Consider the following 128,295-nt stretch of genomic DNA (forward strand, 5'->3'; position numbering starts at 1 on the left):
AAAGTTTTTTTGGATATTCGATTAACGGTTAATTCGATTTGAAATTGGTTAATTAACCGAATTAAAATATTAAATATTAAATATATTATATATAGCATATGGGTTCAGCCCAAACCATTTAAAACTCAATTAATAATTTAAGATCCAATAACTTTTAAACATAAATCAATATTAATTAATTAAAAAATTTATATAAAATTTTTATTTTATAATTATATATTATTTAAATTATTTGTAAATTATTTTTCTGAATTAAAAAATATTAAATATATTATATATAACATATGGGTTCAACCCAAATCATTTAAAACCCAATTAATAATTTAAGATCCAATAACTTTTAAACATAAATCAATATTAATTAATTAAAAATTTATATAAAATTTTTATTTTATAATTATATATTATTTAAATTAATTATAAACTGTTTTTTGAATTATAAAATATTTAATTTTTATATAAATTAGAAAATTTAAAAAAATTCGGTTAATTCAAAAATTAACCGAAATTTATTCGGTTTAGTTAATATTTTTCGGAAAAAAATTCGGTTAATGGTAATTCGGTAAATTCGGCCACCGAATTAACCGAATGAACACCCCTACTCACATCTTCTTTACAGTGGGGGTTGTTGTTGTGCAAAATTAAAAAAAAAAATACTTATACTGGTGTAAGTATGTGCATCTCTCAATATCTTAATACCTAAAAATAAACACATACTTACATCGGTATAAGTATATTTTTGTATTTTCATATATAAAATTATTATTAATGAGTTATCTTAAAATATTTTTTATATTTTTATCATAGTTTAAGTTTATATATTTTAAATATTATAGTATTAATAAGTATAAATATAATTTAAATGTTATATTTTTAATTTATAATATAATGTTTAAAATGAATATTTTTTTTTCAAAATCACTTTTTAACATTAATCCCAAACAATTAAACTTTAAAGTGCAATTTTGAAAATCACTTTTAAAAGTAGAAAATTAAAAAGTAACATCAAACTATGCTTTAAATTACAAAAGATTTTCTGTTTATACATTCTCATTTTCTTCTTTTCTCTTACTCTCATTTTCACCTTTGGATGTTTCAACCCAAGCTAAAAAACAAGAAAAATGGCCGGCCTCGGAGGCCGGACCCTCCATAGTGATCTTGCATAGTTGATATCTTCTTCCAGGGTTGTAGATCCCCTATTTGACTTGCAAGTCGGCACAATTAAGATAGACGCGAAAACAACTGGAAATTCTTTCTATTCTTGTAATCATCGTCGTTTCAAAGATAACAAGCAGAGTCAAGGTGATTCTATATAAGCCATATTTGTCATAAATTTGCATCACTGTAGGAACACTGGTATTGTGGCTGACATGCTGAAGTTCCTCAATGTCCGTAAACTTGCTCCTTTCTCTAGCCACGGTCGGCCTCGACCAGTGGCTCAAATTCAGCAAGGGCCAAGGGAGAGCCATGGGACGTCTTCAGCTCTGAAGATTGTTCATCCAGGTGGAATTGTTGAGTGCTATTACATGGCGATCCCTGCAGTTAATATCATAAAGAAGTATCCATCTTTCGTATTAGCTAGACCAGAAGTTTTCAGGAGACCATGGGATTCATTGGTCCGGTCACATGAGATCCTCTCCCCGGGTGAAAAATTCTATGCCGTCCCTCGTCGTACCATACGAAAGCTTCGCCAAAGGATAAAAAAACCCGGTGGAAAAGTTTCGGTGTCACAATCCTTCATTGATGTCTCCAAGGAAGTTAGTGATTCAAGTGGGGTACGCAGCTCATTTAGTAGTAAAACCAAGAACAAAAATGGAACAAAGAAACATGTCCGCTTTGCAGGCATTGATATAAACCACAAGACTGATTTGGCCGCCACTAAAACCAGAAAGGGTGAAGGCAGCATTTCCATTGCCGACACCTCCAAGAAGGAATCCCAGCAGGGAGAGAAAAGGAAGTCAAGAAATGGCGTTTTCTGGCAACCAAGACTTGAAGCAATTAGCGAAAGTCATGGCACTGGTGACTGATATGTTTCATCTTTAATCCAATTCACATATTCAAAATTGTTTTGATAAACTAACAACCTTAATAATAATAATGATACCCCCACCAAAGTTTCATGTGAAAATTCCAATCTTATTATTGGAGACGCGAAATCTTGTTCAGGGAGTGTCATCAAATTTGTTGTTTTAAAACCTTTTCAGAATTTTTTTTATACAACCTTTTCAGAAACTTCTTGTATACATGCCATTGGTGTTATTAATATTATATTTATGGTGTATCTAATATTATTTTTAGAACATATTTATTTAAATATCTTGTAATCATGTAAATTTAATTAAGAATATTTGATTGAGACAATATAGTTTGAACTTGTAAGCTTATGATAATGAAGCTGGCATAAATTATTAAAATTCATTCGAATTTGATTCTACAATCAACATGTTATAACTTAAAATTATAGGATGACTGAAAAAGCAAAATCCTTTCTAAATCCGAAGAAGGGTGAGTTGCAATCAGTATACGGATGGTGGGATTTTAACCTTGGTATAGACTGTTGAAGATGGCTCTCCCCTCAGCACACAGCACGCATTGGAGCTTTGCTTTCTCTGTGCGAAAGCTACCGAGAAAACTACAGGGAAAACTTTCTTAAAGAAGGTGCAATTCCAGGGCTTCTTCGACTGATAGTATTAGGCGCTAACTTAGCTCGAGAAAAAACCCGTACTCTCATCAATTTAATTAGAGATACTCCCCAAGAAAAGAAATTGGCTTCCTCAGTTCTGGAGAAAGTTGTGTATGGTATCGCCATTCGCATAAATGGAGCCGATAATGTCGCCGACGACACTGCCAAGAGGTTACTCAAAGATATTAATTCTAAGAAGCATGGACTTCAGCATGAACAGCATCCAATACAGGGTTGCATCTCGCACACCTGCCGAAGTCCCATCTGCATGAACCAAGTACAGCAGTTAAAAATTGTATCAATTTCTATAGATCACCGTCCGAGAGAGTTAAATCAATAGGGTAAAATGTGATGGACATGGATGGACAGGCTGCCGGTACGGTCGATCCTCATGAAAATTTCAAATTCTCATATAATTTAGATATTATTTTCTTTTGTATTTTCTTTATAATATGTTTACACTCTTAGATTTTATAAGTTCAGACTCCTAACATAAAATCATACGTATGTCCGAATCAAATTTCATTAGACTTTGTTGTACATTTGACACTCGTGTATATATAAAATCCCCCTCTATTTTATCATACATGTATATTTCCACTAATGAAACTGTAGGAGGCAGAGCATTGAATTCAGGTTGTGAGACCAAATACTTTTTTTGGCCAAAGTTGTCTTTTTAATTAAATTTAAAGAAAACAAAAAACTGTTTTTAATGATTTAAGGGAGCAAGGCCCAAGCAAAACCCCCAAAATTCGACCCTGCATGTAGCCATAAGAAGCCATGCATGTTTTGCGCATCAGTTTACACATTATCTCACTGTTTTGTTTGGTAAGATGGATTAAAAAAAGTAGGATTATAAATTTGATCATTAACAAATTTTCCATTTTTCCTTCTTTTCATCCTAACAAACCCATTCATATAGAAAGGCAGAGCTTCATCTTGGAAGAGGTAAGTCGAATTCTTAAGATACTTGCCATATTTTTTAGTTTCAAGATCTATGATCCCTGATCTGTAAAGCCTCAATCTTTTTCACTGAATTCTTGCATTTTAGGAATCTGGGTATTTTTGTTCTAGTCCTTTTAAGTAGATTTAGTTCATTGTAATTAAGGTTTTTAGTAAATGAAAAGATGTCGGGTCGTCCTGGATTACATAGATTTCGAAGCACTAGGCCTGCAAATCTAGGAAAAAATACTTTACATTTGATTGCCAATATTTGTTTAACTGTATTTGTAATAGCAGCTCTAGTGGTCACCATTATAGCTGCTACTTATGAACCAGATGACCCACTTTTCAACTCTCCAACGAATATCACAACTTTCCTGTCTTCCGCGTCGAATTCTACATTTCAATCGGATAATGCTGTCGTTAGAACAGGGGATGATTTATTGGCAGGCAACCAGACAGAATTAGCGACTTTGATCCATGTTACAGATGCAGCTGAAACAATCGATACGAGTGCAGATGAAACTAGTTCACCAGTATGTGAGTTTGATCCTAAAGAACCACTTGATTGTAGAGACCCCGAAGTGTTCCAATCGATGATGCAAAAGGCGATTGAGCGTTTTAAGGATATACACTTTAACCGGTTCGGGAAGCCAACTCCTGGCCCCGAGGGGAATACTTGTGATATGGCATGGAGGTTTAGGCCTAAGAAAGGGAAAGCAACTGGTTTTAATAAGGACTATAGGCGGTTTGTGATCGATAGATTGGAGAATTGTACGGTTAGTGTCGTGAGTGTCGGGGAGTATCATTCCGGTGTCAATGCAAGGAAGAAAAAGAGGAAGAATAAGAATCAAATACCTCGATATGAACCAGCATCAGGAATGCAAGACCACGGTGGCTTCTCTTTGCCTGCTGCGGGGGAAATAGGAAATGATTCACTTCCGGTTGTCGAGTCCGAAAAGGCATTTATTCGTCAGAGGTACTTGATTTATGTAGGTGGTGGAGACAGGTGCAAGCGCATGAAGCATTATTTATGGAGTTTCTTGTGTGCACTAGGTGAAGCACGGTATTTGAAGCGAACCCTGGTTATGGATATGACCCTTTGCTTGTCTTCGATATACACTTCATCGAAACTCGACGAAGAAGGGAAAGACTTCAGATTCTACTTCGATTTTGAGCACCTGAAGCAAGCAGCATCAGTATTGGATCAGGATCCGTTTTGGAAATACTGGGAGAGATGGCAAAAGAAAAATAAATTGACTCTTTACCTTGTTGAGGATTTCAGGGTGTCACCAAAACATCTTACCGGGGTGAAGCATTCTTTGATCATGAGAAAGTTCGGATCCGTCGAGCCAGATAATTATTGGTACGGAGTTTGTGAAGGAGAGACCGGATCCGTAGTTCGAAGGCCTTGGCATCTAATAAGGAAATCAAGAAGGTTGATGGATTTGGTGGCAGCAATTGGATCGAAGTTGAACTGGGATTACGATTCTGTTCACATCATAAGGGGTGAAAAAGCTAGGAACCGGGACCTGTGGCCTAATCTCACACAAGACACCTCGCCCGATGCCCTTCTCTCGACCTTACAGAACAAGATCGAAGACGGCAGGAATGTGTACATTGCAACAAATGAACCCGAAACATCCTTCTTCGAACCTTTGAAACACAAATATGCCACTCATTTTCTTGACGACTATAAGGATTTTTGGGGTGACAGAAGTGAGTGGTATTCAGACACAGCAAAACTTAATAATGGAGCTCCGGTCGAATTCGACGGCTACATGAGGGCCTTGGTCGATGCAGAACTCTTCTTGAGAGGGAAGAAGCAATTCGAGACTTTCAACGACCTGACCAAGGTTGTAAAGATGGTGTAAACACCTGCAGTACCGCAGCCAGTTAATCCTTGTACTGAGGTCTCAAACATCATTGCTACATTTGGGTATGTTCTAATTGTAAGTACAAGTGGTTTCGCTGTTGCCTTTCAATAAACTGCATCAGTTTTGTTATCGATTGGCATTTCTCGAATCTTGAACATGCAGAGTATTGACCACCAACAATGTTTCGTGAAATGGCAACATTCAACACATCGTCTTATCAATCAATTAATCTCGCCTTGTTATATAAATGAACAAAACATCATGTTGGGGACTGATAAACTACCTTTGTCTATGACGGATACCTAACCCTTGAACGTAGGTTGGGAACTAATTGTATTGAATTATTTACATAATGAATTTGTTTAACTCATTTTTTTTGTTTAAATTACACCCGTAATTATTTAATTACTAAACGATTCTAATCGAATAATCAATTTTTTTTCAATCAGAGCATTTAATTATTTAAATGATGTCAATTAAGTCGCATATCGATAACATTTGACAAAAAAATTGACATAATATTAATTATCGAGCACCAAGCCACTTAATTATGATACATTAATTTTAATATATTTTCTTCCTCTTATAAATATTTTTATTTCTCTTTCAACCTCTCTCTCTAACACATCCCACTACTTTTATAACGCAAAAAGATTACGGAGGTTATTGCTACGTGGTTGAGTTATCTTTCAAATTCATATAAAAGGCAATTCAATAGGATTTTGGTAATATACATTTTCCATTTTCAGGTGGGCTCAAGATGCTCTCTCCTGATAAAACGCAGCTGGTGAAGCAGAAAATATTGTGGAAAGAGTTGTATCACCACTATCACTATGCGGATTAAAATTTTTTTTCAGAATTTACACACATATATTAACAACATAAAATTTTTAAATGAGATAAATACAAATAAAATTTTAGAGTAGGCACCATCCGTAAAATAAGTAACTAATTGAATAAAACTCAAATTTCAAATTAAACAACATTAATAAAATAAATAACTAATCGAAGAAAACTCGAATTTCATGATAAGCACATGACCACCTCACTAATATGTGGCTCCGCCACTGACCACTTCAACATGCTATTTGCATTGTTGAACTTTCAGGCGTTAAAGTGAATTGTTTTCTGTTCAGTATTTTGCATAGATATTTTCTTTTAATCAGTTTATGTTTGGGAGGGAGTTAAAATCAATTATTGAGATAGATAATTATTTGAACTTAGAATAATAGGATTTGTTATGTAGTTAATAATAAAAATTAATTTATATATTCATGTTAATATATTTTAAATACTGTAGTTAATCTTAAAAATATAAAAAATTAATTTTTTATATTTTTAAGATTAACTACATAACAAATCCTATTATTAATGAAAAACATTTTCAATATGCATATTAACATAAGAAACATCAAGGTACACTTGCATGTAGCCTAAAAGAAAGAACTCCAAGTCAAAGAAGTTTAAGACATTGAGATTCGCATATAACATAAGAAACCTTGACAATATGCATTAATTCATCACCACATCAAGGTAAACTTGAGGGTAGCCTAACAACACTAATCTATATACCTATGCTTTGTATTAAACAGGCTGCACTCTGGAGATTTTTCTCAAACTCGTCACTCTTGTAATCTTCTCATCAATAGCAGGCATTCACTTCATCGAATAGCAGAGGATACCTGCAAACGGGGCAAGTACCTCTCAAATACCTCAGCCACGTCTCCAAGCATTCCTTGTGAAACAGATGACTGCAGGGTAAGAGGTCGACCTCCGAGTCAGGCTCGAACTCACACCGGCAGACCGGGCAGTCATGCTCGGGTAGCTGGCTGATGCTTAAAGTGTCCAACCGAATTGTCGGGATCCTACTCCGGTACTCCTTGAGGTAAACTTCAGCTGCAGAGTGATACGCGGCTAATTCATTGCGGAAAATAGAATGCGGGGAATGCGGCATCGAATCCGGGGATGAATCCATCGAATCCGGGGAAGATGGCATCGAATCCGGGGATGACGTCGATGGCGACGATATACGGATACCGACAATTTGAAGGATGGATCGAAGTATGCCTTTAATTACAGATAACGACATAGCTGCGTTTACCAAGAGAACATATAGCATTCCTTGTGATGGAGTTGGTAGACCTGAGAGACCCATTTGTTGTATAGGATTCCAAAATGGAAAAAAGAGATCTGCAATTCGAGAAATTCAATGTTAAACTAAATGATGTTGGAAATTACTCTGGTAAACTGCAAAAAACCAGCAATCAATTGGAGTTGATGTCAAAGAAACAATCAAAGGGAAAGGACAGGACAATTTATTTAGCATTCAATTTGTCTAGAACTAACATCTCAGCTATGATCAATGCTAAAATGGAACACCTTTTCTTTGATTTTCCATTATAGAGATCCAGCCATGCTCTAACCTTGACGGTAATAATATGTTAAAAACATAAAATCAAAGCTGTAACAAGAAAAGGGTAAGGAAAAAGATATCAAATTTCCAATTTGGAAACCATTAAATACACATCAAGGTAATATATGAGATCTAACATTTCATGCATAGTTGAAAGAAGAAAAAGGTAACAGAACAAGAACTAAAAAGGATTCCTTTTCATGGGATCGATGAAACGTGGAGAAAGGAGATTTGGGTTTACCAGAACTGAAGCTTTTTGAAGCCTTGCAATGGCTGCTGCTGGCAGGCTGTGCCAATGAATCAATCCTTCTCTACTTATATAGAGCAAACCCCCCCCCCCCCACCCCCAAAAATATATATATAAAAAAACTCTAAAAGCAAACTGTGGTTGATCCTTAACTATGGTTACTTTATATCATCAGCAGCCATGACTTTTTTTAGCAATTTTTAAAGGAAGTGTCTTTCTCATCTCGAGCTACAATTCCCACTTATATCTTTTTTCTGATACAATTTCCAGTTTAAGTCAAATATTTTACGAATCCAATTATTTAAGTCATGAGTTTATCATTTGCATGAAATTTTTTAGTATAATTACTGTTGTAGTATGTGATATGAATATTATTTTGATTTGATTTAAATTATTTATAGTGAATTTTTTAATGATTATGGATCATTTCATTTCTTTAATATTAAGCGATGACAATAATATTTTTTAGTTGATCACTGATCGTTTTGATTTTTAATATTAAGCAATGATAACGGAATTTTTTAGTTGATTATCAATTGTTTCATTTCTTTAATATTAAGCGGTGATTTCGGTACTTTTAGTTAACCACTTACCGTTTTATTTCTTTAATATTAAACGGTGTTAATAGTGTTTTTTAGTTGATCACTGATCCTTTTGTTTCTTTAATATTAAACGATGACAATAGTGTTTTTTAGTTGATCAATGATCATTTTGTTTCTTTAATACTAAGCAATGACAACTATGTTTTTTAGTTGATCACTGATCGTTTTGTTTCTTTAATATTAAGTGGTGATAGTGATTTTTTTAGTTGATCACCGATCGTTTCGTTTCTTTAATATTAAGCGGTGATGTTAATGTTTTTAATTGATCACCGATCATTTCGTTTCTTTAATATTAAATGGTGATGATGGTATTTTTAATTAATCAATGATCATTTCGTTTCTTTAATATTAAGAGGTTATATCAGTGTTTTTAATTGATTACCGATCGTTTATTAAGCGGTCACAATAGTATTTTTAGTTTACCACCGATCGTTTTTTTTTTAATATTAAACAGTGATAACAGTGTTTTTTTAATTTATCACTGATTGTTTAGTTTCTTTAATATTGAGCGACGACAGTGGTGCTTTTTAATTGATCACTGATTGTTTCATTTCTCTAATATTAAGCAGTGACAGCGGTGCTTTTTAGTTGATCATCGACCGTTTCTTTAATATTATCTGGTGACAGTAGTGTTTTTTTAGCACCGACAGTTTCATTTTTTAATATTTAAGCGGTGACAATTGTGCTTTTTAGTTGATCATCGACCATTTCATTTTTTTTTAGTGTTGAACGGTAACATCGATATCTTTCGATTGGTGAATGATCATTTTATTTTTTTTTTATTTTTTTTTGTAATTATAAATATTAAGTATTTGTTATCTTTATTATTTCATTTTTCATTTTTTATTCTTCTTAACATATAAAGTTTTATATTTAATAAAAGTATATTAATTGCATTGTGATTTCGTAAATGATTTTTAATGGATTATCAAAACTTTATCCGGTTGAGAATAAAAGTCACGAGCATTTTGAAGAATATTACTTGTCTTCAATTACTCTCCTTTTTTTAAAAAATTGTTTTAGAGTGGTAGAATACAATTTGTTCTGTATTTGTTGTGTTACGGTTACATTGCAATTCACATGCTTTTTCATGTTAAGGAACAGCTGTGGTGAGTTTTGATCAGCCACCGATTGCCGCCTCCCCTTTCTCTTCTTTCATTGTTTTGTATATTTATTTTAATATAATACACCAATTACAATTTTATATAATTATATTAATAAATTTTGATTTTATTTTGATTTTAAATAATGTGATTATATTGTTCAACAATTATATTATTTGATGCTTACATTATAAAATCAATGTGATTCCACATGTTCTTTGATATTAGTAGACAACGTTAAATTTTAAAATTATATATAATTTTTAGTTAAATATATGATATAATGCCTAAGTTTAAGTTTTATATAATTACACTAAAAAGTTATTTTAAAAAAATAATGTGATTATATTATCCAACGGTTACATTATTCAATGATTACATTATAAAATTATTATGATTTTACATGTTTTTTTAATGTTAATAAGTAGTAGAAATGGACCTAGGTAAGGGCTGATAAAGGCAGTAGGCCCTTAAAAATTTTAATTTTTTATATATTTAGATATTTTCTATTGAAAATATTTTTTTGGCTTTCTAAAATTTTATAACTCGTCTCTCCTTAAAATTTTATAAGTCTATCATCCCTAACATAAAATTTTACTGTCTGTCTTTGATTTACAATAGTAATACTTTAACAACAATAATGATTTTCCACGTATTATTTAATATTAAAGATGAAAACATTGATAATGATGATAATGATGATCGCTAATAGTGTATTATTTTACGTTTATTATTCTTATTATCCAATTTAAAGTATTTCATGTTATTCATATATTACTTTTATGATTGTATTTATTTAATTATCTATCTATCTTTATATTTATAAATCATAATTGTATATAAAACACACTTTCTCGTGCTATAAACATGTTTTAAGTATACTGTATACATTAATCATCATATAATATATACTTCCATTTGATATAATGTCCACATGAAATAAAATATATAATTCATTAATTTGTCTCTCTACTCAACTCGTGCCTTATGCTATGTCATTCAAATATAGCATAAAACGCTTAAAACATGATTAGGCTATTAAGTTCTATCATTAGGCAACTTGCACTATTTCGTTAAGTTTTAAGCGGGGATATTGGTGCACTATTTTATTCTTATATGATATTCTTGTGATTTATGGTCAATTATAGTAAAATCTTCATTCAATTATAATTTTTTAATAATATGAGAAATCTATAAAGTAATATATGTTTATAATTTTTCTTAATTAATGATAATACATATATTATATAAATATAGTTGTTTGAATTTGAGACCTTTATGGATTACAACACTTTTATCATTCACTAAGGTAATTTGATGTATTCTAACTATAAAATATTAACAATGGTAAAATATAATTCATTTATGTTTACTATGTTACGGTAACATTGCTCGGCAGTTACAGTGTAAAATAAAGACGGTTATATAATTTTTTAGGGTCAACTTAACAAAAACGGTTACACATATTTCTAAGATCAATTTAATATTTTATTATTAGACGATGGTATAAATATTTTTTATTTTGTCATCGACTATTTACTTTTTTTCTTTCATTTTTTGTTATAATTATAAATAACACGTTTTTAATCCTTTATTATTCTATTCCTTTTTTTTTACTTTTCTTGCCTTACTTTTATATCTAATAAAAAATTATATTAATTGCATTGTGATTTAGTAAATTATTTTTAATTGATTATCAAAAGTTGAAAATTATATTACTTCTCTTCAATTACTCTCGATAGAATACAATGCGTTTTGTATTTGCTGTGTTACAGTTACATTGTAATTCACGATGTTAAGGGGCAGCTGTGGTGAGTTTTGGTCAGCCACCGATTGCCCCCTCCCTTTCTCTTTATTCAACAAATGGATCATGAGCTAAGCCATTCGAGCATATCATAAAACACGATTAGGGCACTAACTTTTATTCATAGATAATCTGTATTATCTTCAAAGAAATATAGTTATTATTGTACTTTTTTATAATTTTTTATAATTTATCATCGATTATAATAAAAATTTTATTCGACTACTCATTAATTTTAAAATATATTAATAATAATAAAATATAATCCATTTGTATTTGCTATGTTACGATTCCATTGTAAATTAAAGACGATTACACAGATTTTTAAGTTTAATTTAATAAAGAGGATTATATGTGTTTTTAGAGTCAATTTAATATTTTTAACATGAAAGTGATATGTTCTTTATCTTTTTCGGTCTCAATTTTTTTTTTCAACTCTAGAAGTACTTTTGAAAAATAATTAAGAATAAAATTTTAATATTAAGCGGCGACAATGGTGCCTTTTGGCTAGTCACCCACCGTTTCATTTTTACTCTCTTATTGTGATTATAAATAACAAGTATTTATTATTTTTATTATTTCATTTTCCATTTTTATTCTTCTTAGTATATAAACTTCATTATAATATATAATGAAGTTTATATACACGTGTCAACTTCATTATAATATATAATATATAATATATAATATATTGTCATATTATACCCGACACCACGATCACAATCGCAACAAATTTCGCAACCGTAATTTGATACTATGAATAATCTGTAAATTTTTATGTAAATCTTAATTGAATCTTAAGTATACATTGACTCTGTATTGGGGAGTCACTCTTGACCTAAACTTTTATATAAAAAAAACCTTTAGTTCCAAATAATATTTTGAATTCAAACAGTTATGTCAGTGAGCGTGTGTGTATTATAAGTAGTTGAGAAAAATTCTAAATAGATATTATTTTTTAATCACTTTAAATTATTAAAAAAATAAAAAAATTGTTGAAAATAAATGTCAGTTCGAGAAGTTGATTAAGGTAACAGAGAATGAATGACAAAATTGCTGAAAATACTCTAATAAATACTTACTATTTATATGTTAAGAAGAACAAAAAAATTGAAAAATGAGATAATAAAAATAATAAGTACTTATTATTTATAATCATAATTAAAAATGAAATGATGGGTCATCAATAAAAAAAAAATCATTGTCACCTTTTAATAGTTAGTGACCAATTAAAAGTTATGTTATTTATTATTATTCAAAAGTATTTGTAGAGTTAAGTTATTTTTACGATTAGCAAAGATGAAGAACATATTAATATATATTTTTATTAAATATAAAAGTTTATACGTTAAGAAAAATAAAAAATAGAAAAAAGAAATAATAAAAATAATTAATATTTGTTACTTATAATTAGAATAAAAAATAATAATAGTTGGTCGTCGATCAAAAGACATCATTCTCACCGTATAATATTAAAGAAATAAAATAATCAGCGTCAAGTTAAAAAGCACCGATGTCGTCACTTAACATTAACATTATATTATTTATTATTATTCAAAATATTTTTAAATTTTAAAATATTTTTAAAACCATCAACGATGAAGAACATATTAATATATTTTCTTATTAAATATAAGAGTTTATACGTTAAAAAATAAAAAAAAAATACTTATTATTTATAATCATAATAAAAAATGAAATGATCTGTTATCAATCAAAAAGTATCGATGTGACCGTTTAATATTAAAGAAACGAAATAATTAGTAATCAATTAAAAAATCATTGTCGTCACTTAACGTTAAAGTTATATTATTTATTTATTATTATTAAAAAAGTATTGCACTTTACCAATCATCGGTATATTTTGTTAGATGATAATACTATCGATTTGATTTATTTTGAGTTGATTTATTTTGTTCCTTTACTTCAAGTTCACGTGCTTCTCTCTTTTTTCTGACAATATGTACTTTTTAGTATTGATATATATTAAAAATAAAATATAATATAAAACAAAATAAAAACATTAAGACATTAATAATTATTAGTATAACTTTTATGCAACTCAATTACATTGATACACTTCATCTAGCCTTTCTTTGGATCGATCATGTTACTCGCGCAACCAGAAATATTCACTCTCCTACTACAACTTTTATAACATCTTTTTGCTGTATTCATTGTGTTTTAAGCATGCTAGATTTTAGGGTTTCGAAATGCAGTAGCCAACTCAACAACGGTAAAACAGTGTGTTGCTACGAACAAATTGGACCACGTGTTTTTGGTAATATGAATTTGATTCTAAGTGCATATTATTAAATCCTTTGTTATACGCCAGAAGAGAAAATATTACAATTGCAAGTTTCCAGTCTCTCAACTGCAACTCTGCAAATATCTATGGCTATACACGTCATTAGGATAAACATTTAAAAAAAATTAAAGAAGAAAGAGCAAAACTATAGCTGCATGCTCATTTGCATGTCACGGCGAATTGAGAATTATTAGCAGTGTCAATGGCAACAGCAACAGATTTTACAGAGGGCTGAGAACAGAAGTATATACTTTGTCTAACATGAACACTGAGAGCATATTCATGGCTTGGAGTATCCGGAAGTATTTTCAGTTCGACACTGAACAAACAAATGACTTTGAGCAGGTGAACTTTTCTCGGACGTAATATGGCAGCAAAGGCGATCAAGGCAGATCTTGTGAATGAGGCCACAATCCGTGGATCTTTTATGGTGATGGACAACCAGGACCAACAAATTTATTCATGGTATTTTTTGTATCCAAATAACATCCGGTGTTACTTGTTCTAAGCATAGTTGTAGGTTGTACTCTCAGCAGCTTCGAGTTGGGTTCAGTGGATCATAATCATAGGCACCACCAGCTTTGACAAAGCGTCCTTTCGCACGCTTTCGCACATCGGCCCTTTCTTTCCGAGAGGCATATCTGACTCGCTTTTCAAACCTATCATGAAATACGGATGACATTGAACATATAAATGGTGATTGCACACAAGACTAGAAGTAAAATAATAAGTTAAAAAGACCCATGATATAGATTCTATATTGACCTTCCTGATCGATTGTTGATAAATACTCACAGATGCAGACATTGGTATGCAATTTCAGATTTGCTTACTTGAGAGCACTACAGTGAAATGGACTCCTCCAATGGCAGGATTAGTAACTAAAATGCACAGATTACAGATAACAATACTGAGAAATAGGTTACCGGCATATACTTACTTCCGTGTCTTCTTCTTTTCCTTGTAACGCATGACAGCATCACTTCGAGTAGCCGATGGGAAGGAGCCCTCGGCAGACTGAGGACCCCAAGGGGGTTGTCCCGTGAGAAGCACTGACGAGGCCCCACAATCTTGGTAATCTCCTCGGCTACTCTCTCCAGTAAGGCCAGAAAAGGAGAAGCTTGAATGGTCCTGCCTTGCAAGAAAATACAAAATTGAATCGGTTTTACTTCTCAACATGGAATCAGCAGACGCGGCATTGCTGCATGCTGGCTTGATTGCATTCACTAGTCCACGGGATGAGCCCTGGAAAAGAATATTTAATTACAATCATAAGAACATCTGCTGAATAGAAACTTGATATTTTCAGGGTTTCCCGTTATGGATGATTCCTTAGTAAGTTTCCTAAGGGAGATGAAACAAAAAAAATTAATTTTCAAGCACATTAAAACTCCAACTTTCGTAAAAAAACATTTTCACATATGCATATTTCACAAGAAGAAGACGACACTGAAAGATCAAGTACTAGTATACTACTTAAGGAAACCTACCAAAAATGGCTATATAATCAACTTCCTTTTGGTACATTGGTCATATCAGAAAATCAATGTTATTGATTTCATCTAGATGCTTCTGACCCAAGGGATATGATCCTTTGGTGGCTATTCAAAATGAACATCAACAAATGGACAGTAAACTTCATGAAAATCAAGTTTATTGATGAAATTAATACCCCTACCAAAATAAACTCCGAGTAACAGAATGGGAAAAACTAATAGCTGAAATATATTTAAGAAAACCAGGAAACAAAAACATAACATCTAAGAAATGGTAATATTACTATCAGAGAAAAAGATGATACAGATACCATAAAGAAAAAAGAAAAGAGATGAGAGAACCTCGGCAGCCACTGCACCCTGACAGTAGTAATCAGTAGCAGACATGGCCTTTGTCCCAAATAAGCTATCAATTCGACCATTCTCGAAAAGTTCTTCTGAATGATTGAGAGTTACCCCAAAGAGTTCTTCATATTTTTCAAGGTTCAAATCAATTTCATCCATATTGAAGTCATCATACAGATCGTCTTCACAAACTCCTTCACACTTTGTTTGAGGGCAAGGTGACTGCAAATTAACAAAGTAAGAATTAGAAAAAGTTCCCAAAATGAAACATATCGTCTCTCAAATAGTCAACCAAACTCCAACCATCAAGGGGAAAAGTCTCTATAATGTTATGGTCACAGCCAAAAAGTAAACAGTTTTAAGCACCAAGAAATCAATGCGAACAAGAGAATAAGAAAATCCAAAACACACACACACACACACACACCAATCAAATTTTAGAGTCATCCATCACGACTAAAACAGTGAAATAAAATTAAGAGAAAAAATGACAAAAAAAGTCTTAATAAAAAGGAACAGGTAGGGGAATAAGCATTCCAAGAAAAATAATTATAAGCAAAACTAATTCAATTTCAAAGCATATAAAATGAAACAGTCTAATATCCAAAAAAGGTAAAAGATTTAACGTAAATCAGAGGAAAATATTGAACTTTAATCCAAAGATGCAAACTCCATAATTAAAATCCAAAAAGAAAAAAAGAAAATCCAAAATCAAAATTAAGTGAAGAAAAGAAAAATACCCAGAAAGGAAAATCAAATTAAGAAGCAAAAAAAAAGGAAAAAAAAAAAGAAATTTACCTTCAGAATAGAAGAGAAAACATAAGGGGAGAATGAGCTTTCCACAATTTCTCACTCCCTCTATCTGTCCATCCTCACTATTATTTTCTTATAATTTTTTGATCCCGTGCTTTCAGTTTATGCAAGCAGGAGATACTGAGATACTGAGATACAAGTTATATTAGGAAATGTGATGGCATAAGCTGAGAAAAAGTGTAAAGAGAGAGAAAACTAAGTATTCAATCGGAAGAAAACATAAATCAAAACAAATAAAAGCGCAAAATTGGAGAGGAAAGCAAAGTGGGACCCTGTCCTTTTTGTATATTCAATTATTCGCATTTTATAAATATATATTCACTACTCACTCAAATTAGTATTTAATTTGTTTGAAAAAGCTTTATTTTTTTTATCTAATCATAAGTTATCGACTTAATTGAAAATAACTAGAAAATACTTTTAGTGTTAATAAATAATTAATAAAAATGATTTTTAATTTTTCGAATCTGATTATTTAATGAAATTATTTTCTTTATCAATTTTACCTTTATTTTTAATTATTTAAATCGATTCTATAAATATCAATAAACATCGATGATTAAAGGTCCATTGATATCAGGTTTCCTCGAATGAACTATAAATTTCTGGATTTTTGTAAAAACACACCCATTTGGAATTTAAATATCATTATATTTATTATTTTGATTTTTTTAAATATTTTTCTAAAAAAAATAATAAATTTGCAATATTAACCTTGTAACAAAATCATAGGTTATCGTGTGTTGCATACACAACACCACTATAAAAAATATTAGAATAATATGAGAAATAAAAGTTTAAAAATTAACTTAATCTTTTAAAAAGAAAAACGCATTTAAAATAAGATGTTAAATTTAAATATCGATATATATTTTTAAATTCTATAATAAGAATATACACTCTTCTAAAAAATAATTTAAGAAATAGTTAGCCTCCAGTCTTTTTTAATATTATTGGTGTTATAAGAAGAAAGTTTACTATTAATTTATTTATAAGTTATGTTTGGTTAAAGTAAGAAAACTTAATGCCGACTTTAATTAAAAAAATATTTCGAGATACAACGTGAAATTATTATATTTAAAATTTTAAAATATATATAACTATATTATTAATTTCACTAATAAAATATGAAACTTAAATTAAAAAATGCTTAAGGTGGAGGCAAGTACTTCAAATCCAATTAGACAAGACAACAACCTCAAACGTAAAGCTAAAGATATACTTAAATAATAAGCACAACACCAACAGTGACAATATATTTAGTATTTAATATTATTTTGTAGGATAAACTACAATTTTCATCATTTATTTTTTACTATATTTTGTTTTAGTCATTTAACTTTAAAAAACTATCCAATTTTTGAATTATTTCAATTTATCATATCGGCGTTACATCAAAAAACATCATGGTTATATGATTTGTTTTTATTTTTACTAATATGAGTTTTTTTAGTTCAAAGGCACATGTTATCCCTTTTATCATTTTTTTCTATTATCATTCTAATCAAATATCTTTGAGGATGATTTATATCATATGATTATCGAAACCATCGTATCCTTATATCTTATTTTTATCACCTTAGACATCGATAAACTCATTTCAAAGTTTCTTATTATTATATCAATTTAAATTTATCAAATTTTCCTAAAAATTCAGAAAAATTCAACCTAAAAAACAGATAAAAATGAATCTAACCTACAGTCTCCATCATCTGATTAATATGAAGTCATAATACACTACTCGTTTAATCTTTCCCCCACCTTTCCATTGTTGGGATTTATAAAAAAAAAATCCTCCAACCTCAAAAAATAAAAGAAATTCTAAAACTACGTTACAAGTTGGAGAAAAAATTAGGGACAATTCACAAATATAAAGGATTTTCGAGGCTTTTTAAATTTTTAAAAAAAGATAAATCCCTAGTAATAATATCATTAAGTAAATAGTGATATAGTGACAAGAAAATTGAGAAATCAAATTAAAAAAAAATTAAATATGAAAAGTAAAAAAAATGAACAATTGTTTTTCTAGTGATAGTTTTTTTAACGTTAAAAATTAATTTTTTTAATGTGCAAAGCACCAAACGCAAATTTTAATAAAAAGTATAAAAAATCAATTTATATGATGAACACAGACTGATACCAAAACCAGAGCAAGAGATTATTAATGTGGGCTTAATCTTATCTTGAAATTGACATATCTTCGTACCATGACAGCACAACAAAATTTTCCAGTGTACGACCACCCAAATATAAATTCTTGAAAAACCCCATTCAACATCCAACAATGGCTTAAATGGTCCACGCCATAAACACATGTGGTCCTGTCATTTATATTTAACAAACAACGATGCAAACACCTGAACAACTAAATCGAATTTCCCACTCTTTTCCATTTTCAAAGGAAAGATAAGCTAATCTCGTCAGTAAATAAGAACGATTTAAGGAATTATATGCAAGTTATTAAAATAGAACTCTCAGTTTATAAAGCAAAAAAAGATATTACATTTTAAAAAAGTACAAAATGCATCCGGATAACCTAAAAGAAATAGTAGATGGGGTCAGTCAGACAATCATTCAAGAAACATGTTAGATCACATATCAACATGTTGAACACCTCTCAGGCACTAAACTTCCTTCTTGTATGATTCATCCGACAAATATGGAACACATAAGATCATCTTTCAACTATTTTAAGCCACTGCTGACTGCAATTTGTATTATATCCGACAAACAGGGGCCCTAGTTTTTACTACAATATGCACCCACTCACATGTTAATTCTCAGTTTCTGGTTCCTGCAAGAACCTAAAACATTTAACCATAGAATGCGCGCCATGGCTCTCCACCACCACCGCTTGCTGCCTTCGCTGTTGGAATCCAATTAGTTTTGGTTTCTTCTCCCTGGAAGTACATCCCAGTGGCACTTGCTGCAAGCTCACCAATCTCACAGAGGGTCTGAAAAATCATTCCCCAGAAATATATTGAGTATAGATCGATATTAATCTCAAAACCCCCTTAGCATGCAAAAGGGGGGAAAATGAAACCAATTAACAAGCGGTGCATGGTATGAATGAATATGAATATGCTTTCTAACATCATTTCTAGCTTATTCTATTGAAGCAAGCCACACTTTAATAACCACATTTGCTTAATATTGGAAAAAATAATGAATACCTGTATGTCCTCAGTTAAAGCTTTATTAAATGGGCTTTGGCTTCTTTGGCCGACTATAATAGAAGTTGGCAAGTTTGCAGCACGGACCAGGTGAAGAAAGCAGGCTACAGGCTCGTAATGAATTTGCAAAGATGGAGGTGGCTTCTGAGTTTTGGAAGCAATGACTCGACTTACATTAGTCTCAGGACCTACTTGGATACCATAAAGAGGAACTTTGCCACTATTCATTGTCAACAATCTACCTTCCACCTTAAGCTTTGACGCCGGTACAAGAAAAGGGGCTATAATAGTGGGCACAGCAGATGACATGTGCTCAGCATCTGCAATTTTAGTCAGCACTGAATATATAACATGAGGCAGTACTGGTGGCTCCAAATGATCTAACATTACCATTGTTGCCTGCAATCGAGTTAAGGGAAAAATAAGTTCCACAAATATGCACTTTGACTATGTTTGGTAAGAAGGAAGGAAAATGGAGGTAAAGAATAGAACTTTCAATGTGTTTGGTACAGTTCCGATTAAAATTGTTTATTTATGTTGAATAGTACAAAATACAAATGCTTTCATTTACCTCCCTCCTAAATTACGGATAGGGTGGAAAGGAAGAAGTTTTTCCTTCCACTCCTTACACTTCCCCATCCTACCGGACACCTCACGCAGCAAAGAGAACAATCAAGTGATATTTTAGGGGGTAGTGATTCAGTGGATTTGATACTCCCATACTTGAAGATGAATGGCCTTGATAGAAGCCATTCCTTCACAAAGATGATTGCTAAACCACTAAGACTGTCAGGTACACAACACCAACAAAAAGAAGGATTAAAAAGAAAATGGTGACAGCTACTATTCAGTTCACTCATTAAATCTATTTCTATCCTAAGTTGAGATTATGTCTCTTGTTCTACAACTCCTGAAATCACATTCTTCATCCTTAGCCAGTAAAAGCTAGAAAATCTCATTCTATTTCCTTGTTTAAAAATAATATGATAATATCATAACAGAGGAATATACATGGACCAGCAACTAAGAAACCATCAATCCAGTGGGAAAACCTTTTCAAAATTAGCCACAAGGGAAAATTCAAAGCCTAGACTTGAGTCAACTCGAAAATCTCATGTTTATGTAGATAGCGCGGGCTCACTGGTGAAAAGAGGGTTACATCAGGCTCCCTTCCTAATGAGCTTTTACCCTTTCAGATTAGTAAACAACGATATCAAAATAGGCAGTCCTCTTTTACTCTTATTTCACCAGAAGCCAAACACTCTAAAAATGAAGTAGCTATACAAATTCCTCACTTAATCCACAAAACTACATTAACCGATAACAATAGCTGTAATTCAAATAAATGGGGCGGGCTCACTGGTGAAAAGAGGGTTACATCAGGCTCCCTTCCTAATGAGCTTTTACCCTTTCAGATTAGTAAACAACGATATCAAAATAGGCAGTCCTCTTTTACTCTTATTTCACCAGAAACCAAACACTCTAAAAATGAAGTAGCTCTACAAATTCCTCACTTAATCCACAAAACTACATTAACCGATAACAATAGCTGTAATTCAAATAAATGGGTCTCGATATTAATGGCTAAAGGAAGGAAACAGTACCTTCAAATCGTCTTTATCTCTCAATTGAGTAACAGAGCCATTCAATTTTACATCCCCGAAATCCAAATTCAATACCTCGAAGCTGAAAACATATAAACATTGAAAATACGGGTTTTCAATGAAAATCAACCAAAGAGAGACTGAGAAAGAGAGAAGGGACTTACACTTTACTGTAAGGGTGAGGAGTAGGATTGAGAGCACGGGCAATGGCATTTCCGAACCCATCTTCGTCTTGGTAAACGAAGAACACATTCGAAGCTACCTTTAATCTCCATAACTTTCCACTTTGGGATTCTTCCCTGTTTTCGAGTGAGAGTGATTCCAGATTATCCTCTAGATCCATGGAAAGAGTAAATTTGCTCGATGGCGATGGCGATGACGGGGAGAAAAGGAAATGGCAATAGTTCTTCACTTAAGAGGGTTTTCTTGGAGAACAATAAAACAAAATAAAAAGAGTATATTGTTTTCTTACCCTGCTAAGTTTCCTTTTTATTCAATTTCATCCTCATATTTTCAAATAGTTTTGGTCCGATCCTTTATGTCACTCACAGTTTGTGCTATAATGACTAATGAGTCAATTAGGATCATAATTATCGTTCTATTCTTGATTTGTTAACTATTAAAAGAGGTAACTTTTTAATGAACATTTTGCTTCGATATTTTCACTCAATCTTCCAGGCATAAAGGAACAGGCTGAATTCCGATGTATTGTCGACGCCTAGTGTAGAATAATACTTGCTTCCACTGTCACTGTCTCCTCCGTGGCTACTTCCTTCTTTGTCACTCTCCGCTTCGGCCATCACCGGATTGAATATAAACACACATTGGGCGGTACCAAGGTTGCTGAACAACCAGTCATGGACATCCCACATGACTTGAACCGGTTGCTTATCAACCAGAACGGTCTGGTTCCCTCTGAATTTCCATTGCAAATTCCTGACATTAACCAAAACTACACCTTCCATGCTGATCCACATTTCAGGGTCTTTTATTCCAGTTATTGAACTCTCAACAACGATGTCATGTTCTCTGTTTTTTTCATCGAATCTAGCTCGGGTCGTGAAGCTTTTCTTGGCGAACATGTTTTCCTTCCTGTAAATCAGGAGAGGTTCAACCAAAGCCGGTCTCGATTTCGTTCTCTTGTACGCTTTTTTCTTGTAATCCCCTAATAACAAAACCACCTCCTCATGAGCAACTAACACGATGTAGTAATCCGAGACCGGTTCGGGGCCGCTGATGAATTTAGCGGACTGAAGATCCCAGTAAACGTCCACTTGACTCCCTTCAACCTCAAAGGACTTGCACCCTATTTTGCCCCAGAAATGCCAAAGCTTAAGATCGGTCTTGCAGGAGTATTGGAAATTCCCTTGCGTGCTATTCACCATGATGCTGAGAGAAGGGTTCATTACGTTCTTGCACCACAAAACCTTGACGTTCCGATAATAGCCGACTATATTCGTCTGGTACACCAATGTAACGGTGGTCTGAGCGTTTTTATTGTTAGTCTGCGGGTGAGGTTCTCTGGTTACTCTTTCTGCATAATACGACGAGCTTCCAATTGAGTGAGCTCTCAAGGGGAAATGAAATGCCATTTGTAAATGCAAATTTTATTTATTTTTCATGAAAAAACTTCTAATGATTCAGTTCCACTGCATCTGATCTGATCTGATCTCATTGTAAAAATATTTCCCAGGATTGTATATACCTATATATAACCCAATATATATTATAGAGGGGAGAAAACAACGTTACCTTGTGTTGGAAAGTTTCAAGGGTTAAAGGGACCTGGAATCTTAGCTTATGAACGATGGGGTTAGAAATAATAACAGGTTCTGCGAAAACAAAATTGCAGAAGAGAAATCCGTGAGCATGCTGGTTCTGTTTTTAGCAGAAATTGTGGTTTTCTTTGGGAAGAGACAGAATGAACGAACAGACAGGGAACTTTGTCTCTCCATGGAGTGAAAATCTCCATCCAAAGGTTGTAAGCAAAAAAAGGTGTCCGAAACTAGGGGACGTCGAAAATTTCCTCGAAACCAATTTGCAATATATAGTCTGAGTTTGCCCTTTTTAAAAAAATCAATGAACGCCCGAGATATTTCCAGCTGCCAGACAAGCTAGGTTTCAATTTTCTGGCTGACATGAACATCATAGTCAATGTTACAATGACCTGCAACAGTTATAGCTTGGAATGAGGTGTCTGTGATATGCAAATATGCCTGTTTTTCTTTTTTACTGCAACAAACACCTTCATTGTCATGTTTTTCTACATTTACAGAAACTGTAGATGATCCAGGAACTGATTCTTACATATTTTGTCTAAACATTTTCACCTATATTCTACAATAAATTTAAACTATGCAAAGGTTCATTTACACTAGATCCTCATTTGCAGCTGCTTTATTCACTACTGCATCATCGTTTTCATATCTATCTTTCTTATTTCCCTTTCCAGAGGATCTCCCGCCACCATGTCTAGATTTTAGGATTCCTCCAATATGATGGGCTGAAGCATCAGCCTGAACAGCCTCTATGTATAATAACTTCACCAAATTCCTAAACCGACGACGGAATGTTGGTATCCGGGACATGGAAGCTACAATTCCCTGCAATCTGTCGAAAAACAAAAATGGCATGATGGCCGATGAGGATAACAAGTTTGAAAACTAAAAGCTGAGGTTATGGTTCCAACTACCAAGTAGCATGCCACATAATGGTTTATCATGCGCAATCAGATGAGCAAATGAAAAGATCAGTCGACCAGTTGAGCAAATAAAAAGATCATTTAGCATGCTACATAATGGTTTATCATGCACAATCAGATGAGCAAATGAAAATATCAGTCGACCAGCTGAAGAATTGTTTGGTTTACTGATATAGCCTTTTATTTTACCTTCTAATTATTGCTTGAAGCTGTGCTCTCCTGACATTATCATCAGATGGAAAACCTGCATCATTCCAGTCCTCCGGTGTCTCATTTTTGCATTCCATAACCAGCTTCCTCAGGCAAGCTTCTTCACTTTCATCTAATTCGAGTTTCTTTAATTGCTCTTTCATTATAAAGAGTGGTCCAATGAACCATTCGAACACCTTATCCCTTGGCATATTACTCCTCGTTAATTCTGCGTTGTCACCTGGGAAATTCAATCACACAATAATATGATTGTAACCCTAATATCCTCCATAATGCCGGTCTTAAGAAAGTGAGAATAAGGCACATACTGATCAATAAACCAGAGGAGTCACTCTTAACTGATGTCAGCAAACACTGTAAAATGGACCAAGCATGTAGTTTTATACCCAACTTTCTACAATTTCCCTTGACAATGCATTCCTCGATGTCCTTGATAGTTATTAGGCCGTCATGGAGGAGTCTCCTACCATTCACCTCACAGGATTTAAAAAGCCAGTCCCATACCTGTAAAATATCGAACCTAATTGAGTTCTTTTATATTAAACACTAATTTTGTATTATAGGTCATAGAGTTGACCTGCATAGGTCTATAGTGTTGAATAGCCCACTTCAATGTTCTCGAGTTTTCTGAAACAAGTTTTTTGCTGGACACCTCACCTTTACTCTCCAGTTCATTGTAACGGTTATCATTAACCTTCTCGATATCAGGGTTATGGCCCATGTTTCTACGATATTTGGGCCTGGCTGTCAAAAGCATGTTTCATAATCACAATCAAGAGATGTGTAAAAATAAAAGGAAGACAATCTTAGGAGTAACGAGGAACACAATGTTCCTAGGACTTGAGTGTGAGCGTTGGATATATTTAATTTTTTCGAAGTTTTTAAATAATTGAAGGGTAATAGGATGAATATGCAGCCACACCATGTTCGAATATGGTATTGGACACGAGCACTTCAAGAAAAATGAAAAGTCAAAGCATGCATAGGAGGAACATGCATGGTTCTTCCAGTGATTAAAATAAAGAACATTAACACATGCTGTACCTGGGCAGGCAGGATCCTTCCCTCAAGTAGAGTAAATCGTTTACATACTCATCAAATAGAGAAACAACAGATATAATATAGGAAAAACCCAAGTGAAGTGAATCTTCCTGGAATTTAACAAATAGGTTAGACAGAACTTGAAACCAATTGAAACAAAATAGGTGAGAGCATAAAAACTGAGAAAGGAACTTTTTCGGACCTGATGAATGATAACTCCTGCGTAAATCCCCAGAAAGAAGCTTGCAATTATAGCTCCTACGACAGCTCCCACAACAGCCAAAGGCCATAAAAGTATTGCTAAACCGGCAAAGGGAACGCACACCGTCTCTAAGAACGGCCCTTCCCGACCAATTAAATCTTCAAACAGCCTTTTCCATCCTTGGAACAGCATATATGGGCTTTTCCATAGAGTAACAGCTGTAATCAAAGGCACATCAACTAACATGCCAATCAAGCCAACCAACAAACAACCTGGCAATTTCAATAACCTTGCAAGAACAAAATGGAATAAATCCCAAGAGTTTACTTATATTTATTGACTGGTACAGAGCAAAGCTTAAGAAGGGAAGCTCTTACTTTATATCCATGGGCTTCTCATCCGAGGACATTTTTTCACTTAGCTCATCCATGTAGGAGAAGTATGAGTGGAAGCAGAAATCCGTAAAGTCCGTCACCACAGTGCAGCTTCCTTTAATGGTGGACAAACAACCATCCTGCCATGCAATTACTAAGCTACCATTTTATTGTTTAAATGAAGTATGTTGCATGCAAATAACAGACTGGACAAAATGTTCCCAAACTAATTTAAAATACATATCAGTCATGAGACTAAACTAGCAGACCAAGACAATATTTCATACATCGTGCGAAAGTTATAGTTGAATAATCATATATGTTATAAGTGTTAATAATTATAGACATTTTCGGAACAAAAAAGAAAGAGAGAAAACAACATAATTGTGTTGTAAGGATATAGTTGGACATGCCATCTTAATTCAAGTATCAGACACATGGTCCAGAAGGCATTTTGATTGAATGAAATATGCAGGCATACACATTCCTTTTCATTTTTAAACTCATTTGACAACCTGAATGGCCAATTTATTTTCATCCTAGTTGTAAGTATAACATTATTCATGCTAGAATGGAAGATATAGGAAAAGTTCTACAATAATATAATGCTTATTAGTAATGGAACTAAACTAAAATTTTAATAGAAAGAATTAACACAAAATTCTGTGGCAGGTAGCTTGCAAAAGAAGCAGACAAAAATGAAGAAGGAGAAAAGCAACTCACAGCAAAGCAGTGGTGGCATTTGTCAATGGCATTCTGCCCAGAGGCCTCAAAAGTTGCAATAAGGGGAGTGAAAAATCCATACCCTATCCCACCTAAAAGGCTTCCAACAACAGCTACGACCAGCCAGAGAACCAGCGGTACAATCAACGATACTAGAACCACGATCTTTAGAGCCAGTCCCAGCCTCTTTGTTCTAAAATTACAAGTCGAAGAAACAGAAATAAGGACACAACACAAACATTCTCTACGTCCACGAATCATATATTCTAACTGCAGTAGCAGCTACTTTTCTATTGCAGACACTGCATTTCAATGTGACTGGCAACATGCTACGTATATCAATGACAGAAAAGGCTAGAACCCAAAAGCTATTTAATTCCTAAAAATTTCAAATTATCATATAATTTAAATATTTCTTTATATTTTATATTGATAATATGTTTTCGCCATTAAAATTTTATAACTTTATTCTCTCTAAAATTTTAGAAGTTTGTCTCCCCTAACAAACAAAAAAGTTTTGAATCCGTCCTGCTTGGAATTTAAAGGGTTACATGTAAGGAAATTGAAATCCAAAGAATCAAACCTTGCTACAGTGAAGTAAGTCCATATAAAATGTGCAGGCCAAAGCCCAACTGCCACCGCTGAATTCCCGGCCAAGATAATCATCAACGCGACTGGACCAATGAATGCAGCTGTTAACAGAACAAATTGAAAAGAAGAAGAAGCAAAAACTAAATAAGAAATCCATTTTTGAACTGATCACTTATCTAACCATCCATTTCAGTAATCTGCACAAGTTTTTAAAATCATGAACTAAATATGTTCTTCTGTATTTTTGTTTCATGATTGCTTTTATTGTTCCTAACCTGTTTTGTAAATTACCTTTGAGAAGGCCGAGGATAAAGAGCAAAGAAAAGAAGGGAAGGAATGAAACAAAGCTCCATAGTTTAGCTAAGAACCCCGAGGGGACCTCCATGGTTGTTTGGTTGCAGTAAGGTTTTGGAGACGTCTGAAGGGCAATAATGGAATAAAAGTATCCTGCGTTTTTAACCGTCTGTTATTGTTCAAAGTGGTGGCGATTGTGTTGAGTTCTTTCCTTTCCTTTCCCTAATAAAGTAAAAATATATTGAGAAAAAGCAGAAGACAACACGGGTTAAAAGTGGGAGCAGGAGCATAGGGAGAAAGTGTAAGGAACTACGTGGCAAGAGAAGATGGTGCGTTGGACACGTGGCGAGGTGAGGACTGAGGAGGTGGGTGACATTGACACCTCCCCGGAGATCATGCTTTTGGTGGGAACCAACCGACTTTTGCCGCTGGATTTGTCCAACGTTGCAAATATTAACGGTTGATAATTTCCTCAACTCATAATTCTATTAGTTTACTTAATATTCGCAACAAATAAAACACCTAAATTTCATTCTTTATCAAAATACAAAAACTAAACCTCAAATTTTATCGAAATAATCTATTAATTTGAATGAATACAATCACTGAAATCAAACTCATGATATTATAATTATTGTTTCTAAATTTATTGTTACTCATATTTTGAAGACAGAAAAGACTACGTATACAAGATAAATCTATTGGTTTGGAACGCAAACTAATAGTCCTTAGAAGTGGTAGTTATTTTATTCTTTATTAGTTTTTTTTATACGAATATATATATATTCCATCTTTTAAAAAAATTAAAAAATCTTTTTGAAGTCAAATGTGCACCGATCCACCACCTTGGCATCTCTTCCTTCACCACGTCTTGTTTCTCCGTGTGTAGTGAAATGATGATATACAAAAATGTAAGTTGGTATGCAAGATCTGCCCGACTCCTCCGATGCCAACTAGGAAGTGCAGACCTACTTATCGACAGCATCCATAGTTGGCATTCAGGGAGCCAGGCGGGGTAACTACTCTCGCCCGTTTCGTTCCTTCTCTTTCTCTTTCCTGTCAAAATTCAAATTCAAGTTTTGTCTCCCTCGATTTAATTATTGAAAATACTTCGACATTCGATTCAATGATTGGTGCATGATGAAAGAGAGTTGGAACATCTTGTGTACAAAACGAAAAAATCAGTACATGAAATGACATACACTTCTATCATCGGCTAACAGACAACACAACATCTGGTGCAGAGGTATGTCTGGAAGAAATTTAAGCTCCGTTCTCCCACTGTTTTTACTTCTTTCTCTCTAGCAACCCATAACTGAATGTATAAATATGTAAACTTGTGGGGGGTTTAAAAGCTAAGTGTGGCTAAGGAAAGAGACTAGGAGAAGTGCAGGGAGGGAATAGAATGAAGAGAAAAGACTATAGAGTGGTCGGCAAATAGAATGAACATCGTTAATGATGAATACTATTAAGTTAATTTATAAAATGTTAAATTACAAAGTATTAAACGTATAATTATAGATTAGTTAAAAATCTAAATGTAATCTAACTAAAATACAATATTTATAAAACATTAGTTTTTAGGGTAAACTATATCATTGATCACCTAACTATTTATCCTTTTTACTTTAACTACCAATTTTTTAATTTTGTCAATCGGGTCACCTACTATTTAAATCTTGTCAATCAAACCACGTGTCGTTAAATATTAACGAATGAGATGACGTGGCAATTAATAAAATTTGTATAAGTACACATTTAGTCCTCCGCAATACGTCACCATCTGATTGGATCTTTTTTTTCTTAATATTTTTATTTAATTTAATAATTTTTCTATTCAATCAAATGGTGACACGTGTCATCAATTTAATGAATATAAAATAAATTGAATCAATAACAACTGCTGGTGGGGTTTGAACCCAAAGGAAGCAAACACCTCAACCACTGAGTTGCACCATTCAAATGAAAAATCTATCACGCCATAATATGTGAATGTATTTTATTTCTATTTTAAATCATTTTAATAAAAAATAAAAAATATTAATATATTATAATTGAAATACAACGGAGATATTCGTTGACTTAGAATTTTCCTGATAGTTGGAGGGCTTATCGTAGTAAGTATTTTAACTTATGCATTGATTTGTTTATATCCCGGTTAGAATAAGAATTTTATATTTTATTATTTATTCATTATATATTTGAAGAAAATTTTAGGAGAAATTTGATTTTATTGAATTAGTCTATTTTAATATAGAGTTGTTAAATAAGATTATAATCCGATCGACGTTCTAATATTTTAAATTATAAGGTACGATACATTTTAGTTCAATAAAATTAAGATAATAAAGAAAATTTATTAATTTAAAATATGTAAAGTGATATATTTCAATTATAACATATTAAATTCACTTTTATTTTAATTTTTACATTAAATGTGCTTTAAAATATAAATAAAACATATTTATTTATTAATCAATTATAATATTTGTTTATATATATTTTATATTTTCATACTATTCAATTATTTTATGTTTGAGTCTTTTATAAGGTCATTTATTACCATTAAATATATTATAAATTATATAGATTATGTTCTGTATACTAAACAAATTTAGTAGTTCAGCTTAGTGGTTATGGCATTCAATTTTTCGGCTTACGTCCCAGGTTTAAACCCCACGATTATTGATTTTATTTATTTTCATTCATTAAATTGGTGACACATGGCACCCTTTGATTGGACAAAAATTTATTAAATAAAAAATAATAAAAAATCCAATCACACAGTGACACATGTCATCATCAGATTAAGAAATAAAATTATTGAATTAAAGAAAAGTTAAGACCAAATTAATAGAATGTGTAAGTAATGAGGACTAAATGTGTAATTATACAAATTTTATTAACTGTCATGCCATCTCCTCTGTTAATATTTACCTGCAGGTGGCTTGATTGACAAGATTTAAATAGGTAGGTGACCTGATTGACAAAATTAAAAAATTGGTGGTTAAAGTAAAAGATGTAAATAGTTAGGTGGTCAATGATATAATTTACCTTAAAAACTAATGCTTTATAATATTGTAATTTAATTAAATTACATTTAGATTTTTTATTAATTTATAATTATACATTTAGTAATTTATAATTAAACATTTTATAAATTAATTTAATAATACTTATAGTTAACGGTGTTCATCCATACTCGACGAACGTTATAAAATTTTCTAAATATAATATATTTGTAACGGACTTTAACTGAAAAATGTCATATAAATGAGTCATGAAGTTATCAGGATGTGGCAAGTGGGATGGCATTGTTGGACCAGTGTGAACCTGAATTGGCCCGTGACGATTTAACTGACTTTGATATATTCGGGTTTTTTAGGCTAACGACCGACGCAGCCTGAAACTCAATCCTTGTATTACAATACAAATAGTTGGTCAATATCTCAAGGAGTCGTCGGCCTGGCCTGGCCTGCGTGGACTTCAAACTCTTTTATATATACATAATAAAAATAAATAACTTATTTAATACATTATCGATAAAATATTATTCTATAAAAAAGTTGTTTAATTATAATATGCTTTCTTTAATATAATTAAAAGATATAAAACAATCATACAATTTCATTTGTGGAATGAGTTTTCCACCGTCAATATATAATATTTTGGTTGTCCCTTTTTTCCCATATGTATGGGGTAAGGGAGGTAAGATAGTAGGCTGCACCAACACCAGGTTGAGAGCAGTTTCCGTAGGAGACCTCCGTATTATAAAATGCCCTCCGTGAGACTCGATCCCACGACCTAAAAGTTAAGAATTTTGTGTTCTACTAACTGAGCTGGATGGTCATTTACATCAATACATAATATGTATATCTAAAATAAATAAATAAAAATTACCATTCTTTTCCACCTTAACTTGAGATTATTGCAACAGACTGATTTTATCTTTAATTTATTTATAGACCTTATTATTTATACTAATTATAATTTATTAAATTTAACATCATCAGTTAAATGATTTTTTTTAAAAGTCCATGATGATTATAAGGTGATAATTATTAAGAATCTTTCTTAATCATTAATAATGCACACATCCATTAATACAGTTGCATAAATTTAAGACTTTCAAAGAAAATTATATAGTCTTTAACCAATGAGATCACTTAATATACTCATTAGTCAGGTGATTATAAGTTAATCTATAGAAGTGGAATTCATATAATTAAAAAGTAGTGTAACAATATCATGTCCAAAAATCCAACCGGTACATATAGGGAATGACTAATGACTTAAGTGGATACAATTTGATGGATTCCAACCTTTGGTGCAGCTCTTTCATATGAAAATGTGATCAAAATCTAACGACTGATGACAGTTCTTTTAATCAATTTTCAATTAAAAAAACTTTAAAATGAGAACCGGGAATGACTGCCGTGGGGTACAAAAACATAATTTAGTGGATCAACATACTAGTACGGTTGATCGCCCCAATATACTGTCCCCTGAAAACTAAATTAAAGAGACGACATGCTTCTCCTCCTCTCAAGTACAACACAAAAAGAGTACCATCATAAACTTTACCTGAAATAAACACTTATTTCTCCCCCGAAAATTCTGAAGAAGATAAAGGAAAGTTTCTTTCAAGGGCCCTCTGATACACAGATCTTGGCCTCTGAAGGAGAGATTTTATCTTGTCCAAAGATACGAGTGTTGAAATGGCCACAACGGACGGCCAGCTGACTCAGACTCGAACCCTCTTGGTCCCAAATCCAAGGCCACACTGCCTTCCCATCAGGCCATCACTGATGCTCAATATATATATATTTCCCCTCATGTTTGTCAGTTCATAATTGTCAATTATGTCATCACCCGCATACACACTGTATACGATTAAGGTCAAAATACACTGTATACACATTATTTTGTTAATATTCATAATGCAATTGAAAATAAATCCAGTTGTCAAAGTCCGCATGGAAGTGACATTTAATAAAGTCAAAATTAAGCTTACATTATGACTGAAAATTAATATATGATTTTCTTTTAGTAATTTCAAAAACAATATCTTAACTCCAAACACCCTGTTCCAGTCTTCTTGTTATATAGAGAAGCATAGAGGTGAAACACAGGTGATACAGAGCAAGCAGCAGCCAATGCAAATGAGACTTTCAAATGCTACCCTTTGCTTGGTTACCTTCATTGTTTTCTCCCTCTTACAGACGCCTACATTTGCCGCCAAAAGGGTAAGCATTTTCGATTCAAGCACCCTTTTTTTTCCCTTCCATTGATGCAAAATGAGATGATGAAAATTTGCATATGTTTGTTGTAGTCCTATGTGGTATACTTGGGAGGACATTCGCATGGAATCGAATCTCCATCAGTTGATCTGGATGCTGTGACGGATTCTCACTACGATTTTCTCCGAACATTCCTCGGAAGGTAAATCGTAAATGGGACTTTCAGCTGACTTTGTTCAGTAAACATATTTGAAGCCTTTTGTTTTTAACATCATGGATGATTTGTTTTCAGCCATGAGCATGCTCGAGAAGCTATCTTTTACTCTTATACGAGACACATCAATGGTTTCGCTGCGAATTTAGACGATGAAGTAGCAGCTGAGATTGCAAGTAAAGCTTCATTTTTATTTCTTCAGTTCATTTCTCCCCAGAAACTACTGTTTTTTTTTCCAATTGTGTGATTTTGTGTTGAACTCCAATGGCAGGGCACCCTAAAGTCGTTTCAGTGTTCTTGAACAAGGGAAGAAAACTGCACACAACTCGATCCTGGGAATTCCTTGGCTTGGAGCAAAACGGTTTCGTTGCATCGAACTCAATCTGGAACAAAACCAGATATGGTGAAGATACCATTATCGGAAACCTTGACACTGGTGAGACACTTTTCTCGTAATAATAATTGCATAAACTAACTAGATTAAGTCGCGGATTCTTCGCCTTCGCTTTGAATCTAAGTATTTATTAAAACCAGTTTTTGTCTGTTTTATGAGTTAACTTCGTCCCCATATGACAAAACTCATAAATGAATACAGATTGGATCTAGCATACTAATAATTTTTAATTTGAAAACTTATTAAAATAAGAAAAAAGGGTTTTGTTTTCAATAACGATGGAATTAAGTATTGGTATTAGAAAAAAAACTACAATTTGACTAGCCCCACCCCATGTTCATGCATGACGTCCAGAGCATTTTCTTTTTACTTATGTTGCCAACCATGAGTCTATGTTAGTCTAATGGAGCTGTTCCATTGATAAGAGTTCTTAAAAAAATAATCAAACACCTAATGTGAAGTAGAAAATGGCTTGGAACCCTTAAAATAGTAGGTGGATAAGGATTGAAACGTGGTGGTACAGAACAAGAAACCAAAGATGCATAGCCCATATTTGCTTGTATTTTAGTAAAGGTTTTGATATTCATAGCCTTTAACGCATGCTGAAGAATGGGGATTTTCTTTTTCATTTCTAAGGTGTTTGGCCTGAATCAAAAAGCTTCAGCGATGATGGGTATGGACCGATTCCTTCAAAATGGAAGGGAATTTGTCAAAATCACAAAGATGCCGGATTTCACTGCAACAGGTCTGTATTTTTTTTAGCTTTCTCCTACCCCCACCTTTCAACCCACGCCCATGGCCGTGGGTTTACTTTTTCCAAGGATGATGTTGTTGATTTTGTCTTTTTACCTTGAAATTTAGTGCGGACTATGCCCAGGTACCCACTTGCTTTTAATGGTTTTATCATGAACCCAGTTTTAAGAGGTGGTTGTGATCTCTTTTGTTAAGCAAAATGCCCTTAATAGAAATACTTGGTATCTTCATAATTTGTCATTAATGTATGCCTTAATTGGCCTAATGTGTCCATCGTTTTCAACCCAGAAAGGATCCGTCATGTGTGCGGACTGCAGAAGTAATTTTAGGTAATGTAGGAATCTTCAGTTCCAATTTGGTGGTGGGGATGGACCAATATCAGAAATAAATATAAAAAGCATAACCATTTGGAATTTCATGCTGAGGGTACCACTTTCTCTGAGAGTTTGGGAATAAAAAAAAAGTATTATCTAAATTCTAAACTTCACATAAATAAGAAAAGGGTTGTCACTTTTCTTTAGGAGACACAAACGGGTTTTACAATTCCAATGACTCTTCATTTTCTTTTCAAGCTTTTGTACGCGCTCTGGTTCAACATCTATTTAGATATGAGTACGGAATATGATCCTCCGAACGCATTAAAAAACCTATAAAATATTGAACAAATTTGTGCTGCACGAATGTCTGTAACACTTAAATCTGTCTAACAATGATTCCAAAGAGGTTACAGTTTATGAATACTGAAAAAATCTGCCTGTGTTGAAATTTGAATCTTAAACTTGTTCAAAGTCACCTCCTTTTCCCCCCTTAAACTTCTTCATTTGTACTCCAAAAAAATGATGTCTGTAAATGGATAATTTCTAGATAAGATTCTTTTATTACCTTTTTTTCTCCCTCACATCTGTCAATGAAAATAACTCGCTTTAAAATTTCATGTTATGTGTTTTTGTTGGTACATGAGCAATTTTAAGTTCTTGGCTTGTTTTTCTATGTAAATCTACCTTGAAAGTTTATGCTTTATCTAAGTTCTCTCTCTGTATTGCAATGGAGTATGATTTCAATACTAATAATTCTTTTTGTTGTTTAGTGTATATTATCAAAAAAAAATTCCTACAAACTGACAGTAGTCTGAAAATTTATGCTTAGTTTATTACTACATGTCTGAAAATTTCGAACAATGAGGTAATTAGTATTAGCCTTCCATCCAGGCACTACAGACAGAATATTTTTATCTGATATCCTTGCACATTGTTGCCTAAAAGCAAGACATCAAAGAATTGTTTATGCTTCATAATATTATATATATGTATATCAGATATCATAGAATTTGGTAACCATTGGATACTTAAGATGTGGGTTCTTGTTCTTCTACAAATCCAAAAAAAACCCTTTGAGACACAATTATTGAGCCAGCATATTATAGATCCCTTAAATATGGTTCATTTTTCCTCGTTAGAAGCAAAGTGTCACTGGCCGAGGCTCAATGATCGGGCTTGAGTAAGTGCATGGATCGTGACACAAAGCTTCTGGCTGCTTGTATGGAACATGCATGCGTGCACTGCTACACTTGCAACTTGCAAGTGCACAAAATATTGATGCAAAAACATCTTTCTCTCATTCTGAAATTCCCTTGCTGTCATTGGTCAGATCTGTTTTCCTCTTTTTTCTTTTGGGTTGAAATGTTACCTGCAACTGTCTTATTATGGTGTCTTTTCGATCCTGGAATAAGCTATTATCCCTTTTCCTGGAGGTAGTTTAGGTTTGTGTCGGTATCTGAATTAAAATTTAAGTTTATTTGTAATGAAAGTACATGTTTTTTCCATGTATTTCTAAACCATGTTAGTGCCTAAATTGTTGGATTTTTGTTTAAAGGAAGCTAATTGGAGCAAGGTATTTCAACAAAGGCTATGCTGCTACTGTTGGCAAACTCAACTCGTCATTCGATACACCACGCGATAAAGAAGGTCATGGAACGCATACCTTATCGACTGCTGGAGGTAACATGGTAGCCAAGGCAAGTGTTTTCGGCTTCGGTAAAGGAACCGCAAAAGGTGGATCGCCTAGAGCCAGAGTAGCAGCATACAAGGTGTGCTGGCCACCGGTTTCCGGGAATGAATGCTTTGATGCAGATATATTGGCAGCTTTTGACGTGGCCATTCATGATGGTGTCGATGTGCTGTCTGTGTCACTGGGAGGAGAACCCACTGCCTTTTTCAATGACAGTGTCGCGATTGGTTCTTTTCATGCTATCAAGCATGGAATAGTTGTCGTCTGCTCGGCTGGAAATTCAGGACCTGCTGATGGAACTGTCTCCAATATTGCACCATGGCAGATCACGGTCGGAGCCAGCACCATGGATAGGGAGTTTTCTAGTATTGTTGTCCTCGGCAACAATATGCGCTTCAAGGTTACATTCCCCCTCCTTTCAAGTCTAGTTACTGAAAATCAAATGGAAATTTGAGGAAGATGATAAATATTGTTGAACATAAGTCAAAATGCAGATCAGATACAAATAGAAAAATGAGTAGCAACATAAGTATCCAGTGCAATACAAAATTAAACACCAAAATAGAGAGGAATTACTACGACTTAAGATTTCTGGTTCATAAAATGCTTGGAACTTAGCAATACTTATTTCATTTCTGAAGGGACAAAGTTTATCAGATAAAGTTTTGCCAGGCAAGAAGTTCTTCCCACTTATTAGTGCAGCAGATGTTAAGTTGGCGAATGCATCGATTGAAAACGCGTAAGGATAGATCACTTCTAAATAGTGGTACCTTGGTTTCAGTTATACCTACTGTTCTAACACACTTCAGTCTGTATTATATGTATTTTTGCTTCTTGATCTCTTCTGTACATACATACAAACATGCTGATTTGAATACATTATGCAGAACATTATGTCAGGCTGGTGCCATTGATCCTAAAAAGGCAGCAGGAAAGATACTGGTTTGTCTTCGAGGGCAGAATGCTAGAGTGGACAAGGGTGAGCAAGCAGCTCTGGCTGGTGCTATTGGCATGATTCTTGCTAACAACAATCTCACAGGGAATGAAATTATCGCCGACGCTCATCTCCTCCCAGCTTCACATATCAACTACACCGATGGTCTCGCAGTTTTCGCTTACATAAAATCAACAAAGTAAGTGTGAGAATCAATAAATATAGGCATATTGTTAGCTTATATAACAATAGATCCTCATGAATTCACGGACTACACATGAACAGGCATCCCATGGCTCGTATTACACCTGTAACCACCCAAATTGGCACAAAGCCAGCCCCCTTCATGGCAGCATTTTCATCAAAGGGACCCAATACCATCACGCCTGAGATCCTCAAGGTACTTGCTACTAGCAGCTACAGTTTTTCATTTCCCCCCCCCTAGTAATTAATCTGCTAAATTGTATCTGATACTCAGTACTTTGCATTCTATATTCAGCCCGATATCACTGCACCAGGAGTGAGTGTAATAGCTGCCTATACAGGAGCAGAAGGGCCAACAAATGAAGATTTCGACAAGCGCCGAGTTCAGTTCAACTCTGTATCAGGCACTTCGATGTCATGTCCTCATGTTTCAGGAATTGTTGGCCTTCTTAAATCCCTTTATCCTAAGTGGAGTCCTGCAGCAATCAAATCAGCTATCATGACCAGCGGTAAGAAACCTGGTCCTACAACAAGAAACGTTCAGTTTCCGGTTCTTGAAATTCCATTCAGATTATGATTGCAGAATAATCCCTAACTGTTTCTCCCCCGATGTTGCAGCAACCACGTTGGATAACTCACATGAGCCGATCCTAAACGCATCATACATCGAAGCCGGACCATTCAGCTATGGAGCAGGACATGTACAACCAAACCGGGCTATGGATCCGGGCCTCGTTTATGACTTAACCGCTAAGGATTACCTAAAGTTTCTATGCACATTAGGGTACAACGAAACACTAATATCAGCGTTCTCACAGAAACCCTACAAGTGCCGTGGTTCAATCAATCTTGCCAACTTTAACTACCCTTCAATCACCATCCCTAAACTCGTTGGATCCATCACAGTGACTAGGACTGTTAAAAATGTAGGATCACCAGGCACTTACAGAGCTCAAGTGCGGAAACCGATGGGGATATCGGTTTATGTTAAGCCGAGAAAATTGAAGTTCAAAAAGGTTGGTGAAGAGAAGACATTCAAGGTTAGCCTGAAAGTTAAGAACGCTGATGCAGTCAAGGAATATGTATATGGGCAGTTGATATGGTCAGATGGTGTACACTATGTAAGGAGTCCTATAGTAGTGAAGGCAGCCTAAACCATAGAAGGTTTGTTTAAAAAATAGCTCTCATAGCTTTAAGTTTAAATCTCTGGATTCAATCCTATATGTATTTGCTTTTAGCATGGCCTTCAATGTGTTCTATATTATTCTTCAGGGCCCTTGCTGTAATATTTGACTAAAACAATAATTATTAGCAAAATGAAATCCAGTTTGATTAACGAGACGTTTCTCTATGTTTCCTTTCCTTTTCTGATATATTTTGGGTTAATTTTTCCGTTTTAAGTTTAACAAATATATATTTGGATAAAAATGGTTTAAGGGGCTGTTTGTTTACCTCTTAATGGAATCATTCAACACTGAATGCTGAACCGTTCAGCATTCAGTGTGTCTGTTTCGCACCTCTGAATGATTCAGTGCTGACTGATTCAACAAAACAATACTGAATGATTCAGCACAGGAGTACATTCTGAATGATTCAGAGTCAGTAAACAAACAGCATGTCACATTCAGAGCTAATTCATCCAGAGCCTCTGAATCATTCAGTATTTGAATCATTCAGCACTTAATCATTCTGATGTAAACAAACATTCCCTAAATCTATTAAAGGTTTTGTACGATTTCAAATTTTAAAATTTGGTCATGTTCTTTAAGTTTACGATATTGAGATTATGTATTTTTTTAATAAATATATTTAATAACTTAAATTTAATATAAAATATTAATTAGTATTTAAAAATATATTTTAATCAGTTAAATGTAATATTTTTTTAATTTCTTTTATCATCGGATCAAACTAAGTTTTGATTGTTTAAAAAAAATCATCCACCTTAGGGTGCGTTTAGTTCACGGAATATAAGATTACCAGTGGGAATGTAAGATTGCTAGGGAATAAGATTACTGAGAATTTTGTATTTTGTGTTTGGTTGGTCATCCCTAATTGTGACGATTTTAACTTATGATGTTTATTAATATGTTTTTTTATAATTTATTGAAATAAATAATCAATCAATAAAATGAAAATTTAATATTTTTAAAATTTTTATAATATATTGATACATGTAAGTTATAAAACAAACTAAAATTAAGCAAAAAAACAAGAAGGGCAAGTCTGTCATTTTACATTATTGAAATCAAATTCATCTGACATGTCTGCGAACCAAACAGAATATGGAATTGGATTCCAATTCAATTTCCTGCCAACCAAACAGGTTTCAGATTCATATTTCAATTCTTACAGATTTCAATTCTTACAGATTTCAATTCTTTCACAGATTTCAATTCCCTCATAAACATTCCAGCGAACGAAACGTCACCTTAAAGTAAAGTCGACAAATTTGGTAGAATAAACCTCCTACCAATCTTATTTTGAGATATATGATTGGTTCAATAGGGATTTACAATATTTATTATAATAAATTATAAATTCGTCACGTAAATATAACAAATTTTATAAAATATACTTTTTTATTAAAATTCATCATGCGAAAAAATTCTAATAAAAAGTCATATTTTAAGAAACTAACGCATCATGTCCATATGACAAACTTTAATAAAATAATATATATTTTATGGAACTTCTCGTGTCTACATGAGAGAGCTCCTAATATACTATAACAAATACAGTATATTTTTAAATAATTTTCACCAGTCGTGTTTCTCTAATTTTTTTATTTGCCCACAATATTTCCCTAATTTTATCACTTTGAAATAAAATAATGGTAAACTGAACATTTAGTATCATAATTACCACTTTTGTTTCATTTTGATAATCTAACTATTTTTTATTTCAAAATCACATCTAATATTATGTTTTATTTTTATTTTGAACATCTATTGTTAAAATATTAACGATGATATTAACGTGTTATCGTAAGGTAGTGTCGCATCATTGTTGAATTTTTTTTAAAAAATCACATTCAATAATTATATTAAATTTTTAACAGTAGAGCAGACAATCAAATTAAAACTAAAATATAAAATTAATTATGATTTAAAAAAATAATAATACTTGAATGGCCAAAACAGAATAAAACTGATAGTTGGATACTAAATTTGTATTTTATTCATAAATATATACTTTTATTAAATATTCGCATAATAATAATAATAACACTAATAATAATAATTTTATTGCATATTAATAATTCTTTGACCTTGAAGTTTCACATGTTCTGTTCCTGTTGCTTCTTCATAAAATCTCTCGTCTCTTTCATGAACAAAGATGTTTCCGGTAGTTGAGGATAAGCATAGAATGTATGAATGGCATTCGGATACTCTACCAAATACGTTTCTTTCCCACTTTTCTTCAACCCCTCGTAATACCTCTTTTGCCAGTCTTTCAATGGATCGAACCCTCCTACGAACACTATCGTCGCCGGATAATCCACGCCGCTAATATCTTCGCCGTTAGGCCCGAAAACGTTCGCCGCCGGGTGGTCCCTGTCTGACCCTTCTGGCAAAAACGCCTCCCAAAGCCAATCTGAACGCTCCCTTGAAATGAACGGAGCTACCTCCATCTGGATTTCGGATTCGGTCCTTTCTTCTCCGCCGAAAAAATGGTTGTATTGCTATCATCCCAATCAGTCTCAAGTTGCGAAATTTGTGTTCATTAGCTTTGACTACAATGTGATGGGCCAAGTTCCCCCCGGCGCTGTCTCCCGCGATAAAGCAGTGTTTCAGGTTTGCATTAGCACCTTCCGCCCACTGGTTCACATCGTCGATGAACTTCAATACTTTGAGGCCGTCTTCGTACTGGGTAGGGCACCGATGCTCCGGAGAAAGACGGTAGTTAACGGAGATAACAATCGCCGTAAACTCTCCAGCGAGTCTTCGGCAGAAATCGTCGTAAGGCTTGGAATTGGGAGCCATGAACGCAAAACCTCCACCATGGAAAAAGACTATGACTGGAAAAGCAGCTGATTCACGCGCATCGGTGCCGGTGCCGGTGGGTGTGTAGAGACGAAACCAAATGTCGCAGGAACTGTCGACGACGATATCAGATGATTTAACGCCGTTGACGGGGTTCTTGGAAGCATAGGATTTGGGGTCAAATAGGCTCATAAGAGTTCGATTGACAGTGAAATTGGTGCGTCGACACATATCGACGCCAAATGACATGACGGACACGAAAAGCCGAACATTCCATGGTAGGTTTGGTGAGAGTTTAGATTTTTTCGACATGGTGATAGATACGTCTCAATACTGTTTAGCCTCTAAATCTTCTAAAGCTTCCCACTTTCCAGATTTCAGGGAAACACTGGTAGATATAATATGACAGATGGGAAATAATACAATAAAACTATTTTTAAAATTCAACCATAATCAATTTTAACACGTGGATTACAGCCTTGTTTACTGTCATCATGTCAGGACAATTAAAGGCTGTAGCATTAGCTGTAGCTGTAGCTGTACGATGGAAACTTAAATTGAACCACCACGTTGCTTTCAATTTCGTATACTCTTAAATTAAAAAAAAATGATTCTTGAGCTTATTTTATATTTAATAAGATTCTTTAAATTAAAATTTTAATATAATTCTTTAATCAATAAAAATTTAATAAGAATTTTAAATTAACATCGACCTCTCCACCATGGAAGAGGATAAATTGAAACAGCAATCACACTCGATCTAGAGCTGCAGCCTTTCACATGATGATGTGATACATAAACTTAATTGATTTTTTAGACAATTTAATGATTTAATTGATTTTTTTTATAAATTTTGATTTTTATTAAAATAAAAAATTATTTAAATTTTAAATATAAAAATTATATAAATTTTAAATATAAAAATTATTTAAATATTTTAAAAAATAAATATTAAAAAATAAAAATAAATTATTAAAAAATTAAAAAAGACAATTAAAATTTTAAAAAATCAAAATAACACAAGTTATAAAATGGTAAATGATAAATTGTTTTAAAAAATAATAATAAAAAAGATTAAAAATTTTGAACAATTTTTATAAAAAATATTAAATTTATCTCGTCTGCAATATCATGAATTCTCAAAGATGAAAAAGAAAAAAATAGAGTGAAAATTTAAAAATGGACAGTTTAAAACAATCCAATAAATAAATAAATAAATAAATAAATAAAGAAAATATGTTAAAGTAGATCCAGCAAAATGATAATAAAGTCTCGTAGAAAAAAATTAATCCTTGATTTTATCATCATTTAAACACTAATTTAATACTATTTATTCTTCCTTTAATGAACCTTGATCTATATTACATTATATAGTTGTTTATATAACTATCGATATTTGATCTATTGATCGATTAGTCTAAATCAGATAGTAGAGGAGGAGATGACTCTCTCAATCTAGTTTATTCCGTTCACAATTGTCAAGATATACTACGTGTTTTTAATAACTATTTTGATCATATATATAAATATTTGATAAATTTAACAACTTAAATTTAAATAATTACGATTTAAAAAATTATGTTAGCAGAATATGCGTTAATAGTTAAGAAAATTATAAATAGATATCATATTTTAATCACTTCTTTTATTTAAAAAATAATAATAAATCTAGTTAAGTGTAGGATTTTTTTAATTTTTAAAACGCTCGTTCTGTTACTAGATTTTTTTTTAATTGAAAAAGAATTGCAATGTTTGAGGGAAGAACACAAATGGGGAAGAAAGGGATCATTAAGCTCGTTTAATTCCTTTTATTTTTTCAACACTTTCATGCTTCGCACACGCTTAACACAATTGAAACCATTTTTTGAAGTTTTATTTTTGGTAATATAAAATCAAAATATGTTGTCTGCAAGATCTTAATCATACATTTACATAACCAAAGTACAGGATTTGGGTAATTGGGGTTTGTTCAAATACCGTCAGAAACAATGTCGTACGCTTACCTTTTCAAGTACATTATCATCGGAGATACTGGTACGATTTCTTCCGCGAGTTGTTAGATTTTGTATTTATGGAAATAGGATATCTGGGTTGTTTCTCATATGTTTTCTGATTGTTTCTTGAAATTTCAAATTTATGGGAAATTTGAAAAGTTTGGTTTTGTTAGGCAACATCATCTGAATTTTCTGGGAAAATTTTATTGGCAATTGTCGACCTCTTTGGTAGTGAGCTTGTATTTTCCAATTACAGAGCTAAAGGGTGCATTGTTACCATTTGTATGATCTGATTAAGCCATTAATTCCTTTATTAATCATGACAATGTGTAGTATTTCAAATGTTGAGACAACGAAAGGTGAAATTGATCCCTAAGAAGCATTTTTGCATATGATACTCAACATTTACTAGAACATTTTTGCAGTATTGTTTCCAAATGACATTATGTTAGTGCTGCTCCCTACGTTGAAGTCTCAGAATGTATGTGCTATAGCTACGTGCTGCTAACATGAGTGAATCCTTTTCGTTTCTGCAGCAGTTGGGAAATCATGTCTTCTTTTGCAATTCACTGACAAACGGTTTCAGCCCGTTCATGATTTAACCATTGGCGTCGAATTCGGAGCCAGAATGATTTCCATCGACAACAAGTCAATAAAGCTTCAAATCTGGGACACGGTTTGTTTTACCCCTTTTTTCTTAGCGTCTGAATGTTTTAGTTTAAAGTAATATGGTCTTATAATGCTCTTAAATAGGGTAATTTAAGATTAGTGCACTGGAACTTTGTATGCTCTAGCAAACTCCCACTGATGATTCCAAGTTTTCGCGACATTTTTATACTTGTTGATTGTTATGTCCATCATAATTAATCCTTGCTTAAGCCATTTAAAATATGAAACCTGTTTCTTTTATATTGTGGATGATGAATTTTCTTTGTTTCATCAGGCAGGCCAAGAGTCATTCAGATCAATTACAAGGTCTTACTACCGAGGGGCTGCTGGTGCACTTCTAGTCTACGATATAACTAGGTAATATTCTTTCATTTAAGATCTCGTTAGTTAAGTCCATGAAGTTACCAATCTTTTCTCTCATACATTCTTCTACATGCATATATTGTTCACCAAAACAATTTCACATGTACTATTGTCTGCAATAATAGCACTCTCTGCGTGCATAAATGATTAATGATCAGGAGGGAGACTTTCAATCACTTGGCTAGCTGGTTGGAGGATGCAAGGCAGCATGCGAATGCTAACATGACCGTTATGCTTATTGGCAACAAGTGCGATTTGGCTCATAGAAGGGCTGTGAGCACAGAGGAAGGCGCACAATTCGCCAGAGAACATGGGCTGGTATTCATGGAGGCTTCTGCAAAAACGGCTCAAAATGTTGAAGAGGTGATTATAAAATACTTTTGTCAAGCTTAGGAATGCTTGAAAATACTTTATAGACAACGAGTATAAATAGGGTTATTTTATTCCTTGTCTTTGGCCGTTCCGTTCCATATTCATAGCCCGAAATTGCCGCAGGCATTCATAAGCACAGCTGCCAATATCTACAAGAAGATTCAGGATGGAGTCATTGACATAGCTAATGAGGTTAGTTTTGTAATGCTTACCCTGCAATTTCAACCGTCTCCCTAAGTCCAAATTGAATCATTATTAACTTTCAGTACTGCATTGGTGCAGTCGTATGGTATAAAACTTGGAAATCAAACTGGCGGTGGTTTGTCTGGTGGTAGAGATGATTCAGCTTCTCCGGCAGGCGGTTGCTGCAGCTGATTTTTTTTTTGCATCGAGTTTTGAGACTCAACTTTTCCGTGCTTTGATTTCGGATTTTTATGTTCTTTTAGTTTTGCTGTTGGATTCTGATCATATTGTTTTCATAGTGACCTCTTGTCATCCGAATTGATTCACTATGATATTTTTATATAGGGATAAAGTAACTTTTTAGTCCCTAAATTTGACATTTTTTTAATTTAGTCTCTAAACTTTGTTTCGATTCATATCAGACCATAAACCAGACATTCCGTAAAATAATGAGCCCAGCTGAGGCATTGGCAAAGCACACCATCAATGTGCATACAGCTGTGGTTGAGGACGATATAGTTTCGATGTTACCATACCTGCCATATCAAGGAGGGGAATAGAAAGTTCTAAGAAACCATACCATCAAGCTTAACAATTGATGCAATGTTGGTTTATGATTTGAATTTTAAGTTTAATTTCAGTCTGAATTTGGAAAGTTCGAATAGCTAAAAACGAAGTAGTTTTGATATTTAGTTAAGTAATTTGATTGCTTTATGATTTGATTCTTATTTTTTTTTTGTTTCTCGAATTTCTTTTCCGTTCTAAATATAGTTTTAAATATATTTTTGATCAAATTTGAACCAATACTATTCAATCATTTAAGAATACTTGCTTCAATTTCTCTTTTTGACATTCATTTTTTTTATAATTTAATCCCTTAATTTTATACTTTATTCTTTCTATCAATTTCTTAACTTATTTATACTCTTGTCAGTATTTTATACTTAAAATATCTTCTTAAAAAATAACACGAGTATATGAAAACACTTTTAGAAGATATTTGCCTTATTTAACAACATTGCAAATCTTACTCACATGTATATATATATTTTTAGAAATAGTTATAAATAATTATATTTAAATTTAAATAAATATATTTAAAAAATAAATTTTGAATGATTAAATGATATTCATATGTTCGAGTAATTCAATTTTTTATTCGACTTGATGTGATCAAATATTTACTAAATCAGTATGAAATATGAATTGTACCAATAAAAAAATAAAAAAATAAAACTCACAAATTAGAATTGTTTGTAATTACGTGAAAGGTATAATTAAAATTTAATGATTACATTTTCTTGTAACTTATGTTGAGTAAGAACTATATTAAATAATTATATGTATGTATATATATTTGAATAAATAATTATATTTTAAATAAACAAATATGATTTTTCATTATTTGTGAAATGACAACCACCAATTATACTGATTTTTCGCTCACAAGATACAAAATTTAATAGATATAGCATCTCAGAAAGGCAACAGATACTCAGTCCCCAACTTCTTGCTCGTAATCTTACCAGAACAACTGAACAAGGTAGTTCCATTCCGACTTTCCATCAATTTCAGATCTTCCTTCTGGAAAGGTGTTAGTTCCCATTCAGTTTCAGATCCTTCATTAAGCTAAGTAATTCCGAGCATGGCTTCAATAGTTACTTTGAAATTCCCTTCCTCTTCCAGTGCTTCTTCCATTTCGTCTTCGAGCTGTATATCTCCAGCTTCTTGTAGCTTATCGTTCTCCGCTTCTGCTCTTTCTGGTGACAAGCTCGTTTCCAAAACGGTTACCTCTTCCCGTCAATTGAAACGAACACCATTGATTGTTTCCCCGAAAGCCGTTTCCGATTCCCAGAACTCGCAGACATGTCTCGACCCTGACGCTAGTCGAGTAAGCTTTTGTTTATCATTCTATCACTTGCTCATACCTCTTGTCTGATTTTCTATCATATCTTTTTGATGTTACACCACACGTTGCGCATCGATAGCTCCGGTAAATGGAAACGTGCTCAAAGAACTTAGCTATTCGTTATACATTTTGATGAAAGGTTTGGTAAATTTGATATGTATATATTTTTGGCAGAGTGTTTTGGGGATTATTTTGGGAGGCGGAGCAGGGACAAGGCTTTACCCACTAACAAAGAAGAGAGCTAAGCCGGCTGTTCCATTAGGAGCCAATTATAGGCTAATTGATATTCCTGTTAGTAATTGCTTGAACAGTAACATATCCAAAATCTACGTTCTCACCCAGTTCAATTCTGCTTCTCTCAATCGCCATCTCTCCCGCGCATATGCAAGTAATATGGGTGGTTACAAGAATGAAGGGTTCGTCGAGGTTCTTGCTGCTCAGCAGAGTCCTGAGAACCCAAATTGGTTTCAGGTTAGTTGTAAATTGTTTCACTGAAGTGGGTTTCGAATTTTGTATGTTGTTCTTGGGTTTTGAGTTGCCACTGAGTTTGAATGTACAGGGGACTGCGGATGCCGTAAGGCAGTATTTGTGGCTGTTTGAGGAGCATGATGTCATGGAATTCTTGGTTCTCGCTGGGGACCATTTATATAGAATGGATTATGAAAAATTTATTCAAGGGCATAGAGAGACCGATGCTGATATCACCGTAGCTGCATTGCCAATGGATGAAAAACGGGCTACTGCATTTGGTCTGATGAAGATTGATGAAGAAGGGCGGATAATTGAATTTGCTGAGAAACCGAAAGGGGACCAACTTAAAGCTATGAAGGTAGACTACAATCTTCATTTGGATGAGAATTTCGCATGAAGTATTTCAGTCTTGAGTTAAAACTTAAAAGCTGTTACTGTTTTCTGGTTCTGACTTTGATAATGCTGTTTTAGGTTGATACAACAATTTTAGGTCTTGATGATGAGAGAGCAAAAGAATTGCCGTTCATTGCTAGTATGGGCATATATGTTGTTAGTAAAAATGCGATGTTGAGTCTTCTTCGAGAAAAATTTCCAGGTGCCAATGATTTTGGAAGTGAAGTCATTCCAGGTGCTACTTCCATTGGGATGAGGGTAAGTATTCTTTTCGTACATTTCTCCATATGTACGGCTTTACCTTATTAAGCTAACTAATCTTATAGGAGAGCTTATCTGAAAACTAAAGTAGCTTGTTTCTTTATGTTTCAATTTATAGCAACCATTCTTGTTTTGTTGGCAGAAAGCAGCTTGATATTTGTGGTTTCTTATCTGGCATTTCTTTATATACCAACACCTGCAGCACTAGCATACATTAAAAGTAGTTGAACAATCTGGATGCAGTTCATCTCACCTCTTGTTTATGGAAATGAACAGTTATAGACAATTAGATTATCTCCAGCATATACATTCATGTTACGAGCAGCTTGACAGAAACTGGAAGCATCACTTGCACCATACCATAACATTTTAATGTATTCTGGATTGATGCTCGGTGTTATAGTTTTATGCATGATGGAGTTTATTTATATTGCCATGTTTTTTTTCTTACTTAACTGAGATATACCTATTCTTGAGGTCTAATTGGTTTTAAACCAATGTAGGTGCAAGCTTACTTATATGATGGCTACTGGGAGGACATTGGTACGATTGAGGCATTTTATAATGCAAACCTGGGAATTACCAAAAAGCCCGTGCCTGATTTCAGGTTGTTTTAGTTCATCAATGCATTATTATTTTTACTAGATTGATGATAAAATTATTTACCTTTATGGTTTTGATCTTACTTCCTAGCTTTTACGACCGTTCATCTCCAATCTACACCCAGCCTCGATATTTGCCTCCGTCCAAAATGCTTGATGCCGATGTTACAGATAGTGTTATTGGTGAGGGTTGTGTTATCAAGGTGATTTCCTTGGGGCTAGGTCAATAGCCTGCCTAGCTTTTCTGGTTGTTGACTTGGTGTTGATTCTAATGTTCACATGATAAATGGAAGTTAGATAATTTATGAGAGTTGAACATCTTGGTGTTTTGGTTGATTGCAGAATTGTAAAATCTATCATTCTGTTGTTGGTCTTCGTTCTTGCATTTCCGAGGGCGCAATCATAGAAGATACCTTACTGATGGGAGCAGATTATTATGAGGTAGTAAAGCCTGAGAGTGCTTTGTTTTCTATTGTTTTTTTGACATTATACCATTGCACCCACGATAATCTGTTCTCATTTTCTTCATCCAGACTGATGCTGACAGGGAGTTACTTGCTGCAAAGGGCAGCGTTCCAATTGGCATTGGAAAGAATTCACACATCAAGAGAGCCATTATTGACAAGAATGCTCGAATTGGTGCCAATGTGAAGGTTGGTTTTTTATTTATTTAGTTTATATTAATTTACTATGATTTATTTATGGTCTCAGCATAGTAATTAAACCCTTGGAAAGAGATGAGTTTCACTGATCATTCGTTAAATTCTCTCCTTGGTGTTCTTCTGCATGGAACTTTAGCCAGAATAAAAAATTCTTCTCCTCTGCAGTCTGACCTGTCCCTTGATTTGGCATTGATTGTTACATTTCTGATGAAATTGTCAGTACAAAGTTCTAAATTGAATGAAGTTTTATTTCTAAAACAACTTCAAGAACATTTAATCCCATGTAGTTGATCCATATTTATTGGATTTTCAAGGTTAAAATGCTGACAAAGAATGTCGCTCTTTTTCAGATCATTAACAGTGACAATGTACAAGAAGCAGCAAGGGAAACGGACGGATATTTCATTAAGAGTGGGATTGTGACAGTAATCAAGGATGCCTTGATTCCCAGTGGAACTGTAATCTGAGGAAGTTTGCTTCTAAGTACAGGTACTGTTGCATTGGTTATTCTCGAGAAAGTAATGCAAAGGCATATTACTTCCACCAGCTTTACTTTTTGTATTTGAAGTAATTTCCAAATGTGATGTATATTTTTAGGCAGTATAATAATATTTTAATGTTGAAGAACTGGCTGATTGGCCAAAATTTTCTACCTTGGAGGTCTCTACTCTGTCAACCTTATCCTCTGGTAATCAGATATATATATATATTTCCATTGGTGATGGTAGTTGAGTTTGGCATAGCTATACAGTTTTAAGCTTCCCATTAGACGTCAAATTATAAATTCAGCTTTCATTTATATTAACTATAAATTATAAATATAATTTCTATATTCGAATTTAATTTTATAAATTATTTTCATATATAACATTAACAATTAGTTATTATAAATCAGTTTTTATATATTTTATTATAATTTAATTGCATATTTGTTAATATCAAAATAATACTAACATGGTATAATAATAATAATAATGAAAATAGTAATAAAATATAACCTCTTGAATATAATTATAACAAAAGAAAATATATTAACACGACAATATTAATAGAATAAATTAATTGCATATCATGCACGGTTATTATTCTGAGTACGGGCGTGTCCACTGTGGGAGGGTTCCTGGCTGGAGGATCTGGTTTGATCAGACGCCGCCTTAGTCATGATGAAACGGTGCGGCCCTCATCGGGCTACGGTTCAGTACTGGAGGATCTCCTCGGCCCAAATTCCGACGTGTCGAACTTAAACGGATTAGATTCTCTGTCATTAGGTGTTCAAAGGACAATCATCATAAATATTTGATACAAATTGAAGTCGCCTGAACTATATAATAAGGAATTAAACATAGAGAAAAAGAAACAACAAAGCAAACCTTGGATAGCTAAGAAATTAGAGATTCTTGCCTCAACTAACAGAGGCCCCCAACTCGGCATTGATAAAAGTACAGAGACGAGAAGCAGGGAAAACACAACCGCGTTACTATGCTTCTTCTTCATTGTTTAGTTTCACATTTATGGTTTCATCAATGCCAAGCATAGTTTTCTATATTGCCTTGCATAGACAAAGATAGGTAAATGTGAACCTCTCATATTCTTTTTCAACGGGAACGAAAATTTAGAAACTTCATGGCAGGCTGGCAGGGTAGACCAGACCAGACATCCATCTGGGTCTTCTGTGTAGAAACGGTCTTGTGTTAGAAACTTGGCCTTGATTTTCTTCTATGAAACTAAAATACGAGCAACTTGGGTAGGGTTAAAGTCGAATCACTTGACTTTATTTCTCGACCAGACTCTTTGCAGAATAAAAAGACAAGAAACAATATTGTTGAAATATTTGATGTTCACATTAATCCATTAACGCTAGTAGCTAGTTTTACTCGAGGAAGAGTCGATTAAAGAGGGAAAACTGTAATTATCAAAGCCAACATCGGCTGCTATAGTTGATGCATTTCCAATGCCAACCTATATTTTTAGATACCACTTAGTCATATATCAAATAGAAAACCTATCTTACCAAGTATTCCTTCCATCGGTCCACAAGACGTGTTTTTAGGCAGTGTTTTTACGGTGCATTTTCCCCCTTTCAAACACAAATTAAAATTGATATATATATATATATATATATATTGTTTTACTAAAAGGACCAAACACGAAAATAATAAACATGGATTCACTGTTAGACATGACAAGAAATCAAGAAGAATAAACATGAAGAATCAAACATTAAACCCTCAACTTATAACAAATCATTGTCCTTCTACATTGTATGACAAAAAAGAATAAGAGAGAAAAAGGAACAAACGACTAAGGAATCACACCAAGCGGCTATCTACCCACTCCTCCAACGTCACCACAAAAAGACACTTTCTAATTTCTGTTTTTAGAATAATATTATTCTTGCGTTGAAAATCGCACATAGAGTCTCTGAAAAGTTTTAAAAAAATGTATTTCTGTAAAAACGTTTTTACTTTTTCGAAATATTTATACACTTAGGGGGTGTTTGGTTCAAGGATTGTGAGATTCTCATGGGATGAGAATCTCACATTCCCATGTTTGGTTGGTCGGGAATCTCATTCCCGGTAATGTTTTATTACCAATAGTAGATTTTTTGGGGTATATTACCAGGAATGTCATTATCTCCATTCCCTTAGGTATTGTAACATTACCGACGTTTTGGACTAAAATGCCCTTAAATTTTTATTTTTATTTTCAAAAATATCATTCTTCTGTCATTGAATAATAAAAATTCTACGAATGTTAAATTACAAATTTATCCTTAAATTATTTTAGATTTACAAAAAAAATCTATAATTAAAATTTTATATGAAGTTCAGGGGTTAAAAAATTTTACCATTTTATTAAACCTTTTTTATATTTTATATTTTGTAAAAAAAAATTATATAAATATTATGAATTTAATTTTTTAAAGAAAATATATAAATATTTTACAATTTGTAATATTATACAAATATATAATAAGGACAATTTGGTCAAATATACATTCCAATAATTTTTTTATTCCTTTAACCAAACACGGTAATCTTACATTCTTGCTAAACCAACCAAACACAAAATACAACATTCCCAGTAATCCTATTCCCTGGTAATCTTTTATTCCCATTGGTAATCTTACATTCCGTGAACCAAACGCACCCTTAAGTCTTATCTAGTAATTTATGATAATTTTAATTTGATGATTTGGTATTTATTGAAGAAAAGAAGTGTTGGAAACAAAAAGAAAAACATTTACTTTGCACTATAGTTAGTTTCATTTCATTCCTAAACTTTAAGAGAAACTCAATATTTAAAATAATGAAAAAATGTAAATTATATTTTTATAACTAAATTTAAGTTAAAATCTTGTAGAAACAAAATAACAATTTGGACCGATTAAAAAATTCAATAAAAATCCAATTTATAACAGTTGTAATCCTTTAGTATAAGGAATTTATTAATTTTCATTCACTACTACACTTTTGAATTGATTCATGTTTTGATATAAAATGAGCCGAGGCATTGTTATTATTTCATTGTAATTTCAATCAGAAAGAATACAAGAAGCTTTGAATATGAAAAACACAGGTAAGAACTACGGAGAGCGTTTTTCAGCAGCATCTGGGTATTACATAACGTATACAGAAAAGAATATATCAATTGCAGGTCTTTGTCTTTGTGCTGTACGTATATATTGACAAAATCTTTGGTACTGCAGCTGATGCAGGAGTATGAGTTGTAATTAAACATAGAAGTAGGTGGATGCATCCGTTGCATTAGCCGGTTCTCTGCAGAGGATAGACCGAGCTTCAATTACCGAACGAGGCGGCTCAACATCTTTTTCTTGGAGCAGGTTTCCTTGCAACCTCTGCATTTGGGATGCAAAGGTATCATCCAGTATCTACAAAGGGGAAGACATAGGAACGTTAAACCATAATTACTGCAAATCCGGGTTCTTTATTTTGGGTAGAACACATCGGTATCCGACAATCACCCGAGTCCATGTAATATTTCAGCATTAAGAAAAGACCATGTTTGCAAATAATATTTCATTAGCATGCACACGTAGAAGAATAAATTTGGACGTTGTCGAGTAGATGACTTACCCCAAGAGCATAGTATGATCCATTATACCACACTCGGTTTTCCTTCCTTCCTTCGAGAAATTTCAGTACAATCTGGTAAAATTAGTTAATTGAAAACATGTCAGAAACAAGACAAAGCTAAGTTAAAAAGATCTAAAAGTTTCTCATTCACCTGTCCCATCCTATCCCAAAATCCACGGCATGCCGCTACAAATATCCAACTTGTGAAGACCTCATGTAGGTTAGATATAGAGTCCATCAGTTGCAAACTTAGCATCTTCATTCGCTCACGGATCTCAGCCTCTCCATCTTCTTCCTTTATTTCCTCAAGTATCCTTTTCAGTCTTGTATTTCGATTAGCTTGCGTCTGAAACAGTCATTAAGCTCTAATTATAATAGTTTTCTTTTTCATGATGAAATGCTCAAAGATGGACATGGAACAAAGGTGAGTGAGAACTAATCCCAACATCTTGACTATAAATTGTTTATGACAAATTTGTCAAGTAAATCAAATTAAATAGGACTTACATTGTTAACAAGCTTCTCCACCGTTGCCTGCAAGTAATTTTTGTACTTTGTTCTCAACATGACAGTGATCCCGTTCATCTGCTCTCCAAACAGCGACTTCTTGTCTCCGGTGAGAGGCAGACAGGATGCCCAAGACTTTAAGATCTCCTCCACTCTACAATGCAAGACATCAACAATTCTCTTGACAGTGTTGAGGAATATTCCTAACTGCCACCATTAACAACAACTAAATTAGGATATGCAAGAATATATTCACATCTGAGCAAATAGACTGGAGTTTAATTATATTGATTATGGTGCACTCACTTGGCTGGGAACTGAATATAGAGCTGTCGACTGCCTTCGTGTCAGCTTCTGGACATGCATATTAAGCCTTTTTGGAATACTATCTTTCAAAGGAGTCAAGATGTCATTATATTGTTTCTCCAGTGCTTTAACAATGGCTCTTTCCACATTGGCAACAGCCTTCACATTAACCAAAATTATGCGCAACGGTCAGTTGATGAAAAAATGACACACACATGTTCAAAGACAAAAACTGCAAAAGGAAGTGTTGGAAATTACATTTTCCAGGACCAACGAGTACTGAGGCCACCGGTTGATAACTACTTCATATCCAATAAGGGAATCTTTTACCTTCTCATACATTTCTTCAGCAAAAGGTGAAGTTGAATGGTTTGTTGTTACTCCCGACCAAGGCACCTGATTATGTCCCAAAGTTCCATATTCAAGAGTTCAAGGTAAGCTATTCCAGATCCTTGATAATGAATGTACTTGATTTATGTACCCAGAGAAGATTATTTGTTTTTTACTTCTTTAAATATCATCATATTCATATCAGATTAAGTAAAATTTATGAAAAAGGTCAAGCAATACCTTTTCAGCCTTGCAAAGATCGAGTAACCTAAGCTGCATATCCTCTACCCACACCATTATGTAATCATGGAACAAACTCCTTGAGTCTACTCCACCCTGCACAGGACTGAAACAGGCAAGATAATGTGTAAGAAAGAGGTCATAATCCAAAGTTTAGATACTCATACAACCTCTAGTGGCCATTTCTTGGAAAAATTAAAGTATTTTATTCATATGAAGGGATATAAAAAAAACTCTTCACAAACCTGATGTTCCATGACTCAAGATCCCTCTCGAAATCCGCAATTGCAATCAAAAGTTCATTAACATGTGGTGCAGGACAAGATGGAGGCGATGCAGCAAGGAAACCAATAAGCCTCTTACACAACTCAGTGTTATATACTGCAGCTGTGATGTTTGACAGGTCAATTGAACTGGAGAAGAAGCATATATGTCAGAAGACATGATACATCAGTTAATAACTACGTATTTAAGAAGTATGAAGTGGAGATATTTACAACTTCAGACCCACATAAATTTACCTTCAAAAAGAAAAAAGAAAGCTACATAAATTTGATTTAGTCGCTAATTCTTTTTGTTCAAAGTTGCTATTAACTGAAAGTTAAAACAAAGAAGATAACCGATTTTTTACCATATATGATATAACCGGGGGGGGTGAATTGGCATTGTGAAACAGTTTTTATGATTTATCATAACATGAGATATGTTAGTACCTCGCATGGTATTCTCATCCAAAAAACTATGCCATTACCTGGGCAGTATGTGCTGATTGTGGATTTTGATATCTGCCTGAATTTCTTTGCTAATATTTATACACAGATTCTTCATCTTCAGATAAGCTGTTGAAATGGTAATGGGGTCCAAGAGAAAACCTTCGGAGTTGCTTGAAACAAACTCATCGGTTTCAATCATGTGTTTCCTACACCTTTTTTTGGCTGCAGTCTGCAAAACGTTACAATCACTACCATTATACAGTTGCTTATATGATATTTTAATAAAATAAGAGTTAAAAGGGGATGTCCCATTAATGCATGCATGACAATATTTCCTTTCTATTGAACACATATAGTAATTTTAATGAATTTAGTGAATCAAACAAGTTAACAGGTCCAATAGGTAGCCTTCAAAAAAGAATGCTAGGCTTGCTGAGGATAATGAACCCTTGTCACATCAACATTGTCCAAATTATAGCAATTGATATATTCTGTGTGATAGATTTGTTTAGTCACTACTAAAGAATTGCAATTACCTGCAAATAGTTTCTCAACGTAGTCTGAGCATCTGGAGATAGTATATCATGAAGCAGAGCGTATACTTGAACAGCAGGAGCTAGAGCTGGTGCTGCGGTCTCCTGGGTTGGTCCAAACAAATCAGCTAGCCCTGTCGGAGATTTCTCATCCAAAGACTTATAGTTTTCAAAAGCATTTGCCAAAAGGCTCTCAATTTGTGTTTCACAACCCAGCAGTATGCTTTTCTGCAAGAGAGCATGCAGATGAGTCATCTCAGTGAAGCATTTAGATTATGTAGAAATTTTCTGAAGCATGAAAATATGCAACACTTTTCATTTCAGAATGAATGGAAGCAGCGCAATCAAATGTGCCATACTTCCAATATTAGGAAATCCATTAATATTTAAATTTGTCGTATACAAAATAGTGATATGTTTTTATTCACCAAAATTAAGCATTCAGGGTCGAATAAACCAACGCAAGAGATTTTGATCATTTATGTCAATAAAAGTTTTTGCAACTTAAATATAATTTAGCATTATTTGTAACACAATTGATGCTTCAAAAGAACCTCTCTCATCATTTTAAAAGAAAATATGAAGCAATCAATAGCCAGAGATACCAACCTCCTGTCTTGTCAAGCTTTTTTCATTCCTGGCCTTTAAAACGGGTACAAGCAACTCATTTACAAGCTCTAAGCAGTCTTTTGTTGGTGTGGCTACATTCATGACATGTAATAGATATCTACGAGAAGAAAAAAAAGAGTTAAAGCATAACAAGGAAATAGCAAGGAGTATATGAATAAGTAGAATTACATACCTCAATTTTGTATATGAATCAGAAACTCCATAGTAGTCTGCAAACTCAGTCAATAACCACTGCCATGGTCCCTGTAACCTCAAGTTTCTGGAATGAAAACGTTGTGCACGCATTGAAGCCTCAAGGAGTAAATCGTAGGCTAGAGTCTCCACGACAGGCCCACTCTAAAAGATGAAAAACACAGTAGGTGAAATGTACTCATGCATACTCACTTGTATGTTTTAGATACTAATTGACGTACTTAAACAATTTAGTCCAACTCCACACAACTGTCGACACATGTGAAAGAAAATTCTTAATGTAGAAAATGGAAATCTGTAATGTCATTAGGAATAACATAATTCTGGTTTAGGAAAGGACAAGTGGAGCCATAATTTGATCTACTCCATACAGCATATCTAGTTCTCTTATCACCGATCACCAAATAGAATCAAGTCAATTGAATTGTCCTTGACATGGAAAATATACCTTTATCTGACTTGTCTCATCGCAAGTAATTGTACTTCCAATAGATAGCTGGATCTTCCCGACACATTCTTCATCCTCATGGTATATGGGCCACCATCTGATTCTCTCATTCTGCACAGATAGAAGACCACATCGGATCATGATGGATGATATTTATCCTTTAAAAGATGATTAGAAGATAGATAACGATACATACAGGATTATCACTTAAAGATGAAACTGGTATTGTTGCTCGGCCCTGGACTAATTTCTTCTTGTCTTGGACTTCCAGCAAAAGAGCATCACCTTCAGTCTCTGGGAAACTGAAAGCACGTGCAAGTATAAGATTTTTCTACCATTGAAAGCATAACTCTCATCACAGATGTGATCTCTCATTTACATATCCAAGCTATGCTAACTTAGGCAGACATGGCAAGATATCAAGATCAGTTATGACATGGGATGCATAAGACTAGCTTATTGCTTGAGTTATGATAGACTTGCTGTCCGCCAAAGTACTATCCTAAGTCTTAGATATACGATAGCAACTCACAAGACATGATAATCACTGCTCCCTGGGTGCAAGCAGATGGAAGAACTTGGTTCAACTTTGGTATCTTCTGTAGCACTCTTCAGCTGGAATAAGCATGATAGTGGCTCTGGAAATATGAAAAACAACATATTAGTTATGTCAGAACATTATGGAATGGAATTTCAATACAGCGTTTAGTCCATGTATTAGTGAAGAGAAGAAGAAATCCTGAAACATTCTCCTTAGGAGGTAGGCAGATTTTTATCGGCCATAAAATAGTTAAGCTGTTATAAGTGTTTAATCAGCTTAAGCATACCTTCCAAAAAAGCAGCTACGGTCAAATTTAAGCTTCTCCATATCAGTTTCATCTTAAGCTCAAAGTTGTAAAATAACTAAAATACATTAAATATTATATCAGAACAACCACAAACCTTCAGATGCCACTGAAAAAGAGGCTATTTTAAGAGAATTCATGCCAGTTTTCACAAGTGATGAGACCCGTCGCACATACTCCGCTCCCACTTGCATGTACATTGTACTTCGCTGTGAATACATACTCCTAAGTTTCCTCCTTGGAATTATCCGAAGTTTCTTCACTGCAATTATCCAGCACAGGCAACTTAGGTTTTAAATTAAAAGAAGTTATCCAATGACATGTTCAAAACTAATATAAAGCCACAAGTAATTACATGATGATAAATCTATTATAAAGAGCAATAATTCCATAGCCCATCCATCCTTCCTAGAATCAAATTTTTATATACAATTGCCATAAAAATATTGACCTTACCTTCCACTCTTATTTTTCCAACGACCTTCTTTGCCTTTAATGAAACTTGTTCTACACTCTTACTAGTTCTAACTTCTACTGGCTGTACACCTCGTGGTTGCAACAAAAACTTGTGTAGCCTATGAATTTAAATACAGAAAATTGAGAAATCTTTGAAAGGTTAATGGGACAACTTTAAGGTCAAAAGAAGAGAAGGAACCTACCCAAACGCACTCCGTAGTAGAAGGCATTCATCGCGCAGAAATTCAGGTGCCTCAGGGCAGCCTCTAGCCCATGCATATAAGCACAGGCGGATGCATGCATCATAAGCAATTAAAGTCTGCCATGCATATTGGCCACTGGAGTAATAGAATTACAAAATAAAGAACGTAAGATTTAGTGGTTTACTACCTAAAATTTTTTACAAACATCAGCTTTATATTTATTAGAACTTTAATAGAGATTGCACCTGGTGTTATAATGATGCAAGTCATCGGGCATGCTACTTTGCCAGTAAGGGATCCTTTCTTCTTTGTCTCCATTCACGATCTCATTTTCTCTGCAAAAGCCAATGTCAAGAAATATTAGAAATAGTAGTATAATCAGGTCAAAAGACATGAGAGGCTTCCATGTGAATTGTGCCTAATGAAACTAAAAACTAGATCACCTTTCTTCACCAAGTTCAGGGCCATTTAAGGATTGAGATTTCCATTCTGGTAATTCTTTTTCACTGCCATCAAAACAATCTACTTGTACTGGCTTGTAGGTTCTATCCTGAATTTGGTCAATTTCTTCTTCAACCTCCATCTCCATGTCACTTCCTTCTCTTTCAATATCCAATATGGGAGGTGCACTTGGTGTCCCCAAATCTTCAACATCTTTAAATGTATTATTAACTTGACCTCGAACAGTTCCCTAAAATCATCATCAAGAAAGGGAAAGAACCCAGAAAAGAGACAGTTTTAGCCATTTTACAGAGGTAACAAAATAATCTTTTATTCATAGCAAAACCAATCATAAAAATAAAGCCTATATAAAGTTAAAGAAGCAAAACCATATCCGATTGTTTAAGTATTACATCAATCTAGACATGTATGTCTGTTGCAAACAGCAATAAAATCATAATTTCCTATTCCAATGCACTGCTTTTACACAGGGGAAGAAAAACATAAGTAGTCAAAATAAAAGAGAAAACATGCCAGAAGATTCCTTACATGTGCATTTTGAACTTGAACTCGTTCCCTGAGTCCAAAACCACCCCCTCCAATGCCAGCGGAAGTAACATTTTTCTTAGCAAAATCTCTAATGCCCGAATCACCATCAGTAAATCTTCTATTATTGTCAGGCAATTCAACCTTCAAATCCAGCTTAGAAAACCCTCTAGTCAACTTTGAGCTACACTTGGTTCTCTCAAACATGTCATCTTCATCAGAAAAGTTTACATTCCCAGCATCTCCACCAGATATATCATCGGAAACAGAACCTACACTTTCATCGTCCTCGCAGTCCCTGCCATCGAGAGCAGGAGCTATAACACTATGGGGTCCAAGTAAGCCGGAGCGGAATTTGAGAGGAGAAGGCAAAACGTGCGGAGATAAAAGAGTGGCGGCGTTGTAAATAAGAGGGGATTTGGGGAATGAGTCATGAAGCGCTAGTTTTTCTGCCAATGGCGATCTAATTATGGGTTCCTTATCTGCTTCTTTTCCCTGCAAAAGAAGTAAAAAAAAAATCAAATTTGATTGAAAATTAAAGTGAAACCAAAAAACGAAAAACAAAACGAAACCTGGTTGATCCAGTTGATTGCAGATTCGTCTAACCCTTCAGTGAACATTATCAGAGGTATACTAGAAAAGAAATTAGCTGAAAGAGAAAGAGAGAGCTTTGGGCTAAGATCAGGAAGGAATAAAAATAGGAGCTGAAAGTAGTACAAGAAAGGAAAGGTAAAGAAGAAAAGAAAGGAGCGGCCTTCGTGTTTTATATTTTTGGGATCTTCAATTATGGTAACGGCTAGTTCGAACTTTTTATTTTATTTTATTTCCCCCCTTTTTATATATAAAGGGATTTTTTAAATTCTTTCCCCTATATTTGTTATTATAATAGATGAAATTAAAAGCAATATTATAATTCTCTTAAAAGAAGCAATATAGTAATTAAATTAAACAAGCAAATGTTGGCTATAATATTTTATAAACTATAGTATTAAAGTAAACCGTTATAAATTTTAAATATAGACAGTAATAAATAAATAATTTTATGGGCCGTCACTAGTATAATCTTTTTTATTTATTTTAGTTTTCATTTTAAGATTATACACTCATTTAAAATTAACTCACAACATTTTTTATGTGTACTTTTGGTTTTTTTAAGGTTTTATCCTAATTAATTCGAACCGATTTGTATTGCACACTTAATTTTAGTGAGTCTCCTATCGAAGATTTTTTGAATACACAGTTTCAAACTTAATATCTACTTAAGTTATATCAAACTGTTTATCACTTAAATCAACTCTTATTGGTGTTTCACAACATTTTTTAATTGTTAATTTTAGAATCAAAATGTAGTTTAATCCTAAATATAATTATTAGGGTTAAATTTTTAAAAGATAAAAGTTTTAGAAAAATATTTTTACAAATGTTAAGTGTAAAAGGAAATTATTTTCTCCTGCTATGGAGATTGAACTCTATTATTCAGAAATCCCTTAATATTAATGATCACAAGTTAAATTGACAATTATAATAAATATGATTTCGTCTAATATTAAATCGAAGGGAATATTCACTCACTTTATTCATTTTTTTAATGAAATAAGAAATAAGCACAAGAGCTAGTTGTCTCTATTCTGCAATGGTGGAGTTCAAAAAATTTGTGAATAATAGAGTTCAATCTCCATAGCAGAATAGAGGATGTTCGAAAAATTTGTAATACTGCCGATTGTGACCATGCCAGTCTCGCCATGTTATCCACTACCTTATTCATCTCCCTTGGTATAAAGACGAACTTCAAACTCCATCATCTGTTACTCAAGTCTATAATAAAGGGAGTCATTAAAGATGCATTTCTCGATCCCGATCTAGCTGTAATTTCGCTAAGAGCTTCTTTAATATATGTTTCCATAATGATGGGGTTCAATCCCAAATTCCAAGCAATCAATAGTCCTTCAAAAATGCCCCAAAGTTCCGCATCAAGAATCGAACACTTTCCAATGATTTTGGAATATCCCACGATCCATCTTCCTTCATGGTCCCGAATTACACCTCCGCAGGTTGAAAAACCATCTACGTTGCAGCGAGCACCATCCGAATTAATTTTACACCATCCTTCAGGGGGAATTGCCAAGAGAAAGACCGGTTTACATTGCTTTCTCTTATAGCTTCACCAATCGGACGATTGGCGATGGCATTTAGTGCTTCTGATTGGATCTGCTTGCTTTGCACTATAACGCTGTCTATAAACACATGATTTTCATCAAATAAAATTCGACTTCGACGGTTCCATAAACACCAAATAATCAAGCCAAATAAGAGGTCCCAGTCAGCGGCGTTAAGAGTGAAGTGTTGAGGTCGAGATAAATTCTTTTCAATCCAATCTTCTAGCGACAGACTATAGAATTTCCAGCAATTTTGTTTTAATTAAACCATTCCAAACAGTTCGAGCGGCCACGCAGTCCCGAACAATGTGTAAGTTCGACTCAACCATCGCACCACAGACAACACAATGGCTATCCATCGTCATGTGTCTCCTATAACGCTCCTCATTTGGTAGAAGCTTATTCCAAGCCAGTAACCATAGACACATCTTTACACGCGGAGGACCACGGTAATTCATGATTTGGTGCCAGTCTAAAGCATTTTCATTCTCCATTAGAGGACCTACTCGTTGTTTATAAGCGCTCTTAACTGTGAAACGCTTGTGTTTGTCCCATTTCCAGATCGGGATATCAAATCCTCCATTGTCCACTGGTGGTTTGATAGCAGCAATGTAAGAAAAAATCTCCTTGGTTAGTACCCCGTTTAGATAATTCCAATCCCAGCTTCCATAATTATCAACCATATCTTGCACCTTTATTTTGTTATTATATCTAACTATTGAGTCAGAGTAAAACTCCTTTATATCTTGCACCTTTATTCATTTTATCAATTAACAGATTAAAAGGAATTGTTTTATTACATCATAAACATCTGTCAAAACAAAATAAAAAAAAATATGAGTCAAAACGTTAGAGATTTGAAGGGTGAAAAAAAAGCTTCACGACTACTGTTACTTTAGAGATGAAATAAAAACACACGTTGCCAGTGCAATGCAATGCTTTGCATTAGTCAGCAAACACAAAGCAACAGAACAAATTGTCTTCAAACCTCACTTAAATATATTTTGTCCTTAAACACCATAGAGGACTTGCTGACCCAAATACCTAAACTTAAGGTTATAAGATTATATCTCAGTAGTTAAGAGATTTATTGTTATTTTTTTGAGGTTTGGATTTAAATATCGCGTATACATGAGTATGAATATCCATTATTAAATGATTAAAAGTCTTTGAATTGATATTATCTTGTATTCATCCCAAATTTATTAAAAAAGAATAGAGAATCTAGTTCGTTTTGATTTTGAAAACTTTGTTCGATAGAAAATAAGTTTTTTTAATTTCGAAAACGAAAATATAATTATGTCCAGATAATTTCACGGATCATCAAATTATGATTTTATCATTAAATATTTAAAAATTACTAAATTTATCAAATTATTATAATTTTATAACAAGTATAAAAGTTTGATAGATTTAATAATCATTTTGTGACAATTCAATAAAATGTAATGATGATTTTATAATATTTTGATAAAAAATTAATACTTATATGATAAATAAGTACATAAAGTGTACTATTTTTTCTTTTATGTACTTAAAGTATTTTTTTATCAAAATAATTATTTAAAGTTATCTTTTTAGTTAAAATATTTATCTAAAGTATTTTTTTTTATCAAAAATAGGTACATGAACTATTTAATTTTTTTCATCTAATTACCTAAAAAAATTATTTAAATAATATTGTGTGTCAATGTTTTTAGAATTTTCATGAAAATGATTGAATATTTTAGGTTCATATTTTTGCTTTTTTAATATTAATAAAGTTTGATATAAATGTCACATATAAATTATAATGGATTTAATTCAAGATCGATTATAATGAATTTCATTTATTTTATTCATCGATTTTTAAATTTAATTAGGCTTGTATAATTAAAATTAAAATTTAAAAAATAAATATAACAAATGTATAATTAAGATAAATTACAATAGAAATCACTTTTATTTATTTTAAAGGAACGAAAAATAAATGAAACGAAAATTTAAAATTAAATTAATATTTTATTTAAAATTTAGAAATCAAATAAAAAATTAACATTTTTTATTATCATGTCACATCATAAATGTTACAAGAGTTAACAGTTCACTGATTAAATTGTAACAGATTAACAAAGTAAGTGACTGAAACATAATAATAGAAAATTTTGTGATCAGAATAGAAAAAACAAACAAAAGTGACAACCGATGGAGTTTACCCATTTTAATTATCATACAAGCAACCAAACCAGATTCTAGACTGTCTTTTAGTTTGACAGAGACCAACTCAAAATCTGACAACCTTCAGTTTCACTACACCAAAACCAGAACATCTTGGTCTAATTCTCTGTGCAATGGCAGGTTCCGAGTTACACAGTAAATGTCTTCTATAAAATATATGATAATATATCCACATTTTTATTTTTGAATGTAAATTTGAATGGCAAATTATCATATATATATATATATATATATCCATAACATGTTTCAGATAATAACTACAAATCTTCTTCTTCTTCAGCTCGCTTCAATGGTGTGTGCATGGGCTTGAAGAAAATGACCCCATCTAACCCAGAGTTTTTCTAAGGCTTAAATCATCGGAAGCAAATGGAGAATCATGAACGACTGTAATTATGAACAAAACACCGAAAAGCTACTGCGTTCCACGTTTCGCCTCATGCACCCCAGAATTTCACTTTCACAACTTCCTCTCCCCCCTCCAGTCGGTGGACTCACTATCCCAACGCCACTCTCCATGCACGCTGTGACACCTCGGCCCTCCGTACACGTCATGTACTCCCCCTTTACAATGTGCATTGTCACTCACCTCTCCGGTAAGCTTATCAATCCTCCACTTTCCCCTTCCTTCTCCTCCTCGATTTCTTCTCCCTGCTTGTCCTGGTTCAAAAGTCTCACTTCCACTCTCTTTTCCCCCAATATCAAGATAATTACAAAACAGGCGTTGTGTATTTCTTTGTATTGTTCTTATAACTTCTACTAGTGCTAATTAGTTCTGTGGCCCCCACAGAAACTCTCCTGGTGGGGTCCTCAGTTTTCTTTTCTTTGGTTTCTTATGGGGTATGTCATATTTGGGACATGCTTTGTTCATCAGTTATATATATCTGTGGTAATCTCAGTTTCAGTTCTGCAAGAAATTTAGATTCAGGGAGGAGAAATGGGTGAGATATCGAGTGGAATGAAGAGTGCTCCGATGGAAAACGATATTGTAAACCAGAATTCTGATGAGTTTAGGAGGTTGGTGCTAGGAAAACAAGTGTTGGCAGCTGGTCAAGGTGATCATGTCAATGGCCTGCAGCTACTTCGCCAGGGTGATGATAGAAACAGATTGCTTGCTTCGCAAGAAATCCCTGGAAATCCTACTGTTTTTAAGGCTAATGATGTTGTTGGTTACGAGGGGGTACAAAAGGTGAAGGAGAAACCTCAGCTCACGGTGACTAAAGATAATAAACCTCGCCTTCGATGGACTAAGGAACTCCATGATTGCTTTGTCGATGTTTGCAACAGGCTCGGTGGCCCTCATAGTCAGTGTCCATTTCCTTAAATTCTCTGCCATTTTTACTTCCTTGTCCCATGTAGTTTTTTCAATATCCTTTTCCTTTCTTAAAATAAACTAAAATAATCTTATATCAGGTGATATACGTTGAATTAATTGGTGTCTAAAATGGATTCATCTTGAGAACATGTGGTAGGAGCAAGAAAATAACTCATAAAACAGCTTGATTCTGCTCTTTTGACTGGAAACAACATGCATGCCTTGTTTAGTTAGTGTTTGGCAAGATGTCTAAGGGGTTTTTTCCCTTCTCTTGTTCATCCTTATCCAACATGCATCATCGACCGCTTAGGCTGGCTCAGTCACTTTACACCTTGTTATGTTGAATAGTTAAATTCTCCCCCAGCTTCATTTTTCTTGCTCAGCTTTAAAATTTCCTTTTCCTTTTTCTTTTCCTTGTAGAATGATACATGTTTGTTTCTTGGGAAAGTAACTCTACTCGTTTAACGGTGTGCTTGGAGTTTGTTTTTACTGCTTTTCAGGCTATTCAATCAACATTCAAACACTCCAACCAATTGTAGAGAGAAATTAATTCATCCGTGTGTGCAAATGAGTTTTTGCATAAGTTGCTAAATTTTTGTCCTCCAACACTTCAACAAATTTTATATGTTTTTGCATGAGTTTCTATTTTTTCCTGGTAAGATCAAACTAAATCATCTACGGCAGATGCTATTCTCCGACCGCTTCTTCCCTTTGTTTAGATTCCACTGACAATGTTTTGATCATAGTTTTAAATAAGATTTGCTTGAATTTGACATCTTGTTTCTCCGATGTTTTTTGGTCCCCTTGATCTCTTTTTATGTGGAAGATTCCTAAAACTCATTGCCAATTTGCTCACTGCATGCTCCAATTTTCCTTTTGCAGTGTTGTTTTACCTTTCTATGCTTGACATGTTAAAATAGATCGACTTAACGGTAATCTAGGAAGTCCGTGTAGGTTCCTCGCTGCAGTCGACAAAATATATGCCGATCAGTGGCCGTTTATGGATGTTAAACTTTTCTTTTTTGATTCATATATCTTCATGTAGTTCTGTTACATTGCATTCTAGGAGCAATGTTCATACTCTTCCAAATGCTCATGGGAAGTTTATCGACTTGTATTATGTCGTTTCTCTTAAAGCCGTATGTAACGGTCTTACGGCTTTACATAGCATTGATGATGATATATGTTGAATGCTGTTTCTTCGGTATCGTATTTGACGGTACCAACTGCAAGCTTGTCGGCTTGTGCACCGTTGCTCGCACGCTTTGACGACTTTCAATATGTTCACATTATTGAAGAATAGGGCATCGCCATGAGTCTGCAAATGGCACTTGCAGTTAGAGTATTACCATTTCTGCTTAGTATTGGCTATTTAGTTTATTATGGACTCGGTTGCAACTGAAATCGAATATCCCAAGAACAACGTTAGGACATAATGCTTGATTGTTCAATGATGGACCAACCTAAACGAAGATGGCCACTATACCAGTCTTTCACCTCTTTTTGACAATACAACTTATTCTTTAGTAATACAATTTGCACCCTTTTTTCTAAGGCTCATTCGTTAGTTTCCAGGAAGTCATAATGCATTAAATGAATTTCGGCTTATGTTTTTCCGGCTCTGAAATGTTACCGGAGGACTCGTCTTGCCTTTGCTGCCCATAAGTAACCTTGTAGTTACCATTACGTATTGATTGACCATACCGTGAATCTTTTTTGCAGGAGCAACGCCAAAGGCCGTCCTGGATCTGATGGATATTGATGGACTCGGTGTTCTCCATGTCAAGAGTCATTTACAAGTAAGTTTTTGTTTGTATTTAATTAAAACATTCCTCTCTTTAGCACTTAAAACCAACTGTTAAAAGTTTCCATATGAAGGACTATCATTTATGTAAATGTTAATCGATGTATGCCTCAGAAATACAGACTGGGCAGATATGCAGACAAGGAGTCGACTGAGGCAGGCAATACCGGTAGGTTCTGTTCATTTTAACCTGCGATTCGAATCATTATGGTATGTCCTTTTCACCTTGAATCAGAAATTCGAAAAGGATTGGTGTAGGGGCAAATATTTTCTCTGATATTTGTTATTATGAGTAAAACATGTTGCTATTCGAGCTGACCATATATTTTGAAAACAAATTCTGAATGAAAGAAGTCTCGTTCTCTCAAGTTGCTGGAAGTTCAAGCAGCGTTACTCGTTCGAACTCGGTCCCGTATGATAACCGGTATGTTTTCTTTTCATCGACGTGATTCTGTATATCGATATATTTAAATTTTTGCTTAACTGGTTCAAGGTTTGATACCTTTGGTTGATTGCTGGCGTTCAATATGCAGGAGAGGCAGAAGAAATTCAAAAAACGGGAAGGGAGAACTCTATCTGAAACTTGAGGTAAGTCAGCTCGGTAAATATCGCTCTATTCTGAATTTTTTTTAACATTATATAGTAATAATTGTTGAAAATCAAGAATATCTTTTATGTGAAGCTATGAATGTTATGTATATTGATTTCTGCTCTATTTTAGGTTAGAATAATTTACTCTTAATATATTTCAAGATAAATTAGCTCCTAATTTTACAGCCAAAGCCTAGAAAAAGATAACAGAAAAACTCTTGTATGTTCTTTGTTCAGCATCCATAATATTAAAGCCATAATTTTGCAGGCTGAGAAGCATGCTCAAAGGTGTCTGGAAGCACAAAGAACGTACCTATACGATGCACTGGAACGCGCGTGCAAGAAGTTCGCCAATCAGTATATAGGCAGTGGAACCATGGGAAACACAGTCCTGAATAGGCAAGCCCCGTCTAGTTTAGGAAATTTCACGACCATACCTGCTGGTCCATCTAGTTTATCAGCCATGACAATGCCACCGTTTTGTTTCAACCAGCATAATGCATCCGGTTTCGGAACATCAGCCATTACACTGCCACCGTTTTATTCCAACCAGCAGAATGCATATCCTACTTATAACAAACCGACAACCCCAGCCAATCTCGGCCATCAACAGCCACCTTCTGAATATCAACAGCAAGCAGCTTCTTTTCATGCTGCACCTCAGGGGGGTTTCTCATCTTCATCCGGCTGTTCTGGAAGTTCATCGCAACAGAAAACTTCACCCGCAGTTGCTAGCACCGTGGACTGGCCTGATGATGAGGACCAACTAAGAGCCTTATTGAACTGGGATGATGATGAACCAAAGAACCTCGATAAAGCCTTATAACTTCTATACTGTCTAAAGTTTTCGTACGGCACCTTTTTAAGTAAAACTGTGTAAAAGCTATAGTTAAAGAGAACACTTTCAGTTGTAAGTTTTCAAAAACTTTTTCATCCTTGTATAAGACTAGTAGTGGCTGTAACTTTTCCTGTCTGTCCTGCCTGTAAATATTTTTGAGAAATAAATAATATAGGTTGGTGTCTTTATGATAGGATCAAATCAATTAAAGAACATTTAATTCAACAAGAAAACAAATAATAGTCAATTAGACAAAGAAGAGAGAGGCCTTTCTGTTTGATTAAAAATAAGAGAGAAATACAGGACAAAATACTGGTAGCTGAAGACCATGATGAAACTTTTAATCGATCTTGACGGATGAGAAAAGATAGTGGACAAAATAGAATGATGTGATGAAGCCAATGGTGCCTGTAGACAACATGATTGCAATTGCCATGATCATGGAGTAGCCAAGATAAAGAATAGCTGATACAGGACCACTCAAACTCTGAAGGTCAAAGACCAAATAATTGATAGAGTATAGGAACACATAGAATGCAACTGAACCCGAAGCGAAGAAAGCCTTCCACCACCATCGCCAGTCCTCGACACAGAGATGCATGTAGGTAAGGACCACTGACACTTCAGCACAAACAATGACCAGTAGTAAGAGAACTATAAGCAAGAAGCCAAAGACATAATAGAACCTGCCAAGCCAGATGCTAGAAAGGATGAAGAAGAGTTCAATGAACAGGGTTCCAAATGGAAGGGTCCCGGAACCAAGAACGAGAAGCCAAGAAGGATATTTGCGTGCAGGAATCTCCCTAGGGATCTGGTTGGTCCGTACAGGATATTGAATAGGTTCCGCTCTAGTCCCCAAGAATCCTCCCAAGAGAGTGAGAGGCACAGAAATGCAGAACCAGAGAGACAAGAGTATAAAATACAGAGAAATGGGAATTGCACCAGTACTTTTACTTCCCCACAGAATAAAATTTAATACCGTGAGGATGACAAAGACAATTCCAGGAAAGAAGCATGCGACCGACCAGGAAACAGACCTCCATCCTTCAGAAGTGCTCTTGAGAGTTCTCCAGAGTCGTACAGCAGCATACCCAGCAGCTGTACCCAGGAAAAGATAGAGAATAATCATCCCTGTCAGTAGCATTCCTCGTGAAGCTGGTGACATGAAACCAAAGGCAGCAAAAACTATAGTGACAGCTGCCATTCCTGTGATCTGAACTCCATCTCCGATCATCACACAGAGAAGTTTGGGGCATTCTGGTTCCCTAAAAACATCACCCACAACAAGCTTCCATCCAGAAAGCTCTTCATTCATTTGTGCTTGAGCTTCTTTGTCCAATTCCTCATACCTTGTCAAATCCCTCCTCACAGTCCTCAAGAATATGACAAACACGATACCGGCTAAGAAAGTAATCACCATCAAAGAATTTAGAATTGAAAACCAGTGCACACGTGCTCCTTCCATCTTCAAGTAAGCATCCCACCGAGACGGCCATTTAATATCACTTTTAACAAATTCAACCTCGTAAGTAAAAGAGATCCTCTCTTGTTCCCTTATTATCTGTGACTTGTCTAGTTCCAAGGGGCAGCTCACAGGAGAGATACTGTCATACATGTGAAGTTTAGTCATAACTTCTGGATCGTACTTGACACTGCATGGAATCACCTCAAAACCAACAATCTCGAAACCAGATGCCTTCTTCTGATCAGCTTCAGAGATCACACCCATCCCTTCTTCCCCGGTTCCAATTATTTGCACACCAGTGCCTTCGTACTCATGAACCAAGACCTTGAACTTCAGATGATTGATAATGTAATCATCATTACTATTTGGTGGGGTATACCCAACTGGGAATCCAGTCCACTGAATGTTAACCCCATTTTGTTTTGCAATCCTCATAACCGGCAGATTGTCTAGAATCATATTCACTTGATATAAATCGCGAGTCCTCTGTTTCAAAAGCTTAACCTCATGCTCCCTCAAGGGACTGGTAGTGCAAAGGTAGAGAGACTCATTCACATTCATTCGAAACCGATAAGGGGAATTATCGATCTGATCTCCCCTGAGAAGCTCACCAAGATTCTCGGCACTTTTCTTTATTCCACCGAGAGGTTTGCAGTAAGGGAGACTGTAATACCCAAAAGGAAGCTCGGTTTCAATGGAAGTCAATGAATTAACTTTGGAAAATATAGTGTCCGAGGTCGAATACGTGTGCATGTAACTTCCAGGCAGGTAAAACCCATGAGAATAATGGGCAAAAAGAACCACAAACAGAAAAACCGTGCAGATTCCGGGGATCTTTCTTTCCGAGAAAACCATGATGATAGCAGATCTTGCAATATACTGTCGAATCTAAGCTACTCTAGACCGAAGCATTCAGAATGAAAAACGAAACCTACAGAAAACAGATGTTCAACAATCAGTTTCCATACAAATTCAACTTAACATCAACTAAAACGACAAAAAAACAATGAAAAGATACCCAGATGCCTAAGCATAAAACAATTTCATTGAATCAACTTTAAAAGCAGTAGATCCATATACCAAAATGCAAAAAAGCATGATTTTTTAAACATATCATTTCAACCAAAACTACTAAAAACCAATCATATCAATACAAAATCATAAAACAGATCATAGTACTAAACAAAAGAAGAATTGGAAGATTAGATCTAGAACCAAAAATCCATTTAAGTAAAAGGCGGAGAAACGAAAAAAGAAGATTGGATAAAGAACCTGAGACGGGTCTAGAGGAATTTCGGCTCCTGGATCCAAAGACGACACAGAAAACGCGTGAGAACGAAGCAGAGAACCCTGGATTTTGCTTCTCTTTGCTATTTCTTTTCCCTCTCAATTGTTTAACTTTAAAGCTACTAACAATTATGCAAATATTTTGAAGAGAATAAAACGGAGATTGGATGATTTATATAATAGAGTGACAAATCGAAGAATGTGGGAACAGTAAAAAAATTGAAATATTTAATGTGGGGTAGTGACCTCGAGTGACAGAGCTGTCGGCTCTTTAATTTTCACCGCTCCCACCGTAACTCGGCTCAGTCCATCTGACTGCCGCTAAGGCTTGTTGTCTCAACCGACGCCGTGAATTCTATATGTGGATGTTTAGGCCTTAGGGCCAACCAACATCTAGGCCCGTTGGCCAAGACCCAAATCAACCGCCGAGGCGCCAATCGCCAATCGCCCAACTCTACACCAACTACTAACCTGAGTTTCTTCTCCACAACGATTCAAGGATTCATTTCCCAACTACCCCTCTCGAGATTGCTCGAAAACACGAGTCATAAGATGGAAGATGATTGCCCAACAATCAAACGACCTTCGCTTAAATCCCATCCCCGTTTCAACAACTACTCCTTTTGGAAAGACAAGGTTCGTCTCACTTTCTAAGGATTAATTATGGGTTTTCAATCGTCTTTTAGGTTTCTGGTTCAGTCCATTTACCGTTTAATTTTCTGTTGAAAACTTGAAATTGATGAATATTGTTTAAATTGTGGATGATGAAGTATAGTTGAGAGAAAATTGTTACAAAAGGGTGCGAGAAGACAGGACTCGTTTGCTTTGGAAAATGAGGTTGCCTGCTGCCCAATCTTTCAATCACAAGGTTCTCTGTTTTCATTCAAATGCACCTCTCTTTTCTTTCTTTCCAGTTTCTATATCTACCTGTGTTGCAGTTCTTATCCATTATAAGCTCGGTGCTTCTAATCACCTTGGATTCCAATATATGCCATTATCTTTATTGCCTTTGGACATGGGATATGGCAAAAGGGAATCTTTTGCTTCATATCTGGTTACCCTGAACTTGGAAGTTATTTGAGAATACTGGTTGTTACAGAGTTTAATGATCCTTGCATTTTTCATTGTTAGCTTCCCTTGATAAAATCTATATTGCTTTCATTTTCTAATTTTTCTTGAAATTCCCTTGTTCAACGCTTGTGTCAGACAGAAAACCCTTAAAAACTCTCCAAATATATGAAAAAACGTAGGGAAAATATACCCGTGTTAGATGGATATCCGCATTTAACACTTGCACTCAAGTTCGAGTAACGTAGGAAAAATAGCCCAGTGAAGTTTTCTTTCACATATTCTTTTGGTGCTTGTAAAATTTGTTGGTATTTTTGAATTTGGGTGTTTTTTCTTGATTTCTTATAATTGTGTTTGTCTTGAACTTGGTTCATGCGGTTGAGTTTGTTTGTACACCCCTTATTTATTTATTATGTTTTCTGGTTTCAGGAGTTCATGAAGTCTGCTTTTCAGGACATAGTTTCTGATGAACTCAAAAAAATTAAAGACTCGTCAATAAGTGACAGTTTGGGAAGATCAAACTCCGTCTCCGAAGCCTCTGATGAATTATGGGAGTACAATGGCCTTCAAGATGCATATCAAGGTGAATGTGAAGAGATGATGTTAGAAATGCAAAGAATATTTTACGAGGATCTCAGGAGAGAGCCGGAAGGAAAGGGTAATTAATAGTCCCATTTTAAAACCAATGCTGTTAAGGCATGCATCAAAGTGTTGTGCGTATTCGTGTCTTTCCATAAGTGTTGTGAATGATCATGCAGATGCCTGACTTGGGAGGTTATATTTGGTAAAGTCACCCTTTTTGAGTTCAAATGATTACTCTAGTTCCTTGCAGAACCAAAAGAAGAAATAGAAACTTGGGAAGATGAACAAGATGAGTACTTGGCCAGTGCAGTTTATGAGCATATGCAATTGAATGAGCAGGTGCAGTGTCAATATACTGTTCGTTTTTTATTTTTTATATAAGTTTAATATTATTAACCCTTGGGGGATATTTAACAAGCGGTGTTTTGCGGTGTTTTGATAACTTGCAATAAATTTCTATAGTATTAGTTTTTTATGTCCTATATTATGGTTCATAGGACTTTCAATTTTCATCGTTTTCTACCAAGTTTTTCTAAATGAATGAAATCAACAAGATTTTTGGTGTTTATGTTAGGTGCAGCAACAGTTATGGTGCCCCATCTGTAAGAGAGGAGAGTTACAACAGAACCATCGACTTATTTATTGCACCCTTTGCAAACTTCAGCTTAACAGAGGCGACGAGGTTCTCCAATCAATTTTTTTCTTTTTCCTTTTCTTTATTCCAAACTTTTATTGCATGGCATCTATTTCTTTGTGATGACTCTTATCATTCGATTGCTCCATGTTTCACATTCTGAAATCTCTCTTCATTTGATAAGTTTTCCCAACCATGTTGCACCTACTCTTTATTTTTCTTGAAGTATCCATGTTCAAACCAATGTCTGGCATATATTCAAACATGGATACGATATATGATCTTTCAAATACTTTAAAAGACATGAGAGAACTTAGAGAGAAAATAAGCATACCAGTGTCGAAAAAAATCTATATCCAATACTCATACCTAAGTACGGCAGACATAGTTCCTAACCATGAATAACCTTGATTCTCCCACCAGAGAAACACTTTGAAAGTCTTACCTAAACTCTTCCTACTGAATATGTGATAAACCCTATAAAACAAAAAGACCCTTCCATTTATTCTTTATAGATTGAGATATTCTTGGAACTTGCTCTTATAACAAAATAAATATATACTTGTCTCTTTCTCTATGATCTGTTTGCTTGCGTGAAGGATATGAAACATTCAAGAAAAAGAAGAAAAAACATCGATTTCTTGGAGTAAGATGATTGTGTGCACTGCTTTTATGGTTTTTCTATAAATACAGTTGCTTGATAGCTAAGCCATCGACATTTTGTTCTGTCAAGATGAGTCATTAGGAACATGAGTGAACAAAGCAAGAAAGTTGCTTCTGAAGTTGAGTTTCAATGACTTACAATCTGGTCTGATTTTCAGGTTAATTTAGGCATACTACGGGATCGATTAGCGGAAGCCCATGCAGATCATCTAGAACAAGGGTGTAGATTGAAACCCAAGTTTTGCCTTGAGACTAGATTTGGCTTAACTGCGTTGTACATCCTTTGTCAGGATTGCAGTACCTTTGAGATTGTCATCTAGCTTCCTTCCTGTTCCGGCTGCTGCATGGTTCATGGGTGCATCAGGGATTCAGGCGTCTCTGGTTCATTGGTTTTAGTTTCGTTTTTGGTTAATTTCTCGTGTCATGCTTCCATTTTATCTGAATCATTTCTCTTCGCACAAGAGTTCTAGGTTTTGCTATATTCTTTCTTTTTTATTTCAGTATATTACATTGAGCAGAAGAATATTCGTTTCCACTCTTACCATGAACGAAAGAATCTTGTCTCCTCTCAGCTCTCATAGATATTCGTTTTACTGTAATGTCAGTCACAATCCTTCTTAACAATGTCATTTCCCAAATTCATGCTTTAAATAAAATATTTTTAAAACATCATGTTAAATATGTAGTATAAAAATGTGGGGTAAATTATATCATGACCATTTAATCATGGCAATTTCAGTCTGATCTTCAATGTTTTAATTTTATAATTTAATCATGGCAATTTCAATCCGATTTTCAATGTTTTAATTTTATATTCAAATTATTAACTATTTAAATGATATGAATCAAGTTACTTATAGTTAATATTTGATGAAAAAATTATGTGATAATCAATAAAAATGATATAACTAATCTTTATTATTTAATAAAAAAATTCCCACTAAACTTTAGCTGACAATTGCAAATATGCCAAGACCACGAAAAGAAAAGTGCAGGTGGCCTTCTACACCGAAGTAAAAATCGATTTCATCAACAAAGAGACGGAAGCTGAGTAGAGGTGCACAAAAAATTCGAATATCCGATTTTGGGTAAAAAATATCCGAAACCGGATTTTGGAAAAACCAGTTTTTTTTAAACCGGATCGGATATTTAAAAACCGGATAGTATAACCGGTTTGGGAAAAAATTGAACGACCGGTTTTTTTACTGGATTAAAAACCGGTTTTTTTCAAACCGGATAAAAAACCGGTTTTTTATCCGGAAAAATCCGGTTTTTTTTTTAAAACCGATTTTTGCAAACCGAAATCGGTTACACCGGTTACACCATCCGACCCTCCAAACCGGTTAGGATCCGAATCAGTTTTTTTAAAATCCGGTTTTTGGGTTGGGGGAAAAAACCGGATCGGTTTTTATCAGATCCAGATCGGATTGAAATCCGGCTTATGTGCATCTCTAAAGCTGAGTAGGGCTTGAGAAAATTGAAAAATAATTAATGAATCATCAACCTGGGAATACCCATCACAACAGACGCATATCAGTTGAATAATATCGGTATCACTCAAACTAATCAATGTAAAAGAATATCATGTAAAAGAATAAATCACAAAAATGAAAATCCCCGCATCTTCGAGTGTATGATAATCTACATCAACTCAAAAAATTCAACTTTCCGTATGCATCAGTTGGATGAAGATTAATAAATGTACACCAATATGAACATAAGAAGAGTACTTCACCCTTCACCCTCCATTACAAAACTTTGAAGCTGGTACCGCATGATCCGTTGTACCAGCTGATATTACGAATCATCAAACTGAAGCCGACAACAGCTACAGATAAACAGAATTATAGCTGCTGGAACAGCCGTGCATTTGACTCCAACGCATAGTTTGCCGAATGATGAACTTTTAGAAACGTAACAACAAATTGAAACTCAGAACAGCTCCTCAGAATTGAACTTGTTCCATGCTTCCTATTTAACATAGATGCAAAGAAAACGGTGAGGAAGAAAATATTATGGAAAGAAACGGCAGCACTGTTATCCATCTAACAAAAATGACAACCAGTAAGTTGTGGGTCTACTATAAATTACGACACCAAGAGTGAAGTACCTTGAGCAAGTCAAACACCTTCTCTGAAATATATTTCTGCTGAAGATTGGCACCTTTTTGTTGGACCTTATCAGGATGGATGCAAAGCGTCGCCTTTCTGTAAGCCTTTTTAACTGCCGCAGCTGTAATCAAATCCATCGAAGAAAAAGGTTGCCATCCACATTCAGGCCAAAGAACCTGATCATCAAAGAGCAAGTTCAGGAGACAAATGGTGAAGAGAATCAACTATGACCTTAAAAATAAAATAAAATAAAATCTGCCATCGAATTTGATCAAAATTACAGCAGTACTAGTTACAAGAAAATGAAACAACTCCATTGGTGGGGAGCAAAAGTTAAAACTTTCAGATGAATGTCGTCATACATAAGTACTTGCAGGTATAACAACGCTCAATCTCAAGCATCAAGTGTTAGAAACACAATTAGTATCCTCAAATAGTAGAAAAGAAAAGTTGTGAATGGAAATTTGTGAAGTAAGTTCTAGCAGGAAATAGTAGAAAAGTAAAGTTAAAGACGGGATACCGGGATCTGGGTTGCTTTTTTAAATACTATTACTGCTATAGACTATAGTCAGCATTATCAGCTGGAAAAGGCCATGAGATGCACGATCATAGGAAGGTTTAACAAGATGTTTATTCGATTTCTAGGATACAAAAATTTAATTAAAACGTCAACAGCACAAAATATAATTTTGCAACTTAAATAGGAGGTTATCAGAAAAGGGACAGCGTTCAGTCACAACGTGGTTCTTATGTTTGAATTCATTTTTGTTCCTCCAACAACTATCTTGTAGTTTGCCCTAAAATCCATCTACTCCATTTAATCGGTTGGCTCATCAGGGGGTTTAATGAGTTGTTGGGATGATAAAATTTTCAAATTGGAAAATCAGTTTATTTATAGAAGATTCATTGTTTTATCCGGAAAATTTCGTGTCAATTATTTCAGTTGTATTTTCATCAATGTTTAAGGCCCTTCAGTAGAGGAGGAGAAAGATGGTTTTTTTGAAGAGTTGAGCATGTTCATAGGTGGTCAGAGGGCTCCTATTTGTGTAGGGGGGGACTTTAATGTATACCTACATGAAGAAGAGAAGATCGGAAGAACTCAGAACAGGAATTCAATGAGGATATTCAATCTTTTTATGCTGCAAACAGGCTTAATTGATTTACCCTTAAATGGAGGAAGGTTTACATGGTGCAATAATCAAGATACCCCTACTTATGTTAGATTGGACCGGTTTTTGGTTGATGGTCAATTTCTTGCTGCATTTCCTGATATGGTGCAAACCTTACTGCCTAGATCTCTATCAGACCATAATGCTCTACTGCTGGAAAATGGAGGTGTCAATTGGGGTAAAAAACCTTTTAAACTTTTTAATTATCTCATGGAAGAAGTTGGGTTTGAGGATTTGGTCAGATCTTCAATTCAAGAAAGGAAGAATCATCAGAGGAAGGATGGAATTTATAGTATTCTGAGAAATACAAAAACTGCTATCAAGAATTGGGCGGGCAGGAGGGATCAATTTCCAGAGGCTCGTATTTCAGACTTAGAATCGAGGATCCACAAACTAGAATTGGATATCCAACAGGTGCAGGATGGTGTTAACAGTGATATAGCAGCAGAGTTAATTTCAGCAAAAACATAATTGTGGAGACTCTATAAAATAGAGGAGCAAATCTGGTTCCAAAATTCCAGGTCAAAATGGATAGAAGATGGAGATAGAAATACAAGATTTTTCCATAATTGTGCTTCTATTAGGAAGAGGAGGAATGCTTTGAATGCTTTGAATATCGGGGGTAATGTTATTCAAGAACCGTCTGTCATTAAGACCACTATTAGAGACCACTTCTTTAAGATTTTCAATGAGAATTCGACTTTAGAGGTCGAAGAGATAAGGTTGGATTTTCCCAGTATTTCATTTGAGCAGAATCTATGTTTAGAGAGGGAATTTACAAAGGAGGAAGTCTGGGAAACTATAAATTCTTGTGATAGTAATAAAGCGCCGGGACCGGATGGTTTAAATATGGGCTTCTTCAAAAGGTTTTGTCATGTCCTCGAGGTTGATATTATGAAATTTTTTCATGATTTTTATTTGGGGAAAGATTGGGAACATGGGGTTAATCATACCTTTATCACTCTCATTCCAAAGGTCTCTAATATTGGCGGTCTAGATGACTTTAGGCCAATTAGCCTAGTTGGTGGGTTGTATAAGATCATTTCTAAGTGTTTGTCGAGGAGGTTGAGGGGTTGCATTTCAGACATCATTAGTCCAACTCAGTTTGCCTTCATACCCGGTAGACATATTCTGGATTGTTCTTTAATTGCTAATGAAGGAGTTGATTATTGGAGAAAAAATGGACTCAAGGGTTGTGTATTCAAGGTTGATTTCAAGAAAGCTTACGATTCTGTTGAGTGGTCTATTTTATTTAAAATAATGGAGAAAATGGGCTTTGGTTCCAGAAGGAGGGGTTGGATTAAGCAGTGTGTAACCACAGCTTCTGTTTCGGTTCTTGTAAATGGAGTTCCTTCTGAGGAATTCTCAACGACTAAAGGTCTTCGACAAGGTTGTTCTCTGTCTCCTTTGTTGTTTAACTTAGTAGGGGAGCTACTTAATTTACTGATTCGAAGGGCTGTGTCACAGGGTTTATTTTCTGGAATGGTGATTGGCAGGGAACAAGGGTCTGTAAATGTGTCCCATTTACAGTTTGCTGATGATTTGATTATATTTTCTGGTGCTTCGAAAATGCAAATTCAGAATGTCAAAAGGGTGCTTCGAGTTTTTCAAGTGATTTCTGGTCTACAGCTGAATTTGAAGAAGAGTAAATTGTTTGGTGTTAATGTTAATGAGGAGGAACTGCTGGAATGGGCTACTATTATTGGATGTTCAATTGGCAGATTTCCTTCTGAATATCTAGGGCTTCCCCTTGGTGCTACTAGAAATTCTGCAGCTATTTGGGAACCTGTCATTAATAATTTTTTTAACAAGTTAACCGGGTGGAAGGCAACATCTCTTTCTTTAACAGGGAGACTAGTGTTGATTAAGGCGGTTCTTTGTTCGCTTCCTACATATTATCTTTCCATATTTAAAATTCCAGTTTCGGTTCTTAAAACCCTTAACTCTATTATGTCGAATTTCCTATGGGGAGGGGGAAATGTCATTAGAAAAATTCACTGGGTTAGCTAGTCCAATGTTAGCAAGCCGAAGAGTGAAGGGGGCTTAGGAATTCTTAATCTTAACTTGATGAATAGAGCGCTTTTGGGGAAATGGACTTGGAGGTTTACCAATGATAGGGATTCAGTTTGGAGGGAAGTTGTTTGTGCCAAATATAGACTGGATTCTTCAGTTTTAATTCTTGACAGTAAGATTCCACCTAAGGTATCCTGGATTTGGAGATCAATGCTAAATAATTATTTTAAAGAAGACTTCTTTGGCACTAAATTTAGAAGCATGTGTAGTTTTCATGTTGGTGATGGTAAAACTATTCGGTTTTGGCAAGATATTTGGGCTTTGGATCATCCACTTTATGTCATTTTCCCAAGACTATTTTCCATTTCCATAAATAAGTTTGGTAAATTATCTGAATTTGGGGAGTATATCTCTTTCGTTTGGACTTGGGATGTCAAGTTTAGAAGAAATCTTCATGACTGAGAACTAGAACAGTGGTCTAACTTGTTGGCTATCATTACAAATTTTTCACTCTCATCGGAATTTTCTGATCGTTTGATTTGGAAAGGTATTGGGGATGGGATTTTTACTGTTAGATCAACTGTTAATCTATGTTCATCGGAGACTTTGGGATCAGAGGAGGTCTTTTTCTGGAAAAAGATTATTTGGAGAGGGCTACTGCCTCCAAGAGTAGAGTGTTTTCTTTGGCAGATCGCTCATGGGAAGCTGGCTGTTAGGGCTGAACTTGTCAAAAGAGGTGTTCAAGGAATTGAAGATGTGTTGTGTCCCCTATGCAAGATGTCGGATGAGTCTCCCTCTCATTTGTTTTTCTCTTGTCCGGTGGTGTGGTCTCTTTGGAATAAGTTTTTAAATTTTTGGAGGATTTGTTCTGTTTTACCAACGGATGCTAAAAGCATATTTCTAGCTTGGGATGGTTTGAAGTCCAACTCTCCGATCTGGCCTTTTATTCCAGGGGTCGTTCTTTGGACCACTTGGAAAATGAGGAATTTTGTGGTGTTTGAAGGGGGAAAGTTTGATAAGGCAGAATACTTCATTTTAGCAAGGTTTAGGCTTGCTTCTTGGTTCTTAGCAAAGTATAAAGAAGTGTCTATTCCTATGGGTTTTGTTAAATTAAATGTTGATGCTGCCATTACAAGGGATTGGAAGAAAAGCGGGTTAGGAGGAGTTTTAAAAGATTCCTCAGGTTCTACTATATATTTCAAGGAACCTGTTGGTCCGGGACCTCCTACGTTGATGGAGTTAAAGGCTATTCTTATGGGGTTGTCTTTCTTTGCAAATTTTCGATAGAAGATCAAGGACCGTTTGATTATAGAGAGTGATAGTAAGGTGGTTGTGGATTGGATTAAGGGGGTTGAATTATGTCCAGTTGTGTATGCCTTCTTGATTAAAGGTATTGTTCATATGCTTAATGCATTTATAGGTGTTGTTAGATGGGTTAATAGGACGGCCAATTTAGAGGCTGATGCCTTAGCTAAAGAAGGCATAGGCTGAGTTAGTAAAGTTGTTGATGGTTGTTTAGGGATGTTTCTTGATTTTCTGTGTTTTGTAAGGGGTTACTATTGTTGCTTTCATTGTAATTTATTATGATGAATAATATATAGGCACTCTTTTCCCCCTTCCGCTGATTAAGGAGCTTCCCTACAAGATCATTAATCAAGAAGGGAGTTTTTAACGAGGCCTAACATTCTTATAAAAAAAATTGAAAGAGAACGAAAAATGATAGTAGTAGTAAGCAATAAAACAACATACATATTGCAATGTTGATAGCACAGCACGCAAATTCCCCTCTTTCCCAGCAGACCATCTCTTGATCTCAATATATAGTGTTTCAGCAATTCTCTGAAATATGCCCATAAATAATTATTGGGCAGACCAATTAAAAGAAAAAGTGTTGCAGATGTATGCATGTACAAGTAGAAAGTCATTCACACACATTAGATAAACTCCATACATATATTATCACACAGCATATAGAAAGCATAACAGTATTTCTTTCAGCAAATGTGCCATTATACATTCAATTAATAAAGAATCTAAATTAAGATCACATAGTGGTGCAAGGGCAGATGTGAAGGTTAATTTAGTTTTAGGTTCGTATAAGAAATTAATTTGCCACTCGTTACTCATCTCACCAGTGATACTAGGGCTACAAAAAATCTTGGCTAAATTTTAACTTATCAATAATAACAATTTTAGAAGTCTCAGCAGAATCATATTCTAGGATTAAATACTCGGTCATCACTTTCTCTCATATAAGTATTATCTGCAAATCAAAGCCACCCAATTTGTTTACACGTTGCTATAAAATTAAGGCGATTGTGTAAACTATAATGGATTCAACTTCACAATTTACCTTTGATGCCAACTGAAGGTAAAACTGACAACCACAGACCTACACACACTTGCAACACATAAAATGCAATGCCATTGTGCAAGGTACATAATATGAGGGGTGGTGGGACCAGAGTAAAAAGTCCATAATGGTTGGACCTATTGAAAAATAAACTCCAACAAAAACAGTTGAAAAAAATGAAAAGATGAGGAAAATAATAGGAAAAAAAATAATATTTACTGCATCCACTCACTTGTCTCTCAGCTTGTTCCCTTTGCACTTGAAGATCTCGTTGATTTTTCTCGGCCAGTGCTTTTGCCTGGATATGCAGAACTCAATAGTAAACCAGGCTAGCAAACAATTTATAACGGGACAGGAGAGCAAAGATAAATGAAATCAGGTAACAGAATACATACAGCACGCTCCTGAGTTCTTTGGTGGCGTTCTAAGCGGGCTCTTCGCCTTTCTTCAGTTTCCCCTTCAACCTCTTGGCACCAGATGAAGATGCAGCAGCTTTAGCAAGCGAAGTAGTTTAGTCAGTTATCAATTAAAGAGAAGAATAAACATGAAATCACATATTATAGAGATCATTAGATCAGAATTTACAATACCTCCAAAAATATAACTGAGATCATCAACAATATTCGCACTTGAAGCTTTCTTCATGCTAGACGAAGATCCAACAGACATTCCCCTAGTTACTTCGGGCCCTCCCTTGTTTTGTCCATCAAACAAAGGAAACTGCAGGAGCAGCAGTTCAGGTTAGATACTACACAGCCTGACACTGAATCTCTAATCAGGACACAAATACAAGGTGACGGCCTTAGGTTCTCACCGAAGCATTAGCTCTTGGCCTTGGTGCACTGCTTGGTCGAGAACTCATGCTAAAAAAGGATTCAAAATCATTATCATTATATTGCTGGCTCACCAAGGCCGAATCAGTTGTGTTCATTGTTGAATGAAATCATAGAGATTTATAGGGATAGAGATGTGGTGATCAGACATATCCCCAGAGCGGCTAATTGGGAGGCGGACAAGTTGGCAAAAGAGGGAATTGGACGAGTGGGGTGTGTGTTCGACTTAAGTCATAGATTTGGGGGGTGTTGTATTTTTTGGTTTATAGTGGATTGATGTAATGTTTTGATGATTCCTAAGTTGTAATGTACCATGTTGTAATGTACCATGTTGCAATAAAATATGAGACACTCTTTTTCTCCTTCCAATGCTTGATAAATTTTATCATTTCATTGAGTATGAAGGGGGTTTTTAATGAGGTCTCCCTATTCTATCAAAAAAAAAATTTGCTGGCTCACCCTTGCAGAAACAGCTGCTCTTTCACGAGCCTCTGCAGCTGCTCTTTCTCGAGCCTCTGAAGCAGCCCTCTCCACAGCAGCTCTTTCTGCTCTGTGCTTCAGTTCAGCTTCAGCTTTAGCTGCTGCAGTCCTCTCCCTTGCTACCCCATCTCTTGCCCCCCTTTCTCTCGCTTCTGCAGCTTTCTGCTTTTTCTTTTGCCTCAGCAGCGGCTCTTACACGAAATTCAGCTTGCGCTCTCTGCACTGCAGCCCTTTCTGCACGCTCTCGAGCTTCAGCAGCTGCCTTTTGAACAGAAGCTCTTTCAGCTCTGGCACAAGCCTCAGCAGCTGCTCTTTCACGTGCTTCTCTAGTAGCCCTTTCAACAGCTTGTCTTGCCTTTTCCCTCTCCATCTCCCTGACTCGCTCCCTCTCTTTTTCAAGCCTTTTTTGTTCTCTCTCCTTCTCCTCCCTTTCCCTATCCATTTTACGTCTCCTTTTCTCTCTCTCTTCCTCCTCCCTTTCTCTCTGTTGCCTCTCATGCTCCAGTCTCTCTTTCTTTTCTCTAACTTCTCTATCCAAAGCATCTCGGGTAGCTCTCTCATCTTTATCCATTTGACCAGTTTCTTTACTCTTAGCACCCTTCAAATTCTCTCTCCCCCTCGGCATGCCTAAATTTAGCCTCTGCTCTATCCATTGTCTCTTTCATGGCAGCAGCAGCAGAATTAGTCTCAAAATCATCACCAGGAAAAACTTCACTCCGTTCAACATTATTCCAGGCCATACCCATCGCAAAATCTTCGAGTTCATCAATTTGAGATGTAACAGAGTTGCTTGATGCAGCACGAGCTGACTGAGAGCTCTGTGGGTACTGAGTTGAATTCTGGAAAATAGAAAAATCATCTACCTTCCTTTTTGCATTTGTGGAAGAAAATGAGTCTTTCGTTGTCTTTGTAATTCGTGGTGGTCTTGGAGGTGGGGGTCTTGAAGGAGGTGGAGCGCTAGTAGGTTGTGTAAAGAGTGGAACCTCTGATACAATGAGCCACACATCATCAGACAGACGCATCAAAGTTCTTTTCAGATCTTGGAGTTTTATTTACCTGGGAACTAGTCTCACTAGAACCAACATATGAGTATGATGGAGGGCTAGTAGTTTGACCAACAGAACTATGAAACATACTGGGCATGTCAAACACAGGTTGATTAGAGTCAAGAAAACCGTCCATAGAAGGCATCCACTTCTTCGTACCGTTCTCATGATCCCCATTATTTTGCTCTTTAGTAGAAGGAGCTTGTGGTACACTTGCAGTTCTTAAAGGGCTTCTATCCTTCCCTCTCTTATTGATCTCAGATGATACAGGAGGAACAGACTTTCCAAGACCATCAAGAGGATCAATATCATCAAATATTCCCCCACTACCAGATGAACTCTCCACTCTTGACTTCCCAAATCCATTAAGTTTACTCATTACTTCAGAGCGGTCAGTAAACAATCCTGTGGATGAATCTGCTGGGTCTGGTGTTGCTTCTAAGACAACAAAAGGGTCCTCCATCAAATTGGAGGCAGTCTTGCTTGAATTGGAGGCTAGTCTCTGAGACTGGCCAGCCTCTGAAGTTGATCTGCCATAGGATGAAGATAATTCAGCTAATATTTACATGGTGTAGCAAAGTATTATAAGAACAAGTGACAGATAAACCTGCATCAGACAGATATTGAACTGAAAAGAAAGATACATCATCTGAATCTTCATTACAAAAAGCTTAGGGTCCAAATATACCGAAACATATTTCTTCACAGTTAAGCTAGCATAGTTTCCAATTAAACATAGTCAGAACTGTAACACAAATAAGTTATATTTTTTCTGTTTATTTACTCTGCCATGTATGGTGACAGCTAAAACGCCTTGAGTGATAACAATCAATTCAAATGGTTTCCAAACTCATAAGAAAATCTCAAAAGTTTCTGGCAGTACCTATTGTCCCGTCTTAACTCTGGAAATATTGGATAACCAACAGAATGATAACTAGCAAACGAATTTAATCTAGGAAATTTGCCACCTTAATGAAAACAGAAATAAACAGAGGATGACAAGCATTTCTCAACTATGTGCAGAGGTAGCGAAGGGGAAAGGAGAACCATGCATTCAATTCAGTATACATGTGCAGTGTTTTGTAATTAAAAATCCTAAAACACAATCATATGCAAGCCGTTCAGATCATAAACATAGGTTTCTTTAGTGGTTGCAGCTCCAAATGAGAATGACCCTCAACTATGTGACTGATCAATGTGAATATCTTCCCTAGTGGGAAAAAATAATTGAAAAATCCATGTACAGTATTTGTTTATAGTTCATCCTTACATATCAATATTTTATAGCACATCAAACTCCATTAGAAGAGCATATAAGATCAGATCATTGACAGTGTTGATTAACCCCAGCAAAGTGTACCTTCTATTGACGAGAACAAATTGCAGCTTTAATTGAATTAAATATATTGGGAAGAAGCTATGCTGTACAGTTGAGAAACCAAACAATAAAGAGCAACTAATTGATAAGTAATTCTAGAAACACCAAGTCATCTTAGTCAATTTTAGCAAGTAAAATACCATCTTTAGTTATTTTCCAGAAAATCACACAAAATTACCTCCCGTGTAACGTTTTTGGACAAATAATTAACATTTCATTATTTAAAACACACAAATGACAAAACCAGTAAAAAATAACCTTGATTAAAGTCTTGCAGCAAACAAGAACTAAACCTAACTACAAAGATATGTACTGAAATATGTTCATCTCATTGAATGATTTGCCCCCCAAGTGCATGCTAGCTGCCAAAACCACAGCCAAGTCTCAGAACCTTAATCTAGATTGCAAATTTAAGCATTTATGCGAAAATATAAACTGCCGATAATCTTTAATACAAAAAGGCAGCACAAATACCTAAATCGAAGTGTCCGAAGGATGCAACAACAATCACGCATAACATAGAAGTAGCATAACATGCAATTATTTCAAACTCAAATCCTTATGAACTGGAAGATACCTTACAGAAGCTGCAGAGCTACTCTGACCGAAACCAGCAAGCAAATCATCAAATAAGGGTGCATCTTTTTCTGCTTTCACTCTCTCGTTATTCGCCTTCGCCTCAGTCTCTTTTCTCCCCAGATTCCCAAGCATGTCATCAAACGGCAAGCTATTCATCGACTTATGCTTACGCGGAGACCCCGATACCTCAAAAACGTCGTCATACTTAGCAGCCGATTTTGCAGAAGAGTTCTTGATCCCAGGCAATCCATCGTAAACGTCGTCATACAAGAAACTGCGTCTTGGCCGTTTAGCTTCTGTTTTCGCCTCCTCAACGGCTTTCCACTCTCATGTTTCCAAATCATTTTCAAATGATTTTCTTAAAAGAATTAGATTGTAGTTAGGTAGTTTATTTCCTCCTTTTTCACAAAAAAAAAAGGAGAGATCATGATATGATATCAGATCTCATTATCTAAGAGTTCTAATACAACTTAAAAGAAATTAAAATATGTTAAATGATTATAGTTTACTTTTTAATTTAACTATAAAAAATAACAATAATATGTTAAAATGATTATGGTTTACCAACTTACATATTTGTAAAAAAAATTAAAATAAGTCATTATTAGTATATCAAATAAATTTTTAAATATTTTATTAAAAATTATATATATATATATATATATATATATATTAATTTAAGAGTCTTTTTCTCAAATATATTAAGTTCATTTATTTTAATTAAAAGAACTTTTCTTCACCAACTTACTTGCGGTGCACATATATGTATTAGTATACAAGAATTTAGAATTACTACTTTATTTGCACCAATCTCCAAGCAGTACTGACGCATGCATGCAGTTCAATGTCTGTGATGGTGCATATATAAATTAGCATACCAGCCAATTATGACGTGTTTTTAATCAAATTTCTCAAGAGAACAAAACAGGAGTGTTGCACGTCTTTTCCATTATTTTTTAGCGGGAGTATTGTATGTATAAATTTTATAATTAAAAGATAATATATTATTAAAAATGAAAAGAAATACATTTAATTTTAAATTTTATAATAATATATCGGTACGTCAATTTTTAATAGATAAGGCATCCCTCGTCGTCCAGCTTGGTTGGTAACTCGATATTACAACTTGGTAGCAAATATTCCAAGAACATAATAAGATATTCTGATAATATTAAATGATTACAAGAAAGAAGATCGTATAAGATAGTTGTTTTTTATTATATGATTAAATGAAACAAGGTGAAGAGTTTAATGGAGGAACCCCCATGTCACATTTTTTATACACAAACTTCAGTGCTGAGCTTATAGAGCTTCATCATCAGATTCAGATATCCATGCTGTATCAGATTCGGATTCTCCGCTCCCTAAAAGAAAAGGAAAATGAATGAAGACTAAAGAGAAGATTAAGGGTTTAGGATCTAATTCTCTATTTGATAGATATTCGGATATAATCATATAACACACAGTTATGATCTTTTAAATATATGAAGGGGAAAAAAACTATTCTCATGTTGGACATATTCAGGGGACAAAACAAATTATCAAATAAAAATATAAAGAAAATATCTAAAATATATGATAATTTAAAATTTATAGGGGCGGCCGGGGTTCATCCCTGGACATATTGCTTCTAAATTCCAGATAACACAAGTAATTTGTCATCGAGAGAAGAAACAAGCACAGGGATTTGAACCAAAAAAATTTCATGGTTTGAACAAAAAATATATGTCCATATACCTTGGACCACAAAAAGAGTGCAACAAAATTTTATCTTTTGGTCTAGCAGTATAGGAATTTACAGCAAGCTACAATGAGAGGTGGAGTCTACTATGTATTGATTTACGGTAAAAAGTAACGTCGGTGGCCTACAGTTCAAAAAAACTTACCCATCGACACATAAGCTGGCAAGCTCACATACTTAGGACATGAGGTCTCTAAAGACAAACAGTTCCGAGGCTGTAACAAGAAGAAACAATTTCATTAGACAACGACGAGGCTGCTTCTTACACAAGAAATCATGTACGAAATTGATTTCTGCTGGCCCATATCAAAAGTCCTGATGACCTAATCGGTTACTCTCTTTCTACATGATAAAAAGTGAGATTTTTTGTTAGGGAACTCGGCGAATATGCATGCTGCATGATGGCTGTTAACACTGTGTTTCTTTAGGAACCACAATGATTCATAGTGATTCACAGTCTTACAGAAATATGCAAGGCTCTTCCAATCTAAAAGTCTGATAAAAGCCCAGAAAAATTACTATGCTGTGTTTACATCAACCCTGGAGTACATGGGGGTAAATAACAAATGATGCAAATTATGAAGAGTGAGTTGACCAAATGAATCTAACCTTGAAATCCTTATAGAAGCATAAACGAATTTCCTCCACGGCTTCTTTTGAGCAAGCCACCTCAGGTGTTGCCCGAAAAGATTTCTCAATGGCAGAGACGATGCCTCCAAGTGGATATCTTTCACTATTAGAAGGGACATATCCAGCTTCATTCAGTATTTTCTGACATCAAATGATTGTAGGATAAAGTTTTTAGTCAAATCGATCAACTAGTAAAACAGCAATTTATTTCCAATATTAAGTAATTTGAAATTTGATTCCAGCAAAAAATTAATTACCGAAAATTATAGCTAAAAAGATATAATCAACTTCACTCGGCAATAGTCATAAATTATGAAGGAAGAGAACAGCAAACCATTTATTGGACTTTTAGATACAAAACAAAAGGTAAACAAGATGGCTACACAACAAATTACGTACTGAAGGGTATATTTAGTAATCAAAATAATGAAGTTTATTATTTTTGTAATATTTTAGAATAGATAAGCAAATATATTGTTCATACTGGTAGAAAAAAATGAAATTACGAACAGGTGGTTAATTGGAGTTTAAACGTCAATAACAATATTTATATTAGACCCAGCTCAGAAATATTCCTCTCTCATTTTCCAAACCACATCCAGCCATGGCTTAGATTGAACCAATGATACAAGCAACCGAACATTATAAAAAAAGCTAAATTCATAAACTACACCTACACCATTACATTAGTCTTGATTTTTAATGAAGATTCATGCTCCTCTCACAAATCTGATTGAACAATAAGGTTACTACGCTTGATATTCTGGGCAGATACCGGTCACTCTAACATGTATGTTCCAGTTGAATATATGTTATGTTTGGAGTAAAACATAAGCAAAAACTCTTACTAGATCAAGCAGCAACATGACGATTTTGAAAGAGCCTAGCCATATAAGACAGAAGATTCATGCCACAATTGAGGTGCTAAATAAATTGCTCAAATAGGCAAAGACATGGCATACTCTTTCACTTAGAAGACAATCCCTATACTAAATCTTTTAGCACTGGAAACCAAACATATGTTACATAGAATAGGTGCACGAGACTAAAAGAAACTTGTTCTTTCTCAGTAAGCATACAATTGTAAAGAATTCAGAAAATAAACGATAGGTTTCACCAATATCTCATACATGTTAACTCCAATAAGAATGCAAGACCAGATAATTGTTAATTTGTTTGGCTTTCCCGACAAAATTTCCCCCCAAAAGAAATAGGTGTGCACAACCCAATTCATAGTGATGTTCATTTAGGGCACAAACTAAATAGCTGAGAAACATTGGGCTGTTTCAGGGTGCATTAAGACTAAACAAGTTTTTCTAAAACTTACCGTGACATTATATTTGAAGTAAAGATTGAGGGTTGTTATGAAGTAGCTGTATTCATCACGAATAACCGGAGATGAACAAGTTCCATGCTTCTCTGCATGTGAAAATGCAATACTTACAAGCCACAAGTGTAAATACATAGATAAAAGAGTATATATACTATTTTCTCCCTAAATTTTATGCTTGCGATTGATTGTTCATCATAATATAACCACATTATTTGTAGATATTTTCATTAGGTAAGCAGCATGTGCAAGGTTGCCACCAAAGTTAGCAAGATATACCTAAATAAAAGATCATTGTTACTTCCTTAGGCACCTATCACATTCTACTCTTGTTTCAAAGAAAATAAATATAGATGTTTTCATTTTAGTAATACTGAAAACTGCGCTCTAACACCATAGTAGCTGTCTAAAGGATTATCCATCCAGACATGATACCTATAAAGAATTATCATCGCAATATGAAGAAATGCATACAAAATACCACTTGCCATCATATCCAAGATGTTAAACCCATTACCAAGATCATTGATCACATATAAAATCTACTATGTCTAATCATAAAACATGCTAATCAGCTTTTACTCTTTCTGTTTAAAAGGAGGCAAACCTATAAACTGAACATGATAAGTAAATCATATGATAATTATACAACAACAAAAGCTGAAGATGTGTACCCCACTGCCAATGCGCATCCCAATTTCAGCCATCACAGAATCAAGAACGAAGCAATTATTAGTTTTTCATCATGGGGGAATAATTTAAAAACATATAAGATATATCCAACCAATAGCCACCTCATGAGCCCAAAATAACCCTTTTCCACTGAAGCAAGTTGATGATTTGCCACAATATAACGATGGCCAGTACTTCTCAAGTGCATCAAGCAATGTTGAAATCTACATACACTTAGAAACAAAGATCAGGCACCAGAGCCAAATGATTTGGAAAATGCTGAACAGAATACACCAAACAACTGGTAGAAAGAATATATATATATATATGGGGAATGAGAATTTATTAAGGACAGATGTTAGGATACAAATCAGGACACAAGAAAAATGTGTCAATATAACAGTAAGTTCTTATTTCAATTTTTGGAGTTGCAAATACACCCGAGATAGGTAGTTGTGCTATAAACTTATAAGACATCTCTACACAATAGATATCACAAAAATAAAAAGAAGAAACTATTGAACTGAATAATTATATTAATAAAAATATCAGAGTATCAAAATGTGTACTCTATATCATCTGGACGTGCTCACTATACGTGGGTGTCACTTGTCAGTCTCCAACATGCATAAAATGAGTAAATGATAAAAAGTTGCTGAGCAAACTTCAAAGCATCTTTATACATAAGCAAATTCCATAAAATTACATAAGTAACAGGGCATTAGCGGCAATTCAGATGCGGTAATCAAACATGTGGAAAGAAGAAATTGCAGATTATATAAAAGAAACAGCACACCTCTTTGACATCAAACTGAGATCGGGCACAACAGGCAGGCCAGGTTCCATCATTATAATCTGGCCACAATCCATCTACCAAGAAGAAAAAAGTACATATATATAAACACATTTCTTTCTATTCTCCCCAGCTCAGTGACGGATTAACATCTAGGGTGGAAAAAAAACTAAAATCTATTAATTATTGACCATGGTGTAGTCGATAAACCTAAACTATGGAAAATCGGTCTTCTCTTACTATAATACTTTGAAAACAAGAAAATTAAAACACGGTTACAATGCTAATTCTCAAGTTCCGGCCCCTTCTCACGTTTCCAGGAGTTAAATTACAGAGGGCAGTATTTGGCACAGAGTTTTAATTTTTTACAGATAGAATTCTTTTTAATACTCCAATGGATTTCAATCAAGAATCTCTATGTTCAAAAAAAATGATTAAGGGGTATCTAAAAAAAATTATTAGGGAACTTCTGAAATTGCTAACAGAAAAACCTAAAGCAATCTTTTAATGGTCTACGTGATAGTTAGCATAGAAACCATACAATTAATATCTTCAATATACAGAAAGGGAGTATATTGAAATCCAAACTCTTACGAATGGTAAATTCAGTTGGAGAATTTGAGCTGCCAAAAAAATAAAAAAAATTAACGAAAATTATCTTTAAAAAGATGAAATGGAAGAATTAAGTTGAATAGCTGATTTACTTACCCTCTGCAGCAGGCATTGGAGGAGCAGCAATGGCGAGTCTGGCGACAGATGGTGCCAGGCCATTGAAGAGACAAAGCGAAGTAATCGAACTCCCTCTGACCTCCTTTTATGCTTCCATTGACGCCTATGAACAACCAGGTAGCCATCATCAAGGCGAAACATAGAGGGATTTGGGCAGATAAGGACGCCATTTTCTTGGCCTTGGGAAAGTCGATTAAAATGTTTGGGATTCGGGGGAATTATATAAAAGAGTAATAAAAAATGAAGTGGGAGATGAGAAGGGTAGAGTTGTCATTTACCGTTGTTGCTTTACCGGACGAATTAGGTATGTCGGCGTACGCAATAATTCAATCGAATATGCTTCGTCTTTATTTGGTTCGTTTTTTCAGTTCTAAACGCCTAAAACACGGCCACTAGGACTACGACAGCGTTTTGGTCATATGGAATAATGTGATGAAAATGATAATTAAAACACTAAATTTGATTATGATATAAATAAATAATTTAAGTAATTCATTTCATGATTATCATCAAATTTAAATTAATTATTTTTATTTGTTTGATGATCATATTAATAATTGAAACATAATTGCCTGCAACGGATATTATTAAATTAGTTTAAAACATTAGTATATTAGTTGGTCTAATTGATTTACGTAACTAGTTTAAGACTTTAAGTAGAGGTATTTTATCGTCATGGAATCCGAACCCATCACACCACTTTGCTTTCTATATTCTTATGTTATAACTTCAATAAAATATTCATATAAATTAATCGATCAAATCAAATTTATTGATAATTGATGATTTATTTAATATTTATTTAGAAACTAGGAATTTATTAATTTAATTAGTAAATATTTTGTTAGATAATTTAATTATTTATATGTTGAAATATATATATATATTTTGATGCGATACTATTTTTAATTAATTTTTTTATTTATATTGTTAATTCTAAATTTAAATGTACACTTCATATTCTTCATATCATTTAATTATATAATAATTCTATTAATAATTAATTTTTATACCGATACTTATATACTAATTACTAAATACGAATAAAATTGAAAAGTCGAAAAAAGTGAGCGTTGTTACTCATATATATGTATTTTTAAAAGAAAATAAAATTATTTTAAGATTATTTATAGAAATATAATTTATTTTATTATGTTGCCAAAAGTATTTAAAAATTATATTTTTAACTCGAACCAAGTGACTTTGATGATAAAAGAATAATTATTATTCTATGATGTATCAGGTTCGAGTAATAAATGTTATAAGTTGATACCTTTCATTTACGGGTTTAATATCCAATATTAGTGAAATTCTCTTCCCCTTACCTTAGATTTTGATATTTATACACTGATCAGGGACCAATGGCGCATTGTCGCATTTTTCATTTAAAAAGTATCATATTTACTTTTAATTTTAGATTTTTATTAGTAATTTGAAATTTTTAACTTCCTTCTTTTTAAACCTATTAAATTTAAAATTTTATTTTTCTTAATTAATAACAATTCGATATATATATAATTTTTAAAAATTTCATTTCAATCTTTATAATTTTAATTTTTTAAATTTAATCACTGTGATAAAAGAAATTTATAAAACCAAACTAAAGTCATAAGCAACTGTTACCTCCTCCAAAAATATTGACGACATGACAAAAACTTTGGCCTATTTTTTTCCTACTGCGGCACGCAACAATTTCTATCTAGAATTTTAGATTTCATTAAAATCTCTAAAATAATTTTATTTCATCCGCGTTTCTTTAAATATTGAATGACATGGCTATATTCTTTCAAATGAATTTTAGTTTATGTATTGTTTTTATCACTAAATTTAAAAAAAAAACAATTGTTAATTTATTTAGTCATTGATGTCGATCAATAACCGTTTATTATAAGTCGCTATTCGCGACAAAATTAATATCAAAATGTTCATATTTTGCTTGTATTTATTCTTATCTAGTTGATTTTTTCACAAACCTCACTCAAAATAAACAGAAATTCAATTACTATAATATTGTCTAACGCCCATATGACGAGATTAGTGTCGAAGTAAGTTAATTATCTTATTAAAGTAATATTTTTTATTAAATTTTTAAACAAATCCCTCAAATTCAAGAAAGACTAAAATTAAAAAAATTGATAATTGTTAAGATTATATAAACTCAACTAATGGTAGAGATGATAAGACATTTCCATTTATTTTTAAGGTGATTGTAAAAAATATAGGAGAATTAAGATTTTTGTTGACGACTAAAAACAGATAAAATTTTAACTTTTATAAAAAAAGATGATAAGGAAAATAAAAAATTACTTTTAACTTCAAACTTTGCACCAAACTATCACATTATCGTATTGTTTCATAATTAAAGATCCAATACTAAAAACTAAAATCTAAATTAAAATTTAATGTTACAATTGAATCAATTTAAAATTTAATTGTAAAATCAATACTAAACATAAAAGTTAATGATATTTATCGTTGTTTACGTTAAAATAAACAAATAATGTAAATAAAAACTCCGAGATCCAGCAAACGAAGCTACGGACCCGCAAACCTGAGAGAAGTTTAAAAAAGGGAAATTTTATTAGCTTCGTCGTTCTCCTCCTTCCAAACCCTAGAAAAAAACTAAAAGTACCAACTTTCTTATTTTGCTTGCCTTAGAACTCTCTCGAACTTTCTCCGATCTACCACTTCTACCCTTCTACTCTCTTCAATCCCTTTCCAATTCCTTTCCCTTCAGCCATTGGCTCGCTCGTCATTTCACTGGTCAATTTCTCATCTTTCCCCCTTTTTTGTTTTAAATTTCGCGCGGTTTTGAATTTTATTTGAATTTGACATTTTTTGTAATTTCTTTACTGGTAGAGAAACGTGAGTGAGTTGAATAGAAGAAGAGAAAAAAAGAAGTTGAAGTTTTGAGCTTTGTTTGTCATGATCAGGAAAAGTATGACGGCAAACTTGCGATTCAATGTTTGAGGTATTCTTGATTTCTTTTAATGTTTCTTGTTGTAAATTTGTAATGATAAATTTTGACGGGGGACTTCTTTCTAATTTTTCTTTATATGTGTGTGTGTGTTTAGTACACACATAGAGTTCGTAATTCTTTGAGAAAATATTGTTTCGCCCGTCGTTCTTCATGCCCCCCACTCCCTGCGCGTAAAGTATACAAATACGAAGGTCCAAAAATAACGGGGATGAGAAATTGAGAAAAATGTAAGTTTGTAATTTTGGTGTCTGTTACGTGTAGAGTACTAGGCTATTAGCTGTTATCTGGGAATGACGAAATATTAGGTTATTTTTCTTAGTGGTTAAAGCGAATTTAGTAGCGAAGTTAGAGGAAACCATACTGGAATTACTTGTAGCTAGAGTGTCCCGTATGAGGTTAATTTAAACTGCTCAGTGTGCTGAAAGTGCCATTGCTTGAAAACTTGTTCAACTTATGACCATTAACTAAGAATTTAGAAATTATTTTTAAAGCTGCATATGCAATTATTTGTCTTGCTTTGGCAATTAATAACAAGGTATGCTGAACAGTTTAACTGGGGGAATGTAGTTTATAGTTAGTGGATCCATTTCTTTCTACTTAGTCCAAAAATGAACCTTTGTTTGGTTTTATGATTGAGGCTGTTGGTGCTTTGATATGTTTAATGCAAATATTAAATGTGGTTTTGCCTCCATTTTGCTTTTTGATCTGAAAACAAACGGTAATCTGATTACCAAGTTGCCTTTTATCAGTTTTACTTCGCATATCTTTTTGTACCTGTGATATAATTGTTTGAATATAAATAAATTGTAAGAAAGATGAGGGCAAAGAAATTAATTGCTACATTGGAGAACTATATTTGATGTGAAAGTTAGCTTTGGAACTTAAAAGTTGTAAGATTCTAGTTTTACAAGAGTGCAACAGAAGGGGAACAAAGTGTATAAAAGATGTACTTACTGTACGTATGCATGTGGCAAGCTGTCTGTGATGATTATGCTTAACTAACTTAAGATCCACTGAAATCTTTGTTTACCTCTATAGATGTTTTGAATTGATATTCATGGATGTTCTCTCTGACTTTTGGCTAAAAAATTGCAGTTGATGTTGGTACATTTTTCTTGATTCATTAACACATGGATCCTGAAGGCAAGAAATTTGGAGGAGGTACTATTGTTTAGATGCGGGTTTTTATTGCATTTTCTTTGTTTCCGTTACATATTTTTGGATTTGTTCAGTCTGTTTGAAGTTTTTAGATTGAGAATTTCAGAGTCAACTGTAATTTCATGTGAAGTTATTTGGTATTTACTATTTTTAGGGTTACATTTCTTTTTTCAACTGACAAGAAACTGTTTATATAAAAAAAATTAGGACCAAGGGAACTTAGCGGCGCTGTTGATCTTTTAAGTCACTATAAATTATTGCCTCACCATGACTTCTTCTGCAAGAGACCTCTTCCTGTATCAATCTCAGGCACACATTATCTTCATAATGTGGTGGGAGATACGGAAATTAGAAAAGGAGAAGGGATGCAGTTGGACCAGCTTATTCAGAATACACATAACAGAGACATTAATGCCCGTATACAGCCATTTGACCTTGATATTCTTAAGGAGGCTTTCCAGCTGAGTGAAACCACTCCTGTTGAATTGCCAGCGGTAGGAAATTTACTGCTTTGATACCAACTTTATTTAAATGATGGGTCCTAGGTATTATGCCAATTCAGTAAATTGGTAAAAGTTAAATAGTTATCTGGTGTGTATTTTTACATTTGAGAATTTTTTTCCCTTTAACATTCATAATTGGAGTTATTGACCATTTTGTTTATTTCATAGATTGAAAAAGGGATTCCTACTATTGCTGGGAAATCAAAGAGTGAAGATAAAGATAAAGAGAGGAAGCATAAAAAGCACAAGGACCGAGATAAGGAGAAGGATAAAGAGCATAAGAAGCACAAGCACCGTCATAAAGATAAAGATCGAAGTAAAGATAAAGACAAGGAAAAAAAGAAGGATAGAAGTGGGCATCATGATTCTGGTGCAGATCACTCAAAAAAGCACCATCCAAAGGTTGGAAGCTTGTTACCTCTTGCAGCTAGTGCTTGATTATTTGTTTGGCCCCTTAGGATAGTGGAAAAATCGTTAAGTCAACAAGTCATGAATCATGACTAGCAGACTATGACCCAAGTACATAAAATCAGCCCGTTAATTATCCATTCTTTTTTCAAGAATAACATTGCTTTTGAGCTATGCATGAGATATTTGATATTTCCTTTTTCATCAGTAAAAATAAGTAATTCTGTTGACGCCAGGAATAAACTACTGTGGTCTGTGTAACTATACCCATCTTTAATCTATCATCTGAACATTTATCAAAAGCTTTATTTTGAAATTAAATTAAATTTAAATGGAATTCCATGTAAATTTCTTTATAATTCATATATTTTCAGAAAAGGAAGCACGATGGAGATGAAGATCTTAATGATGTTCACAGACACAAAAAAAGTAAGGTAATGCAAATCAATCTGGACTTTGCTTTGTTTTGCTTCTTTATATGGATTATCTTTTATGTTTGTGATATTTGTAGAATCAACTCTTCATTTCTTCCCATAATAGTGCTCACAAACCTTGTTTTCTAACTATTTTCTCATCGTGCTAATTGAGTACATAATTAATTTGTTGCAGCATAAAAGTTCAAAAATAGATGAAGTTGGTGTAATTAAAGTAGCAGGCTGAAGGGCTGGCTCTATAGTTCATTTGTTGTCTCAGATGGTTAGAGATAGAGAGTGGGTGGGTTTGCTTAATGTCCTCTACTTTGCTTGAGGTGAATGAATTATCATGCTGTTATATTTATTTCTAACTGCAATTTCAGGTTATTCAAAATGTTATCCACTTATCCACTACCAATCAATTATTGAAGGCTTATTTCTAAATAGGTACATAAAGTATACAACATTTTTCATCCAAGTACCTAAAGTATTTTTTTTGGTCAAAGTAGGTATCTAAAGTATACCACCTTTTTCATCTAGGTATCTGAAGTGTTTTTTTTAGTCAAATAGGTAGTATACCATATTTTTCATATGGGCATATAAAGTTGACACTTGCATTGGTTAAAAAATATTTTAGGCACCTAACTAAGTAAAAAAGTGTTATACTTTAGGTACCTACTTTGACCAAAAAACACTTTTGATACCTATATGAAAAAGTGGTATACGTTAAGCGCTTACTTCGATAAAAAAATACTTTAGGTACTTAGATGAAAAAGATGGTATACTTTAAGTACTTATTTTTTAATCAAGCCATTATTGATATTAAAAAGTTCACTGAAACTTATATATGAATGTAACCCCAGATCTAGAATAATTTACTTCAACTCCCTATAATATTATGTGCTTCATGCTTCTCCTTTCAACTCGGGCAACCAAGGTACAATGAAAAAATATTTGTTAACACTGAATTTTCCCTTGTATAAATGGCAGATTTGGGATGGGCTGTGTTCTGCATAATGTTCTTACTATAGTTTTTTGAATTGTGTAAAAATAAAACATGCAGGGTAACTTTATACATGTAGCCAAGCAACTGGCTTGATAGGGCATATTGTTCTCAACTCTTTGTCAGTAAAATATGGCAAGGGTGGTGATTTGGCAGATCCACTAAATTAGCATTTTCTGGACTGAAAAGGTAGTGAAATGGCATTCATTTGACTTCTGCTTAGAATAAGTTAGTTAATTAGTTACACATTTCAAGTATTTTCAATTCTAGTTTTGGTGACAAAAATTCCAATGAGAAAAGGTAGTGCAATTACTGCTTCTTTCTCTTGTATCAATATATAAACATGGCCAGTTTTCTTGATAAGATTGAATTCTTTCCCCTTCCTACTGTTAATTACGTGACCTGTTATTATTATTTCTATAAGACAGACTCATTATTTTAGGGCTTGGGACTGGAGGTGGGGTTGGGGGAAGGGCGTCACAAAGGGAGTTAGATTTTAAAGGTTCTAACTCGCACTGTTTGGATGTTTTCTTTTGTGCAGAGTATCTTGTAAACAAAGGAATGTGTAGGTGAACTCATCATCCATTGATCGATATCTAATGCAAGGTATATGCTGCTGAACATGGTCTTTTTTGTATCATAAACATTGGCCCATATTTGCCTGTAACATTCAAGAATTTGATCCTTCTTTCTTTCTTGTTCTTTTTTTTTGTAGCATGTTGGATGACTGTGCTGTTCATTCTCATAATTTTATATAGTTAGAAGATTAAAAATCCTAATCCTGAAATGAATATCAGTTTGATTTAGGGCTGCCAGGTTTTGTTTTGTGGAAAGAACAGGGGCATATTGGGGCTGCTGTTTTTTTATCTTCCCTTTTTGTGGAGAATTTGAGCTATAAAATTCATTAACGATTTAATTAGCTAACATGAAAAAGAATTCAAGTAGATTAGATTCCTGATATTTACAGTTTTTTTCTTCTTTTTTGTGATTAAAGTTGTATAAAATAATTATGATAAAAACCCAAAACCAAAAACAAGTGTAAAGAAATATTGTTCTCTGTATGTCCTGTATATAGGTCCATGTTTTTGAAAAGTGTAATCGACCCATTCATGAAAGCATAATCAAGTAAAACCAAAGTGTTTTTTAAAACTGAAATTTGTAACTTCAGCCAAAAGTATAATCGAGTAAAATTATCTATTTGTCTTTATTTATATGATTTAAAAATAATATTTTTATCTATTTAGAAGTACTTTTAATAATAATGTTAAATATTTAAATTTTAGAATTAAAATTTATTAAATGAGCCATTTGCATAATATTATTGTATAAAACTAATATGTTTTTCCGCGCAAGTAATTCTTATCTCATATATATTTATATGTATCTAAAAAGTGGGATAACAGAAACGATTGTTTGAATTTGGGATTAATCTCTGACGTTCACCTAAATAGACATCATAGCTAAGATGTTTTTGGTTTTATCATGCACTGTAATAATATGACTCAGAAAACCATAACAGCTAATGTTCGTTTATGTTTTATAATTTCCTCAATCTTAGGCAAAGATAGCATCAATTGCTAATATCGGAAGACTTGATCTGCGTCTGCTTCACTGACTTCCCTATGTTACATCTCCGCCTCCATGCGCTCAAAAATACGTCTTGCTTCTTCCTCGGTCGCTGGAACTACGTTTCGCATCTTAAATCCATTCTTGGTAGCCTTCTCTTCCGGCCGGACAGTGAACGTGAAATAAAATGTATTTGATACCTGCATAACGGATGCACATACAGAAAGAAAAGAGAGAATATGCCATATATATAAACTGTGAAATTAATTAATGGTGGAATTTACATAGTAGCTTGCAAGGCTTATACCTCACTTGTTCTGATTTCGGGCCTTGTAACATGAGCAACTACTTCAACATTGATTAGTGGTTGATCGAGGTTCTCGAGTTCCGTGTACAGAACGCGTGACTTCAAACGAAGGAAATCGCCTACATCAACCTGCTCAAAAGTACCATGTATGTTATATCGGAGATGTAATTAAGTTGATGCTAAAAGCTCCATAGAAAGCAGGAAGGTACTTACAGGCCTTAAGAAATCAACATGATCAACTTCTAAAAAGCAAGGTACCAGCCCAGCAAATGCATAAGCAGTTGAGAAAGCTAACTCGAATGCTCGATGCATTAAGAAACCTCCGAAAATCCGACCATGGATGTTCCGCTGCTGTGGTTGGCAGATCATAGCATTTTCGAGACGGGTATCCCGTAAAAGAATGTTGTCTCTATCAGCTAAGGCAGGCATATCACAGAAGATTCGGCCCTCAGCCAAGAGTGCTTCCAGTCTATTCACCTCCCCATTTTCAAATTCTCTTCTATCCACTCTTTTCCTTTTTCTCAATTTGCCTCTCGTTTCAGCTTCTTCAAATAGAAACTTCTCATGTTCAGTTTCTGGTGAAAGCCGGTTAACTGGAGCAGCTTTCCCGGTCTTAGAGTCACGGGCCACGAAGATGAAGTTGGCCATTAGAGCTACTGAGTCCGAAACATCACAATTTTCTGCATGAATTAACTCATCTAATCAAAGTCTAAATCCTCATGGGCAAACTTCGAGATGATGTCTATAAATAAAAGACTTTCTGCAAAATCATACTGCTAGCAGCTGAGCAGTGTGATAAACTACAAATTATGCAACCTCGGTAGGGATGGTCATGGGACGGGTTGAACCGGTTTTTTGGTCGCCCCGATCCCGACCCAAAAATATTTACCTTATACCCAATACCGTCCCACCCTAACAAATTTTACCTTTTCTCCCGCCCGTCCCGATTTTTAGGATAAAACTCCGACCCGATCCGATCCAAATATATTAATATTTTAAAATAATTAAAAGAATACATTTTGTAACAATATATTTATAATTATTTATTATATTTTAAATTGTTAAAATAATATATTTTATAATAACTTTTATATTTTTAATAATTAAAAAATATATTTTAACAATATAGAAATAAAAATTCATAAGATATTAAATATTAGATATATAGAAGGATAAATTAATAATTTATATCGGGTCGGGTGTTTTTTCACCTTAAACCCGATATCGCTATGTCTCGAAGTTATATACTATATAACCCGTCTCGAACCCTGAAATTAAAAAAAAACCTATCCCTATAAGATCGGATTTGATCGGGATCCGTCGGATTCAGATATTTTGACCATCCCTAAACCTCGGTGCCATACCAAGACTATCAAAACATGTAACCAGAGCATAAACATCATGCGAGAAGCAATATCCTAAAAGCAATATCCTAAATTTGACGTCAGCTCTGGAAAAAGTATCGTTAAAGTAAAACGTTTCGCCATCATAAGATAGAAGATACTTCAGCACTGGAAGGTCAAAGTTGCATAAAATGCCAAGGAACGGACAACATGCTTCTACTTCTCGAAGGACAAAAGTATAAAATTATGAAGACTCGTTATAAACATGGATTTGAATAAGGGAAGATGTAAAAGTAGTAGGAAGCCTCAAGGAGAAATTATAAAGCTGATACATAAACAACCCATTGATGAAAGCAAATAAGGCTTTTAGGAATTCCAAGGTACTTTGTCGATTGAAATAAGTTATGGAAAGGAATCCATAAGGAATGTAGCATGATTGATAATGTAAAAGAGAAGTGAAAACTAAACAATGGGCAAAAGAGTCCATGCTTTGACTCGAATTTTCTTTGAGATTAACTACAAAGAACTGAGATTTCCTATGGCTCTCTAAACATTAATACTGTATTGACATCATGCTCTAATTTGCTATTATGATATATATCTGGACATTAGCAAATATAGAAGGAACGAATGGCATGGAATCACGGATACTTGATACTCAAAAACATCTCTGCAAATGTAGAATTCATATTTCATCTTAATGCAATTTTAATGAGTTAATCTTCAATTCGATTGATAAAATCCGCCCTTTTAAAAGCAGAAGCTGCGTTATAACTATAATCCAATACCCTAATTCATTTTCAAGAACCAGAATAGCATCTTGATATTTCCAACTTGCAAAGGCTAAAATCAAAAGTTTTAAGATTAAAGCACCTTTAGTGGACTGGATGACTTCTAGTTGAATCTCAATTGATGACCTGCCAACCCATATGACAGAACCAACTATTTTGAGATCAATGTCAACACTAATAGGCCTCTTCAAAACAATCTTGTCAACAGAAGCTGTAACCAGAAGAAGAGGCCTTGTTGTGCTATCATCATCTGAACAATGCTAATTCACAAACAAAGCACACAATTTTAGCCATTCAAGAGGAGAAAAAAAGAAAGAAAGGTTGCAAATTTACAACTCCCAAATAGCAAAAAGAATGAACTTTGTACCTTGACAGAGATAGTGCCAGCTAAAGCATCAAGGTCTTCAAACAACTTCCCAATTCTAACTTCATTCCAGGGATCCCTATACTGTTCTCTCAAGATGTAATCTGATGAGAAATTATAAAGGATGCTGGTCCTACTTTGAGAAGGGGTTTTGGTGAGCAACTCACTCTGTGGGGGAGCATCTTTAGGTGGGTCAAGGAGTCTCTCAAATATTTGGGACTTGGCTTCCCATAAAGCATTGGTTACTGGTGAATGGTACATTCCAGGCCATAGGCTGATGGGCTTCCTGGCGGAGCCATTGACTGCAGCAGAATTGTCAAAGGGGGATGCCAATGTTGAAACCACAGGGATGGTGTTGGGAGATGAGCAATTAGACTCCATGGAAAAATGGGAGATTTAGGTTTGGATTTGTGAAATTTGCTTTCTTTTCAGCTCGACTGAACACGAGCATTAAATGATAATTAGAAATATGGTTCTCATCTACACTTACCAATGCCATTTGGTTATTTGGGACAGTTGTAAGGAGTAAAGAGAGCTTTTCCTTGAACTAGAAACGAATAAATAAAGAAAGCTTAGCTGTAACTTTCTTCTTTAGTCTCATTGGTAGGAACTAGGAAATGTAAAAAATAAAAATTAATTTTTTTATTTATTTCGAGGATGTTATCCTATTTTTTTTAGGTTAACTAGCAAGTATCTCTCTCTATGATTTAGGAAAGAGAAATAATCTCAGTGACCAAAAATGTCTTATAATATACGATTTTAATCAATTGTTTTTCGATTTGCCAAAATGACCAACAAAATCGTAATGCGATCTCTAAATCGCAACGCGATCTCCAATATCGCAAATCATTTTCCAAATTCGCAACGCGATTTTGACTATCGCATTGCGATTTTCCAAATTCGCGTTGCGATTTTCCAAAATCGCATTGCGAATATGTAAATCGCAACGCGATTCTGACTATCGCAACGCAATTGTGACTATCGCAATACTGAATTTCAAATTCGCAACTCGATTTCTAAATTCGCAACAGGTTTTAGTTTCGCAACACAAATGTTTTGGGTATATAACCACGCAGCAGCAGCAACTCATAACCTAAATCCCTAAATCACAACTCATTCCATCTCCATCTATCACTCTCTCTGGCGACATCCGTTCCTATATCTAACGACATCCTATATCCAACGACATTCTTCCCTATCTGGCAACAGGTTTTAGTTTCGCAGCTCGTTTGTTTAGTAAATTAATTTACAATAATGAAATCATCTAATGTTGATCATGTTTGGATAGATTTGTGTTTTGGAGGGTCATGGGAGAATGTTCATAGTGTTTTACAATATATGTCTTTACCCATGAATCTTCAACTAAAACTGTCATTAAAAAGTTAAATTATGAAACTCTAATGTTACGTGTTGCAAATAAATTGAATTTAGAGCCCCTAAGTGGATTTAGGCTATCTTATCAGAGAAAAGGTAAAGTTTATTTGTTAACCGACAATGAAGATGTTGAACGATTCATTGCTTACATTAGTGTTTCACAAGATGATGTTACATTGTATGTTGTTGAACCTAGAAGTAGTGAAGTTGGGTCAGTAGCGGGTAGTAATCAACTAAGTTTTTCAACCCCAGTTTATGGTGCTCAAAATTTAATGGTTCCACCACAATTTCATCACCAAGCAAATTTTGTTTCACCATATTTCCAATACCAAACACAATGTCAAAACCCACAACCTTTCCCTAATCCAAATCCCAATCAACTTTCAGCACCAAATTCCGGTTTTTGTATTGACCAGTTAGACGATGATGAGCCAACAGAAAAAATTGTGAGTACTAGTCAGTATTCGAAATTTGATATTGGTCAATACCCGGACTTTGATCTTGGTCAATACTCGGATTTTGATGATGTTTCAGAAAAAGAAACAGACCCTGCGTGTAATGATTTTGATATTGGTCAATACCCGAATTTTGATGATGAAACAGCCGCTGCCGAGGAAGATGTTGTTGATGATAATGAGGAGGAAGTTACGACTGTGAATGAACATGTTGAACATCCATTCTGTAATTCATATAACCCTGGAGAAGAAAAAGAAGAAGAAGAAATCCCTGAAGAAAAGTCCCCGAAGAAAATGCCACGGGAGTATAACTGGAATATGCCAGAATTACTTCAGATACCGGAAGAAGAGTTGGTAAAGATAGCAGTTGATTGTTACACAAAAATTATTCGTATCAAGAAAGATGATTGTTTTGATACAAAGGAAGACTTGAAGATAGCTTTGTATACGAAATGTGTGGAAGATGGCTATCAACTAAAAGTTAACAAATCAATCAAAGATCGTTTCGAAACAAGGTGTATGATTGACAAAATTGTACGTGGTGTATGATTGCAAAGAGGATAAAAGATTGCAAAATGTTTCAAGTTAGAACTTTTATTGATAAACATACATGTTCAAGAACCCAAGTTTTTCCTCACCATAGACAGACAAACAAAAAGGTGTTGGTGGTTTTCTGGCTGAGTTAATGTTTTTGAATGGCAGGGTATATCGGGGACATGAAATTATGACTGATATGAATGCTCGGTTCAAGATTAGTGTCTCATATTCTCAAGCTTGGAGAGCCAAATGTTATGCCTTGGAATTGTTGAGGGGGTCGCCAGAAGCATCGTTTGCCCAACTGCCGGCTTATTGTCATAATTTAAAGCTGAAAAATCATGGGTCGGTAACTCATATCAAAACAGATAGAGATGGACGCTTTGAGTTGCTATTTATCGCCATTGGTGTTGCGGTTAGTAAATCAATATAATTTTGTTAACTCATTTTTGTTAGTTACATGCATTTCACATTTAAATGATTATATTTCTTGTGTATATTATTTTGTAGATTCGTTCGTTTATTACTTGCATGCACCCAGTTATTATAGTTGACGAAGCACATTTGAAAGGTCGATACTTTGGAGTAAATTTATTAGCAGTAGTCATGGATGCTAACAATGGGATATTGCCAATAGCTTACGGGGTTGGCAAATCTGAAACCTCTGATTCATGGACATGGTTTATGGGGCATCTTAGGGATTGCATAGGTCCTATTAGCAATCTGACAATCATATCCGATAGGGCAAACTCAATTGACAACGCTGTTAGAAGGTGTTTCCCAGATGCTTTTCATGGACTTTGTGGTGTTCATTTGTATAGAAATCTAAAATCAAGGTCTGCTGGTATAAAAAATCACAAATGGACATATTGGAAGGATGTAAAAGCTTATCGGGAAGTGGATTTTAATAAGCATATAAATTGTTTAAGACGTGTTTTGCCTCAGTGTGCTCAAACATTAGAAGATGTCGGGTTTGAAAGACGGTCAATAGTACATCAACTTGGAGCAATATATGGTTTCATGACGTCTAATAGTGCAGTATCAATCAACGCTCTAAGTCGTTATTCCCGGAAATTACCCATTACTATGTTAATGGAGTTTTTTCGAGCCTCTATTCAACAGTGGTACTACAAGAAAAGAAACTATGCATGTATTATTTCTTTAAATTCGTAACTTATCATATATTTTATTAAGTATTATTTATTTAAATTTACAGGAACATTGGAACATCGTGTTACACCATAGACTGAAAAAAAGATAACGAAACGTGTTGTGAAGTCAACGTCATGGAGAGTTGAACCATGTTCAAACACTTTGTTTGAAGTACTGGATAATAACTTAAATGGGCTTGTCGATCTAAATACAAAGACGTGTAGTTGTATGAAATGGCAAACATCTGGTTATACGTATGGCTATGTTATAAAAGTTGCTCTTCATCTAAACCAAGATGATTCAAGCGCATACGCTATGGATTGCTACACTACAGAAGTATATCGACAGACTTATGCTGAGATTATCTACCCTATTCCACATCCTTCTGAGTGGGACATACCAGATAACTTACAAACAGTTTTGCCACCAGCCATGAACAGAAGGCTACCTGACTGACCAAAAAGTCACGATCGTATACCGTCTAAGGGTGAAGAGACGAAGAGATCGACATGTAGTCGGTGCAAGGAAAGTGGTCATACAAGGTTGATATGTGGATCACCAGTGCCATCACAATCATCTTTTCCTCTACCAAAATATGGATCCTCATCAAAATCCAAAGCTCATATGGTGTCAAACGAAAGGCAATCAAAATTGCAATCAAAATTACAATCAAAATCAAAATCCCAATCACAACCGGCTTCACCTTTTGGGACTATTAACTTAGGTGATTTTTAAATGCAAATGTTGTATTATGTGCATTTTATGTGTAAACTTTTAACATTTTCAGTTAGGCATGTATTAGTAACTTGAGTTTGAACATTGCTATGATCTGTTCAGTTGTTATCACTTATTACACATTCATTTGAATATCGCAATGCGAATTTGACTATCGCAAAGCGAATTTGACTATCGCAACGCAAAAATCGCAACTCGAATTTGACTATCGCAACGCGAATTTGATTATCGCAACGGGAATTTGACTATCGCAACGAGAAAATCGCAAAGCGTATTTGACTATCGCAACGCGAATTTGACTATCGCAACGTGAAATCAACAAATATGATGCATATTGAAATCAACAAATCAACTTTTACATTTCAATCAATTAAACAAGCACAAATAAGAATTATTTATACATCAATTAAACAAATCAACTTTTACAAATCAATTAAACAAGCAAAAAATAATAATAATTCTTATTTTCCTCATCAATTAAACAAAAATCAACTTTTAAGAATCAATTAAACAATAAAAAAAAGTGTACCCCAGACAGTTGTTTATGCACCCATACATCAATTTCACGCAGCTCACTTCAGGATTAACCTGCAGAAACCAAACATTTGCTCAAACAACACTTTCTACACATCTAAAACCAACAAACATCAAATTATTGAATTCTAGGTACTTAACAACACTTGCATTTGACTTACCAATTGTTTATGGACACTTTCATAACGCGGATGCAGGTAGGCAGCGTCTCGCATATATCGCTCTAGCCATAAAATGCCGAAACCACAAGCCTACTGCACCTCTATCTCTATCGGTGGGAGGTAGAAACTGTATACTTCCTGTCGTCAAACGCTCCAAGCACATGCATACGAGAGGACCACAATCCCCTCTGGCTCCCTGCGTTTGTTGTGGCACGGTCTCGTCTCTGATAACTGTAACATTGAACTTCTTTGGCTTCTTGTTTCCAGAATAAGGGTCTGTTTGTTTAGCTGTAATTGGTTTTCCAGAAAATGAATTACTGGAATTTGAATTACTGGAAAATGAATTACTGGAATTTGAATTCTGGAAAATGAATTACATTTCTGTAAAATGAATTACATTTCTGGAAAATGAATTACATTTCTGGAAAACATCTGGAAAACGTTTCATGATGTTTGGAAGATGTTATTTAAACATTTTTTCGGTATATTTTAGTGAAATAAAATTTTATAAATTATATTAATTATTTATTAAAGTAATAGTACTATATTATATTTTAAAAATATTAATTAGTATATTTTAATATCTTTACTAAAATATTATTGAAATATATAAATAATATTATTCATTATTAAATATATAAAAAATTTTATTATATATTATTATAATATAATTGATTATTTTATATAATATTAAAAATATAATATTATATTATTATAAATATTAATAAATATATTTTAAATATTTTAATAATTAATATTTTGATGAAAATGATATTAAAATATTTTATTAATATTAAATTCATAAAATAAAATTATTTTGAGTATTTTTGCTTTGAAGTGAAAAGTTCGGAAAATGACTTACGGAAAATGAATCCGTAAGTCATTTTACAGAAAACACAAAGGAAATTCTGTTACTAGGAAAATGAATTACATTCCGGAAAACGAATTACGTGAAACAAACACGGGAAAACGTTTTCCGGAAAACGAATTACGTGAAACAAACACGGGAAAACATTTTCCGGAAAACGAATTACGTGAAACAAACACGGGAATTCGGGGAAAACCAATTCCGTAATTCCAATTACGGGAAACAAACAGACCCTAAGTCCAATAATTAATCGCATCCAATAATTTAGCCAAATGAGAGCTCCATCCCTTAATAATATCTCTCAAATCATATAATGATATGTAATTTATCATGCTGTCATATACTATTGTCTTCAGGGATGGGAGCTGAAGCTCGACGAGAAGCCAATGACGACGTTCCAAAACAGGGATAAACACCTGCAATCATAAGTAATAATTCAATTGCGCACTTATTTATGAACACCTTTAAAATATTTAAAAAATAAATACTAACCTTATCGACCTCCCACCATGCAGGATAAAGTTTAGCTTGTCCATTACCCAACACATATGATTCATCTCGTTGATTCTTCCAGTGAACTACGTGAAAAGACGTCGACATAATTGTATATCGCGTATTTTTTTATTTTTCCTCATTTTCCTTATTATTAGAAAACGTGACACCCATGCATCAATATGCTGTTTTACAAAAAAAAAAGACATATATTAGTGAATTACATAAATTTAAAAAAAATTAATCAAAATGAAATATAAGAAAAATATAAGACTTACCCCCCATCGGAATAGTCATTGTCTTCAACCCCTAATAACACACCCCACCAAGACCGATCAAGCAACAAATGCATATCATCGTTGAGTTTGTATATGTCAGCGTAACACCACTGGCTCCGCTCATGTAGATAAAAATCAACTGTGGTCTTAGCCCAAAGGGTATTATCCAGAATTGTTTCCGGTAGTTTTCTCCTCTCCACTTCAGATACCGGAATGGTACTGGCCGGTAACTCATACGAAAGCCAACACTCATCCATCATGTCCGGCACGTGAGAGGGTTTCTCAATAATTCGACATATTACGCCATGTGAATCGGGCTCTTGAATGGTGGGAGGGACCTCTTCAACGATGACAGGAGCCTCTTGAACGGTGGGAGGGGACTCTTGAGGGATGATAGGGGCCTCTTGAACGATAGGAGAGGCCTTTTGAACGATGACAGGTGAGTCGGGCTTCTTCTTACGGAGTCTTCGTACTATTGGGGTGAACGGAGATGTAATGGCACGTGCACGCCGTCTGATGCGTGAACCCTGTCGTGCAAGAAAAAGCCGACGTAAAGCATTCACCTTATCGGGCCGCTAAAAATAAATTAATACATAAATCAGTAAATAAACAGACATGATATTAAACAGTGAAAACAAAGACAAATATGTTTCAAACTTGCACGGTATTCACCCAAGTCATTATTCTATCATAGTTTACAAAATGCATCAGATAACATTCCAGAAGTAAGCACTTATATAAACATTTAAAAGGACAACATATATGTTTAGTGCATGTTCAAGGACAACATAAAGAGTAGTAGTTTATTCTTGAAACTTAAAGAGTAGTAGTAGTAGTAGTTTAGTGCATGTTTAATGACAACATAAAGAGTAGTAGTTGAAATTATTTAATTTAAAACAAATGAAATTAGAGTTAAAATTAGATTATTATAAATCATATAAATAAATAAAATCATAGAAAAACAATGAAAGAATTAACTAAAATAATTCATAATATGAAAAATAACATTAAGACAACAAAAATAACATTAATGAATAAGGTAAACAAGAATCCTTTACAGTGTGGCTTTGCCTTGGTGTGAACTCATCATATCCTACATACAAGATAACTTGAGGTTGAAAAACATGCTAACAAACCTAACAAAAGACACAAAGCCCTAATGTAGATGCTAAGAAACTATAACTCATGCCATTACAGTGAGTATATATAATTTCAACCCTTTATTTAAACTTGCACAAGAAACACTCACTGCAACCTGTATCGCTTCGCTTATTCTCGTTGATTTATCGAGCGAGCAACGATAAGTTCTTCTAAGTAATCAACGTTACCGGAATCCGAAGGCATCAAAATTTCTTCGTCGGTGGTAAAATTGTATCGTTCCCCGATAGCTCTTATAAGCTGGTATACCTCAAACATGGTAGGCCTCTCCTTGGGAGGTGGCAATACACAGTTACAAGCAACTTTAAGAAATTGGAAAACTTCATTATCAACACCCTTCCCAACCAAGGATGTGTCGATAGCGTCGTGAAGTTTTCCATCGTTAGATAGCTGTGTAATCCACTCTACCATACTTCCTTTGAAGCCATCGGAAGCTTTGGCTACATGGGTTGGTCTTTCACCGGTGACCAACTCAAGAAGGACGACTCCGAAGCTGTAGACATCTCCTTTCGGAGTGGCCACAAGAGTTCTGGCATATTCAGGGGCAACATAACCTAAATCCCCAAACTCGCCATTCACAAAGGTGCTCAGATGTGTATCTACTGGGTTCATGAGTCTAGCAAGACCAAAATCGGATATTTTGGGCTCAAAATCTGCATCTAGTAAGATACACTTGGAGCTTATATTTCGATGAAGTATACGAGGATTGCAGTTGTGGTGGAGCCATGCAAATCCTTTGGCAGCCCCCATACCAATTTTAAGCCTCAAGGACCACTCCAGCGCTCGGTTAGCATCATCCTCAGGATGCAAGCTATCATGGAGAGTACCATTTGCCATGAATCTGTAAACTAAAAGCCTCTCCCTCTTCGCCACACAGAAACCTAAAAGGGGAACTAAGTTACGGTGTTTCACACTTCCTAGAGTAGCCATTTCAGATGAAAATTCTTTGTCCGAGTGTTGAGAATTCTGTAACCTCTTAATCATTAGCGAGGTGCCATCTTCAAGGACTCCTATGTACATCGTCCCTGTTCTTCCTGAACTGATGATATTATTCTTGTGGAAACTGTTTGTCGCCTTCATAAGGTCACTTAATCTCATTCTGGCAACCACCTTTTCAAACATGGAAACCTGAAATAACATCAGCATTCACTACATCACATATCAAACCATAATCAAAGAAAAAGTATTAGCTCCAAATTTTATATGGATGTATTAATATATACCTGGATGCCTTTAACTCCCTTTAAGCTCTTGGTCCATTTGTTTCCATCTGGATCATCATCCTTCTTCCTCATGGAAGATAATCTGCGTTGATAGAAGAAGAGACCGATGAACACACCTATCGCAGCAACTGTCACCCCACCAACAGCAGCCCCAACAATCACTCCAGTATTTGTGTTCTTCATAGTCGCCACACATGGATCCAAAGGCTTCCCGCACAGTCCAGGATTACTTGCAACACTTTCAGCGGATAACGATAAATGAAGAAAAACCGGAATTGGCCCTGTCAAGTGATTATCAGCTACACTAAAGGTTTTCAACCTACTGAGCAAGGTGAGTTCTGGAGGAATTGGACCCGTCAAATTGTTATGGTCAAGGTTCATTATGTTTATGAAGCTACAATTTGAGAGGTTTCTCGGGATAACTCCAGAGAAATTATTAGATGAGAGATCAAGGGAGGTGACATACGGGATAAGGGTGGAGATATTAGGCGGAATCCTTCCATACAGCTTATTGCTTGAAAGATCTAAGCCTGTCATGCTCTTGCAGTTTACAATTCCTTGAGGGAACTCACCCTTGAGTCCCATATCCGAAAGCCTGATATTGAGAACCCTATTCTCATCCGGGTGCCAACAATCGATACCGGTGAACCTACATATATATCCTTCGGTATTGTTGTTGAAATTCCAAGAAGAATTTAAGTAGCCAAGAGTGTCATTAAGCGAAGCTTTGATGCTCTTCAAACAATTAATATCATCCTCAGTAGCAGAGCTCAAACTACAGCCGAGTAATAACAAAACGAGAGCAAAAACTCGGCTATGCAACACCATGATCATGAAGAAACGCCTCGAATCGAAACTGAAACGGTGAATTAGAGCAATTCACAGGCTTAAACAGATAATGTCAAATTCACTAAACCATGATTCTTCGAACATTTAAACCTGAAACGAGTTAACAGAAAGGAGAGCATACCAACAAAATCCAGAAAACAAAAATTCAAAGACTCCCCTTGGGTATCTCAAGTTTTAACCAAAGAAGACCAAGGAACGGGCAAAAGGGTAATGGAAACTACAAGGAAGCATCCTGCTTGGCCACAGAGAAACTTAAAGAGAAGACTCCAATAGTACACAAAGTTTACTCCACGGTTTGAATATTCAAAAGCATAGTTGGAATTTTGGTATTGGGTATTGGGTATGATCGGGTCAAACAAGTAATGGGCAATTTAAATCGTTTCCAAGCAAATGGAGGGGACGACTGGAGTGGCCCTCAAAAGACGACATAGACTTTTTTGGTCGTTTAGTGGCTCTTTGCTTGACTTCCGAGGGTGAGTGATAACCATCGTGATTCTCGGTCGTGTTCATATATTACTTTTTAATATTATATTAAATTACACGTAAGATCATCTAATTATATGTTTAATAATAAATATAATATTTTTTCTAAAAATTATATACATATTATTTAGTTAAAATATTATTATCAAAATACTTTATCGTTAAATGTCAAATATAATAATAATAATAATAATACAATCTAGTCTAATAATAATATTAATTTTTAAAACTTAGTCAACTAAGTTCTAATCTAAAATAATTTTATTGAATTTAATTATTTATACTTAAAAATCATATTATTTTTAAGAAAATGATAGATATGATGTTTGATTTGTTGTTATTATTATTATTTTGTTATTAAAAGTATATATTTAAGTGCTTTATTTCTAGGGTTTTGCCTTTTTATCCTCTGTCGTGTGGTAGCTTTGGGATTTTTGTCCTTCTAGGTTTTTTTTTGTTTGTGGTTTGATTTGTGGGTTTTTATTTCGGGTGTTGATTCCTTGTTTCATAATGGGAGACGTTGAGCAACAATTGGATGCGTTACAGTTAAGGGAAGAGGAATATGAAGCGTTATCTCTGAACGCTTTTGAAAAGGAGGTCGGGTTATCGTTTGAGAATTGTTTTATTGGTTTTTTCATATGTCTAGCATGATCAATTTCCAAGTGATGCGTACTACGGTAGCTAATGTATGGCACCCCATTGGGGGGATTTTCGTATCGGATTTGGGGGAGGGGTTGTCATTTTTCCGTCTATATCATGTCGGTGACGTATACCATATTGAGATGGAAGGGCCTTGGTATTTCAATGCCCATTTATTGGTTCTGCATAGATTGAAGGAGGGAGAGGATCCAATGCTTGTTCCTCTACAAACAGTTGATTTTTGGGTCCAAATTAAAGAGTTATCAAGAGGTTATATTTTTGAGGCTGTAGTTAGTCAGTTGGAAACTTCATCGGTATTTTCCTTTCATATGATGCATCGACTATTTTGATAGGTTATAGGGGTTGTATTTGGGTTCGGGTTCAGCTTGATATTCGCTATTCGCTTAAACGTAAAAAGAAATTAGTATTGTCGAATGGTAAACATGTGTATGCACTATTTCAGTATGAGAAATTACGTCTTTTTTGTTTTCTATGTGGCAAGCTGGGCCACGGTGAGGGCTTTTTCCCTTTGTGGATATTACAAGAGAAGAAAGATGTTGTTTTTCAGTGGGATGTGTCTTTCCGGGCATCTCCAAGATAAAGGGGGATTCCTACAAACTCTTGGCTACGTGATGATGGGGAACCGATCAGGAAGGAACACACTGAAGGGGGCAAGAGTTACGCGGGTTCATCAACGAGGTCTTATAGAGATGGCAGGGGGTTATAGCTTATATGAATCGACACTTTACGAGTGCCCCTCGGACTTGTAAGGAACGTGTTAATATAATGGCTCAACAAACGGTTGATGATGTTGTTATGACAGGAGTAGAGGAAAATTGTCCCATAGAAAAGATTGATAGCTTTAAACGTCAGTGTCATTCTCCTAAGCATGGGGTGAGTTATGGTAACCAGAATTTAGAAGGAGAAAACATTATTCCAACGGCAGGTCTGCACAGTCAGGCCAGCCGATCGTAATGAAGCTCTTTAGTTGGAACGTCCGGGGTTTGAGGAAGCCTCGGAGGGTGAAGCGTCTTTGCCATATATTGTGAGACGTTAGCCCGAATGTAGTTTTCTTGATTGAAACAAAACTACAAGATACAAGTATGAAAAGAGTTCGTCGATTTACATAAATTTGAATGGTATTGATGTTAGCTCGCGTGGTAGTTGTGGTGACTTGTGTATGGCGTGGTGCAATGACTGCGATGTCTAGTTACGATCGTTCTCTAGCATGCATATTGATGTTTTGATTTCTGACAAGGATGATGGTTCTACTTGGTGATACACTGGCTTTTATGGGGCACCTGAGGAGCAACGTAGATATATTTCATGGAATATGTTGAGCCAATTGACTGATGATCAGGTCACCCCGTGGCTGGTTATTGGGGATTTTAATGAAATTCTGCTTTCTACTGAAAAGAAATGGGGTTTGGTTCTTAATGAGAGGCAGATAGATGTTTTTCGGACTGCATTATCTGATTTTAGATTGGTGGATATTGGTTATAATGGGGCGTGGTACACTTGGGAGCGTGGTCAGAGAGTTGAAACCAACATTTGAGAGTGCCTGGATCGAACTGTGGCATATTCAAGATGGTGGGAGACTTTTCCTAATTTATCTCTTACTCACTTAACATATTACATGTCTGATAACTGCCCTTTATTACTGAACACATCTCCGATGACCAGATTAGGGCGAAGTGGCATTTTAAGTTTGAGGCTTCTTAGCTCCCTGAAGAGTCGTGCGAACCTGAAGTTCGTAATTTATGGTCTGACTCGACAGGGTCATTACTGGACATGTTAGATCATGTCATGAATGACCTTGATAAATGGTTCAAATAGATCTGCAAAGACAAGCGACTCACTGAGGCAGATTTGAAGAAACGACTAACGGACCTTATGGAGCAATGAGGTACTTGATGAAATGATAGTTCAACTTAATTTAAATTTGGAAATGGATAAATCTGAATAGTACTGGGAATAGAGAGCTCGAGCTAATTAACTCCGGAGACAATAATACTGTTTTTTTCCCATAGATTTGTGACACAAAAGAGGCGTAGAAATTTGATTCAAATATTGGAAGATGAAGCTAGTAACTGTTATGAAGATGAGAGGGATATTAAAGCTTTGGCACGGGAGCATTTTCGCGCTTTGTTTCTGTCTGACGGAAATTATTTTGATAGTTTCATTTTGAATGGGATATCTCAGTTAGTCACCCCTGAGTTGAATGTTGGCCTTATATTCGATTTCGCATATGATGATGTTACACGTGCGGTTAAGGATATGGGCTCCCTTAAAGCGGTGGGCCCCAATGGGTTTGAGGCAGTGTTCTATCAGCGTTTTTGGCATATCATCGGTAGGAATGTTGTTGAGCTTTGTCTTGGATTGATCTCTGGTGTCTATAGTTTTAAGGATGTAAACATGACCCATATTGTTTTAATCCCTAATGTTCATTCCCCTTCGAGATTAAACAATATCGACCAATCAGTCTTTGAAATGTTTTGTTTAAAATTGTTTCTAAGATGTTGGTTAATAGAATGAGGAGCCTTTTAACTCTTTGTATTGATGAATCACATAGTACTTTTGTGTCAGGCCGACAGATTACTGACAATATTATTACTACTTACGAGATGTTACATTCTTTTGTTAATAACCGATGTGGGAAGAAATAGTACTTTGCTCTTAAACTCGACATGAGCAAGGCCTATGATCGGGTAGAATAGTTGTTTTTATGGGCAGTCATGTCAAAGATGAGCTTCTCAGATGAATGGATTTCATTATTACGAAGATGTGTTTGTTATGTTTCCTATTCGATCATCATTAATGGAGTCCCAGGTGAGGTCTTCTTTCCCCAGAGAGGAATCGACAAGGGGATCCCTTGGGCCCATATTTGTTTCTTATATGCAGCGAGGGGTTATCATCTTTAATTCGACAGCCAGCTACTATGGAGAGATTTCACAAAGTTCGAATTAATCGGTATGCCCCTTTAATTACCCATCTTATGTTTGTGGATGATTGTGTCATTTTTGGCGAAACTAATGGGGCCAATGCAAGTGCTATAAAGGATATTCTCAGTATTTATGGGGATAGTTCTGGCCAATTGATTAATTTTGATAAATCAGGGCTTTTTGTTAGCTCCAATGTTGTTGATTCGAATCAGGCTGATGTGAGTAGGATCTTAGGGGTATATAGTTCTTCCAATCCCGAGAAGTATTTAGGGTTTTCTGTTTTAGTTGGAAAAAGTAAAAGAAAGGCTTTCATCTATTTTAAGGAACGGATTATGGCCAGAATCAACAAATGAAGTATTCGATGTTTTTCCCAGGGTGGTAAGGAAGTCTTTATTAAATCCGTTTTGCAATCCCTCCCCCTCTTTGCAATGACTTGATTTATTCTCCCGAAAAGTTTGTGTAATGAGATGAAAGGTTTTCTAGCTCGTTTTTTGTGGAAAAATCGCTTGATAAGTGTGGTGTTCACTGGTGTACGTGGAAAGACCTATGTGGGCTTAAAGACTGTTGACGACACATGCCTCTCTGGTTATTAAGTTGTTACGAGCTAAATATTTCCCAGGTTCTAATTTTCTTCAAGCTCGGCTTGGCACTAATCCGTCCTATGTATGGCGTAACATCTGGAGTGCTCGTGGTCTTCTTGAGATGGGTATGCGATGGAGAGTTGGCTCGAGGTGTGCTATCTCCATCTGGAATGATTTCTGGTCGCCGGTCACCCCCACTTAGGATTACTAGCCCAAGAGTTGGTACAGTTGAGTGGGTTTCTGAGTTACGACATCCAAACAATAATGAGTGAAATGAACAGTTGGTGCGACAGCTCTTTACAGCCGATGAGGTTGATCAGACTCTTTCGATACCTCCCCCCTCGAACGAGATGACTGACTGTAAGGTGTGGAGTGGGGAACAGATCGGGTTATATATTGTCCGAAGTGGGTATCGCATGCTGCTTGGTGATGACACTATTTATGTCCAAAATGTGCATCTGTATCGCCACATTTGGGCGAGTAACTATCAACGAAATATTAAGTTGCAAGAGTGAAAGTTCGTTCATAACATGGTTCCGTCCATGCAAAACCTCTATACTCGACGGATTGTGTCTAACCCACATTGCCCTAAGTGTCCCACCCAATATGAATCTATTGAGCATATTCTACGAGAGTGTCCACTATCTAGAGCTGTCTGGTTCAAACTAAATGTGCATTGGCCGACTAATGGTATTAATTGGACTATTAAGGAGTGACTAAGCTGGCTCCTTGATAACACACAAGCACCTGTTCATGGGACTATCATAACAACATGATGGGATATTTGGTATGCTAGAAACCAATCCTATCATGGGGGAAAACATACCTCAACTGATGAGATAACTGATGAGATTGTTAGTTTTATTCGCTCACATTGCCGCGAGTTTGAGACATTGCACCAATGAATTCAAACTCCTCCTCCTGATGCCCCCGCTCGTTGGCACCCCCACCTCCCTTGATGGTTAAAGCTAATTTTGATGATAGCTTCACACAAATAAGAAATAGTAGGTGGTCAGGTGTCGTTGTTAGAGATTGCAACAGACATGTCTTTAGGTGCTTACCGAATAAGTCTATAGAGAGTTACCTCGGTTTTCGTAACTGAAGCGTTGGCGACTGTTCATGCCCTTTAACTAACTGTTGATCTGGGGTTTTACGTGCTATTATTGAGGGGGACTCAAGATCGGCGATCCTTCGGTTAGCTTCCACGGAGATGGATTTATCGGAGATTGGGGCTTATATATGGAAGGGTCGTCGACTGACAGCTTCTTTGCATGCTTGCTCATTTCTCTACATTACGCTCCATAGAAATCAAGATGTCCATTTACTTGCATCTGCTGTATTGACTACTGAGAATGATCGATTTTGGGTCGAGGAATATAGGTATTGGCTCGACCCTCCATAATTTGACTGGGGTTGATGTGTTTGTGAAGGCTCTAATTTTCCTGGTTTTGTACTCTCTTGCTAGGCGTTCGTTGTGTCATCTTCTGCAAGTGAGGGTGTTGGTTGCCTTGCCACGATGGTGACTCTGCTTTTGTTTCTTGTTTGGCTTCCTGTTTCCTTCTTGCTTTTGTTGATTCTTTTTATTCGACTTGTGGAGTATAATTAGACTGTTTGGGCATTATGTTTTTTCTTAATAAAGCAACCGATACTTTTAGTCAAAAAAATCATATTATTTTATTTTTTTTCTTTTAAATTATTTATTTTTCTTATAAATATTATATTATTTTTATATAATAATGATTTAATAATATATTATTATAAATTATAGTTATTCAATTATTATTTTAATTAGTTAAATTTGTTTAATTTAACAATACCGTAAAAAAATAAACTAATAAATTTTTTAAATATAAATGTTAAATTTATTGAATTATTTCAATAAAATTAACATAATGTATAAATTTTAAGATTAAAAAAAATTACTATATGTTACGATATTTTAGATGTTCGTTTCAATTTTAATAATAATATTTAATTAAATAATATATTTACAATTTTATTAAAATTTACTAAATTGATAATTATTATTAGTTAAAAAATCAATTAGTCATAAAATTACATTTTAATTTATATAAGATATAATATTCAAGTTGGGCCCAAAAAAGCTTTGTGGGTTCGCCCTTGCCTATTTCCGGGTGTAGGAACTAGGAATAGTTATAGAGCAAAGACCCAAAAGATAAAACCGAAAATAATATTATTGGGCCAAGCCCATATTGCTCAACATATTCGGACATGATCTATTAATCCTAAATCCAAACACGTTTCAACTTTCAAAACTTTGTCCGAGTCTGAATCAAATTTCGGCTCAACAATAGAAGCACTCCAGATGATCACTAACAACCCACTACTTACACATCACTTTACAACGAAGCGCGTGCACCCTTTTTTATTTTCCGACAGAAAAAAAAAACACAGAGTGCTCCTACAAAAAAGTTGGCTTTACAGCGTGTAAATAATAACTTCAAACAAAATCGTACTATATACAAAATTAAACTTTTATTTCAAAATTAAAACATAGGCTAAAATACATTAGAGTTCACCGAACTATATAAAATATCTTTTTAGTCAATAAATTTTTAAATATTACAAAATGATCATTAAATTTCTAAAACTATTACAAAATTGTTTTTAAACATTATAAAACAGTAATACTTGTTGACAAATTTAAGGATCATTAAATTTTGTAATATTTTAAACAGTAATACTTCCTCCTCATTATCATCATCAATACATTCTTCGGCAACGGCTGTTTCATCATCAAAATTCGGGTATTGACCAATATCAAAATCATTACACGCAGGGTCTGTTTCTTCTTCTGAAACATCATCAAAATCCGTGTATTGACCAATATCAAAGTCTGGATATTGACCAAGACCAAATTTCGAATACTGACTAGTACTCACAATTTTTTCTGTTGGCTCATCATCGTCTAACTGGTCAATACGAAAACCGGAATTTGGTGCTGAAAGTTGATTGGGATTTGGATTAGAGAAAGGTTGTGGGTTTTGAGAAAAACTTAGTTGATTACTACCCGCTACTGACCCAACAATACTACTTCTAGGTTCAACAACATACAATGTAACATCATCTTGTGAAACACTAATGTAAGCAATGAATCGTTCAACATCTTCATTGTCGGTTAACAAATAAACTTTACCATTTCTCTGATAAGATAGCCTAAATCCACTTAGGGGCTCTAAATTCAATTTATTTGAAACACGTAGCATTAGAGTTTCATAAGTTAACTTTTGTAAAGACAATTTTAGTTGAAGATTCATGGGTAAAGGCATATATTGTAAAACACCATTAACATTATCCCATGACCCTCCAAAACACAAATCTATCCAAACATGATCAACATTAGATGATTTCATGGTTGTAAATTAATTTACTAAACAGACGAGCTGCGAAACTAAAACCTGTTGCCGGATTGGGAAGGATGTCGTTGGATATAGGAACGGATGTCGCCGGAGAGAGTGATAGATGGAGATGGAATGAGTTGCGATTTAGGGATTTAGTTTATGATTTCAGTGTTATATACCCAAAATTTCAGTGTTGTGATTTACAGACATATGCCCTACCGGATTTACAGATTCTCGTTGCGATTTACGGATTATCGTTGCGATTTACGGATTATCGTTGCGATTTACGGATTCTCGTTGCGATTTACGGATTATCGTTGCGATTTACGGATACGCGTTGCGATATACGGATACGCATTGCGATTTACCCATACGCGTTGCGATTTACGGATACACGTTGCGATTTACGGATACGCGTTGCGATTTATGTGTTCGCGTTGCGATTTTCATATTCGCGTTGCGATTTTGGAAAATCGCAATGCGAATTTGTACTATCGCATTGCGATTTTCAAGAATCGCGTTGCGATTTTGGAAACTGATTTGCGATTCTGGGGATCGCGTTGCGATTTTTATTTCGCGTTGCGATTTTATTGGTCATTTTGGCAAATCCAAAAAAAAGTTGGTTAAAATCGTATATTATAACTTTTTTTTGGTCACTGAGGCGATTTTCTCTATTTATTATTAACCTTTTATTTAAAGAGAAAATCGCCTCAGTGACCAAAAAAAAGTTATAATATACGATTTTAACCAACTTTTTTTGGATTTGCCAAAATGACCAATAAAATCGCAACGCGAAATAAAAATCGCAACGCGATCCCCAGAATCGCAAATCAGTTTCCAAAATCGCAACGCGATTCTTGAAAATCGCAATGCGATAGTACAAATTCGCATTGCGATTTTCCAAAATCGCAACGCGAATATGAAAATCGCAACGCGAACACATAAATCGCAACGCGTATCCGTAAATCGCAACGTGTATCCGTAAATCGCAACGCGTATGGGTAAATCGCAATGCGTATCCGTATATCGCAACGCGTATCCGTAAATCGCAACGATAATCCGTAAATCGCAACGAGAATCCGTAAATCGCAACGCGATATTTAAAGCGCCATTATAATCGCTACGCGTATTTTATTTTCAAATTACAAAAACGAATATTAAGACAAAATCCCCGTAATCGCAACTCATAACCTAAAACCTAAAATCACAACTCAGTCCCATCTCCATCTCTCACTCTCTACGGCGAAGAAATCCGTCCCCATCTCCGAATATTTCCGTCCCCATCTCCGGCGAAATCCCTCACAACCATTCACGGTCAGAAATCCCTCACAATATTCAGAAATGGAAAATCAACCTCCGAGGGTTAGTTTTTTTAATTATTTTTATTTTGAAATGTTTGCATTATTGTAGGTTTTTCATATTGAAACTGATGATAAGTTTACTGGTCATTTCAATAATAGATTAACCATTTCACTTAGATTTCATTTCGCGTTACGATTCTGTCGTTGCGATTTTCAAGTTAGTATTTGTCTTTGTCTTTGTTCTGTCTTTTGGTTGAAGTAATGCAATCCATTCAAGTTTCAATTTGCAGAAGAGTCGCAACGAGAGAATGACTGTCGCAACGAGAGAAATGAAAATCGCAACGCGAAATGAAGTCAGCCTGGCCACTACAATTGCTTCGAAGCTTTCACCTGCTCAAAGACAATTGTTTGAGGAAACCTGCTTCGGGCCATGGCTGAGAGTACAGCATCCGGGTGGAGATGCTAATTTGACCCATTTATGGCTTCAGACCATGACATAAGTGCGCAAATGAATGAATTATTACTTATGATTGCAGGTGTTTATCCCTGTTTTGGAACGTAAACATTGGATTCTCGTCGAGCTTCAGCTCCCATCCCTTAAGACAATAGTGTATGACAGCATGATAAATTACATATCATTGGCTGATTTAAGAGATGTTATTAAGGGATGGAGCTCTCATTTGGCTAAATTCTTGGATGCGATCAATTATTGGACTCGTTCTGGAAACAAGAAGCCAAAGAAGCTCAATATTACAGTTATTAGAGACGAGACCGCGCCACAACAAACGAGCGGAGCCAGAGGAGATTGTGGTCCTCTCGTATGCTTGGCGTTGGAGCGTTTGACGACGGGAAGCATCAAGTATCTACCTCCCACCGATAGAGATAGAGCTGCAGTAGGCTTGTGGTTTCGGCATTATATGGCTAAATCGATATATACGAGACGCTGTCTACCTGCATCCGCGTTATAAAAATGTCCATAAACAATTGGTAAGTTTATATACTTTTGGTTTGAAAATGTTTGGTTAAGTACCTAGAATTCAATAATTTGCTGTTTGTAGGTTTTAGATGTGTAGAAAGTGTTGTTTGAGCAAATGTTTGGTTTCTGCAGGTTAATCTCAGAAGTGAACTGCGTGAAAATGATGTATGGCTGCAAAAGTTGATTCAATAGTTTAATTGATTGTTTTTTGATTGTTTAATTGATTTGTAAAAGTTGATTCAATAGTAGATGATCGGAAATAAGAATTATTGCTTATTTTTTGATTGTTTAATTGATTTGTAAAAGATGATTTGTAAAAGTTGATTTGTGTAATTGATGCGAACATAATTCTTATTTGTGCTTGTTTAATTGATTGAAATGTAATGGTTGATTTTGTTGATATCTGCATTATGTTGAAGGCAAAAATGACTATCGCAATGCGAAATGAAAATCGCAATGCGAAATGAAAATCGCAACGAGAGAATCGCAATGCGAAATGAAAATCGCAATGCGGAAATGAAAATCGCAACGAGAGAATCGCAATGCGATTTTCATTTCGCATTGCGATTTTCATTTCGCATTGCGATTATCTCGTTGCGATTTTCATTTCGCATTGCGATTTTCATTTCACATTGCGATTCTCTCGTTGCGATTTTCATTTCGCATTGCGATTTTCATTTCGCATTGCGGTTTTCTCGTTGCGATTTTTATTTTCGCATTGCGATTTTCATGTTGGGATTTTCATTTCGCATTGCGATTCTCTCGTTGCGATTGTAATTTCCGTGTTGCGATAGTCAAATGCATGCCTAATAGTGATAACAACTGAATAACAAGAGTTGGTTAAGTCAAAATGGTTGGCCTGAGTCATTAATTCAACTGAAAATGTTAAAAGTTCACACATAAAATCCACATAATACAACGTTTGCATATGAGCTTTTGATGGCAACGTTTACATAATACACATAAAATGTTAAATGTTAAAACGTTTACATAATACAACTGAATAACAACGTTTACATAATACAAAGTTCACACCATATGAGCTTTGGATTTTGATGAGGATCCATATTTTGGTAGAGGAAAAGATGATTTTGATGGCACTGGTGATCCACATGTCAACCTTGTATGACCACTTTCCTTGCACCGACTACATGTCGATCTCTTCTTCTCTTCACCCTTAGACGGTATACGATCGTGACTGTTAGGATTTTCGGAAGCTCGAATCGATAACCGAAACGGTTTGCAAAGAGGGGTCGGAATGGTTTTGTGTTTAGGGAGTAAGGAGATTGAAAGATAGAAAATTGCACAGCGATTTAGAGTGGTTCGACTTTATCAACCAAAGTCTACATCCACTACCTTAGCTCCTCACCAAGGATTTTCCAACAAATTCACTAATTTGTTCTTTCTTTTGAGGACAAAGAGATAACCTTACAACTCCCTAGTTTTTCCGGGCTAAACTAGAACCTTTCCCTAGCTTTTACACGGGCTAAGCTAGAACCTTTCCCCTTTACAAAAGGATAATAAGTGTAAACAAGAAAACCTCTCTAAGGTAAGTGTTTACAAGATTGAGCTCACAAGAACAAAATATTTACAAGAGAAAGATGAAATAAGATTGAAAAACTCTTCTCTTGTGTTTGATTGCTTGGATAGTTGTTCTCTTTCTTCTTCAAGTGTCCTCAGCTTGTATTTATAGATTGGAATGAGTTTGAAGTCGTATATAGCCGTTGGGGATGTTTTGGAGCCGTTTGGGAATGATTTTTCTACTAAAAAAGGTTGCCCAGAATGGGGGGAATCGGTACCCCTTCATAGGGAATCGGTACCCCTTCATAATATTCAAATATTATGACCGTTGGGCTGTTGAACAGGGGGGAATCGGTACCCCCTGGGGGGGAATCGGTACCCCCCTGGACATTCTGTTTTCTTGAAGCCAAAAACCTGCAGGGGGAATCTGTACCCCCTGGGGGGGTATCTGTACCCGGGGTATCTGTACCCCCTGGGGGGGAATCTATACCCCCTGGGCAATCTTGAAACCCCTTAAAATATTTTTGGCTCAAATCCAAATTTTAATTGATTTTGAATTATTTTTGAAACCTTTTAAAAACTTTGAATAAATTCAATTAAGTCCAAAAACATTTTGTAAATTCAATTCAAGTCCAAAAACCATTTTGCCTTAAATTGTTATATCGAAACATAGTTCAACAAGCTCCCCCTTTTTGATATAACAAAACATTTGAAAAATTGTTTTTGGCAAAACTCCCCCTTAATAAAATGTTTAATGAAAAAGATCCTAGTTGTTGGAAAACATATGAAAATGTTAAGCTCCCCCTTTTTCATTAAGAAATTGAATTTTTTTTATTAAGAAATTGAATTTTTTTTTATTAAGAAATTGAATTTTTCAAACCAAACTTCTCCCCCTTTTTGTTATATTAAAAATAATTCAATCTTTGATGTTCAAAATAACTTTGGAGTTTTTGGTCGGCCAGGTAGCCTTCTGTCCATGGCTGGTGGCAAAACTGTTTGTAAGTCATCTGGTATGTCCCACTCAGAAGGATGTGGAATAGGGTAGACAATCTCGGCATAAGTCTATCGATAAACTTCTGTAGTGTAGCAATCCATAGCGTATGCGCTTGAATCATCTTGGTTTAAATGAAGAGCAACTTTTATAACATGGCCACACGGATAATCAGATGTTTGCCATTTCATACAACTACACGTCTTTGCATTTAGATCGACTAGCCCATTTAAGTTATTATCCAGTACTTGAAACAAAGTGTTTGAACATGGTTCAACTCTCCATGACGTTGACTTCACAACACGTTTCGTTATCTTTTTTTCAGTCCATGGTGTAACACGATGTTCCAATGTTCCTGTAAATTTAAATAAACAATACTTAGTAAAATATATAAATATGATAAGTTACGAATTCAAAGAAATAATACCTGCATGGTTTCTTTTCTTGTAGTACCACTGTTGAATAGAGGCTCGAAAAAACTCCATTAACATAGTAATGGGTAATTTCCGGGAATGACGACTTAGAGCGTTGATTGATTCTGCACTATTAGACGTCATGAAACCATATCTTACTCCAAGTTGATGTACTCTTGACCATCTTTCAAACCCGACATCTTCTAGTGTTTGAGCACACTGAGGCAAAACACGTCTTAAACAATTTATATGCTTATTGAAATCCACTTCCCGATAAGCTTTTACAGCCTTCCAGTATGTCCATTTGTGCTTTTTTATACCAGCAGACCTTGATTTTAGATTTCTATACAAATGAACACCACAAAGTCCATGAAAAGCATCTGGGAAACACCTTCTAACAGCGTTGTCAATTGAGTTTGCCCTATCGGATATGATTGTCAGATTGCTAATAGGACTTATGCAATCCCTAAGATGCCCCATAAACCATGTCCATGAATAAGAGGTTTCGGATTTGCCAACCCCGTAAGCTATTGGCAATATCCCATTGTTAGCATCCATGGCTACTGCTAATAAGTTTACTCCAAGGTATCGACCTTTCAAATGTGCTCCGTCAACTATAATAACTGGGCGCATGCAAGTAATAAACGAACGAATCTACAAAATAATATACACAAGAAATATAATCATTTAAATGTGAAATGCATGTAACTAACAAAAATGAGTCAACAAAATTATATTGATTTACTAACCGTAGCACCAATGGCGATAAACAGCAACTCAAAGCGTCCATCTCTATCTGTTTTGATATGAGTTACCGACCCAGGATTTTTCAGCTTTAAATTGTGACAATAAGCCGGCAGTTGGGCAAACGATGCTTCTGGCGACCCCCTCAACAATTCCAAGGCATAACATTTGGCTCTCCAAGCTTGAGAATATGATATACTAATCTTGAACCGAGCATTCATGTCAGTCATAATTTCATGTCCCCGATATACCCTGCCATTCAAAAACATTAACTCAGCCAGAAAACCACCCAACACCTTTTTGTTTGCCTGTCTATGGTGAGGAAAAACTTGGGTTCTTGAACATGTATGTTTATCAATAAAAGTCCTAACTTGAAACATTTTGCAATCTTTTATTCTCTTTGCAATCATACGCCACGTACAGTTTTTGTCAATCATACACCTTGTTTCGAAACGATCTTTGCTTGATTTGTTAACTTTTAGTTGATAGCCATCTTCCACACATTTCGTATACAAAGCTATCTTCAAGTCTTCCTTTGTATCAAAACAATCATCTTTCTTGATACGAATAACTTTTGTGTAACAATCAACTGCTTTCTTTATCAACTCTTCTTCCGGTATCTGAAGTAATTCTGGCATATTCCAGTTATACGCCCGTGGCATTTTCTTTTCTTCGGGGACTTTTTCTTCTTCTTTTTCTTCTTCAGGATTATATGAATTACAGAATGGATGTTCAACATGTTCATTCACAGTCGTAACTTCCTCCTCATTATCATCATCAATACATTCTTCGGCAACGGCTGTTTCATCATCAAAATTCGGGTATTGACCAATATCAAAATCATTACACGCAGGGTCTGTTTCTTCTTCTGAAACATCATCAAAATCCGTGTATTGACCAATATCAAAGTCTGGATATTGACCAAGACCAAATTTCGAATACTGACTAGTACTCACAATTTTTTCTGTTGGCTCATCATCGTCTAACTGGTCAATACGAAAACCGGAATTTGGTGCTGAAAGTTGATTGGGATTTGGATTAGAGAAAGGTTGTGGGTTTTGAGAAAAACTTAGTTGATTACTACCCGCTACTGACCCAACAATACTACTTCTAGGTTCAACAACATACAATGTAACATCATCTTGTGAAACACTAATGTAAGCAATGAATCGTTCAACATCTTCATTGTCGGTTAACAAATAAACTTTACCATTTCTCTGATAAGATAGCCTAAATCCACTTAGGGGCTCTAAATTCAATTTATTTGAAACACGTAGCATTAGAGTTTCATAAGTTAACTTTTGTAAAGACAATTTTAGTTGAAGATTCATGGGTAAAGGCATATATTGTAAAACACCATTAACATTATCCCATGACCCTCCAAAACACAAATCTATCCAAACATGATCAACATTAGATGATTTCATGGTTGTAAATTAATTTACTAAACAGACGAGCTGCGAAACTAAAACATGTTGCCGGATTGGGAAGGATGTCGTTGGATATAGGAACGGATGTCGCCGGAGAGAGTGATAGATGGAGATGGAATGAGTTGCGATTTAGGGATTTAGTTTA

The 128,295-nt window shown here is 34.6% G+C and overlaps 16 protein-coding genes, 1 long non-coding RNA gene and 3 pseudogenes across 22 annotated transcripts; 7 read left to right on the forward strand and 13 right to left on the reverse strand.

The window, feature by feature from the left end:
• The first annotated feature begins 3,810 nt into the window (after positions 1 to 3,810).
• On the forward strand, positions 3,811 to 5,596 carry LOC120163490 (annotated as a pseudogene).
• Positions 5,597 to 7,031: 1,435 nt separating this feature from the next.
• On the reverse strand, positions 7,032 to 8,224 carry LOC120164655 (probable E3 ubiquitin-protein ligase XERICO). Its single transcript, XM_039174322.1, has 2 exons — positions 8,157 to 8,224; positions 7,032 to 7,692 (listed from the first exon to the last, which is right to left on the reverse strand). Exon 2 carries the CDS (start codon positions 7,655 to 7,657, stop codon positions 7,145 to 7,147), a length of 513 nt encoding a protein of 170 aa, XP_039030253.1. The 5' UTR covers positions 7,658 to 7,692; positions 8,157 to 8,224; the 3' UTR covers positions 7,032 to 7,144.
• A 5,767-nt stretch (positions 8,225 to 13,991) lies between these two features.
• Positions 13,992 to 18,342, reverse strand: LOC120163501 (zinc finger protein CONSTANS-LIKE 9-like). Its single transcript, XM_039173430.1, has 4 exons — positions 18,330 to 18,342; positions 15,818 to 16,098; positions 14,920 to 15,224; positions 13,992 to 14,638 (listed from the first exon to the last, which is right to left on the reverse strand). Exons 1-4 carry the CDS (start codon positions 18,340 to 18,342, stop codon positions 14,509 to 14,511), a joined length of 729 nt encoding a protein of 242 aa, XP_039029361.1. The 3' UTR covers positions 13,992 to 14,508.
• A 946-nt stretch (positions 18,343 to 19,288) lies between these two features.
• Positions 19,289 to 21,755, reverse strand: LOC120164633. Its single transcript, XM_039174306.1, has 4 exons — positions 21,575 to 21,755; positions 21,411 to 21,492; positions 19,807 to 20,205; positions 19,289 to 19,587 (listed from the first exon to the last, which is right to left on the reverse strand). Exons 1-4 carry the CDS (start codon positions 21,751 to 21,753, stop codon positions 19,447 to 19,449), a joined length of 801 nt encoding a protein of 266 aa, XP_039030237.1. The 5' UTR covers positions 21,754 to 21,755; the 3' UTR covers positions 19,289 to 19,446.
• A 313-nt stretch (positions 21,756 to 22,068) lies between these two features.
• On the reverse strand, positions 22,069 to 23,002 carry LOC120163509. Its single transcript, XM_039173434.1, has one exon. It carries the CDS (start codon positions 23,000 to 23,002, stop codon positions 22,073 to 22,075), a length of 930 nt encoding a protein of 309 aa, XP_039029365.1. The 3' UTR covers positions 22,069 to 22,072.
• Positions 23,003 to 23,566: 564 nt separating this feature from the next.
• Positions 23,567 to 27,751, reverse strand: LOC120164667 (uncharacterized membrane protein At3g27390). 2 transcript variants are annotated; one of them, XM_039174331.1, is made up of 10 exons: positions 27,544 to 27,751; positions 27,245 to 27,353; positions 26,662 to 26,854; positions 25,942 to 26,078; positions 25,565 to 25,853; positions 25,366 to 25,472; positions 24,899 to 25,061; positions 24,630 to 24,825; positions 24,301 to 24,541; positions 23,567 to 24,020 (listed from the first exon to the last, which is right to left on the reverse strand). In XM_039174331.1, the coding sequence occupies exons 1-10, from the start codon at positions 27,635 to 27,637 to the stop codon at positions 23,780 to 23,782; spliced, it is 1,770 nt and encodes a 589-aa protein (XP_039030262.1). In that variant the 5' UTR covers positions 27,638 to 27,751; the 3' UTR covers positions 23,567 to 23,779. The 2 variants fall into 2 exon arrangements, with proteins under 2 accessions (XP_039030262.1, XP_039030269.1); XM_039174338.1 differs by lacking the exon at positions 26,662 to 26,854 and having other exon boundaries at positions 27,544 to 27,749.
• A 4,939-nt stretch (positions 27,752 to 32,690) lies between these two features.
• LOC120164682 (subtilisin-like protease SBT5.3) lies at positions 32,691 to 38,628 on the forward strand. Its single transcript, XM_039174349.1, has 11 exons — positions 32,691 to 32,792; positions 32,879 to 32,988; positions 33,079 to 33,176; positions 33,272 to 33,436; positions 34,031 to 34,139; positions 36,020 to 36,554; positions 36,796 to 36,893; positions 37,042 to 37,287; positions 37,374 to 37,488; positions 37,588 to 37,801; positions 37,911 to 38,628. Exons 1-11 carry the CDS (start codon positions 32,703 to 32,705, stop codon positions 38,444 to 38,446), a joined length of 2,316 nt encoding a protein of 771 aa, XP_039030280.1. The 5' UTR covers positions 32,691 to 32,702; the 3' UTR covers positions 38,447 to 38,628.
• A 1,922-nt stretch (positions 38,629 to 40,550) lies between these two features.
• LOC120164691 lies at positions 40,551 to 41,631 on the reverse strand (annotated as a pseudogene).
• Positions 41,632 to 42,992: 1,361 nt separating this feature from the next.
• On the forward strand, positions 42,993 to 45,222 carry LOC120163030 (ras-related protein RABB1c-like). The gene is made up of 6 exons (XM_039173062.1): positions 42,993 to 43,312; positions 43,809 to 43,948; positions 44,216 to 44,298; positions 44,463 to 44,667; positions 44,800 to 44,868; positions 44,959 to 45,222. Exons 1-6 carry the CDS (start codon positions 43,267 to 43,269, stop codon positions 45,049 to 45,051), a joined length of 636 nt encoding a protein of 211 aa, XP_039028993.1. The 5' UTR covers positions 42,993 to 43,266; the 3' UTR covers positions 45,052 to 45,222.
• Positions 45,223 to 46,349: 1,127 nt separating this feature from the next.
• On the forward strand, positions 46,350 to 49,771 carry LOC120164702 (glucose-1-phosphate adenylyltransferase small subunit, chloroplastic-like). Its single transcript, XM_039174367.1, has 9 exons — positions 46,350 to 46,750; positions 46,943 to 47,239; positions 47,328 to 47,597; positions 47,711 to 47,890; positions 48,397 to 48,500; positions 48,587 to 48,698; positions 48,838 to 48,936; positions 49,029 to 49,148; positions 49,508 to 49,771. Exons 1-9 carry the CDS (start codon positions 46,505 to 46,507, stop codon positions 49,622 to 49,624), a joined length of 1,545 nt encoding a protein of 514 aa, XP_039030298.1. The 5' UTR covers positions 46,350 to 46,504; the 3' UTR covers positions 49,625 to 49,771.
• Positions 49,772 to 52,645: 2,874 nt separating this feature from the next.
• Positions 52,646 to 60,395, reverse strand: LOC120163517. The gene is made up of 22 exons (XM_039173439.1): positions 60,217 to 60,395; positions 59,648 to 60,139; positions 59,101 to 59,348; positions 58,903 to 58,992; positions 58,658 to 58,792; positions 58,455 to 58,573; positions 58,096 to 58,260; positions 57,686 to 57,791; positions 57,350 to 57,455; positions 57,154 to 57,264; positions 56,686 to 56,849; positions 56,493 to 56,610; positions 55,887 to 56,111; positions 55,389 to 55,579; positions 54,883 to 55,050; positions 54,638 to 54,743; positions 54,326 to 54,463; positions 54,068 to 54,226; positions 53,762 to 53,968; positions 53,406 to 53,600; positions 53,255 to 53,326; positions 52,646 to 53,049 (listed from the first exon to the last, which is right to left on the reverse strand). Exons 1-22 carry the CDS (start codon positions 60,262 to 60,264, stop codon positions 52,891 to 52,893), a joined length of 3,522 nt encoding a protein of 1,173 aa, XP_039029370.1. The 5' UTR covers positions 60,265 to 60,395; the 3' UTR covers positions 52,646 to 52,890.
• A 6,685-nt stretch (positions 60,396 to 67,080) lies between these two features.
• On the forward strand, positions 67,081 to 68,550 carry LOC120163528. The gene is made up of 5 exons (XM_039173448.1): positions 67,081 to 67,128; positions 67,248 to 67,302; positions 67,488 to 67,557; positions 67,667 to 67,721; positions 67,993 to 68,550. Exons 1-5 carry the CDS (start codon positions 67,081 to 67,083, stop codon positions 68,548 to 68,550), a joined length of 786 nt encoding a protein of 261 aa, XP_039029379.1.
• Positions 68,551 to 68,766: 216 nt separating this feature from the next.
• Positions 68,767 to 71,474, reverse strand: LOC120164709 (transmembrane 9 superfamily member 12-like). Of its 2 annotated transcripts, none has more exons than XM_039174377.1 (2): positions 71,310 to 71,474; positions 68,767 to 70,957 (listed from the first exon to the last, which is right to left on the reverse strand). In XM_039174377.1, the coding sequence occupies exon 2, from the start codon at positions 70,880 to 70,882 to the stop codon at positions 68,903 to 68,905; it is 1,980 nt and encodes a 659-aa protein (XP_039030308.1). In that variant the 5' UTR covers positions 70,883 to 70,957; positions 71,310 to 71,474; the 3' UTR covers positions 68,767 to 68,902. The 2 variants fall into 2 exon arrangements, with proteins under 2 accessions (XP_039030308.1, XP_039030313.1); XM_039174382.1 differs by having other exon boundaries at positions 68,767 to 70,958; positions 71,300 to 71,474.
• A 322-nt stretch (positions 71,475 to 71,796) lies between these two features.
• LOC120164726 lies at positions 71,797 to 74,809 on the forward strand. 2 transcript variants are annotated; one of them, XM_039174391.1, is made up of 6 exons: positions 71,797 to 71,950; positions 72,090 to 72,182; positions 72,812 to 73,040; positions 73,215 to 73,303; positions 73,539 to 73,646; positions 74,420 to 74,809. In XM_039174391.1, exons 1-6 carry the CDS (start codon positions 71,867 to 71,869, stop codon positions 74,579 to 74,581), a joined length of 765 nt encoding a protein of 254 aa, XP_039030322.1. In that variant the 5' UTR covers positions 71,797 to 71,866; the 3' UTR covers positions 74,582 to 74,809. The 2 variants fall into 2 exon arrangements, with proteins under 2 accessions (XP_039030322.1, XP_039030329.1); XM_039174398.1 differs by having other exon boundaries at positions 71,813 to 71,950; positions 72,085 to 72,182.
• Positions 74,810 to 75,953: 1,144 nt separating this feature from the next.
• On the reverse strand, positions 75,954 to 86,984 carry LOC120163538 (annotated as a pseudogene).
• Positions 86,985 to 87,412: 428 nt separating this feature from the next.
• On the reverse strand, positions 87,413 to 92,319 carry LOC120164741 (ribonuclease 2-like). The gene is made up of 9 exons (XM_039174409.1): positions 92,098 to 92,319; positions 91,984 to 92,012; positions 91,393 to 91,466; positions 90,719 to 90,820; positions 90,599 to 90,602; positions 89,922 to 90,013; positions 88,574 to 88,735; positions 88,110 to 88,179; positions 87,413 to 87,587 (listed from the first exon to the last, which is right to left on the reverse strand). The coding sequence occupies exons 1-9, from the start codon at positions 92,286 to 92,288 to the stop codon at positions 87,526 to 87,528; spliced, it is 786 nt and encodes a 261-aa protein (XP_039030340.1). The 5' UTR covers positions 92,289 to 92,319; the 3' UTR covers positions 87,413 to 87,525.
• A 2,292-nt stretch (positions 92,320 to 94,611) lies between these two features.
• LOC120164781 lies at positions 94,612 to 104,691 on the reverse strand. Its single transcript, XR_005519764.1, has 3 exons — positions 104,680 to 104,691; positions 100,200 to 100,203; positions 94,612 to 94,849 (listed from the first exon to the last, which is right to left on the reverse strand). It is a non-coding gene; the product is annotated as an uncharacterized LOC120164781 (long non-coding RNA).
• LOC120164759 (mediator of RNA polymerase II transcription subunit 19a-like) lies at positions 95,643 to 99,278 on the forward strand. Of its 3 annotated transcripts, XM_039174435.1 has the most exons (9): positions 95,643 to 95,645; positions 95,677 to 95,683; positions 96,189 to 96,259; positions 96,464 to 96,750; positions 96,928 to 97,161; positions 97,542 to 97,601; positions 97,777 to 97,915; positions 98,644 to 98,772; positions 99,125 to 99,278. In XM_039174435.1, the coding sequence occupies exons 3-7, from the start codon at positions 96,229 to 96,231 to the stop codon at positions 97,825 to 97,827; spliced, it is 663 nt and encodes a 220-aa protein (XP_039030366.1). In that variant the 5' UTR covers positions 95,643 to 95,645; positions 95,677 to 95,683; positions 96,189 to 96,228; the 3' UTR covers positions 97,828 to 97,915; positions 98,644 to 98,772; positions 99,125 to 99,278. The 3 variants fall into 3 exon arrangements, with proteins under 3 accessions (XP_039030366.1, XP_039030369.1, XP_039030359.1); XM_039174438.1 differs by lacking the exons at positions 95,643 to 95,645; positions 95,677 to 95,683 and having other exon boundaries at positions 96,214 to 96,259; positions 97,542 to 97,596; XM_039174428.1 differs by lacking the exons at positions 95,643 to 95,645; positions 95,677 to 95,683; positions 98,644 to 98,772 and having other exon boundaries at positions 96,214 to 96,259.
• Positions 99,975 to 103,398, reverse strand: LOC120164750 (acyl-coenzyme A thioesterase 9, mitochondrial-like). Its single transcript, XM_039174417.1, has 5 exons — positions 102,958 to 103,398; positions 102,673 to 102,850; positions 100,670 to 101,136; positions 100,457 to 100,585; positions 99,975 to 100,349 (listed from the first exon to the last, which is right to left on the reverse strand). Exons 1-5 carry the CDS (start codon positions 103,333 to 103,335, stop codon positions 100,209 to 100,211), a joined length of 1,293 nt encoding a protein of 430 aa, XP_039030348.1. The 5' UTR covers positions 103,336 to 103,398; the 3' UTR covers positions 99,975 to 100,208.
• A 6,027-nt stretch (positions 104,692 to 110,718) lies between the features above and the next one.
• LOC120164789 (probably inactive leucine-rich repeat receptor-like protein kinase At5g48380) lies at positions 110,719 to 112,830 on the reverse strand. The gene is made up of 2 exons (XM_039174446.1): positions 111,919 to 112,830; positions 110,719 to 111,823 (listed from the first exon to the last, which is right to left on the reverse strand). Exons 1-2 carry the CDS (start codon positions 112,750 to 112,752, stop codon positions 110,807 to 110,809), a joined length of 1,851 nt encoding a protein of 616 aa, XP_039030377.1. The 5' UTR covers positions 112,753 to 112,830; the 3' UTR covers positions 110,719 to 110,806.
• Between the last annotated feature and the right edge of the window lie 15,465 nt (positions 112,831 to 128,295).

The sequence above is a fragment of the Hibiscus syriacus genome, unplaced genomic scaffold (assembly GCF_006381635.1).
Source record: "Hibiscus syriacus cultivar Baekdansim isolate YM2019G1 unplaced genomic scaffold, ASM638163v2 tig00002919_pilon, whole genome shotgun sequence".
Taxonomy (NCBI): domain Eukaryota; kingdom Viridiplantae; phylum Streptophyta; class Magnoliopsida; order Malvales; family Malvaceae; genus Hibiscus; species Hibiscus syriacus.

What these genes read in the sequence shown, in the direction of transcription:
- LOC120164655 (XM_039174322.1), bottom strand. Translation starts at nt 7,657, where the DNA reads ATGGGTCTCTCAGGTCTACCAACTCCATCACAAGGAATGCTATATGTT.
- LOC120163501 (XM_039173430.1), bottom strand. An exon ending in AGGGTGCAGTGGCTGCCGAG is followed by an intron (nt 15,225 to 15,817) that starts GTTCTCTCATCT and finishes ATTCTTTTCCAG; the next exon opens with GGCTCATCCCGTGGACTAGT. An exon ending in GAAAAGAAGAAGACACGGAA is followed by an intron (nt 14,639 to 14,919) that starts GTAAGTATATGC and finishes ATTTCATGATAG; the next exon opens with GTTTGAAAAGCGAGTCAGAT.
- LOC120164633 (XM_039174306.1), bottom strand. Translation starts at nt 21,753, where the DNA reads ATGGATCTAGAGGATAATCTGGAATCACTCTCACTCGAAAACAGGGAA. An exon ending in CCTCACCCTTACAGTAAAGT is followed by an intron (nt 21,493 to 21,574) that starts GTAAGTCCCTTC and finishes ATATGTTTTCAG; the next exon opens with CTTCGAGGTATTGAATTTGG. An exon ending in CTTTAACTGAGGACATACAG is followed by an intron (nt 19,588 to 19,806) that starts GTATTCATTATT and finishes ATGATTTTTCAG; the next exon opens with ACCCTCTGTGAGATTGGTGA.
- LOC120163509 (XM_039173434.1), bottom strand. Translation starts at nt 23,002, where the DNA reads ATGGCATTTCATTTCCCCTTGAGAGCTCACTCAATTGGAAGCTCGTCG.
- LOC120164667 (XM_039174331.1), bottom strand. Translation starts at nt 27,637, where the DNA reads ATGGAGGTCCCCTCGGGGTTCTTAGCTAAACTATGGAGCTTTGTTTCA. An exon ending in AATGCCACCACTGCTTTGCT is followed by an intron (nt 26,079 to 26,661) that starts GTGAGTTGCTTT and finishes ATTGCATGGCAG; the next exon opens with GATGGTTGTTTGTCCACCAT. An exon ending in CTCCTCTGGTTTATTGATCA is followed by an intron (nt 24,542 to 24,629) that starts GTATGTGCCTTA and finishes TGAATTTCCCAG; the next exon opens with GTGACAACGCAGAATTAACG.
- LOC120164682 (XM_039174349.1), top strand. Translation starts at nt 32,703, where the DNA reads ATGCAAATGAGACTTTCAAATGCTACCCTTTGCTTGGTTACCTTCATT. An exon ending in GCTTACATAAAATCAACAAA is followed by an intron (nt 37,288 to 37,373) that starts GTAAGTGTGAGA and finishes ACACATGAACAG; the next exon opens with GCATCCCATGGCTCGTATTA. An exon ending in ATCAGCTATCATGACCAGCG is followed by an intron (nt 37,802 to 37,910) that starts GTAAGAAACCTG and finishes CCGATGTTGCAG; the next exon opens with CAACCACGTTGGATAACTCA.
- LOC120163030 (XM_039173062.1), top strand. Translation starts at nt 43,267, where the DNA reads ATGTCGTACGCTTACCTTTTCAAGTACATTATCATCGGAGATACTG. An exon ending in CTAGTCTACGATATAACTAG is followed by an intron (nt 44,299 to 44,462) that starts GTAATATTCTTT and finishes ATTAATGATCAG; the next exon opens with GAGGGAGACTTTCAATCACT. An exon ending in TCATTGACATAGCTAATGAG is followed by an intron (nt 44,869 to 44,958) that starts GTTAGTTTTGTA and finishes GCATTGGTGCAG; the next exon opens with TCGTATGGTATAAAACTTGG.
- LOC120164702 (XM_039174367.1), top strand. Translation starts at nt 46,505, where the DNA reads ATGGCTTCAATAGTTACTTTGAAATTCCCTTCCTCTTCCAGTGCTTCT. An exon ending in GTGAGGGTTGTGTTATCAAG is followed by an intron (nt 48,699 to 48,837) that starts GTGATTTCCTTG and finishes GGTTGATTGCAG; the next exon opens with AATTGTAAAATCTATCATTC. An exon ending in GAATTGGTGCCAATGTGAAG is followed by an intron (nt 49,149 to 49,507) that starts GTTGGTTTTTTA and finishes GCTCTTTTTCAG; the next exon opens with ATCATTAACAGTGACAATGT.
- LOC120163517 (XM_039173439.1), bottom strand. Translation starts at nt 60,264, where the DNA reads ATGTTCACTGAAGGGTTAGACGAATCTGCAATCAACTGGATCAACCAG. An exon ending in CTTGAGTCATGGAACATCAG is followed by an intron (nt 54,744 to 54,882) that starts GTTTGTGAAGAG and finishes TGCCTGTTTCAG; the next exon opens with TCCTGTGCAGGGTGGAGTAG. An exon ending in GATCATACTATGCTCTTGGG is followed by an intron (nt 53,050 to 53,254) that starts GTAAGTCATCTA and finishes TCCCCTTTGTAG; the next exon opens with ATACTGGATGATACCTTTGC.
- LOC120163528 (XM_039173448.1), top strand. Translation starts at nt 67,081, where the DNA reads ATGGATATTGATGGACTCGGTGTTCTCCATGTCAAGAGTCATTTACAA. An exon ending in TCGGTCCCGTATGATAACCG is followed by an intron (nt 67,558 to 67,666) that starts GTATGTTTTCTT and finishes TTCAATATGCAG; the next exon opens with GAGAGGCAGAAGAAATTCAA. An exon ending in AACTCTATCTGAAACTTGAG is followed by an intron (nt 67,722 to 67,992) that starts GTAAGTCAGCTC and finishes ATAATTTTGCAG; the next exon opens with GCTGAGAAGCATGCTCAAAG.
- LOC120164709 (XM_039174377.1), bottom strand. Translation starts at nt 70,882, where the DNA reads ATGGTTTTCTCGGAAAGAAAGATCCCCGGAATCTGCACGGTTTTTCTG.
- LOC120164726 (XM_039174391.1), top strand. Translation starts at nt 71,867, where the DNA reads ATGGAAGATGATTGCCCAACAATCAAACGACCTTCGCTTAAATCCCAT. An exon ending in ACTCCTTTTGGAAAGACAAG is followed by an intron (nt 71,951 to 72,089) that starts GTTCGTCTCACT and finishes GATGAAGTATAG; the next exon opens with TTGAGAGAAAATTGTTACAA. An exon ending in GAGAGAGCCGGAAGGAAAGG is followed by an intron (nt 73,041 to 73,214) that starts GTAATTAATAGT and finishes AGTTCCTTGCAG; the next exon opens with AACCAAAAGAAGAAATAGAA.
- LOC120164741 (XM_039174409.1), bottom strand. Translation starts at nt 92,288, where the DNA reads ATGGCGTCCTTATCTGCCCAAATCCCTCTATGTTTCGCCTTGATGATG. An exon ending in CTCAGTTTGATGTCAAAGAG is followed by an intron (nt 90,821 to 91,392) that starts GTGTGCTGTTTC and finishes AAGTGTATGTAG; the next exon opens with ATTTCAACATTGCTTGATGC. An exon ending in GCTTCTATAAGGATTTCAAG is followed by an intron (nt 88,180 to 88,573) that starts GTTAGATTCATT and finishes TTCTTGTTACAG; the next exon opens with CCTCGGAACTGTTTGTCTTT.
- LOC120164759 (XM_039174435.1), top strand. Translation starts at nt 96,229, where the DNA reads ATGGATCCTGAAGGCAAGAAATTTGGAGGAG. An exon ending in AGGCAAGAAATTTGGAGGAG is followed by an intron (nt 96,260 to 96,463) that starts GTACTATTGTTT and finishes AAAAAAAATTAG; the next exon opens with GACCAAGGGAACTTAGCGGC. An exon ending in CTCCTGTTGAATTGCCAGCG is followed by an intron (nt 96,751 to 96,927) that starts GTAGGAAATTTA and finishes TTTATTTCATAG; the next exon opens with ATTGAAAAAGGGATTCCTAC.
- LOC120164750 (XM_039174417.1), bottom strand. Translation starts at nt 103,335, where the DNA reads ATGGAGTCTAATTGCTCATCTCCCAACACCATCCCTGTGGTTTCAACA. An exon ending in CTGGCACTATCTCTGTCAAG is followed by an intron (nt 102,851 to 102,957) that starts GTACAAAGTTCA and finishes TTTGTGAATTAG; the next exon opens with CATTGTTCAGATGATGATAG. An exon ending in AGTCATCCAGTCCACTAAAG is followed by an intron (nt 101,137 to 102,672) that starts GTGCTTTAATCT and finishes TAATTCATGCAG; the next exon opens with AAAATTGTGATGTTTCGGAC.
- LOC120164789 (XM_039174446.1), bottom strand. Translation starts at nt 112,752, where the DNA reads ATGATCATGGTGTTGCATAGCCGAGTTTTTGCTCTCGTTTTGTTATTA. An exon ending in AGGGAGTTAAAGGCATCCAG is followed by an intron (nt 111,824 to 111,918) that starts GTATATATTAAT and finishes ATGTTATTTCAG; the next exon opens with GTTTCCATGTTTGAAAAGGT.